Raw genomic sequence first — 110104 nt, forward strand, 5'->3', positions numbered from 1 at the left:
AAACTAGCGCGATCGTCACTATAACAGTTTTGTGGCTCCATAGAGGAGCCGATCCATAACATTTGGTGACTTTGTAATCACCAACAGGAAGAAGTCTCTCACTATAACCGGCTCAGATATCCTCTTGATAGTCAGCTTTGGAACCTCACCCATTAGCATAAAAACATTTCTGTTGGCTGGTGCAGTTTTTTGCAATGTGATCGAAGCCAATACCATATCTTCGATCCTAAGAAGTATTGTCACAACAAAATTAATGTAAACATATAACAAACAACGAGAAACAAGTAATGCAAGAATGCACTAACTTGCAGATCTCTCTTTAACTTATGGTTTTGATAGAGACGAATGGTGAAGTTCTGATAATTTTAAATATGGTTTCCTCATGTTGCTTTCGCATAGTTCCTGTGATTGAAGAATTACTCATCAATCAACTCGAACAATCAATTTTCCTCTCGCTCTGCTTTCTCGTTAATCGTAATCACTAACAAATCCTTGTTGTATGTTTATCCACAGATATCGTGCGTATGGTACAGACATATTTTAAACATCATACCATGAATCAAATGTTCACATATGTCCCGAGAAAACTGTTCGAAGCTCACGCAATGATACTCCGTTATATTTTGAGACAGATTAAAAGCATCAGTAGGGGCACGTTCATTCAGAGCCATATACGATATATACTACATGCTTCTGTCCAAGTTAATACATCTACGTGACCTCTCTACCACGTGCTAGGAATTGCACGAGAACGGCATTTGCTATTTTTCAATTTAATTTATCCAATATGATTGAAATTCGATATTAAACTATTAAATGTGAGTGGCAAAATATGTAAGATATCTTGAATTTGAACGATAACTTGGTACAGGGCGGAAGTTTTTCATACTGCTGACAATTTTCTTATAATTTCCCGCACTTCATCATAACATTGCTCTTGACAAGCACCAGAAACGTGACCTAAGGATTTGGTGTTTTTGACGTTATTGCCTGTTAAGATCGGTCAAACCTTCTCGGAAAAAGGGCATTTATGAAGGAAAAAAATACACACAAATATTGTGATTCTCAATCACCCTACCTACAATACAAAATCTGTCCCAGCCAGGGCCAATTCCGGGTAGGCAACATAACTCAATTCCTATCATGCTCTAACAAAAAGCATTTACCATTCATCTCGTTCTGTAGGCAAACACCGTTCACGTCAAAATTTATGCACAATACACAACAGACCTAGGATAGCCACAGATGGTCAATGAAAAATCCATTTCCAACCGATTTCCCCCTTAGCGTAACTAACCGGCTGTTCTCACCCCTCATCAAGGCCCATCCCGGGGAACTGAAAAGAAACGACAAACATTTATCTTCGATACCGCACAGGTCAAGTCCCAAGTTACTGAAAGTTGCCAACAGGCCATCCGGGCAAGCTTTGCAACACATTTTCCTCGGACATGCCAAGAACCAGCTTTTTGAAAGCCGCCCTTTCTTTACTACAGTTTATTGGAACACCTTTTTTTTGCTTTGACAAGTGGTATTGATTCATCAGCAATTCAAGTTGAATGTGAATAATCCACAGTAAAAGGTATAACGAGGTCGCTTTTCTTATGCTACAAATGAAAATACCACTCACTAAAGAACGATATGCGGATTTTTTCACGATGAAATTTAATAGAAATAAACATTCTTAGCTGGTCAGTTTCATTCGAGTTGTAACTCATCAGTACGTAAAAATACAGAGGAAGTGGAGGGGGGTCGAAGATCCATAAGATTTTCTATATTGATTGAAATTGAACTTCCTTTTCTGATTGGTGATATGTGGGAAATATTTTTGTCGATTCGGCGTTTTTTCAACAGCCAGTATAAGAAGAAAAAACAAACATCAGAATATGAAACGCTGACAAATTACTTGAAGCGATGACAAATATTTCGAAATAATCAAACACTGTCATTGAACATAATAAGGAATTTCCAATTAGTTTCTAAATATGTTTTTTTTGTCAAGTCGAAATTGAAAAGCTAATAGGAGTTTTTTCCGTTTTCTGACACAGAGGAGGGCCAAGTGTCATATAACATTTGATTCAGCGGAACTCACTTCGATTTCTCAGCAACGGTTAATCCGATTTTCACAAATCATGATTTAAATTAAAGCTCTAATTGTCTTTAAATATACTGTGCAATTTTATCCTGATCCGACTTCCGGTTCTGAAATTAAAGGGCGATGAGTGTCAAAACATTCGAATCGTCATTCAAAATAACGACGCAAAATTGGTACGCGACGGTACGTGTGGTACGGAAGAAGAAAACACCATCCGTTCGCAGCGTGCTATTTGTAAATCTTTTATTCAATTTGTACCTACTTGTTAGTGTTATTACAAAATCATGATAACGATGCTTTTCTATAAAAGTACACTTATTGCCTTTCTAATATAGAAAGTTTATGCAATCACTTGAAAAATTGGCCCGGAAGGCTGAGTGATCTATACCATTCGATACAGTTCATCGAGCTGTGAAAAATCTGTGTGTGTGTATGTGTGTATGTGTCAAATAATGTCACTCATAAAATGAAAAATCTCATAGTCTCATAGGTTGAATTTCATCATACTTTCATAGGGTGAAATGTGTTTAATATTGCACACCGTCATTTAGAGCAACGATGCAAATGGGGGTAAAATTCTTCTAGATTTTGTTCAAAGCTGATTTAATTTGTAGGCTATATGAGTTACTTTCTAAAAGAACCGACTCCGGCTATACCGGTTCCCAGTATCTGGTTCCAGAAGTACCGGAAATATGGGTCAAAAACTCTAAAACGAGACTCTTTCAATTTTCTTAGAGATTATTTGATCGATTTCCACAAACTTATGTCGTTTTCGCTTGAGAAAACTGAAACTGACCCAGGGTAGTTTCATCAAACAAACACTTTTCACGAAACTGTGTTGATTTCGCACTTGGCAACGGGGGTTTGAGTAAAACTGATTTAAAAACCAGGTTGGAAACTGACTCGATTTTCAGTTCAACAACGTTGAAACTAGGTTCGAAACTGACTTCAAACAAACGGTTTGACAGCAGTTAGGGTGGAAACTGGGTTAGGTTTGGCATCAAGCGAAAACAACATTAGGCTCAAATGAAAGTTCCTATATTCTCATAGGTTGCTGTTTATTTTCATCCGGGTCTGACTTTCGGTTCCAGAACTATAGGGTAAAGTGTGTTTAATCATATAGTGCGACGATGCAGAATAATAAAAAATTCTTATTAACTTGACATAACTACTTACAAATTAAAAAGATTACGTTTGTTTATACCCAAAGAAAGTTTCTTATTTTATTCAAGATTGAAAAAAAAGTCTCTTGACAAAATCTTCTAGTGATATTTTTGAAAATATACGTAAAATGAGTTTGTCAACACAGAACAGCTGCTTACAGGGATGCCCGATTTCATCAGGCTTTGTATAATATTTGAAAATGAATCGTCGCAACAAATTATGGGATTACGTTGATAATATATTTAACTTTTTAGCGATGCTTGAATGCAATAAATTATTTATCACGACGGTGTTCAGAAACATGACTTCGTACGTGAAACCGATTATTGGTTTGTGGTATATACATAGCTGTAATATTTATTTCTTTTAGTTAGTTTTTCACACGGAATGTTTAAAAAGTTCATTATCAGGCCCGGTGTAAAATTGTAGTCATCTAGGCTATTTTTTATTGTGTTGATAATTTGCACCCAAAATTAAGCAACGGCAAGCCTGAAGCAAGTAAATATCGTATGCATTCCGTTGGAGGATGAGAAGTAGATACAATTCTGTATTTAGTTTTGCAATATGTATTAAATCTGTGCCTTGCATGAAATCCGCATGGATGTATACAACTCTGTACATTACAGATAACTCTGTATGAATGGCAACTCTGCTGGTAAGTGAAAAAAATTAATGGATGTTTTTGATAGGGTAACGTGGCGCCATCATGACATATGCGAGTAATGTCCCAAATAATGGAATATTCAAAATGATCGCTAAAATTAGTAATGAATTCAATTTGAGTGTCCTGTCTGTTAGTCTGTGGTAGAGGTATGTTATTAACATCTTCAAGAATGTGATGACTTATCAACGTTTCTTCGTAAGAGACGCTACTAAAGAGTGGGCACAAAAATTCACAAATACCGAACTTGATTGATGCTTCTAGACAGCCAAGTGACTTGTGATTAGGCAGATCCTTTCTGATTGGTCTGAATGCGGCATTGAAAGGTATAATAGAGCGCTCTATGGTGTGATTGTTGTGAAACAGGTAGTGGATTCTAAGATGAGCAGAAGGACGCTTAGTGTATTTCCTTCAAACAGATCGTTAGGCTCGTTTAAACGCTTTAGTGTGTGATTTGATCAGGTAGGAAAATTTGGTTCTTGTCGTAAATAGATGATTCAATTGCACCGGGAATAATGTTCGACCAGAAAGTAAATAGAGTTGAAAGAACAAAAGGTGCGTGAATAAATGTTTCACAAAAGTGTGGAAATTCATTTTTGTCGCATTCGAAGCATGATTTTAAAACGCTTCTAGTATGGCCTTAAAATGCTTCTGGGGTCTATAGACTCTTGTTAAATAGGAACAAGAAGTTGAATACCAATTCAGAAGCAAGGCTCTTTTTTGAGTGTACAAAGTGGCTAGGTCATTTGAAAGCCCTCTAGAAAGTTCATGATTTGAAAGACTGTTTGAAGTGGTGGTTTGAGGAGCAAAACCTTCATAATAACAAGTAGGATTCACGTCAACATGTGTCTGCAGAAACGGTTACAACCATTCATTCAGTGGCCACCAGGAAACAACATCAACATTGTCCTCCGAGCACCCCAGAACTTCACCAAATAAGAAGATATTAAACCATTGTGAAATGAAACTTTGGAAAATTGTAAGGACAGTCAAATAATGAAAACGATCTCACTACAAAAAGGGAAAAATCTTCTACACAGATGTCAATCCAATATTATGTAAATATTATTGCTTCCCACATATAATTGAGCAAAAGAATTCGTACTAACTGTCAATCTTATCTTTACTACAAAAAGAATGAGAATAATTTCATGGAATCAACTCATGGACAGTGTGTATTAATAAATTACTACATTCGACGTACGAACACTCGCACACTTTGATGCATCCCATTTAAATCACTCTCAATTGATTGTGTAAAGCTTAAGCAGCTTTGCACGGGATAATGATTCATCCAAACAGAGTTCTCCGGTTGCGCCAAACAGCTAGTCTGATATGCGTTTTTAATCCAACCCACTCCCGAGAAGTGACATATAATTGAATCATATTATGTACCACCCATAGAAAGGGAGTGCTCGAACGTGAAGTATTAAGGATACTTTTGGAAAACATGCATGAATAACATCGTCACAGTTACAAAGCAACAAGAAAAACATCTGATCCGGTATGTGAACCAAACAACAGAGAGGTTGTTGCAACAGGCTCTCTTATTACCACAGGAATATTGATTTGTTTGCCGCTAGGTAAGAGTCAAAGCTTTTTTTCAGAGTTCACAAATTAATTGATCATGTATCAGAAGCCCAATTAGAAGAGTCACCCAACCAACGCTGTGTTTTGTAATATATTTGATATATCCATTGTACACAAACGAGATCTACACTATGAGGAACGAATTATTTACAGGATTTAGTAAGGCTATTGTAACTTAATATCGCTTACTAACTTAATGCGGAAATGTGAAAAACAGATGCATAACTTGATCCCTGATTTTCAATAGATGAAGTGTTTCTCATAAAATTAAATATCATTGAAGAATTCTTTATGGAACTTGTCTCTGATCATTGCATGAAAACACAAAGAATCCATTTACTCTGAAATCAAACAGACATCATTGCTGTCGTTAAAAGCAGAAATTAGTTCTCAACTATAATATTCGAGATTGAAATAGTCATGAATCAAGTTTAACTATCTACCAACTGTTTGGTTGTTTTGAACAAGCTCATTTGTTCTGCGTGTCCTAGTGATTGGATGAGTCTTCCGATGAATGAGAAACGAAAAAAAAATCTCACATATTACAAGCAACAATCCAGTGTCCAATAGAACCTATGCGATTACAGTGAAAATCGTAGGTAAGGTTTATGATTTTATATTTACGATTCTCCTTTAGCATCGCAATTATGGGATTCGCAAACTGTCACCAATTTTCTTCGTGGTTCTTTTGAAATTTCCATCGTCAGTCTGAATTTATTGGTAAGAAAATATAGCCTGATACATCCGACGCATCAAAATATTAGCTTCTTATACAAATCCAACTTTCTACGTAAGCGAACTCATCGTATATTAAGTAATATTAGTAGTGAGCTTTGTTAACCCGAATGGTGTGGTCATCAGATTGGAGGACATACCAGTTTGTTCCACTTACTTTCCAGTAGCTCTAGCCCAACCAACTAAGAAGGAAATAATCTATGTCTGTTGCAATTCCGACAAGGATTGTCCACATTTTGCACCACCTACCGACCGGTGCTATCGCAGTATGGGAAATTCTGGTGTAGATCGCCTTTCTTACAAGTTCAGCATATCCTTTCATCTCCCATTGGATTTCCGGCATGTCTAACTCGTCGTGCTGGAGAGGATACCGCCCGCAAGAAAGCGCAAACGACTGCTTGGGTTGAATCAATTTTATAGAGCATATACAATTGATTGCCAGCTCAGTGCTGCTTTCCTACTACTGCTACTACTACTACTAGGTAGGTACTACTTCCTACTTCCTTTGGTATCATTCCTTTGGAGAGTGCATGTGCAAAAGTAAGCAGTTTTATACACTCCATTATATCATTCTAACAGGTAATTATGTGTGTAAGATGAAGTACCTTCCGGACTTGTGTTCGATAGGATTTATTGCTGGATGCATTCGAAGTTATAATCTGCTATTCAAGGAATTGGATAACGACAACGCATTTGGCCTGAATTTCCGTCATTTCGATAACATACATGATTTCGATTAGTACAAACTATAAAAAAAACAAATTACAAATTTCTCTAGTTGGCCAAAATTTAACTCTCTGTTTTAAATGGTAATTCCATCCATTTGCATTGACAGTAATGCCAAAGCTAAAACGAAACAAAAACTTCAGTATATAGATTCATTTTTGATTTGAAACGCTTTGATATCATCAAAACTAGTGGATCTAAGCTACTTTTGTACAGCACAATTGTAAATTTCCTATTTATGTGAGGCAAAATGCTTAGATGACGCTATCAGTTTTAATCAAGTTATCAAGTTAATGAATAATAGTGAACAATCTTCCAACTGGAAAGAATTCCTTTCACGAAAATACTAATACTTTAAATAATACTAATATAGTTTTTCCACAATCGGGCGGGTTCTGCACATAACATTTTGAGGAGTTTCAGTTCTTCCTCTCAACAGAATTGTTCTCTTCACTAACCATGTCCTCGTTCATTGATTCAGCGTCTGTTGTTGTTGTTGTCTTTAGCGAATTGAACATCTTTGTCCTTCTTATAGTATTGAATGTATACAACATTATTAGTTATGCAAAGTTGAAACGAATGCACTTGCCTTAGATAGAGATGCATTTTCTCCTAAAGTAAATTTTCAAGTTCTTGTGTCGAAGGTCGGATTTTACACTTTTTGAAATCAACAGCAATTGTATTATTTGCTCCATCGTTTATCGAGCGTTCATAAGACAATATTGAATTGTGTCGACCGTTTCGGAAGAGCTGAGAAAAAGCGAACTGATGGCAGGGTTCTTAGTGTCAATAATATTGTAGCACTAACACTATTCTCTTTCTGGAGATACTTCATATCAAAGATGACAAGCACCGAAGGAAATAACAGCGACTTGAACAATCTCTTGTTGGTGATCAGTAGTCACCGAAAAGCTTTCATCGGATATTTGGCACGGGAAAAACATTCGACGGATGCTTAAGTTTACCACTGACCATTTTGTTCAGGTAATTCTACGTCGTTTGACCGATTGCTTCAAGATCACGAAGAGAAGTTTAATATACTGCAGTTACCAATAATTTTATCAGGTGTACAACTTTGCTTCCGCCGTTTTTTTCCAAAATTAAAAGCTTTACTGCGAAAAAGTGCTTACAGATTTATTATTTAAAGTATTGTCCGTCGCTAGTGACAACTTTCTCCCATCTTTCCGGCAATTTTCGGATCCCGGCTCGAAAAAAGGAGTCCTCTTTTGACGCTATCCATGAAGCAATCTATTTTTCCAACTCTTCGAAGGATTGAAAATGTTGATCTGCCAGGCCGTGTGCCATCGAACGGAACAGGTGGAAGTCAGAAGAGGCGTCATCTGGGGAATACGGCGTGTGGGGCAAGACTTCCCATTTCAGCGTTTCCAGGTACCTTTTGACCACTTTGCTACGTAAGGCCGAGCATTGTCGTGTTGGAGGATGACTTTGTCATATCGTTCTTGATATTGTGGCCACTTTTCTTTTAGCGGGCGACTAAGGCGCATCAGTTGCGTTCGGTAGCGATCTCCTGTGATGGTTTCACCGGGTTTTAAGAGCTCGTAGTAAATCACACCGAGCTGATCCCACCAAATACAAATCAACACCTTAGCGCCGTGAATATTCGGGTTTGCCTTCGACGAAGTAGCATGCCCGGGCTTTCCCCATGATTTTCTGCGTTTAGAATTATCGTATCGAACCACCGGTTACGATTCAATGTAAAAACCCCTTACGATTTTGTCTTTGAAGCAGTTGCTCACATACAAATAGACGGCGCTCGATGTCCCTCGGTTTCAACTCGTACGGCACCCAGTTTCCTTCTTTCTGAATCATACCCAGGGCCTTGAGACGTTTTGAAATGGCTTACTGACTTACTCTCAACGATTTGGCAATGCTTCTAGTTGTTCATCTTTGAAGGTTTTTTCTCTTCTACCACCATGTTTGTCTTCGACATCGAAACCACCCTTTTTAAAACGTTGAAACCACTCCCGACACGTTCTTTTACTCAGAGCAGCATCACCGTAAGTTTCTGAGAGCATTCCATGCGCTTCAGCTGCATTTTTTTCGAATTGTAACAGAAAAGTATAACTTCCCGCAAATGGCGAGAATTAGGCACATAAACCGACATTTTCGAGCGTGAATAAAACGAAAACAAAAACAACTGTCACTGAAACGGCGATGACAATTCGTTAGGCACTGTACACACTCACTTTAAAAGCATTATCATCTATGTATTTTGACCAGCCTCAGCCGGTACTGCCACCTATCGGAAAACGGCGGAAGCAAAGTTGTACACCTGATAGTTGCCCTCGGCATCTTAGAGCTAAAACAGTGTGCCTTATTGAATATATTATTACATAAAAATTCGGATAATCTTCAATAATATTAATAATCATTCATAATTTCGCACAGTTATTTAATAACGTTTTGTCGAATAACCTAAGGGTATAAATGTTTCAAAAATTACTCCATTATTGTCTGAAAACATAATTTCCTCACGGTAAAAAATTCTCTAAGATACTTAAGAATACTAGAATATCTCGTTCTTTGCAATGTGATTAGCACTTATTTACTTTCTGTTGGAGGTCTCGACTAGGGTTACCACCCTAGAGGATACATCTCTCGCCCGGCCATAATTTTAGGGAAAAGAGTGTGCTTTATTCAACTGTTCTTGTTATGCCGAAAATATCATAAAATCGTTGTAGTGTAATACCTGATGCTGGAGACGTACTTGAGTATTTATTACACCATATTAAACGGACTATGTGAGGGATGTACGTTTCCTACTAGGAAATCAAGTTACCTGAAGATCTACGATGCTTAGGAGATGCGCATGATGTTGTCTGAGTGGTCTCGGAAATAGTTTGTGGAGACATTTAGCTCTCGAATTATGAGTTTTGATTTATCATCAGATTGATAGTTTTATATCGGTCACTCATTGTAACATTAACCGAATATTCCAATCCATTCAAGAAGGAAGGAATAACCCAAATAAGAACCGAATATGTTGTACTTCATTTCAATAAAATAACTTTAAACCAATCATCTTTATTTCAACAGGCCTTAGAAAATCATAATATTTTGATCAGAATTAGACAAAGACTTTTTTGGATTTTTTGTTTGATTCTTTTATGTATCATCATAAAATATTAACTAAATATAAAAAAAATCCTGTATGTGCACCGGAAATCAACATCTCACTTTTAGAGGCGACTAGTAAACTATAAATTATGAAGTAACTTACAAAATGCAGACATCATTTATTCACATTTTCCACCTTGTAAAATTTTCGATATTAGAATCCCACTGTGGTTAACATATTTGACACTCGTAACTTAACTGCAAGAGCAATAACAAATGAAATCAGTTTTTACGTTTTATCATATATCTTTATCGGGCGATCGATATTAACGAAAATATAGCAAATATTGCTTGTAGTTTTTGCATGCTTGCTTGTAATATAAAGCTATACAGATAAAATTAAAAATACAAACAAAAAAGGTTGTTTTAGTCGGATTGTTTTCTAAGATGTGTTTAATCGCTTCCCAGAGAAGTTGAAATAATAGAACTATTCTAATTCTTCGAGAAGATTTGCATGCTCGAATCCTGCCTCTGAAAAGAATTTTTTTCAATCCCATCTTATCATCTGGTGATTCCAAATCTATCCTTTGTTGGATATTGAAAATAATAATAATTTAAGCTAAGTTACTTTACGCTATAACGAATTAAATCATATGAATTTCACGAATCCATCGGTCGCACCGCGTCCCGGCAGATTTATTCTAAGTCCGACAACCCGGCATCATCTTCTAGACACAATACTGCCGGGGGAGGCCGGTGCAGGTGACAAGTCTACTAGAATCAGCGGTAACAGCTATTTAAACTAAACAATGAACTACATAAATATAACATATTAGTTCATTCGAAACCACAAGTACTATAAACGATGTTTGCTTTATCGGCCGAGTATAGATTCAAATTGCGTAAAAAGGAAGCATTAATTCTACCATTGAACAATACTCAACAATTCCAACTCAGTCACAACACTCCAAACTATCAATTTGCATAACAGATTATGCAGATTTGGAATCTGGTATTCACTCGCCAATGCGCTGGAACGCTGCCTAGAGCGCATTTTCATCATTGCAGTGGTGCGTTTAATCTGGCGTTCATTCGACAAACTTCTTAACGATGAAAATAGTAATCTCCAACGGACATCCCAATCCTGTCATGCAAGTTGTTTTTCTTTGAAACCGCAAAAAGTTCCCCCGCTGACAGTCAAACCCATTTCAGTCGTTTCGCACTTCCCAAACGAGCCGAACGAACGATGGAAATCGACTTGTTTGCCATCCTGGCGGTGGCTTTAGCTGTTGCCGGTCTGCAGTGTGACAGCCTAGCGGAAAGCACTTTATTCCCGTTTCTCATTCTCGCCCAAAGAAACCCGACTGTAGGTCAGAATAATGATATGCGAACAACTTTGACTCGCCGGGTACAATCGTCACGTGTAATAAATTACACGCAGCCTTTCTCGTTTACACGGATGCCCGAGCGAACGAAGCTGAACAAGTCACACACCCGCCAGGGAAACGATACCGATTTGAATTGCTAATTTATTAGAGGTTAGATTCCCGTTCCCTTCAGTATGGGTACAGATGGTTACACAAACTGACAAAAACGAGACACCTTCATGGCATGGCATCACTTTTTTCCCCTGACTCTGTCCAACCAAGACACTAGGAAATTAGTTCTTATTTCAAAAGAAATACCATAAATCACTTCAGCAATTTCAACAATTCGAATTACATTCCCATTGATCTGCGGAGAATAAAATGTCGATTCAACTGAACATCGGAAAAACGCTCATCGTACATAGCTTTTCTCTACTAAGTCTGATTTGAATCGCAATTGCATCCGTGATAAAAACTTCCCTTCCCTTGCAGGGAAAAAGCAAAGTGCAATTACACATATACAATAACAAGAATACGATCTTGGTAATGGCAAACACCGAAAAAAAGCATGAATGGTGCTCATTTTCTGGATTAGTGCCAGAAACGAGAAATATAGGGCCATCCGGTCGGCGAGGTTAGCAGAAAAAAGGCGTGTGATTTATGTTAATTTGACTGCTCTATCCAACTCTCGTGGCCCCTGTCTGCTGTGGGGTGGGCTTATGCCAACGAACAGCGGCCCCATAATGAATGAAACGTTTTGTGTACTTAAATTATGACAACCGGTATGATATACGCATGTAGCGGAATGTGGAATCTAACATTAATAGCTCTGCGTTACTTACTGAAAAAGTCAACATTTTTTTCTGTTCAAGAAAAACAGATTGTTTTAAGAAAGAAAAATTAAAAATATACAAGGTGAGATGAAAAAACTGCAACAAAGTAAAACGCCATAATTTTTTCATTTTTTTTTTAAATTTTATTGAATGAAAGCAAAAAATGTCGGAAATAACATCAAATTTGAGAATCGGTTTAGATTTGTTCGAATTGGCCACCTTTGGCACGAACTATGGCCTTCAAACGGCCAATGAAACCATCACACGCTGCCCGAAAGTGGCTCTGCGGTATTTTGTCCCATTCTCGGCGAAGCGCTTGCTTGAGATGATCGACACTTTGGTATTTTTTAGTGCCAACCTTGCTTTCCAAAATACCCCAGGCACAATAGTCCAACGGATTGGCATCCGGAGATTTTGGTGGCCATTGTGCGGTGGAAATGAAGCGAGGAACCTCATTTCTTAACCATTCTTGGGTGGCGCGTGCTGAGTGCGATGGTGCTGAGTCCTGTTGGAATGTCCAAGGTCTGCGGCCGAAATGTTTGCGTGCCCAGGGCTTCAGAACTCCCTCCAAAATATTTTCGCGATAGATTTGCGCATTTATTTTGACCCCACGGTCGATGAATACGAGCGGCGAGCGACCATCGGCTGTTATGGCGGCCCACACCATCACCATGGCCGGCTTTTGAGTTCTGGTGGCCAACCGAAGTTGCAAATTTTCAGCTGACCTCTCTGGCAAGTAAACACGATCATTTTGTTTGTTTACAAACTGCTGGATAACGAATGGTTTCTCATCGGAGAAAACCAAATTCGGCAGTTCACCACTTTCGGCCAAGCGAAGCAACTCTTTAGCTTTTTCGAGTCTAACTTTTTTTTGCGCATCAGTAAGATCTTGCACTTTTTGGAACTTCAATGGCTTTAGTCCAAGCTCATTTTTCAATATTTGCCGAATGGCATATTGCGATATGTTCAGCTCACGAGCCATTTTTCGGCCACTGCGACGCGGATTTCGTTCAATTCGCTTCTTCACTTTTCGAACCATTTCTGCCGATGTTGCTGTTTTTTTTCGTCCACTTCCTTGACGTCGGGCTACGCTACCAGTATCACGGTAACGAGCGATGGTACGAGACACAAAAGATTTATTCACTTTTAAATGCTGGAGGGTTCTAACGATAGCCACTTGTGGTTTTCCAGCCAAATGCAAAGCAATCACACTATCACACTTGAATTCCATCACAAATAACTTTTTTTCTGAAAAATTCCCACCAAAATGCTTTTGTGCGCTTGTAAATAATATAATGAGCTGTCACTAGAATAAATCTGACAGCTGTGGGACGAGCGGTTTAGAAATGACAGCAGTCTGAAGTTGGTTGCAGTTTTTTCATCTCACCTTGTATGCAAATTAATTGCCTTTAATATTATACTCAAATTGTAAAAAGTAAGGCACAGATATTCCGCTTAGACCTTTGCGCCGCCTCATGCAGTTTGATTATTCCGAATTCAATAAAAAAATCCTTCTTAATCCACCTAGTGGTGTGATAATGCCTTTCTCTTCTTTCATATCAGTCTCAAGAAAATATGTTTCATACTTTTATTAAATAAATTTGGATACTAATTTTGACACCAATTGATTCAGATTGATTCGAGTAGTTCACAAAAGCATGCTTATGTCACACAGTCAGCATCATTTTTCCAAACTAGTGCTTGACATTTGCGTTGCCTATTTGTATGAGAACAGTGATGCTAATCTAAAAAACACATACACACACACATTCATACACACACACACATACACACACAGACATTTTCCGATCTCGTCGAACTGAGTCGAATGGTATATAACACTATGGGTCTCCGAGGCTCCGTTCGAAAGTCGGTTTTTCCAGCAATTCTAATACCTTTCTATAGAGAAAGGCAAAAAGCCTTCTTAGTCCACTTAGTGGAATTTTCATATATCTTGAAAAATCACCATAGGGGGGAGTACATGAAATTTTCGAAATCGAAAAAAAATTTTTGATGCCAAAAGGCTTAGAATTGCATGAAACGTCGAGATTTAGTGTCATCTCGAAAAAAAAATTTTTTGAAAAAATCGACTTTTTGGGACTTGGAAAAAATATTAAAAGTCCCAGAAAGTTGATTTTTTCAAAAAAATTTTTTTTTGAGATGGCACTAAATTTCGATGTTTTATGCAGTTTTAAGAGTTTTGGCATCAAAAAAAATTTTCGATTTTGGAAATTTCATGTACTCCCCCCTATGGTGCTTTTTCAAGATCGAAAATTGCCAAACCTTTACCACCGGGCAGCACCCCTTAAGCATGTCCGATTTAGGTCAAATTTTGCATGAAGGCTTTTTTCGAGGTGCTTAAACTTTTGAGCACTAGAACTTTACGAAAATAGAGTTGATCCCAAAATTTTGGCACCCTTATATATATATAAGAGCGGTGAAAATCAACGTGTTTTGTCGGTTACGTCACTTATACCATCATATATCTGGAACCAAAAGTCACAACCATTTGATCTTCGAACTTGATCAACGGCCCGACAGTAGCTTTCAAACGAGCCCAAGTTTGTTAAAATCGGATCAGCCATCTCTGAGAAAATTGAGCGCGTTCAAATACAACGCTTTTTGTCGGTTACGTCACTTATACAATCATATCTTCGGAACCAAAACTCACAGCCATTTGATCTTCGAACTTGATCAATGGTCCGACAGTAGCTTTCAAACGAGCCTAAGTTTGTTAAAATCGGTTGAGCCATCTCTGAGAAAATTGAGCGCGTTCAAATAGCACGATTTTTGTCGGTTACGTCACTTATACAATCATATCTCCGGAACCAAAAGTCACAGCCATTTGATCTTCGAACTTGATCAATGGCCCGACAGTAGCTTTCAAACGAGTCCAAGTTTGTTAAAATCGGTTGAGCCATCTCTGAGAAAATTGAGCGCGTTCAAATATCTTCGAAAAGTGCACATACATACACACACACATACACATACACATACATACACACACACACACAGACATTTTCCGATCTCGTCGAGCTGAGTCGAATGGTATATAACACTATGAGTCTCCGAGGCTCCGTTCGAAAGTCGGTTTTTCCAGCAATTCTAATACCTTTCTATAGAGAAAGGCAAAACCCTTCTTAGTCCACTTAGTGGAATTTTCATATATCTTTAAAAATCACCATAAGGGGGAGTACATGAAATTTTCGAAATCGAAAAAAAATTTTTGATGCCAAAAGGCTTAGAATTGCATGAAACGTCGAGATTTAGTGTCATCTCGAAAAAAAATTTTTTTGAAAAAATCGACTTTTTGGGACTTAGAAAATATATGAAAATTTTTCTAAGTCCCAGAAAGTTGATTTTTTCAAAAAAATTTTTTTTTGAGATGACACTAAATTTCGATGTTTTATGCAGTTTTAAGAGTTTTGGCATCAAAAAAAATTTTCGATTTTGGAAATTTCATGTACTCCCCCCTATGGTGCTTTTTCAAGATCGATAATTGTCAAACCTTTACCACCGGGCAGCACCCCTTAAGCATGTCCAATTTAGGTCAAATTTTGCATGAAGGCTTTTTTCGAGGTGCTTAAACTTTTGAGCACTAGAACTTTACGAAAATAGAGTTGATCCCAAAATTTTGGCACCCTTATATATATATAAGAGCGGTGAAAATCAACGTGTTTTGTCGGTTACGTCACTTATACCATCATATATCTGGAACCAAAAGTCACAACCATTTGATCTTCGAACTTGATCAACGGCCCGACAGTAGCTTTCAAACGAGCCCAAGTTTGTTAAAATCGGATCAGCCATCTCTGAGAAAATTGAGCGCGTTCAAATACAACGCTTTTTGTCGGTTACGTCACTTATACAATCATATCTCCGGAACCAAAAGTCACAGCCATTTGATCTTCGAACTTGATCAATGGCCCGCCAGTAGCTTTCAAACGAGTCCAAGTTTGTTCAAATCGGTTCAGCCATCTCTGAGAAAATTGAGCGCGTTCAAATACAACGCTTTATGTCGGTTACGTCACTTATACAATCATATCTCCGGAACCAAAAGTCACAGCCATTTTATCTTCGAACTTGATCAATGGCCCGATAGTAGCTTTCAAACGAGCCCAAGTTTGTTAAAATCGGTTGAGCCATCTCTGAGAAAATTGAGCGCGTTCAAATATCTTCGAAAAGTGCACACACATACACACACACATACACACACACACATACACACACACACACACACACAGACATTTTCCGATCTCGTCGAGCTGAGTCGAATGGTATATAACACTATGGGTCTCCGAGGCTCCGTTCGAAAGTCGGTTTTTCCAGCAATTCTAATACCTTTCTATAGAGAAAGGCAAAAAGTCTTATTTTAATCATGCCACCGGATTTATTTGATCGCGTCCTTATTAAAAATCATTTACATTGGTGTTGATTGTAATTGGTTATAATACCTCGGTTACCCTATATATAACAAAATTAAAATGAAATGAACTGTGTATTACAAGTTATTTTGATTGCAATATTTATTTCATTGCGTTCATGACATTGAATTTAAATTAGCAGCACATTATCTTTTCTCTCAGGGAAAGTTAGAATGTAAAAGAAAATTGTCTATGAATTAAAAGTGCATATACTAAGCGACCTGCCCCTTGCTGTGAACTGTTTTGCGAATAGTTTAAACTTTTAGTTAAAATTTGAAATTTTGATATTTATTAAGTAATTGAATTTAATTCAACAGACGAATCATTCCAAAATTCGACAAATAGAAAGTTTGTTTACCACTTAAAAATGGTAATAAATAGTATGATAAGTGCAATAAAGTAAGTAAAAACACAAGTTATACTTATTACTTTAACTTCAATTGATAGCTCGCGTTGAGACGAATTACGGTGTATTCATATACTAAATTGTTTTGTTTTGAAGCATTTATTTGATTAGTAAACAAATTGATATTGTATATTTATTTCACCGTAACCGTAATATTAATTAACATTAAGGTTAATTTGTTTAGTTCTGCGTTCACATTTCACACATATTTATATAAATAGGGATTTTTATAAAAACAAAATGTTCTCATCCGAGTTAGTATCAGATTGCGATTCTAAGCCGTATTTACAGCTTATTTTTTCGTGCAGTGTATATCGAGAAATATTCCATATATTTTAAGATGTTTAGTTCAGTGTACTGATTGGGAAAACTGTCATATGTGCATTAAAAAATTTGTAGTGTATTAGTAACCTTTTTTGCCACCGCACTTTACTGTGATGTCCTTCGTGAATCGCAAGAGTGATCCATATTGATATATAGTATATTTGGTTTTTATCAGTAGACGGTCAAACAAACTGATTTCGGTTATTCTTTCAAGAATCGAAGAAAATTATTTTCAAGAATGCCACAATATTATATATGATAGTATGATTGATATGAGAAAGACATCATTACACCACTAGGCGGAAGTACTGATTAAAATACAAATTTTGCAACGATGCTAATTCAATTTATAAACAGAATAATGTTAGTTTGGAAAGTTTTCTAAGTTTTATACAGAATAAGATCCATTTTTCAATAAACTGAAGAAAATCCGCATCGTTGCAAAATAATTTGTATATCATTTAACACTTCCAAATCTTCAAAAAGTGATCAATTTCAAAGCCTAAATATCTTTCGATTTTTATCAGAATTCAACAAAACTTTAAAAAATTATAACAACGAAGAAAAAATCGAAAATGCCAAAACACGTGTCTAATAATTTATTCCATAGAAGCTATGCTAATCATTTTAGTTCAGAACTCAGGGAGGTGTAAACTGAATCGAGTCCTGATGACCTAGTTCATATAAAGTGCAAATCATGTACCGAGGTCACCGTTCCATCGAACAGCCCCGGCTTACTGCAACGATTGCATCAAATGGATTAAGACACCACAGAAAAATTTTCGATTCCGAAACATAGTATGGGACACAGTATGATATTGCACACATCTGAATATCTTTCCTATAGACGCTTCCACATCAAACATAAACATTCATATACTTTATTCACGACGATTGAAATTTACAAAAACTTGATTTAGGCTACTTCTTCATTTATCCATTGCGATCAATGTCCATCATCAATATTGCGATTCATGTCCGTATGAGATATGCAAGTGATCCGAAACTAAACAAGTTTCCAATATTGCTGCACTCATCCTGATGGCGTTAGAAATCCCAAACGTTCAGCAGTACTTTTCTCAGTGCTAAACACTCACAATTCGCGTTCAGAATTGCGCATGATCCGCACTCACCATATTAACATCTTTGAATCCACTGGGAATCACCTGTTGACACTGTAAACAGAACCCGAGTCGGCACGTGTTGCTTCCAAATAATGCATTTCTCCTTCGTATTAGCACGTGATGATTGGGCCCGAAACATTCCGAGTTTGTGAGTTACTTGTGAGTGACAGTTTTACAGTTTCACTGTAAGTCAACCTGTTTGTGTACCAGACCGAGCCCGCTTCAGTCGTTGGACACAGGTCACCCGGATAGCATTCTTCCGACTCCGAAAGGGCGTAGATGTCCTGAACCACTTAATTTGCACCTCAAGTGAGTGGAATGAACTTCGCTTTTTGAATAGTTAACGTGCAGTGAGTCAAAGTGACTTTTTGTTTCTAATATCCTTGGAGAATCATGGAATGATTTTTTTCTGACATATCGCAAATGGAGTTGTGCTAAACAGTAAATTAATTTTGAGCCAAAAGCTCGTTAGTCGCCGAAATAAAATTAAATAGTGCATTATAGAGTCTGATATTCTTTAATTAAAAATAAATCTACGGAGAATGTGGAGATGATGATGTGCTAACAATACTATGATGAGACATATTTACAACACTCGTGTGCCACAGATCCCCGCCAGCCCGGCGTAAAATGTCATAAAATTCACTATTTGAAACATTCCCAAATCGACTCCGAAACACAATGAGTGAAGCAAAGATATAAAAGCAGACAACCAAACTTTATTGTGTTAAATATAGATCATCGGAAACATCGTATCGAAACGACCAGGATAAGACCGGCCATAAAAATTATTGCGATTGGAGAGTCTGTACTTGTTCGGTAATAAAAGTGAGTTGTTCAATGTTATCCTTTGTGACATCGATAGAAATAGAAATGAAGTGAATTGATGTATTGGAAAGCTAAGTTGCAATCCCTAAAGGCGATTGTTTTTGAAATGGAAGTAAATAAACCGCCTGTTTGAGAGAAGTTTTTCCACTTCGTTGAAACCGTCATCCGGTGCAGTGTTTGTAGACCGTGTGAAGAATATCCAAAACCAGCAGACGAGTGAAGGGTCTGCCATGAGGCAGTCTGTTTGTGGTGCTGTGCCGTAGGCGGTTTTCATTTACATCTGGATCGGCCAACAAAGGAATAGAAAGAAAGAAACCACAAGAGAAGCGGAAAATCTTACGATTCCCGTTCATTCTCCCATTGGGAACGATTTTCCGGAAAGGCGAAGCAATAACAGAAAAGTGGTAAATAGAATGATCCTGTCAAGCATGGTGGATTTACGGCCGGCTCTGCTGCTGACACTTCTCGTAACGATAGGTAGGTGGATGAGGGTGTTTACGGACTATGATCAAACGGTTACTGTTCAACAAGCTTGACAGACCTTTCATTAGAACCATTAGACGGAATGTGATAAATCGAAAGTCTTTGTGAGTAAATTAATTCATTTCAGGAAGAGTAATTGACTTGCATCCGCATTCAGAACATATTATTTCTAAGTCTAGAATGTCTTGTATACTGCCAAAAGCTGTTTTCGAAAAGTTACGAAAAAACATTTCTTTGCGATGCGTTGCGAAATTCGAAAAACGAAAGAAGTGTGATCAGTTATTTTATGTAATACTAGCAATTCCGGTGAACCATATTCAGATTGTAAAATTATCAAAGGACCAAAGCTATTCGCATTTCACTTTAAATTTATTACATTTAATAATTGAACTAAGTACTAAGTACTTTCTTTGGACGAATCTAATAAAGCTCAAGCACTTTTATGTAGTCATAAAAATTGTTACAATAACCGATGGGCAAGGAAGGGAATAATCGTATCTATTTTCACTCGGCTAGCACTCATAGACACGTTTCTACCTGATGCGAGTCACTCGATTTTATTCGTGCATAAGTGTGCTTCTGCCGAACACCCGATTGCCTCAAGTAACACCCGATCGGCAAAGCGCAATAGTTAATTCTCTCGCATTTATTCTCTCTTTCATTCGTTATGGAGCGCTGCCATTTGAATTCTGCTTAGTACATGTTCGGTTTTAATCCGAACCAATGATGAGTTAACACGCTCGGCAATCCGAATATTTGCAAGTATTTTGAATCGTGATTCAAGACGATCCATTCTTTTAACGCTCTGGAGTATAATGAAGGCAGGCGCAAAATAATCGTATCCGTGGGGTGATTTCACGAGCCGACGGGAAGTTTAAGTGCATTTTTGATTCATGCTGCAAATATGTGAAAAAAGTTGTTATTTTCTAAATTAAAGCGACATTATTTGCAGTTTTCACGATGTTGTTTCTAGTGGCCCGCTCACCTAGAAAATTTATGATACCGTATTTTCAGGTGATTGTAGTATCTCGATTTGCTATATTTCAGTAGAGGCTTGACAGTTGCCGAAAGGAACTAACATTTTCAACTGAAAACCTATTTTCTATGCACATTATATTTTCACATATATCTTTACTTTTCGATCCAGAATCGATAACATATGACAAACGGCTCTCCTCATCAAAATCGAATGTTTTGGAATACAGCTCTCAACGAGCCCATAAGAGTTTTTGATTTTTAGTAGTACTATCTACCCTTATATTATAGCTTCGTGTAGGTTTTTTTGGGGCTGGAAAAGTGCTGTATTCACTTACAAGTTCGACACAAATGTCATACAAGTAGCCAAAATTCATTATATTGTTCAAGGTATTGTAGTTTCCATTACGAATACGATAACATGTGGGCGGGTGCCAATTTTGTTACAACTTTTGTAACAGCATATTACAAGAGAGCAAAAGAAATGAATGAACAATGTTTGCTTCAATCGATAAATAATTATAAGAAATCATGAATGCAAAATTGGAAAATCAGTCTTACAATTCTTTCGGATTCATGGCTGCTCGGCCATCCATGGAAGTTGACCATCAATGTCAATTTCCCTCTCTGAGCAGCCTAGATAGCCGTGTAGTGTCGGTAGCGGTTTCCCAACTGGCTAAGAATAACGCTACGGTCCACCTGTACCGGTGGTATAAGTCCACCAAACAGGTAAGCCGTGTGGCATCCGGCGGAATTATTTTTTACCAAGAATTGATCCACTGGTTTCCTGTTCCATGTCGTAAAAGGCCACAAAAATAGGAACTCCTAAGTCAAGGTGTATTTCCGTGCCGATGGCTGAATGGCTGCAGGAGGTTAAACAATGCAGTCGTGAACGGAATATCTTGGGATTTTCCCTTACTGTGTTAAGCGAAGCTCTGGCACAGTGGACGACTTCTTTCTTCGCAACTCGTGGGATTTTAATGATTAAAACATTTAAAAAAATCCTTACATGGTTCGCTATAGGCGATTATAAGCCAATATATTTGGTTTCTTGTAGTTGTTGTACGGTAAGTGCTGGAGGTGGAGTGTTTGTTACTTTAATTGATAATGGTTAGAGTAGCACAAATCAATCTCCAGCATAAACGTACAGCAACTATGAATCTATCCAGACTTCTGCAAGAAGGTAAAGCTTCTTTAGCTTTGGTTCAAGAACCATATTTCCAAAAGGGAAACTTCTACGTTGGAAAATTGTTAAACCCAGTCTTTGTTGCCTTTAACAAGACCGGAATGACAAATCCACGTGAAATGCCTCGAGCATGCATACTTGCAAATAGTGCTCTCGATGTCTCTCTCATATCGGAGCTCACAACTCGGGATATTTGTGCTGTCACAGTTGGTATGACTACTGATGGCATAGACAGGAAATATGTCTATTGTTCGGCATATTTGCCGCATAACCAACCTTCGCCAAGCGATGACTTCAAAAAGGTTGTATCATACTGCTGCAAAAGTGATTTACCGCTTGTAATCGGCAGTGACATAAATGCTCACCATATCATTTGGGGCAGCACAGATATAAATTCGAGAGGCTCTGATATGATGGAATTTGTGAGCAGTACAAACCTGCACATAGTCAATGCAGGAAACCGTCCAACTTTTGCGAGATCTGGCAGAGAGGAGGTTTTGGACGTAACTCTCTGCTCTGATAGAATTGCGCATGAGTTGGTGAATTGGCTCGTCTCCGATGAGCTCGAACCTTCGTTGTCTGATCATAAGTACATATTCTTTGATCATTCAAACGTTAAATTTGATATTATCACATATCGTAATCCCAAATCTACAAACTGGGACCTCTATGAAGAGGGCTTGGCGACTAGATTTTACGGGTACCAACCAACAATTGAAACCCCAATTGATTTGGAAAATGTTGTCGACGAGACAAACTCACTCATAGTTGCAGCATATGAAGAGGCTTGTCCACTTCGTATTGTGCGAGCTACTAGAGGAACTCCTTGGTGGAATGCTGAACTTGCTAGACTAAGGAAACTATGCAGAAGAGCTTGGAACCACCGTCGCAGAAATGGGTCGGAGGCATTCGTGTTGGCTCGAAGGGCTTACAAAAATGCTCTTCGATCGTCTGAGCGAAGTGGTTGGAAAAGCCTCTGCACAAATGTCTCTAGTCTCAACGAGGCTAGCAGATTAAATAAGTTACTTTCGAAGTCTAAGGACTTTAATGTCAGTTTCTTAAGAACTTCAGATGGTGAACACTTGTCTGATGAAGGTGATGTACTTCACTATCTTTTTAACACTCACTTTCCAGGATGTATGGATCCATCACCGACAGCTCTTCCCGAGACTTTTTCAGGTAGTTACGATTCTTGGGCCCTTGCTCGAAGCGTTGTGACGATTGAATCGGTCAAATGGGCAGTTGAGAGTTTTGCTCCGTACAAGTCTCCTGGAAAGGATGGAGTTTTCCCAGTGTTACTGCAGAAAGGGTATGAACATTTCAAACATGTTTTGAAGAAAATACTTACTTTTAGTCTTGCGACAGGATATATTCCAAGAGCCTGGCAGGAAATAATTGTCAAATTTATTCCCAAAGGCGGCCGCGGCACTTATGAGGAAGCGAAGAGTTTCAGGCCTATCAGTCTAAGCTCATTTCTTCTTAAAACAGTGGAACGCATAGTCGATCACTATATCAGAGATGTTAGTTTGGGCCTGCATCCGCTACATGGAATGCAACATGCTTACCAGCGTGGAAAGTCCACTACAACCCTGTTACATGATGTTGTGTACAACATTGAAAAAGCTTTCTCACAAAAGCAATCTTGCTTGGGAGTTTTCCTAGATATTGAAGGTGCCTTTGATAACGTGTCTTTCAATTCAATTCTGGAAGCAGCCCGTGGTCATGGCATACCTTCAAGTATCACAAATTGGATACACGCAATGCTTAGCAATCGACTTCTTTGTTCATCGCTTCGGCAAGCAGAGATTAGAAAGCTAAGTGTCTGTGGGTGTCCTCAAGGTGGTGTACTATCCCCACTTTTATGGAACCTTGTCGCTGATGGTTTGTTAAGGAAACTTAATAACCTTGGATTTCCGACTTATGGTTTTGCCGACGATTATCATATATTGATGACCGGTATAAGCATTAACACTCTCTTTGATTTAATGCAGCAAGCCCTGCGATCTGTTGAACAATGGTGTTGTCAGGTTGGATTATCTGTAAATCCGGGCAAAACATCAATGGTGCTTTTCACTCATCGTAGGATAATCACAGGAGCTCGTCCGTTGCAGTTCTTTGGTTCAGAGGTCACTGTGGTCGAACAAGTTAAATACGTCGGGGTTATTCTTGACTCAAAACTGAATTGGTCTGCTCACATTGACTTCAGAATTAAAAGAGCTTGCATGGCTTTCGGCCAATGTAGACGAGCTTTTGGAAAATCATGGGGACTCAAACCCAGATATATTAATTGGATCTACACAACTATTGTTAGACCAATTTTAGCATATGGATGTCTTGTATGGTGGCAGAAAGGAGAAGTCGCGACAGTTCAGTCAAAGCTAAATCATCTCCAAAGGATGGTCCTAATGGCGATGACAGGAGCATTCACGACAACTCCTACTGCTGCTCTAGAGGCGCTACTGTGCATTAAACCACTACATGTGTTCCTAAAACAAGAAGCATTATCTTGTGCATACCGTCTTAAGGTTACAGGGCTTTGGAACAGTAACCCATTAGATTATGCTACCAGCCACACTCGCTTGTGGTCTCAAATGGTTACGTGGGATGAGTATTTACTCGCTCCTAGTGACCTAACTCTCACATGCAGTTTTCCTTTCAAAACATTCAATGTGAGCTATCCTTTTCGTGAGGAATGGTTGTCTGGTTGTCTGGAACGACAACTTGATGAACACATAGTTTGTTATACGGACGGTTCTCTGTTGAATGGTCGTGCTGGTGCTGGTGTCTACTGTCGTGAAATGAGGCTGGAGCAGTCTCATTCACTTGGTAGATACTGTACTGTGTTTCAAGCAGAAATCTACGCGATTCTGTGTGGAGTACAATCGGCACTTCAGCAGAGGATCTGTGGTAAGCGAATTTATTTTTGTTCCGACAGTCAGGCAGCCTTAAAAGCACTCAGTTCGAATGACTCACGGTCGAATCTAGTGATCGCATGTCGAACTCAAATTGAAGACCTCAGCATTTCAAATGCTGTTTACTTCTTATGGGTACCCGGCCATTCTGGTATTACTGGAAATGAATGGGCTGATGAGTTGGCTAGAGCTGGTGCAACGAATGATTTCGTTGGTCCTGAACCAGCTTTACCACTTTCAACTAGTTGGATAAAGCACAAGATTCGTTCTTGGGCTGTATCCAAACATGCCAGCTACTGGCGCAGCTTGCAAACTTGCGCTCAGGCAAAAGCATTTCTACCAGATTTAAATCTGAAAATGTCAAAGTGTCTACTGCATTTCTCCAAGCATCATTGCAGTATTCTGGTCAGAGCTCTGACTGGACATTGCAAACTCAATTATCACATGGCTACTATTCAACGTGCTGAGTATTATTCGTGTGATTTGTGTGAATGCGATTATGGTACTTCATATCATCTGATATGTAACTGTCCCGCATTGACGCAGCTACGTATCCGGGTTTTTGGTTCTCCATACATGGTTGAGTCTGTGTATGCGGAGCTAAAATTGAAGGATATTCTCTCGTTTCTTACCCAATGTGGTAAGGAGCTATAGTCAGAAGGGTTCATCGTTCTTCCTGGAGTGAATGAATCCCTTCTGTATTTACCTTAAATTGGGTTTAGCAGATTGTTTGGCATCTTTTAGGGGGTGCCGAATTTACTTCTGCTCGTACATACTGCGAATCGTTCTGCATTCTTCCGGGAGTGCAGAATGGTGTCGCTTTTGTAAGATCTTCAAATCCTCTCGGGAGTTGGAGGTTTTATTAACAGCGGACTGTTCGGGACCTCGTAGAGGTTCAGAATTTACTTCTGCTTCCACTAAATGTGATCCTCAGCAGATTGTTCGGCATCCCTTAGGGGTGCAGAATTTACTTCTGCTTTTATGTGTTTTTGTGTCGTCAATTTTTCCCATCCTCCTAGTCCAACCCTTACCATTTCCTTTAAATCCTTCCCTCTTATATATCGGGAAAATGATGCTAAAAACAAATTGATGGCAAGGCACAAATCTCCAAATATCAAGGGGAACGTGCCATTTGAGCCAATTTGTTCTGATTCCTGATTCCTCAACGAGCCCATAAGAGTTTTTGATTTTTAGTAGTACTATCTACCCTTATATTATAGCTTCGTGTAGGTTTTTTTGGGGCTGGAAAAGTGCTGTATTCACTTACAAGTTCGACACAAATGTCATACAAGTAGCCAAAATTCATTATATTGTTCAAGGTATTGTAGTTTCCATTACGAATACGATAACATGTGGGCGGGTGCCAATTTTGTTACAACTTTTGTAACAGCATATTACAAGAGAGCAAAAGAAATGAATGAACAATGTTTGCTTCAATCGATAAATAATTATAAGAAATCATGAATGCAAAATTGGAAAATCAGTCTTACAATTCTTTCGGAGATATTCCCTTTGCGCGTTTTCTCGAAACCGTTAGGGAACACACGATAACAATAAAACTACTGGACCAAACTGGATATTTTGGTTTTCCCTATAGAGAGGTAAAAGAATTGCTGCAAAATCCGACTTTCAAACGGATCCTCGGAGTTTTTCAGAAATGGTTGAACCGATTTCCGCAAGCATCTAACTAACTACACACTAACATGTTACATCATTCTAGATGCACATAAAAGGAGCGTCGCGATTTACTTACATTCACAATACAAAGCATTTAAAGATAAGTCATATCATTAACTTCATAGTTGTTTTAGCTGAAACTCACATCGATACAGACGCAAAATTTATGTTTACATGTTAGTAGATGTAATATTGTGTCATCACCGAAGAAATTACGGCATACTTGAATTTACGTCAAGCGTAGATTTCATTTTTTCTAAGAGTGTAGCTACTAACAGATATTGAGTGGGGGGTAATTTAAATATAACACATATCGAAAAAAAAATAAAAATAATTCTTTATAATAACGCATGCGCTATCCAAAATAATAAACATTTCAACTGTTGTTGTTTACAAATCAGCGGAAACATTCTGTTAACAATATTATTCCTTGCATCTAAAACCCTGAATCGTAATTTTTTAATAGTCTAAAATTATTAATATAATCGCTTGGTGTATGTTAGTCCCATCAGCACCCAATAAATTAAAATTCGATGAACGTAGAGTAGTTCCCAATTATGTCAATTATGGTGTTGTTTAAGTGAAACTAAATTTGTCCTCTGGGGTATCAGAGGAGGAATCACGTACGGTGATCAAGCGGTGATTACCAGAAATTTAGAAATCACAGAAGGTGATCGTGTATCACCAGTCTGGTGATTGGGTAATGGGGCAATAATTTATTTCAGTGTCTTTTTATCGAAAACTTCGAAAACTAAACTGAATAGAATGTCGTAATCATTCAAGAATTCAATGAAACTCAAAAAAGTGTCAGTACTTGACAAGAAGTGATGATCCATAAACTCGAACGTGATAATAAAATCATAATCATTCAAAAACATTCTCACTATTATCAGTCATGCAGAGATTCTCACTGAAAATGCTGATATTCAATATGGTGGGTGATGTATTGGAAATCAATTTAAATCTGATCTTAATATGCCACTCTGTGATTAAAAACAATTATAATGACAATAATATAACTTCAATCACGAAGCATGTTTCATGCAGAGTAAATTGCAGGTACATTTTTAAGGCAGGTTTAAAAAAATATGTCACTATTGCTTGCATTTCATACACCGAAGTAACAGGAGCGGAGAACTTGGATAGAGCGAACACAAACAAGCGCTCAAACCAGCCCGGTGCAAGAGTGCTGTAGCAAGTGTTATCGTAGCCAACAGGCTTCCCAGTAGAGGGCTGGTTCAAGTGCTGCGCACAAATATTTGCACTCTTGTTACTTCTATACACAAAATTCATGCTAAATAGCGTTAAATAACGGTAATAAAGTTACTTAGCCCATGAGATTTAATCAACCCTAGAATTAAAACAAAGTCCTTTGTCTCTATAATCAATATTCAGAATGTATTGTTTTTTCGCTGTATCCTATTGCGCATATTGCTATTGCGTACTGGACTTCCGACATCTGAATATCATCATCTGCTAGTGCAAATCGCTGCATGGCTGATAATAGTGAGAATGATCATTCATAATCATGTGTGTATTTAAATAATATTACTGTAGTGATATTGAAAGGAAATAAATTTTCCCCATACTTAGCGGAGGTGGACTAGGTGATAATTGTGCAGCACTGATCAGCACCCAATATCAATCTCAGAAAATCAAAAAAATTTCGTTAACATTATAATGCAAACACTGGTGGTATGAAGATTTTTCGAAGGAAGGTTTTCCCAGTGTCACTTGTTTGATCTTCCTGAAATGAGTCAGAATATGCATTGATTGATATGATTAACGGAAATGCATAAACTGTTGCTTGAGAAGATTGAGCAAGCAACAAAGGGAACAACTGCTTTGGAATATTATGCCTATTGAGAGGTTTTACATGAAGATACAGTTATGATTATGTCCAGATTTCCAAAACAAACTTGTATGAAATGCACCATCACACCACTAGGTGGACCGAATCAGCATGCCTTGCAATAACGCGGATTATGTGAAACCTTATGCATAAGCGCACTGGCCGTTTCAACAGATTGCTGGAATCATTCGAACTGTTCAATTACAATGATGAAGCTCTACTTTACTTGAAAATCATTCCGAAGTGAAGTCGATGATCGGCGGACAAATTTGTTAGAGTTGGAACTAATTGATTTTCTCATTCGTCAACTAACAATCTCATCTTATTTGTCTTAAAAGACCTAATTAACTCTGACTAGAATAGCATATCAAACTTGTAACATGTTAACATAACTGGCAATGTAACGATCATCATAATGCACATTGCCCTTCAAGCAAAAACTTATATTTAGCCGACCGAACTCATCACGCAATCTTGCCATAGCCAGTTTTTTTTCCACCCTACCCTACAACAGATCGTTTCGATCTAACTCCTGCTGAATATATCCAGTCACACTTGTCAATCGTTCGGATTTTCGATTGCACACGAACAGTTGGCTCATTTTTACGAACGAACATAATCGCTTCCGATGATGTTCGCTGGCACTCTTTAACTCATGCATTGGCAATTGGGTTCGTGTTTCAAAATTTTGCGATTTTCAATTCTCTCATTCTCCGCCATCGCACGCAGTATGATACCGAACGAGTTTGAGTGACTCTGTTATATATTATTGAGTACGCAATGGGACGATGATGCATAGTGAAAGATGATCGTGTGTATTCAGGGTGATGATTGATTTTTTCCGTCCTTGCCGATGGGTCAGCAGCAAAAGACTAACGTCCAAATCATCAAAGGGTATGCGAAAAGTTCAGTGAAATATTCTTCTAACATTCTTCTAAAACATTCATATCAAATAGCGTTGTTTTGAAGTCAATTTTGGTAGAGCATAATCAATTTCTAGCGTTGCTCTTCAGAGAAAAAAATAACTGATTTTGTAAGTTGAGTCTTCGGTGAAAATTTTACATCTTCATGGTCCGAATGACATTGAAGCGCATTGCAGTAATTAAAACTTACTAAAACGTAACAATGTTATTCACAGTTCAGCAACTATATGTTCTTCCATATAACTCAATGTACTGAACAAATCAGTAAAACATTTACCCAAAGCTTTTCATTAGCTTTAGCGCGTTTATCACAACTTTCATTGCTTGATTTTCTGATCGGTGCACTTTTGTCATTCACGTAAAAAACCTTGAAGACCGAATGTCATACATCATTCGATTCAGCTAGACGAACTGAACAAATGTCTGTGTGTGTATGTGAATGTGTGACAAATATTGTCGCTCACTTTTCTCGAAGATGGCTGAACCGATTTTCACCACCATAGATTTTACTGAAAGTTCTTAAGATGCCAATTTTCATTCGGACCTAGTTCCGGAGGAAGGGTGCTTAGTGTGAAAATGTTAATTTCAAGAATATTTTTTTCCATACGCTCTTTATATTGACTAGTGAATTTCACTAGTTTGTAGACCATGAGAGTCTGTAGCCAAATACACTATCCCAGAAATGATTTGCTGAATTTTATCCAAAATTACATTTTTTTCCAAAATTCAAATTGTCGGATCAGGGTCATTTTTCCGAAAGCCATTTCGCCGAAAGGGTCATTTCGCCGAATTCTTCAATAGTCTTTATATCGTCATTGGTATTGATTTGAAATAAAACAAATGAAAATGGTAATGTTTATGAAAGATTTGAATGATTTTCTTATTTTATTTTTATTTCATAATCTTCAGAACGGAATTCCCAAGAAAACTTGTTGACTTTATTAGAGTATCTACCAGGTTTGCGGTATTTCCCGATAACTGAGTACAAATGAAAAAAATATCGAATGCGGCTTTGCCACATCGGAATGCGGCTTTGCCACATCGGAATTTACAGCTTTACAATTCATTATGTGATGTAAACGAAATTACCGTTTCGGTGAAATGACCTCTTCAACCCGGCGATAAGACCACAATTAGGTTAAAACCGGGTCTAAATAAATCTTTAATAATAAAAAAAATGACGACTTTCGGCGGAATGGCATCCGGCGGGCAGTTCAGTGGGTTGATGTCCTTTTCCACGAATTGTACATTATTTTTTGACATCCACTGTAGAACGGAGTTGGCGTAGTGAGTTGAAGCCAAATCCAGCCAGATGAGAGGAGAAGCCCTATGCTTTCTGTACAGTGGCAGCATTCTCTTCTTCAAACATTCTTCCTCGTACACCTTGGCGTTAATTGTGCCCTTCGTGAAGAAAATCGACGACCGCAAACCACAGGCACAAATTGCTTGCCAGACCAACACCTTCTGCCCAAACTTTTCCATCGCCACCGTAGTGTCAGCGTCGTCCAGGTCCTGGTACACCGATTTCGTATAATATTGCGGTCCAGGCAGCGCTCGAGAGTCTTCCTTGGCGTAGGTTTCGTCGTCGATCAGGATGCATCCGTCTTTATTCAGTAGAATCCGGTTATACAGTTTTCGCACTCTTGTTTTGGCCTGAACTTGCTTTGTACATTTTCAGGGAGTTCCGAACTTTGATCCGATGAATCATTCCGATGCTGGTGTTGAACTGCTTGTCCAAATCCCGCGTCGACACCGATGGGTTTTTCCTGATGTAGTCAACCACTTTTAAGTCCCGGCCAGGCTGGCTGGGACCCGTTTTCCTACTGGATCGGGTCAAATCCTTCATGGAAAGGGTCTTACCTAACTTCTCGATAATATTTTTGACACTGGTGTGGTGCACTTTCTCCCATTTTGCAATTTCGTTGTACGTGACACCACTTTCTGAGCACCAAGTGTGCATAATTTTTCTTCGCGTTTCCGGATCAATTCGACTCATCACTGAAACGATAAACCGTACCGAAACCAATCGATTGCGTAGCTGTTATTGACATGTAAACAAACATGTCACCGCAAAACACGCTGCAAAAAATTAAAACATTTCAGAATAATAACTGTTTCAATGTTGCCAACTACTTATCGATACACTCCTTACCATGTGCATTCAAAAATACTGGAGCCTAAGCCTTCCTTACTGACTGTTATGCCTTTGGACGCTTTGGACGTTTACCGGCAGCAGTCCACTCAGATGATTATCGTTTTGATTCCGGAATGAAGTGCTAGATCCATGTTTCATCCATTGTTATATATCGATGCAAAAAATGTAATTCATTGTAAACATGAAGAAACAATTTCAGCGAATGATCGTAAGGTTAAAACCGAGGGTAAAAAACAACATAATAATATTAATGAAGAAACACTGCTCTGATTCATTAACACGTTGTAGTTATTGATCGACTGTGAGTAAGCGCGGCCCCCCGGCCCCCCATCGAGTTTTCTCATGGACAAATGTTCATGTATAATTGTGACAATCTCACACAATTTCAATATAAAATTAGATATAATCAATTCGTCAATTTTTTTAATGATCTTTGGAGTAACCACCTCACCATAACGACCAGCACGATCACGTTTAACTTCATGAAAAACGGAATTTTTGATGGAACAGAGTCCGGATAACACTTATGAAGCCATTGCTATGCTTGTACAGTATTTGCAATGATAAATTATCACACGAGATTGTGTTGAATCTATTTCTTTGAAAATAAACGGCAATCAAAAATTTCACACATAGTCTATTCAAAGTTGGTACTTCATAAACGTCGTGTGGATTTGACAATGAATCATCTGAGTGTCAGTCACATGAGTGTCAGTCCCTCTCAGGGAGCAAATTTTTTGTGGATGGAGAGTCTATACAATGAACAAATCAAGCTTAAGGTTTAATATACGCACTGTAGAGTTTTTTGTTGCTTTTAGAAAATCTGGTTTTTGCTCTTTAAGTGATTCGCAGGTCTTCTCGAAAATTATCGGTATCTTCTAACGAATCCAAGACCTCATATCTATCAGCAAAAAAACATGATATCATGTTGAACTTTGAATTACGGGTTTTAGTGGCGTGTACCACTGACAATCCACTTTTTCAGTGCGTGTATCGCATTGACTTTAAACTAAACTGAAATTAATTGTCATTCGTGCGAATTGGTTATATTTGGTTATATAAAATGTGTTTTTTCAAAGTGATCTGCCCCTTGTTCTGTATTCTAAATGGCTGTAGAGTTGCACTTCCATGTTAATAAGTTTTTAAGCTATAATGCTAATAATGCTAATCTTCAATCTAATTTAAAGTTTTTCCAGAAAAAAAATCGTAAAAAATTTGTTTTTTTAGGCTAACTGCACATCAAATTTTTATCAATTCTATTCTATTCTATGTTTTGGCACCCTCTGAATGTTGGCGCCCGAGGTCGTCGCCTCACTCGCCTCACCCTCACTACGGCTCTGATCATACATTTTATTAAATGAAAATTCCTCAAGCTCAAACTTTGGAATCAACAAGCATCAAGAAGAAAAACTCTCGGGTGGCACGACTGTCAACTGCAATAATTTTGATTGATCCTAATTTATTTTGTTCGTTTGTTCGATTTCGCTGTCAATGCTTGTCAGGTGCTATGTTTAGAACAACATACTTAATTTCTTTTGTAAGAATATGATGACTGGTTGCTACTGCTCTAAACGAAACAATCTCGATAAATCGGATATTCAGACTAAATCCAATAAGCATTGGAAACATTGTAATGTGTAACAAAACAAGAAAAATTACTAAAGCTGAAGTTCAATTTGAAAAAGAAAATTTAAAAAAGGTTGCTTTCCGTGGGGCAAAATCAGAAGTGTAAATGAATTTTTTTACGAAATTGAACACGGATTCTGCGATGCAAAAATCGTAGAAAAACATATTTTTTCAAAGTTTGGACAAAAAAACTTCGAATACAAAAACCGGATAAAAGTTTTGCCGGTTCATCCAAAACATATGTGTTTTTTCCGGTTTTTTCATCCAAAGTATGATTGCGGACTACCAAAAAAGTGTTGTTAAAAAATGTATGCTTTAAAAATCCGTGTGCAGTATTTGCTCTAAATGTTTTTTTCCGGTTTTTTTCATTTCTAAATTCTCAAATGGTTTTGCCAAACTAATTTGCACTTATCCGATTTGCACTTATCCGATTTGCACTTATCCGATTTTATAGATAGAAAACCTTGGTCAAAATTCATTCATTTCTTCTTGAACGTTCGACGGAAAATAATCAACGGTTTCATACAATTAGTCGCTAACAGGAGAAGAAGTATTGTAATCCAGCCCAGACAGTCGCACTGTCTGGGATACTGGCGCAACTAAAACCGCTTTTCTAGCTCTTTCAACCTTAAGGTATTTTATTCTATTGAAATACTAGTGTCAGTATTAATGCAAATTAAGGCGTATGCATTTCAGCGACATGAATATTTTTACTATCTTTTGCCTCGCAAGAAGTACAACGCATAAAAATTTCGATTGTTCATAACAATCAGAGCCGTCGAGAGAGGGGAGGAATCTCTCCGGGCTCAGACTTTTCAGGTGGCCCGGAAATACGACGATTTAAAAGTATTTCTTATTCTTCATAACCAAGACCCAATCATGTTTTTTATGTGTGCTTCAGGGGTTGATTTTGTAGTTTTTATGTCTTCAGATTATGTTGATTATGTAGTTTTTAATCCACCTACAAGTGAGTTTAAAAAAAATATTTTGCATACGATACGAGATAGAGTATTGTAGACCATATTTAAACAAGAAAACATGGTGAAGACATGAACACTTTAAAATGCATTGGTGTTGAGATATGATACATTTTTTATTAGAGACCTTAAAAACAAAGTTTTTCCATCATAACTTTTTCAATGTATTTTTAGAATTTTCAAATGTTCTCCAGTTATATTTTATTAATAAAAATACATATTTTAGTCAAAGGTTGCATATTTTTAAGTTCACAAACTAAAAAGTTTTTGAACAATTTAACTACAAAATACTACATATTCAAGTATCAATATCTCGAAAATGTGGAAATATGTAATATGTTGAAATATGTAATATTTTGAAAAAAAAATAGTTGTCATAACCTAGCTGTCGGGTTTCTGAGTATTCAGCTTACCAGGAACTTCGATAGCAATAACGTGGACAACCTCAGCTTCCCAACATCGTGGTTTCCAGCCGGCGAAAACTCAAATCCAAGAACATGCACTTAGGGTTTAGTATAAAGTTTATTTACACACTATACGTTGCTCCAAGAAACACATAATTTATTTTAATTAACACACTACATAACATTTATTTTATCTTCTTAAATCTACGTATAAAATTACCCGCATGGGGTTACTTGTTGCTCTAGCGCAATTCGGGACGGTTCTAATACAACATGTAAGCCCGATCGAGGGCCATCGAACTCCAACCGTAAAATCGAAGACTGAGCATGTGGTAGTGTAACGACCAGCATTCTCCATCCTTATCTGATCACTGATTGAATCCGATCGCGAATTGATGACGTCCCTGCTTCATAGTTGACCTACTGAGGCTATGTATATCGGGAACAATAAGTAGTGGAATTCGACTACCTGACAAGGGATGTAGCTTCAGGGTGGTCGTAGACATCCTCACCCACCCTGAAATTCTGGCAATTTCTGAAACAAAGAAAATCCTTTCGACTAGGATGGGATAGGAGTCTAGGATGGGCTCGTGGCGCTATTAATTACTACAGGAGCTAAGCGTTTCGTTTTCAGCTGGTGATGGTAGCAAACACAGTTTTTCCACTGGGCGCTTCAATAAACCAGAGGCAGTTTTGAGAGTTACCACTCTAACCACACCGTCTGATCCAGGATGCAATTCTTGAACTCTTCCCATTTTCCATCGAGTAGGAGGTTGATTTCGTCGAGAATGATGACTAGTCTACCAATTTTTACTTCTACCGCCGGTCGCCAACGTTTCGTCCGGCTTTGCAATTGACACAAATATTCTCTCTGCCATCTCTTCCAAAAATCCTGAAGCATTCGTTGTATGAGCTGCCAATGATTCAATCTATTGATGGGAACTCCTTGAAGACTCTGTTCCGGAAGCGCTTGCAAGGATGATCCAACCAGAAAGTGTGCGGGCGTTAAAGGCTCAAGATCATTCGGATCTTCGGATAGGGGAGTAATTGGTCGCGAATTTAGACATCCTTCGACTTGTACCAGCAGCGTATTCATATCTTCTGGCGAGACAATAGCATCTCCAATGACGCGTATAAGGTGATGCTTTGCTGATCTTACCGCCGCCTCCCATAGACCTCCGAAATGAGGAGCACTCGGAGGACTAAAATGCCAGCGGATTCCCTCATCTGCGCACGATTTAACCACCTTATCCTGATGTTGTTTATCCTTCAGTAAACGTAAAACTTCTACCAGTGTATTCCGTGCTCCAACAAAGTTTGTCCCATTGTCGGAAAAAACTTCAACTGGCTTTCCTCTACGCCCTACAAAGCGACGAAATGCTCGAAGGAATCGATTAGTGGATAAATCTCCGACCAACTCTAAATGAACTGCCTTCGTGCACATGCATACGAATATAGCAGCATAGGTTTTGACTGTGGCTCGTCGGGGTGCTGGTCGTACATAGATAGGTCCGAAATAGTCTATTCCCGATTTTGAAAAGGGTCGAGAAATAGTCACTCGCGCAGCTGGTAAGTCTCCCATGAATTGTTGCACCGCGGTAGGCTTAGCTCGAAAACACTTTAAACACCGATGGACAACTTGCTTGGCAACGTTACGCCCTCCTAACGGCCAGTACCGAAGTCTGACCACACTCAATAACAATTGCGGCCCCGCGTGAAGTAACCTGTCGTGGTAATGCTGTAGAATCATACATGTTAGCCGATGTCGAGCTGGAAGCAGGATTGGATGTTTAGCATTTTCTGTTTCTTTCGAGTTAATTAATCTGCCGCCAACTCTGATGATATCATCTGGTCCGCAAATAAATGAATTGAACCATCGTATAGGTGATCTCCTTGATACCGGTTCTCCCCTCAGTAATGCCTTACGCTCTTCGTGAAAGGTTTCTCTTTGCACCCGTCTAATGAGTACGCACTCAGCTACTTTCAGCTCATTAGTCGTGAGCCATCCTGTCCGTTGCCCTTCACTCGAACCGCGGAGTAGCGACATAAATCGCATCCATATTGCTGTAGAGCGGATTAACTTCGTATATGATGAAAACCTTGATATGAACCAGTCAATGAATTCTGTAGCAGAAGCCGTGGTGGCTACAGCCGTACGACGCCTTTCCTCCTCAGCCTCGTTGCTATTGTTATTCTCAACACCAGTCGGCCATTCCTCTGGCCCATTTTGGAGCCAGTTGGGACCTCTCCACCAGAAGTCATTGTTAACTATTTCTGCTGGGAATATTCCCCTCGAAATTAGATCGGCAGGATTATGGATACCGGGAACATGCCTCCACTCATATCCCTCCGTTACAGTTTGAATAGTCGCCACTCTGTTGGCGATAAAGGGAGTCCATGTTGCTGGACACGCTTGTAGCCATCGGAGCACACATGTCGAATCTGTCCAAAAGTATGCCCGAGCGCTGAAACGAGTGGCCTGTTGAACCTTCTGGAATAATTGTGCAGCGAGTACCGCACCGCAGAGTTCTAATCTTGGAATCGTAATGCATTTTAATGGTGCCACCTTGCTTTTTGAGGTAAGCAATTGAACTTTCCCCTTCCTCTTTCATCAACGCTTCGCATATATACACATGCACCATATGCCTTCTGAGATGCGTCTGAAAAGCAATGACATTCAACAACAATTGCCTTCGGTATAATGACGCAACGCTCGACCAGTATTTGATTGAGCAGATGCAATTGCTGATGATACTTTCGCCATTTCTCACCCACCGTCGAGGGTAATGGATGATCCCAATCGAACCGCTGATCGTTTTCATCCCGCAACGCCCAAGATTGTTGCATAAACAATTTCGCCATAGTTATGGTAGCTCCCACCAGACCCAGAGGATCGAAGAGCGTGGCAATGATCGATAGAAGCTGCCGACGAGAGATGGAACACCTGTCATCAATCGGAGGGATGACAAATTGAAACTTGAACACATCCGTTTTCGGCCGCCAGACTAATCCCAAAGTCTTAATCGACGGATCATGTTCTAACTCTATATCTATATCACGAATTGCCAAGTTTGCTGCTGGAATTCCTTGCAATACTTCCAAGCAATTGGATGCCCACTTTCTAAGCTGGAAACCTCCTGCAGACATCATTTTATCCAGTTGATATCTCATGGTCGACGCCTCTGCAACACTATCCGAACCTGTGAGCACATCATCCATGTAAGTATCTTCTTCCACCGCCTTGGCAGCGAGTGGATAATGCCCTCCTTCATCTTCTTTGGTAACGAAACTGTATAGCGACCATCTGCTTCGCGTTGAACAGAGGTTTTAAATAATTGCTCACACCGCGCTTCTTCTGGTGAGTAATTTCTACTGGATTCCAGTTCTTCGCAGCTCCAAAACCGTGTCAGCAAATCCTCTAACCTTTGCGTGGAAGAAACATTGCAAACAATATTTGAAGTCTGTTCAGGCAACGACGAACCACCGCAGACAACCCATCCAAACACAGATTCATTGAGTGATGGTAGACGCTCTCCCAGAGTAATTTTTTGACCGGTCTCGAAATACTCAAAAAACGATTCGATTCCTAACACGATGTCAATTACTTGAGATACCATAAAGGTCGGATCTGCCAACTCAATCCCTTTAGGAATTGGCCACCCAATACTGTTCATAGTTACAGTTGGTAAGTTTACTGTCACCTTGGGAAGTACCAAGAAACTCATTGTTCGGGAGAAATCCGAAACTCGTGACAGCACAGTAGCCTTTATTCGCTGCTTCACTTTACTAGTTCGCTGACCAATTCCTAATATCGAGATATCCACCTTATCTCGTTCCACCCTGAGACGTTGACTTAAACGCTCTGCTATAAAATTACTCTCTGACCCCGAGTCAAGTAGAGCGCGCGCAGGGAATTGATTACCACAATCATCTTCAACTATTACAACTGCTGTTGCCAGCAAAACCTGTGATGATTGACGATGCGCGGTTCCAACCAATGAGATTTTTGAGGCTGCCATGTTAGCTACTTGTGAAGATGATAACGAGGTCGGAGTAGTGAACGTCGGATTATGCTCTGAGACGGAAATGTTACCACATTGATTACCCGATGAATTCTTGGAGTTATCGCTCCTTCTGAAGCAAACCAGCGTATGGTGGCGCCCCTTACAGTTGCGACAGGAATATTTTGATTGGCAATCCTTTGCGTGGTGTCCTTGTCTAAAGCAATTTCGGCAGAGGGAGTTGTTACGCAGCAATTTATCTCTCTCAGAAACTGACATTCCCTGGAATTTTACGCACTGATAGAGTGGATGACTGGCATTGCACGCCACGCAATTATTGTTTGTTAACTGAACCGTGTTGAAACTATTTTTGACTGTAAATGGTTTCTGCTTCCCTGGCTGTTGTAGCTGACCACCCCTAGTGTCAGCGGATCTAGGTGGTAGCGACTCCAATATTTGTATCCTCCGATGAAGAAACTCCGTTAAATCTGTTAATGAATCCTGGTCTCTAATTGAAGAATGTTCCTCCCATCCTCTACGTGTAACTGGATCTAGCCGAACCGAAAGTAAGTTTATCAGCAACAGATCCTTATAATCGTTAGGCTGTACGATTTGATCAAGCGTCTGAACTATTCTCTGGAAACCTTCCAATAACGAATGAAGATCGGTAACCGATTCCCTTGTTAAACTGGGCAATTTGAACAGCGATTGGATTTGACGCTTCTTCAACTGCTTGCTGTTATTATAACGCTTTAACAGCATTTCCCACGCCACCTGGTAATTAGCGCGAGTTATTTGTAGTGACTCAATTAGAGTCTTAGGCTCACCCTGCAAACACCCCTTCAGGTAGTGAAACTTTTCCACCTCTGGCAAGTCGGTCTTCCAATGAATAAGTGAGGTGAAGAGATCTCGAAAGCCTAACCACTCGTCGATATCTCCGTTGAAGGTTTGTAGTTTTATTTGCGGTAGCCGCACGTGGTCCACACCTTGCATCGTCGTATCACCAACTCGCATCGATTGTTCCATGACAGGAGTGTCTTGCCTCTCCTTGGTTCGATCCATTAAAAATGATTTAGCCTTGTAATATCGATCGCTGAAATCCAACCTCTGGTCTTCATAGTCGTCACCTTTCGCCACATAATCGTCGTGTGATTTTAGCTCAATGAGAGTGTCGCTAAATTTCTCCCACAGTCCATCGAGCTTCTCCAGTCGTACCTCTATCTGGGTATTAGTTGCGTCTTCCTTGAAGTCTTCTACGAAATTCCAAATATCGTCGAACGAAGATTGAACATCCTTCAACTTGGTAGTCAGCAGTTTCAGCGACGGTGGCTTCTTTGTGGTTGATGTTGTTGCTGCTGGCATGGCTCTCCGTTCATACAGTAGCCCGGGTCAGACAAGATACGGCAAGGTGATGAGAAAACGAATATGTAGTACCAAGAGAAAGGCCAGCTTCGGCTGGGCATATACTGCGGTCACTCACCACACAAAACTAATAACGGATCCAACTGAAGCTGTTTCAATGACCAAAAGTACGCTCAATAAACGCAATTCAACAACGTTTGTCAGGGCTCGGTAAGATACAGTCGAAAGTACAAAAAATAAAATCACTAATTGTGTATTTCTCTGAAACCTAGACATCGGTGGTCATATACTGTTCATGCACTAACCTGGAGAAAATATTTTGACGCTTCCAGGTTACATCATGCAAAACGCTGCTGTTAACATGCAGACGGTGGTGCTGCTTCCAATCAACCCTTAGCTATGGCTGATGCTTGCAAATGTGGCTCGCTCCAGCAGTGTGTAGTAGATTGTTCCAGGCATCGAAAAAAATCGTTAGTATTACAGCATGCAAACTTCGACCGGACATATACCTGAACACGTAATATTTACCCGACACAACAGGATGTTGCTCCTGTTCAGGTTCCAATCAGTTGAACGATCCAATAAATACTTCCGAACTGATAAAAGTAACCGTCGTAATAATCCTTTTCATCCGAACGCAGCAAGGAATTATAGTTGTAGTCTTTCATGCACATTTATCCGAGTGACGCCAAACCATAATGACGCCAAGCCAAACGCGGTGTTAAGATGAATTCCAATATACAATGATACAATGCCCTTATTCAAGATGATTGATACTCCATTGTTCGCCGAATTGTTTGAATCCGATTTGCCGATACAATGGCAGTATGAGCTGAATAGGATAAGGTAGCCAAGCGTCGAATACCCTTAGCACCGACTGCGAGTTTCCAAAATCCGTCCGGATCCTTATCCGGTTCGAAGGACCAAAATGTCGGGTTTCTGAGTATTCAGCTTACCAGGAACTTCGATAGCAATAACGTGGACAACCTCAGCTTCCCAACATCGTGGTTTCCAGCCGGCGAAAACTCAAATCCAAGAACATGCACTTAGGGTTTAGTATAAAGTTTATTTACACACTATACGTTGCTCCAAAAACACATAATTTATTTTAATTAACACACTACATAACATTTATTTTATCTTCTTAAATCTACGTATAAAATTACCCGCATGGGGTTACTTGTTGCTCTAGCGCAATTCGGGACGGTTCTAATACAACATGTAAGCCCGATCGAGGGCCATCGAACTCCAACCGTAAAATCGAAGACTGAGCATGTGGTAGTGTAACGACCAGCATTCTCCATCCTTATCTGATCACTGATTGAATCCGATCGCGAATTGATGACGTCACTGCTTCATAGTTGACCTACTGAGGCTATGTATATCGGGAACAATAAGTAGTGGAATTCGACTACCTGACAAGGGATGTAGCTTCAGGGTGGTCGTAGACACTAGCAATAATTTTTTTTCAGAATAATTTTTCTTCGTATACTTGGAAACTGCTGATGAGTGTATGACTTTCCTAACTGTAAAATTTTCTCTAATCAATCATTTTCAATTCGATGTGCGTGTTTGACTCAAAGCCAAATTATTTAATTAAAATTAATTTCAAATTTATGCAAAATAAAAATAAAGCTAATAAAAAGTTGTGACCTTCCGTTCACTTTTCGCCTGTACATACTGCTTTATCTTAGTCCCAGGAAATAATTTACATAAATATGGGGTGAAATCACGTTATAGAAAAACAGCTAGAAAGAATATGTGGAATTTATATTAAATTTTGATTAAATCGTTAAAACCCTTAGAATGAAATAAAAACGTTCTCAATTAGATTAAAATAAAATATATTTATTTACAAGTATAATAAGCTAGCTAGACGGTGCAACGAACATTTTAAAACAAAATAATCTCTACACACGTTAGGCACTATATTCAGTGTACACAACCCTCACGCCACAACCACCTACAGACCCCAGTCATTCGACGTCCACTGAACTGAAATTGGTAACGGTAACGACAATCGTACGAAGGCTAACTCGGTATCAAGGTTCCGGGGAACTCGGGTACAGAGATAGACTTCACTTGGTCTTACAACAGCGAATAGAGCGAATGTGTTTTTACAACGGCTAAACGATAACGTTCAAGCAACCATTGAACTAATGAATTGGAAACTCTATCGGAGTGGAACTATCAAAACCATTCGGTTTGGCCGTGCTGGAAGCAATTCTCAAGAAAAGGGAAAGTTGTCATCGTGTGAGCAACGAATCGGTGGCTAACCCAAAACTCACATCAACCAACACGTGTCCAGCGTTTCTTCGGAGACCCGTAAGCCATTTCGATCCAGCGGGACGAACTGTCGGAAGCACCTGAGTTCCCGGTTCATTCACTGCAACTATACGGCGACGATAAGTGGGGAGCATCCGAGTTCCAGAACACCGCAACCGTACGATCCAGGACCGAATCTGTTCGCAGCCGGAGGTGCGCAACGGGCCCTACACTCGACACATTTTCATTTAAAACGTAAGTGTATCAAGCAAATTGTAAAAAAGTAGGGTATTAGGGACGTTAGGGACCATAAGGACAAAGCGCCGAATAAACGATTGTTAGGAGTAATAAAAAAGTGATTTTCCCCCTTTCATACTGAGAAACCTCGGCGAGGATTGTGCCGACCCTGGAACTGGGCAGAGTATTGTGTGACTGAGCGGGCGGTAAAGAGAGGGAGTTACAAAGTATCAATTCCACACGTTTCGTTTAGTGAGCAAACAAGAGTGGATGTCTTTAAAAATCTTCGGATGTTTGCAAAACACCTTCGAGACAAAAATCTGTCAAAATCTGTGGCCAAATTTGTGTCTTCAGCTTTTATCATAAATCGACAGTTTTATAAGCAAATTTGCAAACCTCTATGCGTAAAACAACGTGTACACCACCATTTGTATATTTTGGGAATAGCCGAACACAAACACACACGGGACGATATACAGACAGGAAAAAATATTGTACAGACTCAGATTATGGTAATAAATTCGGAGTAATTCTAACGGAGTGGCAATGAGGATTCGGGGTTGATTCAACCATTTTTTGAAACAACCAACATTTGTTAGGAACAACCAAATTCTAGCATTTTTTGTTTGAATGGGCGAAATCTTGGTTTGAAGCAGCTATTGTTACGGTTTGATAATAATCGTAAATAATCGTTATGTTGTTCAATTTAAACAACCTTTTATTAACCTACTGTTGAGTATTTTCAGTGATATATTTAATACTCAAAAGTAGGAGAATAAAACTTCTTTCAGGTTTTGACAGAAAACAAAGTGCAAAATCATCCAACGTGAATCCAGTTCAATACGTGAAATTTAAATTAGGTGAACCTTATTAAACCTAAAATTGTATCAATAAAATTCAATAATTGAGTAAATTTAACTTACCATTGAATACTTTTTTAAATTAATTTCAAGTTCCTAAACGCAATCCCTTTTTCGGGTGAAATGTATTTAGAATTAAGTAACTACTGGACTGATTGCCTGCACACCTAAAGCAAATAAACCTAGAGACCCGAGTGCAATAAAAATGTAGTCGAGCGATAAATGACACCAGAAGTGCCTCTATTCTGGTGGACATGGATGTGTAAGTAGTCTTAAAATAATGTACAACGTTTCCTGCGCTTTTAACACAACACTAAAAAATATATGAATTTTTCAGGTGACATAATTCTACAAACGATACAATACATTTCAAATGACGCAATATTCCATTCGTAGAGAATTCTACCGGCTCCGAGTGCAATTTGCACTTGGCTATACCAAGTGCCGCTGTATGGATTCATAGGTATTAATTATTCAAGAGCAAATATGTGCTTCTGTGTCTCAATCAATTAACTTGCGTGCTTTGTGATCAAATGTTTCTCGGTTCAAGTCGCGCTGTTGCTATCGATCATTTGTTTTTTATTTCATTCGATTTCATGTCTTTTAATTTTCAAATCACACAATTTTACATGTTCTTGAATATAAATTTGCATGAAATGCGACGCTTCATTTATAAGATGTATCTTATAAGATGTATAATCACAAGATTTTTTCGAAAAGTAGGTATAGGCGCTGCCATTATCTCCGTATAGTAGGAAATCTAGGTTTACTTGATTTATGGTGCCAGGCAGCAAAACAGTTTAAATAAATTTTGAGAAGCGGTATGTCAAATGGCTTATATTGATTAAAACTTTTTTTTATTTACTAGCACATTTTCAGATTATTAAGTCATTGTTTTATGGTCTATAGGAATAGTTGAGAAAGAGTAAAAAATAAAACAAAATGTTCTCTTTCCAAGCTCCTATCAGTCAGTCAGTCAGTATTTTTTCAGTCTATTTTGGCAATAGTAGTGAACAATATAGCATCAAATTGAATGGAGTTCGCTATTTCTGGAAATAATGAAACATATTTTCCAAATAGTTTTTAAATCTATTGCACGCGATTCTGCTACTGTAACCGGAAATTAAAAAAAAACTCCATTTATTAGTACATACGGTTTTCTCGCACAGCACAGTATACAAGTCGAACAAAAAAATGAGTAACTTCAGCGCATATGTTCATTTGCGCCCATAGTTTCATATGCTAGCACTACGCAGGAAGGAAGGAAGGAAGGAAGGAAAGAAAATTCCAGAGGGACGAAAGTGGCAAATTTTTGGCTAAAAGCTCCTCCGAAACTAAACCACAGAGAAGTCTGACACCCTTCGAAAATTCGACAGCTGAAACCAATGTGGGTCTCTCGGAGGCGTCATATCCTGCCACATAGATGGAAAACTTTTGACAAAACAATTCGTGGTGGTGACGATGAATATCAACACGGTGATAGCAATATACACTGTATCCAAAAGCAAGCGTCGCATCGAACGTTTTTCGTGTCTTTTACAACGTTTGCTTTACAAACAAACATCGGAATATAAATTCATCGACTGATACCATACGTTACCTATTTTATTTTAACTATTGACAAATTATAAAATAATAAATTTTTATTTGATTCAATAAGATTCGAAATAACAAGGCCTGTTTTCACTGTAGACTCAAAAATAAACATACAACTTTATGGCGTGATTTTTTTTGAGTGATGCTCCTCGGTCCTTGCACAAAACTGTACAAAATGGTATTACGGAATCTGTGGCGAAGAAAACAAAAATAAGTACGAAAAGTGGAGGGGATTTAATTGAACGCAATCACCCGAAGGGACTGAAGAGCAGCAGTTCCGTCCCACGTTCTACATAAGGCACAGTTTTTACGGAAATTTTCGAGCTACTGCTGAGCGCCAATCTAAAATACTCACAGCAACGATTTCCTGACATTCTTTCTGTTTGGTTTTGTCAGATACCATTGATTGCTGCTCTTATCGTTTGATAAGGAAGAGAGGGGTTGGGTGGGGTTCTCATTCCCGTTGGATTGTCGTTCAAACAGGATGCGACCCGGTTTCCACGATGATTGTTTTGTAATACACATGGAGGCAGAGTTTGATTAATCAATATTTCACCAACGTTTGATAAGTGTCGCAGGAATACTTGAATCAAGATTATAGAATTTTTTTTACGATGAATATTTTTGCGTCATGAGGGTACTTTCAAAACAAAAACAAAACAATTGAGATATGTTCCAGAAACTCGGCTAATGAACTAAAAAAGGTTAAAACCGCAAATAAACTAGTAATAAAAATTTGTTCCAGAATTAAACTCAAATGTAGAAGAAAGTGTATAATTATTTGTTTTGAAATCTTTTGAACCTGGCGCTCTAATGAATGGGATAATATGTTATGAATTATAAAGAAAATTGTTGACGTTTACGAACGTTTGATATACGGTCTAGAAAATGTAAGCTTAAACTCATGCTCTGATACTTTGAATTGATATTTCTACTGAGGTCGAACAAAACATATACCTTACAAAGTTTCTATTCATGCATTCCGTCAGTCTACATTTTGTCTAAAGCTAGACATGAACGACTTGAGAGCGAGTATAGGAAAAACTTGCCGTTAACATTTTGTTTCGAAAACAGATTTTCTGACAAGTGACTTAACAGTTTCATCGAGCAAACCTGGTTTTCGCTTTTACTATTACTAATGTTTGAAAAAGATGTGAACAGATTCGGAAAACATCAACTAATCACTTTTTCTCTATAGTGACTATATTTACTATTTTAGTGGATCAACTAAACTAGAAACTTATTCAAGTGACCAATTAGAAACTCTTCCCACTTTTTTGTATTTTAAAGTTTTTAAAATATATCCTTTAACCGGAAGTAAATGATGATGATTTCAATTTCAATCGATTTCAGGTACGAACAGCCTCACGTTGCCTTTTTCAAATCGTTGTAACTCGGAAACCGTTAATTGTACAAAAATGGTGTTCAGGAAGAAGTTGTAGGGAATCGATTGGGCACTCTAAAAAAAATATACACTGAAAAAAATTTTTGATTTTTTTCTCAATAATTACAAAATAATCCGAAAAAGTTAATTAAAAAAAAGCATGGTTTTAATTTTTTTTTAAATTTTTATTATAAAGCTGTTATTAAAACCTACAGATTGATGGCTATCCCATCCGTGCCTTTTGAAAAATGAAGAAGTTACAGCTAAAACAGTTTACGGGTCTCGTTGTAATTCGGAAACCGTTCATCGTAGAAGGTCGATTCTGATTTTGTCATTTTTTGGTCTACTCATTCCTAGAATTGCTCTACTGCTAATAAAATTCGAGGTGTAAGCAACGATCGAAACCGTCGACCATGCGAGAGAAACCAAACGGTTGACATCACGATGTCATGCTGTGTTTGGATCGTGAAAACATTGGATGACTGAAGATCAATTGTACAGTGTAGTTTAGTCAGAAATCAATCACATACCTAGATTATTTTTCTCGTGAACACGTCTTACTTCACTATGGGATGCTTTTTCAAAATAACAGTACCATTACCAGTACAGTATAAGTTCAATAATTTATGATAAAATTCTGAGAACTATGAGATAACCGCAAATAACTCAAAATTGATGTCTTTTTTTAATGTTTTGTATCATCGAGAATTAAGGTGAAATTCAGTGCCGAAATAAGGCGCGCAAAATTCCAAACACATGAACTGAACGCATCATCGCACAAAGCGTATCGTGCAAAACCGACACATAAGAAAACATAATATTTTTAGTGGGCTTACGACACGTTTTGTTCACTAGTAAAACAGACACTAACTATGGATAGTTATAAACCATGAGTATTTTCAATTGACTATTATGAGGGAGACATAATATCGCATATTGTTTAAAACGATGAATTTAATCATTCATTTTATAACCAAAACGCTTTCATAGTTCATTTCCTCGTCTATAGCGAAATTGTTCATTTTGTGTTACAGATCAATTTTTTTGGCATGCGGCATTTGTCATTCGGTTCAAAGGCGAGAGATGTGAATGCTACATGTGATATATGTGGTCACCTGGTCACCTATGCATTTATGAGATTCCCTAAAAACTCTTTAATACTCAGATACATGGTAGTTCCCATGCACAATACGAGTAGTAAAAGTTTCAATAATATTCATAACAATACAATACAACTTTATGAGTTAACGAATCCGATCAGTTATTATTAATCTCATAAAATGTTTTTTTAATATTTTTTTTGAATTTCGAGTTTCAAAATTCGAACAGCCGAGTATATTCTAAGAAATTTTGTTGAATTGTATTCTCTTATTTTTAATTCGTGACTTAAACATTGTCATCCATTTACAAAATATGTTTTGACACTCCCCAAAAGGTACCTCAGAAAATACAAAAAAATGAATATATTGCATTATAAATTGTAAATATTAGTTTGGTTACCTTTTTGCCTTTCTCATATAGAAAGGTTATGCAATCACTGTGAAAACCGACTTTTGAACCGAGGCCCGGAGGGCCGAGTGTCATATACCATTCGACTCAGTTCGTCGAGCACGCAAAATGTCTGTGTGTGTGTATGTGTGTGTGTATGTGTGTGTGTATGTGCGTATGTGTGTATGTAACGATTTTTTGCACTAACTTTTCTCGGAGATGGCTGAACCGATTTTCACAAACTTAGATTCAAATGAAAGGTCTTGTGGTCCCATACAAAATTCCTGAATATTATTTGGATCCGACTTCCGGTTCCGGAATTATGGGGTAAAATGTGCAAAAAATTGTGAAAATAAGTGCACTAACTTTTCTCAGAGATGGCTGAATCGATTTTCACAAACTTAGATTCAAATGAAAGGTCTTGAGGTCCCATACAAAATTCCTGAATATTATTTGGATCCGACTTCCGGTTCGAGAGTTATGGGGTAAAATGTGCAAAAAAAAGAAAATATGTGTTTTAACTTTTCTCATAGATGGCGCGACCGATTTTCACAAACTTAGGTTCAAATGAAAGGTCCTGTGGTCCGATGCGTTATTCCTGAATTTCATGCGGATTCGACTTCCGGATCCGAAAATATAGGGTAAAGTGTGTTAAAAATTGTACACCATCACTGAAAATGTGGAAAAACCTTAAAAAAATTTCTAAATCGACCTCAAATCTTTTCCAATTTGATGGTTTTTATCAGTAGACGGTCAAACAAACCGATTTCGGTTATTCTTTTAAGAATCGAAGAAATTTTTTTTTTCGCCTTTTTGCCTTTCTCATATAGAAAGGTTATGCAATCACTGTGAAAACCGACGTTTGAACCGAGGCCCGGAGGGCCGAGTGTCATATACCATTCGACTCAGTTCGTCGAGTACGCAAAATGTCTGTGTGTGTATGTGTGTATGTAACATTTTTTGCACTAACTTTATGGGGTAAAATGTGCAAAAAAAGGAAAATATGTGTTCTAACTTTTTTCATAGATGGCGCGACCGATTTTCACAATTTAGGTTCAAATGACAGGTCCTGTGGTTCCATACATAATTCCTGATTTTCATCCGGATCCGACTTCCGGATCCGGAAATATAGGGTAAAGTGTGTTAAAAATTTTATACCATCACTGAAAAGAGCGAAAAACCGTAAAAAGTTTTCTAAATCGACCTCAAATCTTTTCCAATTGATAGTTTTTATCAGTAGACGGTCAAACAAATCTATTTCGATTATTCTTTTAAGAATCGAAGAAAAATAATTTTGAAGAATACCACAGTATTATATAGGTATGATAGTATGATTGATATGAGAAAGGCATCATTACACCGCTAGGTGGATTAAAACAGGTTTTATAAATAAGTATAGTATTCGGTTCAACTAAAGAAAAGCTCTATTTAATACATGATTTGGTTTGGTTCAAAATCATTTTCTGACTTTGAATCCTAGAAACAGCTAGAATGGGACTAGAAGGCTTGAAATTTGGGTCTAACTTGTGAAATGCGGAACAACCATCACTGAGAAAATTTACTGTACTTTTTTATCCAAAACACACATATGCTTTTGTTTTTCCTGATCTAAATAAACTGAGTCAAATGGCACATGACACTATGGCAAAAAGGGCTTCTTTAGAAAAATCCTTTTACTCAGTGATTGCATAGCCTTTCGATTTCGAGAGAAAGGCCAACATAATTATTATTAAGATAGATTTGTTAAAATCCACGTAAATTATGTTCATCTGCTGCAAACAGAATATGCGTTTATCACCCATCGAAGCAGTACTTCGAAACCGACAACATAGCGAAACAAAGAATTTCAATGTTTCAATATAAATTAATTTTGAAAATATCACTACATTCAATGTCGGGTTTTCCAGTAATTCTATACCCTTTCTATAGAGAATGAAAACCCGTTCATTATGCAAACATCTGAAACTTCATGTCAATCGCAATATTTCTGTTATCTCTATCTGCAGGCCGTCAAACCATGACTCACTCGCTCTCTTCAATTTAAAGGAAATGAACGGAAGGTGTTGACCTTTCATTCGCATGCCGTATTCAATGTTCTGCATACAAAACAAAACCGTTCATTAGAACGAGCTTCGGGAGCCACAATCCCACCATTATATAATAAAAAGAGTATCCTTACAATGTAAATTCATTTAGGAGATCGTATCGTGGCTTAATTTTCTCGCGGCTAAGGCTACGCTTGGCGCACAATTTATTGCTTTTGTAAATGGAAAATGTACTACTTTTGCACTGACTCGTTGATACTGTAAAGCGTTGCATACTGCTGTAGGGTATGGCAAGGCAACACAACGCATCCACACCTAGATAGAAAAAATGGCTTTCACAACTGCACAAAGTGTTTGAAAATCATGTTGTACTGATTGGAAGCAATTGTAGCTTCCAGCCTTGTCTGTTCCCACGATTTCTATTCCAACTGTTTCTCCTTGAGTGCTCATCATCAGTGTTTCTTAGTGAATCATATTGAACTACTGAATGGTGTGGCAGTTCAACACGAACTGCTATGCGCTGATGAGTCAAAGACGCAACGCCAAAATAAACAATAAGTTGAACTATAAAAAAGACAAATCGAAATGAAAAAGTCAATTTCACGCGTCTAAAACGGGAACAACACAAAAATGTCGAATCTAGTTTCAATGAAATACTTCTGTACTTGTTTGCCTTTGGCAGTGCTACGGATAACATCATTGTAATATGTCAACTTTGTTTTTAATTCCCCTAGCTTCATTTTCAGAAAGCTCTAGCTGAATTTGTTACTACATATACCAAGTCTGCTTCACAAATTTCACGATGACCTGTTTGTATGTTTAATGATCTACGGAAAATACGCTACAATTTCGCGTGCGTCAAATTTCCTCGCAGTACCGTATACGGATAAAAGGACCTCAACGGAGGACCACGCAATCAAAAGAACCTCCGTTCTAGCCAGTCAAGTGGATCCAGGGATGCACGGTGCACGGCAGGGGAGTTTCAAAAAAAATAAATGAATGTAAGAAAATATAAAAGCACAAATGGATGCTGCATCGAGTCAAATTAAATTTAATTAGAGCTGCAAAGATACCTGAAATACACTTTGCGGGTGCCAGAACCAAATGAGCGCTGCGTCACTTGCTAGGATTGTAGCATCTGAATGGAGCATGTGGTAGCACACCTATCACTAAGCTGGAACTGGGTCATGACGCATTTTCAATTATCTAAATTCGCCACAAATTGCATATACAGTTCCAGACAGCCTGGAAATATGATAAATATAAAACTGATTACTTGAATCAGAAATTTATAGCATAACTGTGTTGTACTCATTTTGCTGTCTTCTGTTTTCTGTGCTCTGTCTTCTGTCTTCTGTCTTCCGTCTTCTGTCTTCTGTCTTCTGTCTTCTGTCTTCTGTCTTCTGTCTTCTGTCTTCTGTCTTCTGTCTTCTGTCTTCTGTCTTCTGTCTTCTGTCTTCTGTCTTCTGTCTTCTGTCTTCTGTCTTCTGTCTTCTGTCTTCTGTCTTCTGTCTTCTGTCTTCTGTCTTCTGTCTTCTGTCTTCTGTCTTCTGTCTTCTGTCTTCTGTCTTCTGTCTTCTGTCTTCTGTCTTCTGTCTTCTGTCTTCTGTCTTCTGTCTTCTGTCTTCTGTCTTCTGTCTTCTGTCTTCTGTCTTCTGTCTTCTGTCTTCTGTCTTCTGTCTTCTGTCTTCTGTCTTCTGTCTTCTGTCTTCTGTCTTCTGTCTTCTGTCTTCTGTCTTCTGTCTTCTGTCTTCTGTCTTCTGTCTTCTGTCTTCTGTCTTCTGTCTTCTGTCTTCTGTCTTCTGTCTTCTGTCTTCTGTCTTCTGTCTTCTGTCTTCTGTCTTCTGTCTTCTGTCTTCTGTCTTCTGTCTTCTGTCTTCTGTCTTCTGTCTTCTGTCTTCTGTCTTCTGTCTTCTGTCTTCTGTCTTCTGTCTTCTGTCTTCTGTCTTCTGTCTTCTGTCTTCTGTCTTCTGTCTTCTGTCTTCTGTCTTCTGTCTTCTGTCTTCTGTCTTCTGTCTTCTGTCTTCTGTCTTCTGTCTTCTGTCTTCTGTCTTCTGTCTTCTGTCTTCTGTCTTCTGTCTTCTGTCTTCTGTCTTCTGTCTTCTGTCTTCTGTCTTCTGTCTTCTGTCTTCTGTCTTCTGTCTTCTGTCTTCTGTCTTCTGTCTTCTGTCTTCTGTCTTCTGTCTTCTGTCTTCTGTCTTCTGTCTTCTGTCTTCTGTCTTCTGTCTTCTGTCTTCTGTCTTCTGTCTTCTGTCTTCTGTCTTCTGTCTTCTGTCTTCTGTCTTCTGTCTTCTGTCTTCTGTCTTCTGTCTTCTGTCTTCTGTCTTCTGTCTTCTGTCTTCTGTCTTCTGTCTTCTGTCTTCTGTCTTCTGTCTTCTGTCTTCTGTCTTCTGTCTTCTGTCTTCTGTCTTCTGTCTTCTGTCTTCTGTCTTCTGTCTTCTGTCTTCTGTCTTCTGTCTTCTGTCTTCTGTCTTCTGTCTTCTGTCTTCTGTCTTCTGTCTTCTGTCTTCTGTCTTCTGTCTTCTGTCTTCTGTCTTCTGTCTTCTGTCTTCTGTCTTCTGTCTTCTGTCTTCTGTCTTCTGTCTTCTGTCTTCTGTCTTCTGTCTTCTGTCTTCTGTCTTCTGTCTTCTGTCTTCTGTCTTCTGTCTTCTGTCTTCTGTCTTCTGTCTTCTGTCTTCTGTCTTCTGTCTTCTGTCTTCTGTCTTCTGTCTTCTGTCTTCTGTCTTCTGTCTTCTGTCTTCTGTCTTCTGTCTTCTGTCTTCTGTCTTCTGTCTTCTGTCTTCTGTCTTCTGTCTTCTGTCTTCTGTCTTCTGTCTTCTGTCTTCTGTCTTCTGTCTTCTGTCTTCTGTCTTCTGTCTTCTGTCTTCTGTCTTCTGTCTTCTGTCTTCTGTCTTCTGTCTTCTGTCTTCTGTCTTCTGTCTTCTGTCTTCTGTCTTCTGTCTTCTGTCTTCTGTCTTCTGTCTTCTGTCTTCTGTCTTCTGTCTTCTGTCTTCTGTCTTCTGTCTTCTGTCTTCTGTCTTCTGTCTTCTGTCTTCTGTCTTCTGTCTTCTGTCTTCTGTCTTCTGTCTTCTGTCTTCTGTCTTCTGTCTTCTGTCTTCTGTCTTCTGTCTTCTGTCTTCTGTCTTCTGTCTTCTGTCTTCTGTCTTCTGTCTTCTGTCTTCTGTCTTCTGTCTTCTGTCTTCTGTCTTCTGTCTTCTGTCTTCTGTCTTCTGTCTTCTGTCTTCTGTCTTCTGTCTTCTGTCTTCTGTCTTCTGTCTTCTGTCTTCTGTCTTCTGTCTTCTGTCTTCTGTCTTCTGTCTTCTGTCTTCTGTCTTCTGTCTTCTGTCTTCTGTCTTCTGTTTTATGCCTCCAATGGCCCGCCCCAATACGAAAAAATGCTGTTATTGAACAACAATATGCTTTTTGCGGAGCATGAAAACATCAAGTACAACATACCTGTGTACACAGAGTTTGATGCTAGAGATCTACAAGTGCATAAACTGCTCTCAGCCCCTAATGATATGTATATTCGAGACACCATGAAGAAGTACGAAGAAATTCTTTCAATCGAATAGATAGTGTTGAAGAAATTTCGCCTTGGTATTCTCAATGGCGTTCGTTTGTTACGCATGTTATTAAAGAAGCCTTTAACTTCTTATGTGACTACTGGTCCGGACAAAAGGATTCCTTGTAAATCGCTTATCATTTATAACAGCGATACTACTTTTACACTCGCCCCCAACATTTTTAGTACTTCTGCGTCAGAGTAGTAGAACACCCTTATCAAAATAAGTATCACTTGCAACCAATGTATAGGGTGATTTTTTAAGAGCTTGAGAACTTTTTTAAACAATAAAACGCATAAAATTTGCAAAATCTCATCGGTTCTTTATTTTAAACGTTAGATTGGTACATGACATTTACTTTTTGAAGATAATTTCATTTAAATGTTGACCGCGGCTGCGTCTTAGGTGGTCCATTCGGAAAGTCCAATTTTGGGCAACTTTTTCGAGCATTTCGGCCGGAATAGCCCGAATTTCTTCGGAAATGTTGTCTTCCAAAGCTGGAATAGTTACTGGCTTATTTCTGTAGACTTTAGACTTGACGTAGCCCCACAAAAAATAGTCTAAAGGCGTCAAATCGCATGATCTTGGTGGCCAACTTACCGGTCCATTTCTTGAGATGAATTGTTCTCCGAAGTTTTCCCTCAAAATGGCCATAGAATCGCGAGCTGTGTGGCATGTAGCGCCATCTTGTTGAAACCACATGTCAACCAAGTTCAGTTCTTCCATTTTTGGCAACAAAAAGTTTGTTAGCATCGAACGATAGCGATCGCCATTCACTGTAACGTTGCGTCCAACAGCATCTTTGAAAAAATACGGTCCAATGATTCCACCAGCGTACAAACCACACCAAACAGTGCATTTTTCGGGATGCATGGGCAGTTCTTGAACGGCTTCTGGTTGCTCTTCACTCCAAATGCGGCAATTTTGCTTATTTACGTAGCCATTCAACCAGAAATGAGCCTCATCGCTGAACAAAATTTGTCGATAAAAAAGCGGATTTTCCGAATGGACCACCTAAGACGCAGCCGCGGTCAACATTTAAATGAAATTATCTTCAAAAAGTAAATGTCATGTACCAATCTAACGTTTAAAATAAAGAACCGATGAGATTTTGCAAATTTTATGCGTTTTATTGTTTAAAAAAGTTCTCAAGCTCTTAAAAAATCACCCTGTATAAAGCTGGTACATCTACTTTAGTTTAAAAAAAAACCCAATGAGTCTTTCCCATTGCTTCTCTGTTTAGTTCAAAACAGAAAGAGAAATTCTCCAGGAAGAAAAAGCGAAATAACAAATCCTATTGCTCACACACAAAGGTTATTCTGTCACTGTGAAAACCGACTTTTGAACCAAAGCCCGGAGAGCAAAGTATCGTAAACCATTCGAAACAACTCGTTCAGATTCGCAAATGTCTGTGTGTGAGTTACAAATAATGGCAATCAATTCCCATGTTCACAAACTTAAATACAAATGAAAGGTTTCGTGATTCCCTATGAAGTACCTGAATTTCTTCTGGATCCGACTTCAAGTTCCGGAGATACAAGATGATTACTAGATCAATTTCGAGAGTATTTCTGCCTATAGAAAGAATATGCGATCACTGTGAAAACCGATTATTGAAACGAGTACCGGAGGCCCAAGTGTCACATACCATTCAAATCAGTTCGTCCAGATCAAATGTTTATGTGTGTGTGTGTGTTTCCTTATTCTCTCGGCCATGGCTGAAGAGATTTTTACAATGTAAAATTCAAAGCAAAAATATTTTCGTAAGTGATCATGTGTTCTGCCTCTGCCTCTGAATTTCTCTGCTGGTATCATTATCAGCGGTCACCAGTTAGCTCAACCGTCAACTCGTCAACCACTTCGATATCGTCATTGTCTATCAATATTCCTGGTGGGAGGCGTAGTGTTGGAGTACCGGAAATAGTGATTAAAAACTCTAAAATGGAACTTACTTGGATTTTTCGGAGACCGATATTCACAAACTTACATTGCAAAAAAATATTAATTTACAGTAGACGCATATTCACATATGAAACAATTCATAAGAACGTAATTCGTAAAATGATTGAAAGTTGAGTTGAACATGTGTCAAAGTTACTCCGGTCGCCATTTCTGATATTTATCTTTATTATACACAAAAAATATTATAGAACCGGCTCTAACTTTGGAAGAAATTTCCGAGGTCAATCAGTTCAGCTCGACGAATTGAGTAAATTTCTGCGTGTATGTGTGGGTTTGTATACATGTGTGTGTTCTGCATGTGTGTACAGAGCAGAGGCGTAGATTATGGAAAAATGCTTACCCGGCCATCTTTACTGCCCACGTTAAATATCGGACACTTTTTTTTCACTGTAAATTTCGAATTATTCCACGGATCGCTGAAAGGTTTTTCATTTTTCACAGCTCTTGAACTCTCCTCTTTATTTCGTGGTACAACATATTTACATTCTTGTTACTTTCAATAAAATGACCTCGAATCAAGTGGAAGTGCGCAAACGTATTTTGTACGAACAGCAGCAAAATCCGAATTTGAAAATTTGAAACTACCGACAAGTACCGTTACAAATCATTTGACCAGTGCTTGATTGTGAATCAGAAGATTGAAAGTGGATCAAATCGAAAAGTATGATCCTGACAAATGGACAAGTAGGTGGTAGTCAGGTGGTTCCAATTTTGCTGAGCAAAATGTGGTTCGCAAAATTGGGAAATCAAAATCATACATACGAAAAGTAAAGCAGAAGCAAAGATTGAAGGCGTATAAAGTGAAATGCAGTGCCCAGCCAAAACAATTTCACTGCCAAAAATCTTGCTAAGAAGCTTTACAACAACTCTGTTTTAGCCTGACATGGCTTCTTGCCACTATGCGAAATCCATCCGGAAAGGTTATAAGGTAGAAGAGGTCAAGTACGTGCCAAAAACAGCTGATCCTTCAAACTATCCAGAATTTCATCCAGTAGAGAAGTACTGGGTTCTAGTTAAGTGGAAACCCTTCAAAACGAAGAAGAATGCAAATGGTACCAATGTTATATCCGCTAGCGTATTTGAGGATACCGTAGGGAAACTAATGGCGGGTATAGTACATAAAGTTTAAGTATTTTATAGAAAAAATGATTAACATATTAATCATGGCCGCTTCACAAATTCACGCATGTTCAATTTTAAGCAGAATCCCACCAAAAGCTGTTTTTACGTTGGTAGAATTTTTCATGAATGAGAGACTTCAACGAACCATTTCCGAGCAACGCCGGGTTGCTGGTATTTTCGAAATCACAAATTCACGAACAATTTTTCTCACGTATCCTGGTGGCACCAGAAATGGTAACATTAAAGCCTACTATTATTCGTATCTCTAACGAACCAGTCCAATTTGGTGAATTGTAGCATGAAATAGAAACCAGAATCTCAAACACGATCGAAAAATGGAACAATCTACTCGCTGGTACTCATATGCATAAGCACCCTTGGCAATTCCGTAATTCAACATCTCACAATTGAAATAATTTTGCCATCTCTCTGCACGACCTGCGCGTGTATCTAGTGGAAAATTGTTTTTCAATACAAGCACAACACAACCAGAGAATAAACCTTCTACCCGTGCGATCATTGGCTGGAAACTTACTCGCTTCGCTCAACTCCAGCGGAAACACAACAGTCAGGCTGGCATCGAGAAAAAAAATTCAATCACGTACCTGGCAAGGGGAAGAGGATAAAGTTAATCGAAGAGTACAGAACGCTCCTACCCCAGCAAGTGAACAAACTGACAGCGCGTGAAAATGCATACCACTTTTTCATGAACGATGCAAATAAGTACAGCAGCTGCCAGGAGAGCGGAAAATATAAACTACGAAAAAAAAACTTTGCCACATCACTGAGTATTCGTTTATGCTACATCAAACGGGCATCGACTTATTGCTGATGCTGATGTTCGCTTGAATGCATCACAAAATTGCTGCTTATTGATCGAACAAAGTATCAAAACAATTCGCCCTGGGTTGTACGCTCTATGATGCGAATATGCTACACTTTACCGCTTCAATCAATCTGATAAGCTCTTCGACAGCAGAAAACTGGAGGAAAAAAAATCCACTGTTGGAACATTGCGCCGAGTGTAGCATGAAATGAACTTTGAAAACGGTTGCGATGATTCCCGCTGGATTACAATTTTCCACACTTTTGTCGATAAACTGTCAAATGAAGATCTGTTGAGATGGAGGTTAGATCCCAGCAGAAGTATAAATGTCAATCCAAATACAATCTGATATGCGAATAAGTTACATAGGGGAATCGATTGACGGTGTTTGCTAGTCCTATCAACTGCGAATTGCGGAGATTTGGAGTACAGTATGCTATACGTAAACAAATGTTTCGTTGAAAAATATCTGCGCATATTGTATTGGAGAAAAACTCGTTTCGAATAAAAATAAATAGAAAAACTGTCAAGTTTGCTTGACTTGGCGGAGGAAAGATATTAATTCATGATACATCTAACCCCAAACCAAATTTTCGAAATTTTGATACCATCTAAGCAAGTTTATCATTATTTTTCTCTTTCATCCGATTTGTGATGACTATTTTTCAGAAATCGTGAACACCCTGAAGGATGTACGTGTAAGCGTTCCAGCAGCCATTCGACACGGTGACAATGCTAATTTGATCTGCCATTACGATATGGAAGGAGCCGTCCTGTACTCGGTAAAGTGGTACAAAGGAAAACGAGAGTTTTTCCGATATACACCGAAGGAGAATCCAGCACTCAAAGCATTTCCGGTGCTCGGTATCATGGTGGAGGTAAGTTCCGGTCGACTAATTCTCAGCACGTTTGTGACGAACGAAAGTTTCGCTAATCTAGGAAATTTTACAAATTGTAAAACTTTAAAACACACATATCCCATTTACATTCAGGCCAGTTTGTTTTGGACAGCAGCGCTCATATAGCTAGAATGTGCATATGAAGCCCCTTTCAGTAGGATGAAACCGCTTCAGAATCTAAATCACTTAAAATATAGGATACAACAGGTCTCCTATTTGCGCCCAGTTCTGGATTTTCCATTCAACCTTTTCACTGCAAAATGCTACTACATGAGACAAACACTCCCGGCATGAACTCGGCAAATATATTGCCTCTCTTTTCAAACTGTCGTCTATGCTTCTGCCTGTTGAAGGGTCATTTACCGCCACACAACTTTTATAACTCATACACAAACATGAATGTGCTCTTCGGCAAAAGTTCGCAATATTGACATCCAAGCCCCAGTACTTGACCACACTACACTCTGGGTCTTGTATATGAGAAATGAAAAAAAAGCACTGCAAGCAAATAGCCAAGCCCAGTGCCCCTGATACCCGTTCTGACTGCTGTAAACACTTCCTTAGCACAATGTTCGCTTACATCGGAAAAACTTTCCAGCATAGCTAACGTTCGGTTCACCTTGCCTATAAACTGAAACTCTGGTGAAACCAGAAACGACAGCTACTGTGTAAACCATTTTCAAAGTTTCAAGCTTCGCAAATTTTTGGATTCAATGTTTCAGCTCGACCAATGCTGGATGCTGAGAGATTGTTCAGATTTCAGTTCTTTTGATATGCTTTCATTTGATGAGCTTGGAGTAACACCTAAAATCACTTATTGAATATTGTTCGCCCTACAGCTAGCTACAGTACGGTGAAATGGATGTCTATCATAGCGAAACGGTGACATGGACGTTCCGAAAAACGATGTGCTATCACTCCTCCACTCATCCAACCTAACTCATTAGCCCGATAAATGTACTCGACTTCATAGCAATTATAGTGCGATTTCATATTCCGTCATATTCCGCCTATCGGCGAAAGTTTCATCACCGAGTACATTTCTTGGTCATCGCTGAGTTTATGGGTCGCTAGATGTTCTCTCCCGAACGAGTTAACCGTCCGTACTGTGTATTTGTACCGGGACAAGATAAACAAGCGAAAGTCATATGGCAGATGAGATTCTCCCATCTGTTTTTCCCAGTTGTTGAGCTTTATATTGCCAAACGGCCCCGCTTCCATCAACGGCATCGTTATCATCGTCGTTTAGTTTGTCGTTAGCTCAGGACCCAGAGGAGGGATGCGCAAGTTTGCGAATATATTGTTATTACGAAACGCTCTACAGGGACTCTCCACACAGTTGTGTGTTTATTTTTATTGCATTGGTTGCACCTCTTAAACTCGGCCTCATGGAGCAGAAAGTCAATATGAAAACGTGTCTTCCACTCATCAGCCTAGTTGTGTTTCATTTCTCCCTTTTACCTTATTTCCACAGCGCTCACAGTCCAACGGAAGCCACTTGACGCTGACCGCAGTGGAGCCAACCATGTCCGGTAAATACAGTTGCGAAGTGTCCGCCGATTCACCCTCATTCCACACAATGATCGTATCTAGCGAAATGGAAGTCGTTGGTGAGTATCAGTCCCTTACTTACTTACGAATATAACTGCGTCTGCAGAACAACTGGTTCGATGGAGACACTTGGTTTTTCAATATTTATGTTGTGCGATATTCTGAATGAAAGTATGGAAAATATTAAACTTAGAAAGTTTACGCTGGACTCAGATGACTGCGTTCAGTCAACAAGCAACTTGCATTACAAAGTTGCCAGGATTAGTGCAATCACTTCTAAAGGGTAAAGAGTGAACATTTTCCATTGTTAATATTACACTCAAGACTTTGTAGAATAGTCTTTCTTATCATTTGAATAGAAAACAGTAACAGACTATTCATATGCCATCTACACAAACCAGAGTTTTCAAAGGTTTTCGTAGAAGGGTGAATCCCTCTTTGCCGCTTGGAATGACTCTTCTTCAGGATATTAGATATTTCAACATAACATTCAAGCTGAAGTGAATAAAGATTCATAGTTCCTGAACGCGGTCTCGTGTTCTTCCAAAATTGCAAGGGAGAAATAAGTTTTTACTCACTTCACTGCACAGATAAAAAAAAAAGCACGTGGGTAATGTCGGAGACACAACTGGATAACGTGAATACGAATAAAACTGCTATGTTTCTTCCACACTACCGAATATCGATAATTGTACGTACTTGTTGATTGATTGTTTTCGATGCTTCACTAGCAGAATTTTAACCAAGATGAATAGAATAGAAGCACAAAATTACGGAGTTGTGTTCGAGACATGACCGATTTCGATGACATTAAAAATGCAATCTTCAATCTAATTCATAAATTGTTACTAATTTGAAAAATACACAACAATTCTTTTTTTTTTCATCGTTTAGGATTACTAATTTAAGGTTAGGAATTAATTTGGCATCCATTCCACACACTTACCCACATTATCAGATCCGAATGGATTCCGAATCAATTCCGAATCGGCGAGAAATTTTCATTCGGAATTTCATGTGGAAATCATAATGGATTCTGAATCAATTCCAACTCCAGTGCAACAACCGATTCCGAATGAACCGGTTCGCCTACAACCGGTTGATTCGGAAATCATTCGGAATTGAGTGAGAAGATGCGGACTGAATTGTCAATTCGTCTTCTTCTTCTTCTTTCCTGATTTTGCACGTTTTCGTGCTGATTTTCAGTTTATTTTTAAACGAAAACATTATATAACTGAATATACAAATTTAAATCTTCATGTTTTTCGGATATACAGAACTAGTAAATAACCAGTTCTTCTTAGAATCCCAACATAAACTATTGAAATTCGCTGGAAATTAACAAAACGGCCTACCTTAGTCAGCACCATCCATTCCTCTAGCTGGAGTGTAGTGAAATGGCTTAAGTCGCTTAAATTTCACACTAACACATTCATCAAATGAGCGAATATTCAATGACATTTATAATGTCACTGTCAATCAGGTTGATCGAGCAGCCAACTCAGGCGAAAATTCTAGCACTGAACCGATCGAGCACTAAAAAATCATGCAGTCGAGTAAGAATTCATTGCTCATTCCGTCATTTCGATAATGTGGGTACTTTTCAAATCCGTACCGAAAATACAAATTATATAGCGATTTGAAAGGATAAAGACTGTCCCAGAAAGTATGGACGCAACCAAAAACCGCTTCCATTTCGCAATGGTTCAGAATCTGTCAATTTTAATGGCTGCGTATTGTTGTTTACACTCTTCTCTAACCACTTGAGCAGTTGTTTATTCGTTTTCATTAGTTTGTTTCGAAATGCGTGGACTTTCAGCAGAACAACGTCGAAAAATAGTGTACAAATGGAGCACAGAACGCGGACTGTCACTGAGAAAGATAGCAAAAATGGAAAGTGTAAGTGAAAAAACCGTGCGAAATGCAATCAGAAAGTTCGGTGAGGATAACACCTTTGAGGATAAACCGAAAACGTCGAAAAAAAGGTCCTTCTAACCCTTAGCTGGATATACGTATACTGAAGGCGTTCGAGCAAAAGAAGGAGGTTTCAGTTCGGGATGTGGCCAAAAAGTGGGCACTTCGAAGTCAAATGTTCTTCGTGCTAAAGAACGTTTGAATCTTCGAACCTATAAGAAGCAGAAACAACCAAAACGTAGTCCGAAACAAGAAGCATCGATCAGTCCGAGGGTTCGAAAGCTGTACAATACGATTCTTGTTGGAAATTTGAACTGCATAATCATGGACGACGAAACCTACGTGAAACTCGATTACAAATCCTTGCCGGGACCAGAATATTATACGGTGCGAGAAGGACAAGTGTTAAACCAGTCCGAGACATCGATTGAAGCCGAAAAAATGGGTAAGAAAGCTATTTTTTTTTTTTTTTATTCAATAATATAACTATTTTTTTTAGGCACACTGCTTTAGCTCTAAGGTGCCAAGGACTTTTTCTAATTTTATTAACGACTAACTTAAAACTAGGATAGTATGATTGGATAATGTTGTATTGGGGTCGCAGTGGTCGACTTTGGCAGATCCAACCTTCAGCTAGCGATCGGCACCGGCCGGTGGGTGGAATATATCATGAGTCTTCCAGATGACGTTGGCCGCATCCCTCGGTCTGTGTGGGTCCGCGGGAAACACCCCCAGGCTACGAATACCCGGCGGGTGGCCCGCATGACTAGAGCGACCTTCCGTGGGCGATGATGGTGATGTAAATATAACGAAAAAATATAGAGAAGTAAATATTGCGGAAAACGAAGTAAAATGGGGATATGGGAACGAAATGACTAAGAACGACAGAGATCTAATTAGTTGACATCGAGATGGAGAAGAGACGGGGAGGGGGGAAGCGAAAAGGTTAGTGACAGCAAAAAGATCTTGTTAGTTCCGATGAAGATGGTGGACAGATGAGGAATCGGGATAATCGGCGGAAGTTAGTGTCGAGCCTGCAGGTGAAAATAATTCTTAGCCACAGTTGAAATAACGTCGATAAATAGGAGGAACTTTCTAAGCAAGATGTAACAGATTACACTTGTATATTAATGTGTTTGAGGAACTGGTATATCAGAAGCATATATGAACTATCCCGACTCGCCAACACATCCCGAACCGGAACCTCAGTCGGTCTACCTCGGGCCCTGAGGGATTCCAATAGCTCCGATCTGGCGTCGCGATACTCTACGCACGACCACACGACATGCTCGATGTCCTGATAACCGTCGCCACAGGTGCAGAGCCCGTTCTCCACGATCCCGATACGCCGGAGATGTGCGTTGAATGTATAGTGATTTGACATGAGTCGTGACATAACGCGAATGAAATCACGACTCACGTTCATCCCCTTGAACCAAGGTTTCGTCGATACCTTAGGGATAATGGAGTGTAGCCATCGTCCCAGTTCGTCATTCGTCCATGAAGTTTGCCAACTTTCGAGAGTTTTCTGACGAGAAATACTGAAAAATTCATTGAAGCAGATTGGTCTTTCATAAATGTCACCTTGTAATGCGCCCACCTTAGCCAATGAGTCTGCCTTTTCATTGCCCGGAATGGAACAATGCGAAGGGACCCAGACTAACGATATTGAATAAGACCGTTCAGATAAAGTTCGCAAGTGTTCCCGTATTTTCCCCAGGAAATATGGGGGATACTTTCCTGGCTTCATTGCCCGGAGAGCTTCTATTGAACTGAGACTGTCCGTGACAATGACGTAATGGTCTTTGGGCAATGTTTCAATGATCTCGAGGGTGTACTGAATAGCAGCTAATTCTGCGACGTAAACTGAAGCCGGATCACTGAGTTTGTAAGAAGCGGTGATGTTTTGATTGAAGATGCCGAAGCCTGTGGACCTGTCGATGTTTGATCCATCAGTGTAAAACACCTTTTCACAGTTGACTGTTCTAAATTTATTATAAAATATATTAGGGGCCACTCGAGGGCGTACGTGTTCCGGAATTCCACGAATCTCTTCTCTCATGGATGTGTCGAAAAACACAGTAGAATCAGAAGTATCCAAGAAATGAGCACGGTTGGGAGCAAACGAAGAAGGATTAATATTCTGAGCCATGTAATCAAAATACAAGGACATAAAACGGGTTTGAGAATTAAGCTCAACTAACCTTTCGAAGTTTTCAATCACCAGAGGATTCAAAATGTCGCATCGAATGAGCAAACGATATGAGAGATCCCAGAACCGGTTTTTCAACGGTAAGACGCCCGTCAACACTTCAAGACTCATCGTATGAGTTGATTGCATGCAACCCAAGGCAATACGCAAACAACGATACTGAATTCTTTCCAGCTTAATGAAATGGGTGTTCGCGGCGGATCGGAAGCAGAAGCATCCATATTCCATAACGGACAATATCGTTGTTTGGTACAATCTGATCAGGTCTCCTGGGTGGGCACCCCACAAAGTTCCGGTTATTGTACGAAGAAAATTGATTCTCTGCTGGCATTTTTGTTTCAGATACCTAATGTGACATCCCCAGGTGCCTTTGGAGTCGAACCAGACCCCGAGATATTTGAATGTGAAGACCTGAGCTATGTTTTCACCCCCTAGTTGAAGCTGTAGTTGTGCTGGTTCTCGCTTCCTTGAAAATACAACCACCTCAGTTTTCTCCGTAGAGAACTCGATACCCATTTGAAGAGCCCATGTGGATAAGTTGGCAAGAGTATCTTGTAACGGCCCTTGCAGATCGCCAGCTTTGGGTCCTATAATGGACACAACGCTGTCGTCGGCAAGTTGTCTCAGCGTGCAAGATGTGTTGATACATTTATCGATGTCGTTTACGTAAAAATTGTATAAAAGGGGGCTTAAGCATGAGCCCTGAGGAAGACCCATGTAACTGAATCGTATTGTCGACAAATCACCATGCGCGAAATACATGTATTTTTCGGACAATAGATTGTACAAAAAGTTATTCAAAATTGGTGAAAGACCATGCTGATGCAACTTCTCAGATAGGATATTTATAGAAACTGAGTCAAAAGCCCCCTTGATGTCTAGGAAAACTGACGCCATTTGTTCCTTACGAGCAAATGCCATTTGAATTTCGGTTGAGAGCAACGCAAGACAATCGTTCGTTCCTTTGCCCCTGCGGAAACCAAATTGTGTATCTGAAAGTAAGCCATTAGTCTCGACCCAATTGTCTAGACGAAACAGAATCATTTTTTCGAACAATTTCCGGATACAGGAAAGCATAGCAATCGGCCGATACGAATTGTGATCGGAGGCTGGTTTTCCTGGTTTTTGAATGGATATCACTTTCACTTGTCTCCAGTCATGTGGAACAATGTTGTCCTCAAGGAACTTATTGAATAAACTCAGCAAGCGCCTTTTGGCGGGGTCAGGCAGATTTTTCAACAAATTGAATTTTATTCTGTCTAATCCCGGGGCTTTATTGTTACATGACAAGAGCGCAAGTGAGAGCTCTACCATCGAAAACGGTGTTTCGTTTGTATTTGGTGTCGCGGCGCGGGTGATCTTCTGTTCCGGAACAGAGTCTGGACATACTTTTTTAGCGAAATCGAATATCCAGCGGTTAGAATATTCCTCGCTTTCATTCGTTGTGTTATGATTGCGCATTCGTCGGGCTGTGTTCCAAAGAGTGCTCATAGATGTTTCTTTTGTTAGGCCGTCTACGAACCGACGCCAGTAACCGCGTTTCTTAGCTCTAATCAAGTTCTTAATTTTAACGTCTAACGCCGCGTAATTCCGGTAATTATCAGGTGTTCCATTTTTTCTGAATATTTTATACGCGGAGGCTCTCTCCGCGTTTAAATTTGTGCACTCTTTGTCCCACCACGGGTTGGGAGGACGGATGTTAGTTTTTGCGCCGGGTACACGTTTCGTCTGAGCTTGAGTCGCGGTGTCGAGAATCAAGCCAGCCAAAAACGTGTACTCTTCCTCCGGAGGAAGTTGTTGTGTTCTTTCAAGTTTCTCAGATATCGCGGTCGCATAGCTATTCCAATCAATATTTCGTGTGAGGTCATAGGAAACATTGATTGTCTTCGATGGTTTTGAGCCGCTGGTGATTGATATTACGATCGGTAGATGATCGCTACCGTGGGGATCAGGAATTACCTCCCACGTGCAATCCAACCGTAGCGATGTCGAGCAAAGTGATAAATCCAGCGCACTTGGTCTTGCTGGTGGTGCAGGAATCCGTGTCATTTCTCCCGTATTCAAGATTGTCATATTGAAGTTGTCGCAGATATCATGGATCATAGTTGATCTGTTATCGTCGTGAAGACAGCCCCATCCCGTACCGTGTGAGTTAAAGTCTCCTAAAACCAACGTCGGTGCGGGAAGGAGCTCAATGATATCACTGAGCCACCGATGCCCAACCGAGGCTCTTGGGGGAATATAGATTGAAGCAATGCAAAGATCCTTGCCTTTGATTGTAACATGACATGCGACAGTTTCAATACCTGATATCGAGGGGAGGTTAATTCGATAAAAAGAATAGCACTTTTTGATCCCCAAAAGTACTCCTCCGTAGGGATCATCTCGATCCAGGCGAATAATGTTAAAATCGTGGAAGTTTAAGGATATTTCAGAAGTTAGCCAAGTTTCGCACAATGCAAATGCGTCACATTTCAGATTATTTACTAGAAATTTAAGGGAATCTATTTTTGGGATAATACTTCTGCAATTCCACTGTAAAACAGTGATTAGATCCGTGACCTCGATGGATGATTTAGCCATCGAAGGATACAATCGCTGAGAGAAGGGGCCAATTTGCAGTCAACTGCTTTAAATATGTTTTTACTGTTGGCATGAAAGCAATTAAAATGCTTTTAAGAGGGTCAGAAATATTAAAAGTTGTAAAAATCCAGTCCACAACATCAGAGAACTTGATAAGTCCAGCACCTAGTTGGTTCTCTGATAGATTTTCAGGGACGTTTGGGGATTTTGTTGTCCCGGGAAGTGGTGGGAATTCCATCTCGGAACTGAGTTTTCCGAGACCAGGAGCCTTTTGCTTCGGTGGTTTGTCCCGATTCCCGTTAGCTGTAACTTTTCGAAGCCCTTCGGAAGACACCTTCGAGCCCTTACTAGGTAGCTTATGAGAGGATTTATTCATTCTTTTCCTACAGCTATGAGGGACCGCCGATGATGGACCTTCCAAAGGGTCGTCAGAATCGCTCTCGTCAGTTGACAAGCAGGCATATGGGTTCGTTGTCAGTTTAGGAGGGGTGGCACTCTTAAGCATCTCGGCAAAGGAACGCTTGGAGTGTTCCTTCAGGGAACGCTTCATCCGATCTCCTCGCAGCTTATACGCAGGACATGCCATTAGGTCATGCGGACCCTCCTTGCAGTAGAGACACTTTTCAGCATCCTTACCGCAAGAGCCATCCGCATGAGCCTCCCCACAGTTAGCACACCGGGGCTTATTGCAGCAATGAGAAGCTGTATGCCCCAATTGTTTGCAATTGGTACAATTCATTACTCGAGGTACAAAAAGACGAACAGGCAGACGAACCCGGTCCAAGAGGATGTTGTTGGGCAAAGCAGAGCCGGCGAAGGTCACACGATAAGAGTCAGATTGGGGATAAGACTTTGTTCCATCCCCGGCGATCGATACTGAATGCAATCGCTTGCAGTCCAGTATCTTGACGTTCTTAAGTGAGGGGTCCTTAAAACAGCCCTCTCCGTACTTAAGAACGTCCTCGCAAGTCAAACTCGAATCGGTGACCACACCGTCGATTTCTACTTCGCGAGCTGGCACGTAGACGCGGTACTCCCGCGTAAAATGGTCATTTTGAACGAGCTCATTTGCCTGCTTTGAGCTGGTGAACAGAACCCTGAGCTTATCTGGTCGTATTTTATCAATACTTTTTATAGTATTGTATCGCGAGGACAGATCCCGCGATATTTTCAAAACATTCAATTTTTTTTCTTTAGCCTTGGTCCGGAAATAAACCGAGTAAGGCCCGGCCGAGAGTGCAAGCCCATCGGGATAACTCTTTATGCGAGACTTATTGCTGCCAACAGAAGTCTCCATCTGATCATCGAGAACGGAGGGGTCGGGAGTCAAATTTGACATGTCGCGGAGCTACCTCCGCGCAGAAATAAATGATTCGAAGGGGGGGGGGGGGGGGGGGGGTAATGAACGGTCGAATGAAGAAGAAAAAAAAATATACAAAATAATAGTACTTAACTTTTAATCCAACGGGGGCCACCAAGGCCAAGCCCTCGTCGATCGGCGTATCGCCGCTTCGAGGGTGTGCAAAAAACCTCCGAGAGGAAAAAGCACACTCACTTATAATCCGCACAGTATAATCACAATGGCCACTGAAATCTGGCCTTGATCGATCAAACAATCACCGGCTAACGGTACTGTTTCGATCGTCCGCTCACAACAATGCACTGCTTAAGTGTATAATGTACAAAAAACCTCTCACAGAAAAAAGCACTATTGTCTATTACACAATAGCGATATAATCTAGTTTTGATCGTCCGGTCACGTTATCACACACGGCACTGGTTTTTTTCGCAGTAAACACAAAGCACGTCCGTTCGCTCGGAAGGTTGAAACGCTAGTGGTAAGAAAGCTATGGTCTGGCAAGCAATTTGTAGCTGCGGTAAGATTTCGGAACCCTTCATCACCACTGCTTCAATGAACAGCGAAATATACATCAAGGAATGTTTACAAAAACGACCCATGATTCGAAGCCACAAGGGTCCTGTTGTCTTCTGGCCAGGTCTTGCCACTACTCGAAATCAACGGTAGAATGGTATACTACCAAAAATGTCACTTTCGTCCCAAAAGACATGAATCCACCAAATTGCCCACAACTTCGACCAATTGAGGAATTTCGGGACACACACAGAGTATATAAAAGTTTTTTTTCCTTGACTTTGAAGATTTGTTTCGAGTCTCCATGGGTAACAGAACCAAAAAACAAAAGTTTTTACTTATATGACGGACGTATTGAAGCTAATTGATTTGTCCACGTGTTGCATATCACTAAAGATGCCAGTTAACACAATAAATTTAGCTAGCAAAAACAAAAAGATCGCACCAATTTTCAAAAATCTGTAAATTCTGCAAACAATATAAATTTCAAAAGTCTGTATAAAAAGTCTTCAGACGAAAAAAAGATTGCAAGTTTGTAGATCGGTTTCACTTCATAAATATTCAATCCATCGATTGATGCGTCTTTGACTCATCAGTGCGTAGCAGTTTATGTTGAACTGCTCGCGCGGCCTGACGGCTGACCCTAGGCAGACGAAAGTCAATGCTATTTGCAAAACACTTTTGCTACTACACCAAAGTGTAATGTATAAACTGATGTCTCGGGACGAAACAAGTTTCGGCTTGCTAACCGTACAGATTGTGGTTACTTCGAAGGGGAGAAAAAAAAAATTGAACACAGACCCGTTTTGACTTGATTTTATGTTTTGTCTTTAACTCATCAGTGCGTATCAGTTTATGTTGACCAGACGTAAGTGGAGCGGTTTATGTTGAGCCGTCAGGTCGCGCGAACAGTTCAACATAAACGTAAACAGCTACGCATTGATGATCAAAGACGAAACTTAAAATCAAGGCTGTTGTTATATTTTTCCTGATCTTACAAAAATGTACCTGTTCGTTGTTACAGGTACCCATGTTTGTATATAAAACAATCTGGTACTGCGAGTATACAAGCTAGTGAAAAACAGGCAAGTGATAATCGAGTGAAAACAAGAGATAGCTCAGAATTGTAAAATGAAGTACAAAATTTTTTTCTAAAAGGAATTCCAATGTTGCAAATATTCTTCGTGTAACTAATTCATTTACGCTTCCTCACTGTGATCATACTGCCTTCGAATATGCCAGTCTCGAACAACGTTGAACTATTCACTGCACGAAAGAGAGAAGGGTGCAAAAGAATAAGCAATAATCGTAGAGAACCCGAATATACTAATACATTCTTCGCTGCTGGTATACATCGTGCATGTTCGTTTTATACATTCGTTTGTCATTCGTTCATTTATTTTATTCTTCGAATTGGTTCGAATACCGTCACTGCGATGATTGTTGGTTTCCATTCTTCGCGAAGAATTCTTCATCTAATAAATTCATCATATCTTGTTGGGTAGCAGCAATGGGAGAGTGCTGGAATATGGTTCATCACATACACATAAGACTATGGCAATAGTGCGGGGGGAAACATCTTAATTTGCTTGTTTCAAAGACAGCACGAACGACCATCGCGAATTAGGTTTGGCGATGATCGTTGTATGAATATTCGTTCCATATTCGCGTTAAGTCATTCGGGGATATGTCCAATGCGAATAACAACTGCAAGGAATAGATATTCGTGCGAGTAACGAAGCAGCGTCGGCTTTGTTCGCGCCCGAATATACGGATAAGTCCGAATACCAGAACGATTATCGAACAAAGGCGAAGGGAAGCGAGCGATGATCATTGACATTCGTTGTATTTTTGATATTCGAGCAACATTGAGGAATTCCAAAAATCGTCGAAATCTTCTAAACAAAAATTCAAAATTTGCGATTCTATCGTAGTTGTATGAACTAATCGAGCAGCTCAATGAAATACGACAGGGGCTGAACAATTTTAACTATTAACTGTACTGCCTAAGTCATGGATAGCCGAGAAAATAAAGAAAACATTTAACACGACGGTATATACGGCAACTGAATGAGAGCGGTGTGTATTCTACTATTAAATCGAGGGATGCCAGTGGACTAGATGAAAATATTAAGGGCACCGTTATGCAATTTGGTCTGTTCATATTGTTGGAATCATATCTCTATGGTCGATTCACTTTCGTCAGATTTGGTACCGCACATTTAACTCTCCATCTGACTGATGGGTCCAGCCAGACCTTTTTCGTTTTTACCATCAATTTTACATATTTATAGTTTATCTATCGACTTGAGGATTAATCTATGCAATTTGCACAATAGACAGTGTCCTCGAAAAGGACGGAAAACGGCTGGTTTGAAATATTATCCTCGGTCTGACTAATGGTATCTGGCTGGACCCCATACATTTTGTGTAGAAACATATGATATAATATATGTTTATGATTTTATCAAATGTTTTTGTTGTATTTCTCCATTCTAACCTCCATTTAAGTTCACATCGTATATATACAAGTGTTCATTCATAAACATATAAGCGTACGTTTGTCTTTATTCTTGCTTTTGCGTTCTTTCTATTCTATTATTAGTATTCTTTGCCCATTCACTGCTGAACATACTCCGGTAACTAATAAGCACATACTAATGCCGCATATGACAGCAAATAATCGCTAATTAGCATTTCAACACTTGAGACTGAATTATGTGATGTGCATTCTGAAAGCTGAATTCTGATTGATTTACAACATATGAGCTTCCAGATTGTAGCTATAAGCATTTTTGGTGCTTATAAAAGGCTATTTTAAGGCCATTATTAGTGCTTACAGGTTACCTGGGTAGTATGTAAACGAACACTTTTATTGAGGAAATGGTACGGAAACACACATGTGCGTTCATGTTTTCATATTATTTAATGAGTGAGGAAGCACAGTTTTTAAACAATATAGGGTCAAGAGCCATTATTCAACGTTACTTAATAACAGACATCAAAAATAGCAAACAAACCATCGGCGGCGATTGTCGTGAGAAGCAATCTCTATTTATTAACGGAAGCGGAAGTTTGTAAAAAAAATTTTTGAAATAAATATTATTATAAATACTTCTTAAACGCACTTGATATATTGGTAACTGAAGGTTCTTACTTCCAAAAATTACCAGAATAAAATTTTTAACACCATTTAATTCCAAAAAAAATAGAAATTTTACTCTAGTGAAATTATTCTCAAATGCTCAAATGCTGATAAATTAATTCCTAAAATTAGCTTTAGCATTCGAAATAGTGTTTCGCAATTTTTTGGCTATTTTTCAAGTTTATATCTGTTGATAGGAGAGTTATAAAATTGCAATTTTTGATGTTATCATGATCGGTCGAGTCTCAGACACTAGACTGCAATTTTTTATCAACATCTTGGATGTGATGGCACTGGCAGCTCATTGTATTTGCAGAGAACTCGACGATGCAACAAAAATAATGCACGACGCACTTTTCTCCATTCTTTGTCTGGAACTCTAGTTTTGCCGAACATTGAAAACCGAATGAATAATGTTTATATAATCAAACATTTTGTCGTTTGTTCGTCTATTGAAACTTTTTTCAGTAAACCAATCGACATTCCATTGATTGTTGTGGCTAATCGTACAAGCATCGGTGCCGAAACACTTATATGCAAAAGAGACTGAAGATATGTTTACATGAAGCAGAAAAAATTCACCGAAAAACTCGTTTTTATTGCTTCAAATTATTCTTCTCCAATTTGCTAACAGCATTCAAAGGTTCAATACATATGTTTTGTTTGCATAAATACTACAACGACAAAGTCACAAAAATGTTCAGATCATATTTCATGAAAAATCTGTATTCCCATTTTTCCGTGTAATATCTTCACTTTTACAAGATTTCAGAAAATCATATGCCATGACAAGTAAGAAATGTAAGAAACGAAATATACCTGGTTTGTATAGAAATGAACCTGAATAAACTTCTAATTTACACCGAAATGCGTAAAAATACACGTAAATGAATAGGAGGGTCAGACCGAAGGTATAAAAATATCTGTCAGACAGAGGGTTAAATACGCTCGAAATGCCTAACGGTGTTCCTCAAGGAAGTCACATAGGACCGCTAATATTTGTTTTATTCATCAACAAACTTTGTACTTGCATAAAATGTGGAAAATTGCCTTATGCAGATCTTTCGCTCTATTACTTCAAACCTTGACTCTGTAGTACTTCAAGAAGATATAGCAAGTATAAAACAATGGTGTTTGTTGTATGGTATGCTACTTAATACAAGTAAATGTAAAAGTACGGAAATCTTCTGATGATCGCTAGTTTGCGCTATTTTGAGGGCATATTATTAAAATAGTAGACTCTATTCTTGACTTAGATGTGATATTCGCCACCAAACTTCACGACCCATATTTCATCTACGACGGCTAAATCATTTACATTTCTGAAAAGAAATACCGCTGAATTAATGACTTCTACACACTAAAAATTCTCTGCTGCGCCTAAAATTTGAAGTATTTTAGAATATGCTCGTCCAAAGCTACCGATTGGAATGCATTCAAATGAAAGCTTTTATGATTCCATACAAAACTCCTGAATTTTCCGGTTCCGGAGCTATGGGGTAAAATGTGTAAAAGAGAAAAATAGGTTTACTTACTTTTCTCAGTGATGGCTACACCGATTTTTACAAACTTAGATTCAAATGAATGGGTCTTATTGTCCTTTACAAAACTTCTGAATTTCATCTGGATCCAACTTACGGTTCCGGTTATAGGGTAGTGTGAAAATTTGTGCCATCACCTAAAGGGGCGGAACAAAACATGTAAAAAAAAACTTCTAAGCTGGCCTCAAAACAACTCCATTCGTTTTTTCATTATCAATACACAGCCAAACAAACTGATCTCTTTGCCCAACTGGATCTCACTCACCTTTCACATGGACGGTTTGACGGATTTCCACAAGTTCATGTTCAAATGAAAAGTCCTGTGGTCCCATACGGAATTCCTGAATTTCATCCGGATCTGACTACCGGTTCCGGAATTATAGGGCAGAGTTTGTTAACAATTGTATACAATTACTTAAAAGAACGAAACAAAATACGTAGAAATTTTTAATTAGGCCTCAAAACAACTCCAATCGGTAGTCATTGTCAGTACACGGCTAAACTAACCGATTTCGATTATTCTTTCAGGAATCTAAGAAAATTGTTTTGAAGAATACCTCTGTATTTTAGATGATACTATGATTGATATGAGAAAGGCAACATTACACCACTAGGTTGATAGAAGCAGGTTTTTCATTACTTTTCACTACTTTTTCTAATGATGCATCAGCCCCTTTAGATACTTGCTTTGTATTCCGACCGGAATCTAACTGTGTAACATTTGTCTTATTATTTACTCATGTTCTAGATGTCCCAACCACCAAACCTCACATTACAGGCATCAGACCGCACTACCGAGTAGGGGACCTACTGGCAGGTAATTGCACATCCCACAACTCGAAACCGGCGGCCAATCTAACCTGGTTCGTGAATAGCAACGAGGTAAGTTCAATCACATGTACCAGCGATACAGACACGAACAGTCAGTCGCTTCCAGAGGAAATGAGATTCAATCGGTGAACTAGGAAAATCCAATCCAATGTCATTTGAATAGTGACTAACGTGGTTTCTAGTGTAAGGCTGCTCTAAGATCCAAAAAAATGTAATATCGTTGAGATATTCCGAAATTTGTGCATGCTACCAAAGAAATTTCTAGAAAAAGTGTTAACGCAGAATCCACCAACACGAAAACGTATGAAAAAAACACTGAACTTTCCTTTTTAGTACGCACTTTAATTTTCCTGGTATAATCTAATAATATTACTTTGTCGAAAATGTGTTCATGAATTTCCAACCCAATACTTTTTCCACATGATTAGTATGCAACACAAGGCTAAAATTTACATGAAATCAGCAAAATATGATTGATTTACATCAAGCTAATATAGCATTAAAATATTATAGGTCAACCAAAAGCAAACAGTACCATATCATGTTTGGAAAAATACGGAAACAGGATTGGAAACATCAACACTCGGACTGCATTTCCATATAAACCATCACCACACGGGACGTGGTAAACTGAAAGTAAGTATGTTATACATTATTTTCTGAGCTTTCTCAATACTTTTCCTAGTATTCCTCAATTTCTAGTGTCTATTTTTGGATTATAGTAACATAGTAACGTGATAAAGGGTAGTACTGCAATCAAAATGTGGTCATCTTCAAATTTACACATTTTTTTTGCCTTGCTCATATATGACGTAAAGGCTTGCACAGCTCGAAAAAGTCTTGTGATTTTACATCTTCTAAGATGCACATAAATGGAGCATCGCATTTCACACATATTTATATTCAAGAACATGTAAAATTGTGTGATTCGAAAATTGCAGGAGTTTGAAATCGAATGAAATAAAAAAACAAAAGATCAATAGCAACAGCGCGACTTGAACCGAGAAACGTTAGATCACAAAGCAAGTCAGTAAATCGACTAAACCACAGAAGCCCATATCCGCTTGATGAATAATTGAACCATATAAATTACATTCGGAGCCTCATTCCTTTGGCTTCTCCAATATATGTTTCCACTCAGTCATTGCAAAAGCTGAACTTTTTTTTTTTTTTTTTTTTAAATAACTATTTATTGGAATATGAGTTAAAATTAAATTATTAAGATTTAAATTGGGTGTTCAGCCACAAGTGGTGACTTTTCAGCCCTGTTATATATATATGATTTGGTTATTACCATGAAGACATCATTTGCTTCCGCAATTCTGAGATTTTTGTGTAGGGAAAATTCTAAACCTACTTGTATTGTGTAATGGGGAAAAGGAACTTATATACTAACTTACTAACTAATACAGAGAGCGAATCGATTCAATTGAAGATTGCATCGATTTTTGTCGGAATTTGCTTATAATATTATGTGACATTACATCTAATGGTTCTATATTTGTGAGTCTGTGTAACTCATTTGTACTAAACCAGGGAGGACGCTTCAAAATCATTTTCAGAATTTTATTCAAAAGCTGGACTTAGTTATGGCAACTTTACGTCAAACCAGCTAAAATTGATAAAATGTTATAGTAGTTTTTTTTGTGGATTTACTTACTCAGTGAAGGAAAACGCATAATGCTGTAGGAATATTTTAATGGTTCTTGAAAGAACCAATTTGCGGATTTTATCTGATGTTTACCACTATTGAGTACGTTTTGCCATCATTTATTTGTCTATACCAGAACCAAAATTCTGGACCAGGATTCAGAAACTGAAACTGAATTGATGAACTAAACTAGAAATATGGAACGGTCTCAAAATTTAGTAGCAAAATTCTGGTTCGGAATCCAGATCAATAATTAAGTTTATGATTTTAGTTCTAGAATTATGAAACTGATTTTATTTTAAAAATCCAGAAATTCAATAACTGACTTTCGAATCTGAATAAAGAAACCGAATTCAGTTTTAAAATCTAGTTTCAGAATTCTAATTCTGAAACTGAATTCAGGAATTATTATGGTTCAGAAGTCAGCTTTCAGGTTCGGATTAACTTTTAGTTCCACAATAAAGATCTAAAATTCATATCCCGAATTTTATTCCAGAATGCTGAAATTGAAATCCTAAATACGAATTCTGTATTCAAATTCCGAACGAAAATCTAGAATCCAGGATTAGGATTCAATTCCAGAGTCACAGTTGACATTAAACTATGTTAAATTCTGAAATAAAATCCTAAACCTGACATTAAGTTCAGAATTCAGGTTCTGAATTCAGTTCCGAAACTCAGAGAGCGTCTAGTTCCGCGTAAAGCACAAGAAGAAACGATCGGTTTTCGGGTTCGCAATTTACTTCTGCTCATGAATACCGTGAATCGCTCTGCATTCTCATAAAAAAACGTGCTTAATCCATCTAGCAGTGAGATGATACCTTTTTCTTTATCAATCCGCATGTGTTTCCCGCATTCTTCGGTGTTTCAGTTTTCATGACATTATTCTAATGTCCGTCGTTTTAAGTGGCAATTTGAGATTTTAATCACTCATTACTCTGTAATGTCGAAATCGGATCGAATTTGAATCTAAAAGAGTAACAATCGATTAAACATTCCATGATATGTCGAAGTAATCTCCACTTTAGAGTTTAGGGTAATTTAAGGTACTTCCAGAGCCGGTATTCAGGAACCAGCATAACCCAAACCGATTCGTATGGCCATATGACGAATAAATTGCAATATTTTTGAGTCCAACTTTAAAGCTTTTCGGTATATTCTATATCGATTTGAATTTTAAAAATTCATCATCCTACAATTCGAGAATCGGAAGTCAGAATTGGATAAAATTGGATTTATTTTAATTTGAACTTTTGTTTCTGAAATTCTATTTGGCTTTTTTGAGAAAACGATAGAGCTTTGAGAAACGATTCGATACTGGAACCGGAATTCGAAATTCGGTGTAGCCGAAGTCAGACAAATTCACCTGAGTAGCTGTATAGTTTACATTTGTTTCAAAATGTTTGAAAATCAATGTAGACATCTTTGAGGAATCGTAGTGCGAATTAAATTTTTGGGTGCCTTCTGAAACGAAAACTGAATACAACTAAAAATGAAATAAGTTTATTTGGTTATCGACTATCCAAATCTGCTAACCCGATAAACCTGATTAATTTATGTGAAATAGACATTTTTATACTAATCACCCTGTATCTCCGAAACCGGAAGTTGGATCTGAAAACAAGATGTTTTATATAATCTTAAACTTTTCATTTGAATCTTAGATCGGTTCAGCCATCTACGAGAAAAATGAGTTACACAGTTTTAATTTCATTTCACATATCATCCTGTAGTTCCGGAACCAGAGGTCAGGTTCAGGAACCTTGTTTGGGAGTATACAGCTTTTCATATGAATCTGAGTTTGTAGAAAACGGTTGAGTCATCTCCGAAAAAATTTGAGTGAAATTATTTGTCACACGCGCATTTGCTGATCTCGACGAACTGATTCGAATGGTATATGGCTGTTATGTTCTTCCAGCATTTATTGCTGTAAGTAGTTCAAATCAATATAATTATAATTATTGTTTTCAACTCGAAAATTTTGCCATCATCTGGTTTACTTATGTTATATTCGAACGATTATGTTGCCAAAAACGAACCGTGCTAAAATCGGTCCGAGGCAAAATATCATGCTGTACACAGTATTTTGGGTACAAATGTATGTAACATTATAAAAAATCGTGTTTTATGTTGCTCCCAAGCACTTCTTTGCCAGACAGCGCTCAAAACTTATACTGCTGGAATAGTGGAAAAAGTCGCATACACGAAAATTTCGATATCTCCGTGAAAAATGAACGGATTTTAACAATCTATGGCTTGTTGGATAGGTATTACCGTGCGGAATCTAAGCCTGAAAATATATTCTGTTTTCAAGGTCAATTGTGACAAATACTGTCAAAAAACTGAAAATGTTGACATAAAACTTTATATAACTCGGTTCAGTCATCTCTGAGATCTCGACCTTTTAGTTGACAACACACACACACACGCGCGCGCGGACCTTTGCTCAGTTCGTTGAGCTGAATTGATTGGTATATGACATTCGGTCCTCTGGGCCTAGGAAAATTTTTCTAAAGTTTGAGCGAATTCTATACCTATTTTTTATATTTATAAAAAAAGGTAAAAATGTTACGCAATCACTGTGAAAACCGACTTCCGAAGTCCGAAGGGTCGAGTATCATATACCATTCGAAAAAAAATGTCTGTTTGTGTATTTTCATAAACTTTACAAGCTCTAATGAAAGGCACTATTGAAACATAGAGTTTTTTTAAATTTCGTATAGATTTGACGAAAATTGAGAAATATTGCACAAAATATGCACTTGCTTTTCTCCGAGATGGCTCAACTTATTTTCTCAACTGTACGGTCAACTGGAAGGTCTTATAACACTGCTACAGAATTCTTGAATTTTGTCCGGATTTGACTTCCGGTTCCAAAATTACAGGGGGTGAATATTTGAAAGTTTATGCCGTCGTTTAGAGTGACAGATAACAATTCTAATTTTCTTAAGTTTTAAGAACATTAGTCTTAAGAAAATTATATCAAAGAAAAGGCGGATAAAATGCTTATTTAGTCGAAGCAAAACCTCGAAAAGCGGCCTAATGATATTTTCAATTTTTTTTTCATACTTTCCAGTAAACGACAACTGCTAAACTTGTATAGCAGAAAGTTCTTACGAAAAGATAGTGTTAGTGATAAAACTTTTGTTTGGAAAAGTCTTGAATGCTTGAGAAAGGAAGGAGGCGTTTTAGTCAGGAGGAGCACTTTATATTACTTTCCCTTACATAACCAGAGTACCGTTTTAATTAAACCAATTTGTTCTGATCAAAAATTCCTTAAATAAACCAGAAACAATGAAACATTTCAGCACATTTAAACGATGTTACGAAAAAATAAATCCATTTCTGTGTAGGTCTAGTGTAGGAAAATGTACCGCAAATAATAATAGCAAAAACACCGTGGTGACTCGACTAGTCAGATAAATATTAATACAATCACCCTACTTTCGTGGTTTCAAGGAGAGATAGATGTTTCCTAAAATGTATTGCGCTCCACCCATCTTCATGTGCTTACGTTCACATGTTAGTAAATGGAGATGCATGGTATATTATGTTTAATAGTAATAGAATCTCTCAAGCACCTTTCCAACAGCACATTTAATTAGCAATAGATAAGACTAACAAAATGTATTTCGTTTCATCAACATAGTTTACGTGCGTTGCCAAGATTTACAACATCTACGAACAGCGAACCGAGAGGTACGTGGAGGATGAACAACCAAACACATTCGCCTCAGTCTCGCCGGTGGGATTGAGCGTGAATTACATCCACTCGCTGTATGATCAATTTCCAGCGTCTTCCTATCATCACCATGACCACAGCGGCGGTGGGGGTGATTTTGACAATCAAAACAGCGATGCCTACATGACGCAATTGCAAGGTAATTTAGAAATGGATTTTCTTATGAATATGAAAATAAAAGGCGTGGGGGAAATTCCAAGAAAAAAGGAGGAAATAGCTTTCTGTTAGATTGATATGGGTTGACCTTTTGCAACAACTGACTGTTAATCGCCCTTGTCATTTCAAGGAAAACAGCTGAAGAAGTTAATAAAAAAATCAGAAATGCAGAGCACAAGCGACCCAATTGAAAAAAAAACAAGAAACATTTTCCGTTAATTACAGTATTTAGTGAGTTCATCGGCATCCACTGACTTTTGTTATAAGCTTCACCTTTTGTTTTTTAATCATCCGTGGCTTGAAATGATACAGAAGCAACCGATCATTTCAGCTCATTTTAGGAAATGAAATACGTTCCTTTGTCGACGTAATAAGATATTGATACTAGTCAAATAAATATTCATGCAGTTACCCTAAGTTACGCGGATTTCCGAAATTATGAGGTTTTTTTATTCGAATGTACGAAGTTACGCGTTTTTTTTTTGTGCGGGTTTTTACGCGGTCACAAAGCATCACAATGACCTCTTCTAATATACATATCAGATAAAAACAGGAGACGTTTAACAAAGTATCCACAACTTCAAGTAGTTATTTAAGGGTTCGTTAGGAATTATCCCTTAGTACCAAGTGCACATATGAAATACAAATGCACAAATGAAAATTTTGCGATTGGTTATATATTTTTTCAAAAATCAGTTAAAAACATAAACGACATTCCATAGTGATATCGTTTTCCCAGAATCAACTCCTCAGGCTCTAGAATGCACACTGTTTACCTCTGCGAAAATAACAGGTCCCACTTTGAGTAATAATATCCCAGGAACAACTCGATATTTTAACATAGAATTTACACTGTAGCAATCTCTAATAAAAGGTAATAACTACATAAAAATTGAAAAATTCGCAACCCATAGTTTCATTTTAATCCACGAACGATATCAAAGAACTAGTACCCCCGTTTACATGAGAAGTTCTTATTTAGGAGCAAGACTCTTTGCAAGCGTATGAGTAATGTCAACAATGTGTGCGTAAAAACAAATTCCGGTGCCTCTTTTCCTTATTTTAATAAATAAACTTTCCATATGGTTGAAAAAAACAATCAGTTCATTTTGCTTAAAATTGCAATTCAAGAAAAGCGAAAATCTTAGTCTAAAACTCTTCCGTTTTCCTTAAAACTGTTTGAAAAAAAATATTTCAGTTTCAGCTTACTTCCACTAACACATTCCTATATGGATTTCCTCTTGCAGAAATTATTGCGATATAAAAATTTACGTACCCTCTACCAGTAAACCCGCAAAATAGAAACCTTTAATTTAACACGCGAGAGTGTGAATGTTGTCGTAAAACTATTTAGTTTTCCGGCAAACTGCTTTTGTAACAGAAAATATTTAGTTTTTTTTTATTTTGTGTAGCGCAATCTAATACAAATGCATTGAAGCAGTGTTGCTAACTTTTTTATTAAAGAACTAAAATCTAAAAATAAATCATAAAATGTAATCAGGAACTGTTTTGCTGTTTGATTCACATCTTTTTCCAGATATTTTGCTATTCATGTGGTTAGAATCAGAATTGTAAACAAACTTGACCGGGACTCGCACACATTCTTATTCCGTATACTTATATATCTGTACACACTGCATCCGTGTGTGTTTGTAACAGAGCTGTCAAAATAATATTCTTCAGCAGAGGTGCTAATTCAACAAATGTGTCTGTGAATTTTCAGATTTCTTGAAGAAACAACAGACATTCACTTCATGAAGAAATGGAAGCCCGGAGATATTATTCTCAAATTTACATATTTTTTTCAACTTTGTCTTAATATATGTTTTGAAATTTTCATCTGACATCTTTTTCCTTGAGATTCTTTTTCCAAATTGACACAGGTTTTTAATTTTTTTTTGTTCGAGCCTGTATATCTATTATCTGTTCCAATAATTTGATTCAAGTCTTTCTAGTCGCGCGTTTGATCAAGTCTTTTCAGCCGTCCGCAGGAAAATGCATATTCGACATTTGCACATGTCTAAGGAGTGTATCGATAATTAGTTAGCAACATTCAAACAGTTATTACTCTGAAATGGCTTAATTTTATGCAGCGTGTTTTGCGTTGACATGTTTGTTTAAATGTCAATAACAGCTGCGCAATCGATTGGTTTCGGTACGGTTTATCGTTTCAATGATGAGTCGAATTGATCCGGAAACGCGAAAGAAAATTCTGCACACTTGGTGCTCAGAAAGTTGTGTCACGTACAACGAAATTGCAAAACGGGTGAAAGTGCGCCACACCAGTGTCAAAAATATTATCGAGAAGTTCGGTAAGACCCTTTCTATGAAGGATTTGCCCCGATCCGGTAGGAAAACGGGTCCCAGCCAGCCCGGCCGGTAATTAAAAGTGGTTGAGTACATCAGGAAAAACCCATCGGCGTCGACGCGGGATTTGGCCAAGCAGTTCAACACCAGCATCGGGATGATTCAACGAATCAAAGTTCGGAACTCCCTGAAAACGTACAAGAAATAGAAGGTGCCCCTGCTACAGCAAGTTCAGGCCAAAACAGGAGCGCGAAAACTGTACAACCGGATTCTACAGAATAAAGACGGATGCATCCTGATCGACGACGAAACCTACGCCAAGGAAGACTCGAGCGCTGCCCGGACCGCAATATTATACGAAATCGGTGTACCAGGACCTGGACGACGCTGACACTACGGTGGCGATGGAAAAGTTTGGGCAGAAAGTGTTGGTCTGGCAAGCAATTTGTACCTGTGGTTTGCGGTCGTCGATTTTCATCACGAAGGGCACAATTAACGCCAAGGTGTACGAGGAAGAATGTTTGAAGAAGAGAATGCTGCCACTGTACAGAAAGCATAAGGCTCCTCCTCTCTTCTGGTCGGATTTGGCTTCAGCCCACTACGCCAACTTCGTTCTACAGTGGTTGTCAAAAAATAATGTACAATTCGTGGAAAAGGACATCAACCCACCGAACTGCCCGGATCTTCGGCCAATTAAAAGGTATTGGGCAATTGTCAAGCGGCACTTTCGAAAGGAAGGTACAGTGTCCCAAAACATGCAGGAGTTTGGACAGCTGCCACCAGGAAAGTCACAAAAGTAACTGTGTAGAATTTATTGAAGAATGTCAAGTACAAAGTGCGAACGTTTCACAGAAACTATAGGATTTTCTTCAATATAATCAGTGAAATGCATAAAAATGTATTTTTTCTACAATATATCGAAAACTGATTTCAAAATATGTTTTTGTTTTCCCTTTTTTATTCAATAACCAATGTTGCTAACTACTTTTCGATACACTCCTTAAACCTAAAAGAGTTTTTATTCAAAATAAGTATTACTTATCGAATTCTTGCATTTAGCCGTTCACTTGTAATTTCACTATGTTTAGTAAAAGAACATGGATGCAGCTAGCTTAAAACACACAACAATAAGAATGCTACGTCAGATATTCAACTATTGAGTTCTCGCCGAAACTCAGATCCCCAGACTTTCTCACATGATTTCACGATATGGCGAATCTCTTTTTCATTCTTTTCAAGTACGAATGGAATGTGCTTTTTGTCATTGATTTCGCTTCAGTCGGAGGACGTGCCTACCAGATCAGACTCGCTCATGAGCGCAAGCATGCAAATTCTAGGAGAATTGACACCCATTTGCGAAGTTAGCATAGTTGCTCAGCATCTTTGTTCCAGCGCCAGCAGCAGTTACAGGCCCTAAGTTGTGACCAGCTGTAGAGACATCCGATGTGCTGAATTGTCCGATATACGACATTAATCATTCTGTTTTTTTTTTTTTGCTTCCATCTTGCTACCAGACATGTCATCGTCAGATGCCAGTTCCAACAGGATACGATGGCCAATGACCAGCAGTAGGCAACAACCGCTGTTGCTACCTATCCTATTGCTTCTACCCGTTCGCAGTGTTATTATGCAAATGGCATTTTCAATTCTGCCAGTGCTACTGGCCGTGTTCGGCTGTGTCCGACGGAATGAGAACGAACAGGATAGTCAATGCCATCATCGTCATCATCAACAGCGGTGGACTACAAGAAAGCACAATCAGCGTTTTGGCGATGTTCTACTCCCGAGGGTAGCCTGCCCCTGTCGTTAACATCAACACCTACAATCCATCGTCACCATCAGGACACCATCTCCATCTCCATCTCCATCTCCACCTCCACCCGAACCGAATCATCGACAAAGGCAATAACAAAACCACCATCGCCATACGGTCAGAGCCGGTTGCTGATGCTCACTTCGTGTTCGACTTTCAATAAAATGGTCACCAGTTGGTAGGGATGCTCACCATGTCGAAAACTCTTTTCAGTTTATGTTTGTATTTATTATTCTTCTATTTAGCATGCGATCTTAAAATTAATCTTGTAATTTTTTTTTGCGAATCCCTTATATGATCAAAATTCCCGAGTTTGTTTCGATGCCTAATTTTTACATTCAATTGGTATGTCACAATACGAAATCAATCCATTTTAAAGTTTCAACTTTAAAATTGTAGGTTTGTACGAGAAATAACTAGAAACATTCAGTTGGTGTTAACACGAATAACTTATTCCTACAAGTAATTTTTCAGGATAATTTTTCAGGATCGTTCAACTGTTAGACTCGAAGCAACTCTATTGCTTCGAGTCAAACAGTCTTTTTCAAGGCTACCAAAACACTGACAGTCTCTTTAAAGACTAATAATAAATCAGCCTTTTGTAAAGCTTTCCATGGATAGAATTATATTACCAGTTCATCGATATTATTACAGACTAAAGCAAAATCGGCCTTTTTCAGAACTAATTATCTAAAGAATTTATCAGCACTACCATCAGACTACCACTAAGGCTAACTGAAAATCAGTCTTTCTCATGACGTTTTCAAACTAGGAGTCCAAGACTAATATACCAGGTAATTTAAACACTTCCTTTCGTTCAATCAAAATGAAATAAACAATACGAGAACATGTTCCACGTTTCATGTTCCATGAACAATTATATTATTATAAACCATATTGTGGCATTGAAAATCTAATACAATGTCATCGTTACCAGGGTGATGAAGCGAAAAGTTGTCATATGGATGATCGATGCTTGAATTGTGGTAGTTTGCATTCACGACGTGTTTGTCTAATGAATGAAACCACTGATAAATTTCCGTGCTCTAATTACAGTTCCTGGTCATATTATTAGACTCATGCGGAAAAATTTTGAATTCTCCAATTTCGAAGAAATAATGGTTTAAAATCGGTTATCAACGTATTTAGGCACGAAAAATAGGCACCGTTATTGACTGGTTGGAAAGATTCTCCAGTTTGAGAATTTCATCATACCAAATTCTGAATCACTGGGCATATCATAACGAAATTTTGATCGTTTTCGAATGTCTCTCGAGTCTTTTTTTATAAAAGATATTTTTTATTCAGGCCTATTTGCGTGCAAGCTTTACGTGGCCGATTGAGCTGAGTTTTTGGCCAGAAATTTTTTTTTTGTATTTTTAATTTACATGGGGGAAACACATTTGTGCCTGTTGTTTAAGACGGTCGATTTAATCATCCAATTTCTAAACAAAATGCTTCTATAGTTGATTTGGTATGATGGTAATACTTCACCTAACTAATTCATAAAAGAGTTAATAATATTATATTATTCTGTCTATAAATAGTAAAGTTCAATTTTACAACAAGAACCATAGAAAGAAGTTGTTGCTTGCGAAGCAGTTTATGTACACGCAAAATAATCTCGATTGCTTAAAATAACAAAACGATCAGTTGTCTATCAAACCAAATCAATAGTTTTTCTAGCATTAGCATTAGCATTAGCATTAGAGACCGCCCGTGTGTTGCTACTCCGTTATTGATCTGGACCAATTGAGATTGCAAAATGATTTTTTGAAGTAACATGTTTGGGAATAACACATTGTTTCACACTGTGCAAACTGTATTGAACCATGCATGCTGATCAATACCGACGCCGGCCACGTCCGAATGCAGATCTACTTGGGAGGGAAAGGATTGTTAGTTCGATGCATGTTGCTACTAAGAACCGAGGAATCCTCTGCATTCCCACATGCATCACAGGAGAGGATACTTTGTTAGTAAATGTTTTAATAATGTTATCATGTGTTTATTTCTCTGGGTAGCCGGCTACCAAGAATGTTTTTAAGTATTATCGTTTTATGTGTTACTTTGTGCTGGCAATATAATGCACGAAACAGTCAATCTCCGAAATTGACAAAACTCCGGACAGCCGGCTGTCGAGTATGCAGTCACTCGTTTATGCATCTACCTTTCGCGTTTTTTTTAGTCATGCAAAAAAACACATGCGGATTGATAAAAAAAGGTATCATCTCACTGCTAGGTGGATTAAGCACGTTTTTATAAATGAAACTACGTGATACAAAATAAACGAGCGAATAGGATTTAGACAAAAAAGTTGATTCATTGCATTGAAATATTCTAAACAGTTATTATAAAATCATTTTAAATCACCAAACAAAGGTCAACAGTTTTCACGCGCGTCTTGATTCTTTATTATTTCCGCTTTATTATTTTAATTATTTATTGAAATTATTAATTGGTTATATTAGTTGATCTGGGCAGCCGGCTACCGAGAAAAATATTAATTTACTGTTTGAAATATTAATATCAAGTGTTTTTTACTATGTATTCAATATACCGATATATGTTATCTCTGTTATTAACTTTGTAATATAAACGGATTTGCGCAATGGTTTATTTTTATCATTCATTTTATAATCCTGAAAGACAATCGATAACATGGAAGAAAATATCATTCCTAATGAAACTTTTCTCCGAAGCTAGACGGAAATTGATAGATTGAATAAAGAGATGATTTAGTAAAATAGAGTAATCAGAAGTAAAACATTGAAAATATCTGATAACTGAAAGGAAAAAGGAACTCCTGCAATTGTCGCCTTTTACGACATGGAAGCAGGAACCCAGTGGATCTATTCTTGGTTCATTTTTTTTCCGCCGGATTCCACACGGCATCTAGGCTGTTACAGTCCGGAGAGAGCTAATAGGTACTATCAATCTCCTAGTGCACCCCAGCCCCTCAAACCAAATCAATAGTTTTTCTAGCCGACAAATCATAGATTCAATTCCGAATCTGCTTGATTGCTTAGAACAAATGTTGGTTGTTTCAATAAAACATTGGCTTAATCAAACCATATTTACTTCAACTGGTATTCGCAGGTTCCAAAAACGATTAATTTGAGTAGATTAGGTTTATAGTTGATGAAAACTGGGGATGGAATATATTATGGATTTGTCTCCTTTCATTATAATTATGTGTGAAGCCCCTAGGTTTTCAGTGAATAATATTTTACTATTCCTCATGCATTTTGAAGGAATTATAGATACTTTTGGTCCGCGCTTGGCGAGTGCATATCAATACCATATGGTAATAGAATTCTCAAAATACAACATGGCGGCTTTCGGTTTGTAGATATTCTTTCAAATATATATATAATTGGTATTTTCGAGTCGGGTTTGACACGAAAGTTTTTTTATTCATGTCATATTGATTCCAATTCAAATTAAGAATCCTATACGACCACAATAGGTTTGCTGTGGATTTTACTAATTAAAATGCATCAACTAGTTCGTACAATTACCGATATTCGGAAACGTGGAAAAAGCATGTCAATTTTATTTGTACTCACGTCATCCAGTTATGTCTCGTATATTACCCACTTGCTACTTTTTTATCTCGTCTTCTGTCTAGCTCAATTATTTCAATACTGTTTGTATCAAGTCAAAACTTCCACCACATAAAACATGTATTCTTTTGGAACAAATCGCTGTCAAAACATTCCAATCCCAATGTTTAATTATGTTACTTTTGATTCTAGGAGATACGACTTATCTAGCTTGTTATTTTTCTTAATTATCACTAACCGTGTCAAATATTTCAAATATATTTTGCTGAATTTTTTACCTATATATACTTTATAATAAACAAATTAAATGACAGTAAATTTGTTTTCCTTTTCAGTTAAGATGAACTTTGTTTGGAGTGATTGGAGACCGAGAGTCGACTGGATAATCAAAAACAAAAATCGTTGACATTTGCTAATTGACCATTCCAGACCATTAGGTTACTCACAGAACAATAGACATATTCTAAATATCTTGAAAAACTTGATTAGTTTCGGAGACTTGAGGCTTGAGCTATTGAAAATACCTGTACAAATACGGATAGAACATTCAGTTTAAAATTCTCGGACCGATGAAGGAAACACCAAATCCGTGAAAAATAAATAATATCAATTATATGATTTTTGATTCTAATTCTATGCAGGTGCAACGGGAGACATCCCTAAGACGGCTTCTGCTGCATTTTGTACAGTGAGATACAAGTGAAGAAAGAATGTTTAAAATCGAAATTTTGTAACGATGACCATAGGCGAGCATAGGATGAAATATGTATGTTAGTGTAGATATGCAAAAAACAAGCGAAAAAGTGACAAACCGTCAACATGTTAGCTCATGTCCGAACAGTTCGAATCGGTAATCTATCGGTCATCCTCAATGCGGAACATAAATCTATTCAAATAGCTGTTACAACCCAAAAGATGTCACAAACATGTTCGAATGGTTTTGGTGCTGAAATGAAAACCAGCAATAGAGAAATGTAAGTAACGAAAGAACCGCACCGTCTCGTATAATTGATATGCAGAAAGATAGTGCTTTGATAGTTGAATTAAAATCATTTTTGGACCATTGATGGCTGCGTTTAGGCTCTATGAGGTGTATGAACAGGATTCTTGGTTCCCCGTTGAGGATCCTCTCAGTTTAGATAGAGGCTTATCATAACTCAACCGTTACGGAGGTTTTAGATTTTTTCGGGTTGCGATTACATTTGTTTCAAATTTGACCTGCTTCAACTGCTGCATAACTGCTGCTATGGTATTTTTTTTCAAAGTCAGTTTTTACCCAAGCCTCAAAGTAATTTAACGGATCATCTGGTTAGTTTCGAACCTATTCGCATGTCGGGTAAGCACATAACCTTAATTTATAAGACTGTACCGAATCCATGCATGGTACTGGTATGGCAAGCAATATGTTCCTGTGGTTTGAAGTCAACCATTTTTACACTACCGGAACTATAAATGCAGAAATCTATCGATCTGAGTGTCTCCAGAAGAGATTGCTACCTTTATATAAGAAGCATAGTACACCTGCACAGTTTTGGCCGGATTTAGCGTTGGCTCACTATGTCAAAACCACTCTCAATCGGCTTGCGGAAAAGTGTATAAATTTCGTTGAGAAAAATTTCAATCCACCAAATTGCCCTCAGCTTCGACCTATCGAACGTTACTGGGCAATCGTCAAGAGGGTCTTTAAGAAGACTGATGAGGCACCTGGGAACATGCAGGAGTTCAAACAAATTTGGGCTCAAGCGTCCAAAACATGCGATGCAATGCGGACATTATCAAAATCGCCGCACGAAAATTTTTCAACTTTTTGTATAAACGCCAAACAAAAACTAATCGTACGATATGCGTCAAAATTTGACAGAATGTGTATAAAAGTGTTGCCAACGTTGAGAGAATAAAAGATTACCGATTGGACAAGCGCGGGAATTTTAAAATGAAAATTCCGGTTCTTTTTTTATCATAAGTTAATTTGAAAGAAAAATTTTTGGATAGCTTATTTTCGATACACTCCTTAGTAGGATTACCACCTTAGGTTCGTTTGGTCCTTGTATAAGAAGCAGGTGGTTTATCTGGATCACCCTGAGTATTGATATAAAATTATTCTCTATAATCTTTTGTTTATAGGAGCGTAACCGAGTGACCATATTTGCGTATTGTTTTGATATTGTTTCAGCATTTTAGTGTCTGAACTTTCGAGGTCTGTTCCGTGTTCAAAAATTGCAATTATGAGAAACAATGACGTTTCTTTGAAAAAAAAAATCAAGACAAAACGAAAATTGGTAGATTGGTACTTTGCAATTTAAGTTTAATAGAAGCTGATTCAATCGAACATAGAAAATTGTTTCATAATCCCGTAACGGTTGAGCTTTGATCGTATATGTAAAAATGCTTTTTGACTAAAAATAACGTAGAGGCATTTTACTCTACAAAGAACTAACACCCATAAAGTCTGCTTCCATACACCAGGCAGTGCAGCAAATTTGCAAAAGAGAAAATGGATACGATCCCTAGAAACATCGTAAGGTCTAACCAGCATTTTGAATCCAACAGTTACTTACCTTACGAAAGAATGAATGGGATACCACGATGTAATATTATTATTATTAATATAAGTTAAGAATAAATAGGAACATGATGGAAAATTATTGACATAGTTCATACAAACAGCTACCAGAGTTTACATATAAGGTATATTTCATAGCCTGTAAAATGATGACATCCAAAATCTTTGAAATGACTTGATATCCTATTGAAAAAATTATTTCTTCGACTTATTTTATTAGATTGAGTCGCATCTCAACATAACGCGCATTTAATATTTTCAGTTGAATAACTTGCACTTATTTTCATACTTTATATTAAATCATTATGAGACATCATATGCAATACTTCCTATATATCAATACATGCTTAATGTAGAATTTTAATTAATAACAACTTCATCATTTAACATTTTCAGTTTTATGTGTTAAAACAGCTGTTAATTTTCGACGTTTTATTTGTTTTTTAACTCTCTCATATCGAAAGGCTATGCAATTATTGTGAAAAGCGACCTTCGAATATAAAGCTCCTGAATTTCAATTGGATCCGGTTTCGGAATTATAGAGTGATATACACCAAAAAATGAAAATAATGTCATTGAATTTTCTCGGAGATGGTTGAACCGATTTTTACCAGCTTAAATCCAAATAAACATTATTTTAGTCCCATACAAGGTTTCTGAATTTCATCCGGATCCGATTTGCAGTTCCGTAATTACAAGGTAATGTGTGTAAAAACAAAAAATAATGTCACTGACTTTACTCGAAGATTTTTACCGTCTTCAGATTTAACCGAAAGGTCAACTTCAAAAGTATTTTGTTCATAATAACCCTGGTGATGAGCCTACCTTTAAATAGGCTAATAAATTTCCGTAGTTTGCAAATCATGATCGTCTAGGAGTCGCACAAAAATATTGAAGTCCAGTCTCATAAAAATATTGAAGCCCAAGTCGGGCTCTAGAATTACAAGATAATAAATTTTGAAAATTCCGAACCATCATAGAAAATCATAAAAAAGTCTTCAAAGTTGAGCTCAAATCTGTTCCAATTTGTAGGTTATGTTAGTTCATAGCCATACGAACTGTTTTTGGTACACGGATCCAGTCATTTACTTCAAACTGCCATGTAAATCGAAAGTACAGAAAATTTAGAAATTATTTCAAATTAGGCTTCATATTAGCTGGAAGTTGTATGATCCAAATTTCACAACACCAGCTGTTTTCAATTCCAGCACTATTGAAAATAGTGGTCAAAGTCTTTAAAATGAAGCTCACTTGAATCGACTTTCATGAACTTAATTTCAAAATTAGTAGTATTAAATGAAACCTTAACGCTCAACGGAAGTATTTTTCCCTTGTATAAAAATCGTTATCGATTCTTCGATTAATATTAAATTTATGTTTTTTACTTAATGTAAAAAAACTTATTTCCAAGGCGAAAAATGTGTTTCTGAACCAATAAAAAAATAACTTTATTGCACTAAAAAAGTTTGTGCAAAAAAAAACGTATATAAAATAGAACACATAATAAATGTGTTATGTGCAACTCAAAGTTCACTTGTGCTAAACAAGTACACGAAATTGTTTCGTAGAATCACATAACTAACTATTGATTTTAATATTCTCATAATTAAAGTAATAAAAGCAACAAATTGAATTACGATGTAATAAACCCTCTCTCTTCGCCTATTTATTTCTAAGGATCATAGGGAAAAATATTTCCCTTAAAATTATACTTATTCACCCTGCTATGTTTTTCTGGTGATAATCTCTTACTTTACATCCACAATAGCTGAAATTTTGTGTTGTACTGACATATTTCGTCCTGGACATGGTCGTGAAAGGGTTGATTTGTAGTATTTTGAATAAAAATTTCTGCAATCGATAGGAGATAATGAATAATTTGAGAAAGGCATCATTGCATTACTAGGTAGAATAATACAGATTTTAACATTTAAACCACCAGAACTTTTTTATAAGTTATTCTAAGACCGAAAGTGCTGGTTAATAAGTGTATGAATAAGTTCTTTCCGTTTTCTAAGAAATGGCGTTCCAGCAAAATACCTTTCCAAATATGCGTTTTAAAGCTAATGCCATACAGCTTAGGATTCAATGTGTGTCATTTAGCTGAAACGCAAACAACATTTTTGTTACGGCAATGCTCGCCCACATGTTGCACAGCCGGTAAAACATACTTTACCACTCGCTGTATAGCACAGGTATTGCTCCTTCCGGTTTCTATTTGTTCCGGTCGATGCAGCATGGCCTGACTGACCAGCACTTCTGCAATTATAATAAAGTAAAAAAAAATGGATCGACTCACCGATTGCGGCCGAACCGGTCGAATTTTTAAAAAGGTTATTTGTGAATTTACAGAAAGATGGGAACAAGTTCTGGCTAGCTGTGAACAACTCTTTGAAAATTGAATTTGCAACCATTTTTTTGTCAATAAAGTTTCAAATACCCAGAATAAAATAAGTATGTGTTTTGTACCGTGTCGTGATTGACTCATAGTGGAGTGCATAACGATTGTTCAATAAATAATGAGAATAATATCAATACCTTACTGTAATGAAAGTAGAGCACGTAAATTTTTTTCCAAGAGAACTGCCCTTTGGACTTCCTAGAAATGGTATATTTCTTTTCGCTCGGGAGCTGTCAGTTCAATCGAAGATGGCGTCGAAGCAGCAAGCGTGTTGTACGGTTTTACAAAACGCATGGCCATCGTAGAAAAATGTCTATGGCAGACCACTTTCGAGACGAAACCCTGTCCTTGATTGCAGTTTACCGGATCCTGGCATCCCTGAGCGTCAAACGAAAGACCGGTCTTGAAAAAATGGTCAGAAATTTCACCCCAGAATGACCTGTGTTGAAGATAGTCGTTGCGGCCATTTGCCCGAAATATCTACCAAATAAAAAAAATAATTTGACTATGTCATAATTTGGTATGCGTTTTATTTAAATTTCAAATCAGCAAGCAAACAATCATTGATTAAATTAAATAAATTCTCTCTTCCTCGCTTAAGATAATAATACTCGGTGGAATTCCAATTAAAAACTAAATACATTTCCCAAAAGATTATCATCCATTTGCTGTCGTTTCTATCGTCACTATTGTTCATTTCAAATATTTATATTTAGTGCTTATCACCCAACAATCCTTTCGTTTATATCACCACATCATTGCTCGTTTGATCCGAGTGCTGAATGCTGACTATTATCTAGAACAGAGCTAAATAAGTGGCAGCTGCTGAGAACTACGTCGACCGTATCCGAAAGGGAATGGTACTCTTCTCCAGTAGATGAAGTTTACTCTTAATTATGCAAATATACGACAGAATTTAATTCGATATAGCAAATATAACATACACAAAGGCACATGAGTTTACCAATTTTAGCCGAAGGTAATCTCGCATTTTTCAGATTTAGAAACGAATAGAAATAGCGTCATCTTCCATTTATTTATTTCTAAATCCAAAATAAGTTATCGTTACAAGAGGTCAATTGACAACTCATTTACATAAAAATATTGTTATTCGGGCTTTAAATATTCGTATTAGGTTTTATATCGTGACGACACAAATGAACAAGTATTCATCCTTGACAGTTCAGCGGTACTGTTTACAAACAAGCTTAAACAAAAATCGAAGAGCACAACTAAAACAATCATCTTTACACTTTGCAACTAGTCACTTTTATTTAATAAATATCAAAAACGAACCGTATTTAGTCGTGAACAAATGTTTTAAAACTTTATTTAGGCGATACGGACCGTAAATGGTCTGATCCAATTTGTCAATAAACAAACAAAAGAAATTTCTGTTTACAAACAGTACTGCTGAACTGTCAAAATGTGTTCATCCGATTGAGGTTAGCAGTGACGGTAAAAAACCTAATGCTCAAACTTCACGTTCGATTACACCAGACACTGTCAGCTAATAGAAAAAATCAGTCTTCAGCTCAGCTACGCCATCGCACGGCATCACAATGATCATATCATATCAATTGTATGGGTGCACCGTTCTGCTGTGTAACATTTGACATTTCTCTGACACATGTACAAGTTGCGATGCGGACTCACTTGAGAGTGTCATGCTTGCAAAAAAGTATGCTGCTTATGATTTGTTCGTCAAATGTAAGAGGTTGATATCATGCTAATAAGAATTCCACTATTTATCGAAATCTTTCTCATTGTTTGCATCTCGTCTCGATTTCTCAAGGCATCACTTGACAATGGCCCAATATCTCTCTAGGGCGTTCGATTTCTGGAGCGTTCAGAGGAATACAGTCCTTTAGTACAATGTCATACCCCTCCTGAGCCGTTTTACTATAATGGAAAGATACCAAGTATCGCCAAAATAACAAAGAAATCTTGTTTAGTTTGGATGAATAGTAGTAGCCATTGTTTCAGTTACTCGCTGATGTAAACTTGTTGGTTAATCTTACCTTTAGTTATGAAGATAACTATCTAGGCCTAGTTATGTTTGAAAGCCGTTTTTTTTTCACTGGAATGCCAAGGAACACAATGGACTAATACAAGAATAACATGAAACAGATTGAAAGTATGCACGAAAGTTGGGGACATTCTTATTTTTATAGTTACAGTACGTACCGAAAGATCTGGTCTCTTCTGCAATATATGCTTCATCTTGTATTTGTTCTGCTTCCAGCTTTTCTGGCTATTACCAAACTCGTATCGGAACATTTAAGAACGTTATGGATAGTGCTTGCATGAAAACCAAGCTTTTTTGGAAGTTTCCTTACTGACAGATCCGAATTTTCATTGCGACCAACAGGCTAAGAAAAACACTACGATCCACCTGTCCCGGTGGTTTAAGTCCATTAAACCGGGGAACGTGCCCCTTGAGCCAATTAGTTCTGAAGCCGTGTAGCATCCATCGGAATTATTTCTACCAAGAGCTGATCCACTGGTTTCCTGTTCCATGTCGTAAAAGGCCACTAAAACAGGAGGTCGCAAGTCAAGATGTATTTCCGTACCGATGACTGAATGACTGCAGAAGCCTAAAAAATTCAGTCGTAAACGGAACATTTTGAGCTTTTTCCTTGCGGAGCTCAAAACTTCGTGTCACAGTTAGACTGACTGAGTGAATGCATAGAGAGAAAGTATATTTATTTTTCGGGATGTTTCATATTCATATTCATATTCTTCATATAATATGAATTCCAGTGGAGTTAAAGCCATTAATAGTATGTTGCTTTCTATTTATTTGCTCTCACACAATACTTTGTGGTTTATAGTGTTGATTCATCACGCTGCTATGCGTAGTGTGATATCCTGCAAAAACTTTCTTATCTCTCTTAAACACTGATGATTACGGGTCGTTTGTTGGTTCTACAAAGCAAATAGCTTTTGGTAAGGCTTGTCGAGATGGCTTTGTATTTCACTCAAGTATCCATATTTCAAATGCAAAATGATGTAACTATTGCATCTCATCACTATTACGTATTCGGGTTTTTGGTTCTACATACATGGCTGAGTCTGTGTATATGGAGCTAAAATTGAAGGCGATTCTATTATTTTTCACCCAATGTGATAAGGAGCTATAGTTAGAGGAGTTAATCATTCTTCCTGGAGTGAAAAAATCTTTTCTATTTCTACCAAAAAAGGTTTTTACAAATTTAATAGCATCCCTCATGTGATGCCTAATTTACTTCTTCTCTTATCTATTACGAATTGGTGTCGCTTTTGTAAAACCTTTAAGTTTTCTCAAGGGTTGGAGATTTTATTAAATGTGCATTTTGGCAGTTGCAGATCGTTCGGTATCCTACCGGGGATACAAAACGGTTTGTTTCTTTTTGTTTTATGCTGGTTTCCTGGTTTCACAATTCCATTTCTATCAGGAAAATGATGAGAAACCACAGCGAGGCATAAATCTCCAAATAACTAGCGGAACGTGCCCCTTGAGCCAATTAGCTCTGATTCCTGATTTATCTTACTGACAGATCCGGAGTTTTATTGCGATCGCACGTAATTGCTTTGCGCACTTGCTTGTATTGTAATATCACAAAAAATTGATTTTACCCAATAAACAGACATTCGCTCATCAGTCTGCGAAATATTTCACACGTTGATGAAGTATTTCTAGAGATCTTCGTGTTTAGGAGTGTCCAGATTTTGTCGCGAACAAATTTTAATTTATCAGAGGTTCATACTCAATTGATAGTAATGATATTACAAGCAAGTGTTTCAATTTTGAATGTTTGTGTTAGTACGAAAATAACGAAATATTGATTAAAAGTCTATGTATAAGAAAATAGTATTATCATTACTGTTTTGTTCGAATATCTAATCTTTACTTCTTCTTGAATTGAATTGTCTACGTCGTTTTCACTTGAAGTTAATAACTAGCTCAGTTCCAACTCTAACTGCTGTCAAATCCATACATTTGACAGCATTGAGGTCCAAACCAAGTTGAAACTGGACTGATTTTTGCTTCAATCCAAAACGCCATTAATAAATATAACTGCCTCTCATGTAGGGACTCATATTTGAAGTCGTTGTAATGAAATCTACAAGTCTTCGCCGAACCGCTCATTCAAATTGTGACACACAGCTCATGTATTTGAGCCTGTATATTAATATCGTAGTTGTAGATCTTTTTTCTGTGAAATAAGTTTCATTCTTATGTTCCACTATTCAACGTTGGAGGCGCCGCAACCAGTTTACGAAGTAAAGCTGATAGGGGATCAAAATAGGATTATGTCATTGTTTGGCAGCTGATGCAAAGCCACGAAAAAATTGCTGTCCTTTAATCAGAGGTGCCAGTTAATCGTATTATCACAACATAGATGCACATTGGTCGCGAATACAGTTTTTGAATATACACAAGCACAAGGACATCTTTGAGAGATTGTTTTTGTTTTATTTCTCTTCTGGTAATTTTTCGGTAGCTCTGTGAGTTTAATATTAACTTGTTGCGATGTATGCTAGTAGAAACTATAATCTTTTGCAATGGTTATTACGATTTAAAAAAGGTGGTGCGATAATAGAAAGATCGGATGCGAATAAAGAATCTACCGATCAACATATACGAAAAACTTAATTTTTAATAGATGTCACAATGTTTAAACGAGTTATTAGTTTAGCGTCTACAAAATGAAGGATATTCCTTAAAAAACATCCGTCATAAAAACAGGGCGAGATGGACCATAAGTGGTTTCAGGCGTCGCAAAGACATAACACGAAAATAATGGAATAAAAGAAAAAGTAAACAAAGAGAATCTCTCATTGTTACATTCGTCGTTTTGAACATTTTATACAGAAATGTTGTAAATAGCGCATATATTTTGCGACTCGAAAAATAAAATGATTAAATGATGTAAAATATATCTGAACATTCGATAAAAATAGCTGGCATCTCTGTGTCTAACCAACGTCAGTCCTCGATTTCAGACTTTGTTGAAAATTCGGTAGAAAATCTTGTATTCTTTCATAAATATGTCGAGTTTAGTGTGAACTGTGATAACATAATTCTTTCACCAATAACATCCATAGTAACAGCTCTGACAGGAATCATTACGGTACAAAACACTTGATTTTCTACTGCTTTCTAAAAGTAAAGGGGAAAAGTCCATGGAATCCTTTCGACCAAAAAACAACATCGCCATGAATAAAGGTCGCAACAAAAACATTCGGTGGACTATTACACTCGTAACCGTGATTGTCCTCGAGAGATCCGCACTGGCATCAACAGTTCCAGCAAACTCCGCCGATGAACATTCGTTACCGCCGCAACAGCAATCACAATCTCAAACACAGGATATGAAATGTCCTCGAATGTTGAGACAAATCTTCGAAGGATATGCTCCAATTGGTGAGTATTACTGATTATTGTTTCATGTGGCACCGAAAGGCGTGTAACTTATGCCACCCACTGGACTACCGTCGATCAAAATAACACTCAAAGCTTGTTTTGGAAAATGCTGTCAGCGGGTGGCTTATTACATTATTTATCGATTTTATTCTTGGATACTGAAGTTTGATAGTTTTGCCTTTTTGTTCAATAGAACAATTGGAATGGGCTGAATTTTCGGTTCATTTTGTAATGATTCATTAATCTAGTAAACAAAAAGTAAGTACAGCTAGTTGGTTTAAAGTTACATGTGTCTTGAACATCAGTATAGCTGAATTAGGTTTTATATTTTTTGACATAGAATTTTCGAACTATTAAAATAATGTTACTTTTCTAAAATATAGGTGGACGGGAGGCTGGAAATTACACCGAGTACACGGAAGCCAGCTCATTGAAACCCTGCGTACAGCACTGCTGTACCAAAGGAGACGCCTGCAATACTGCTTTTATGTTCAACAAAACATGTTACCATGTCAAATGTCTCACTAACGACTTGTGTCTACCAGCAAAGAAGAAAAATCTGTTCACTAATCTGCAAATGGTGCTAGTGAATCCAGTAGGAGAAAACAGTCAACCATGGAAGGAAATTTTAAAAAATGCTAATGCACAAGAAAGCCGTTTGATTGAACCAAACGGTTTAGCAGCAGAAGGTAGCAGTATTTTGAAAAAACTTAAGAATATTTACAATTTGGAACGAAACCGCGAAGATCTAGTGGATGGCGTGTATAACACGCCTTTGAAACAGTTATCGGACTACGATTTTGGAAAGTATCCTGGAAACTATCTGAATGAACAGTACGAAGATATGTTGATGGACGAAACGAAAATGTATCCCGAAGATAAGGCACTTTCTACGATCACATGTGACGTTGGAAATGATTCGTCCTGTCCCAAGAATGAGATTTGCGTTAGAGTTACGTATTCTGTAACCGGTTTTTGTGTCTGCCCAGAACATTTTGAAAGAAACAGCAAAAATGCTTGCGTCGACGTTCAGCAAGTTTACGTTCCGCAAACTTTAACAGCCCAGAAACTAACAATGAACAACATTCATAGTGAGGCTGGTGAGATAGAAGAAGGCAACCAAGAACCAGCTCCTACGAAGAAATTAACTGTTTCCGTTGTTTCTAAAGACGTCCGTTTACCGAACAATGAAGCTATTCTATCGGCTTACGTCATTCCCGATGAAGCTACCAGTGGAGACAAGTATACTTATTCGTGGTCACTGGTTTCACAACCTTCCCAGGGAGACACCAATGCGACCATCACAGATCAGACTACGCCCCAGGCAAAACTTTCGAAACTAACCGCAGGATTGTATCGATTTAAAGTAACTATCACGGGTCAACAGGGTTGGTATGGTGAAGCCTATCCCAACATTACCGTTCTGCCAGAGCAAAAGATCAACAAGCCCCCGGAGGTAAGTATTACTCCAACGGAGCAGACAGTGAAACTGCCAAACCAAAAAGCTATCCTCGATGGAAGTGCATCTAAAGACGATGACAAAATCGTTGCCTGGCAGTGGGAGCTAGTGCAAGGACCGTTGGCTTATCAACCCGAACTACCAGCCGTCAGCACCCTGCAGTTAAACAATCTCACCATTCCCGGCAAGTACACTTTCAAGTTGACGGTAATCGATTCGGAAAAGTTATCCAACAGTACCACGGCCACAATTGAAGTACTGAAGGAAATCGACTATCCCCCGGAAGCGAACGCAGGCCAAAATGTGATCGTTTACTTACCGAATAACAACGTGACACTGAATGGATCGCTCAGTAAAGATGATCACGAAATTGTTGCCTGGGAATGGACAAAAGCCAGCACCGATCAATCTAAAGCGGTCGATATGCAAAACACCCGAACGCCTTATCTTCAGCTGTCTAATCTGGAAGAAGGGGTTTATGCGTTCGAATTAAAAGTAACCGATGCGAAAAACCAAAGCAGTACTTCGATCGTGCATGTCTTCGTCAAGATGCCTACCAACATCCCGCCCGTGGCTAGTGCTGGAACTAATTATACTATCAATTTACCTCAAAATTGGGCACAGCTAAATGGAACCGAATCGAAAGACGATATCAAAATCGTTAACTGGAACTGGCGTCAAATAAAAGGTCCAAACACGGCCATAATTCTGCTCGGAAATAGTTCGGTGAGTTAGCCGGGTCCTAATTGATTAATACTTGTTCAATATACGATACAACCGTTTCAGCTGGCCAATGCCACTTCGCTAACAATCGGAGAATATATTTTCGAGTTAACCGTTACCGATGAAGCCAACAATAAGGCTAGCGACCGGGTGAAAATATCAGTTATACAGGAACGAAACACGGCCCCAGTTGCAAATGCCGGTGGTGACCAGAGTGTCACCCTGCCGACGAACGCTATAGTTTTGAACGGTACTCGTTCGTACGATGATTTAGGCATAGCAAACTACAGTTGGACACGTGAATCAACAAGCTTAGCTATTGGAACGATCGTTGATGACAGCGACCACAAACCGGTGTTGATTGTGAGTTGAGAGCTACTTTTTACAATTGATGTGGCACTAAAATAAAAATTTCATTTCCAGCTCACAAATATCGTTCCTGGAAGATATGTATTCAAGCTGACGGTCACGGACGGTCAGGGACTTTCGGGTACCGATACTGTTAGTGTAATCGTTCACCCGGACCCACTAGTGATGAGTCTGGTTGAGCTGACTCTTACCATGGAAGCCATAGTTTTAACTCAGTCGGAACTAGATTCGCTGCAGCAAAAGTTGGTTCTTCTGATAGGGGATAACACTGCACAGCTGCACGTACGGGAATTGAAAATTGAACATAAAACTGGGCAGGTCGTAATAGTGTTTTACATCGAGAAAAGTGCGGTAGGTTCAGTTCGCAATCTTCCACTTCATTGAGCTCATAAATGCTACATTTTTTAGGGTAAGGAGAAACCGGAAATAATGCCAGCTCTGGAAGTGGAGAAAATTTTAAAGGACAAGTTTTGGCGCGATTATACCATACTAGGAACATCAGTTGCGGAAATTCGAACTACCATCTGCCAGAACCCATGTTCGGGACATGGAGTATGTAATGCAGAAACCCGCGACTGCATGTGCCAAAGTTTTTGGATGCCGGATATATTCTTCTTCTGGGGAGTAGCCGAAGCTAATTGCGGTACTGATAGTCAGATGGTTTGAACTGAATGTGCTCAGTAATCTATTCATTTATTTTAGATTGGTCAATCCTCTATGTCATCATTGGTGTGTTTATTGTGTTCCTGATACTGTCCGGTATCTGCTGGGGTATTACCTGTCTTTGCCGGAGACCAGGAAAACCACGCACAAGAAGCAAACCGCAAAAGTATGCACTACTAGGGACGCACGAAGACGAGATGCCTTCATGTGAGTAATTTGAACTGTTTCTATGGTTTGTGTCTTTGCTGTAGTTTACGTACTTGTCCTCACCTAAATATGAGCAATAACAGTTTACTCTGTACCACCCTAGGAGAACATTATAAATGTTCTCAGTTGACAGATCGCGAATTTGTTATCGTTTCAGTTTCGTATAAATATAAAAAATATGTTGAACATTGTCATAATTTAATAAATCTTTTTTAATGTTAAACACCTTATAAAAACGCCAAATCATGAATTTATTTGTTTACCTATAATGAATATTTTAAGTCGATTCTCAGAATGAGTAATAATCTTTCATCCTATTTAACGTTTTCAAACGATTCAGTAACAAGTGGCATCCAGAGTTGCCATATTAAAATCCGTGTTTTAACTTTAAAAATCTGTGTTTTAACTTAAAAAATCTGTGTTGCACATTCTGGATCATAATCTGTAAAGATCTGTGAAAAACATTTTGGTAATCTGCCATTTTGATGAAATATATTTTGTGATCTGTAGCAAAAAAAGGGAAAAATCGGGTTTTACAGAAAAATCTATGAATATGGTAACTCTGGATTGGAATCGATTTTCTGGCACGTAGTATTTTTCTGAATCAGGAAGATCGATTCATCCATCGCTATTGCGACATATTGTGGTATGATGTGCTTCGATTCGGAACAGTTTACTGGCGTACTCTGATCTCTCTTCAATTGTCGAATAAATCTTTCGCCTTTTACTAAAGATTTCCGTGGAGAGGGATACTCTAATGAGTCTAAAAAAAATTTTTGTTGAGCTCGATTCTTAGCTGAATCGAGTACTTATCTATCATCATAAATTAAATAAACCCTAAGCAAAACCTGGCAATTGGGGAGGGGCTGCATTTGCTCTAAAGTGGACCAGTTTCTGATTGGCTGATTTTGATGTTGCTACTAGCCACTGACTTTGAGTAGAACGGAAGAACGTGTGGATTACTAGAATAGAATGTTTGCAAGAGATCGTCGCTTCCGACGGCGTCTTAGGCTCTTGTTTACGGTCGTGTGGCCGCGCCACATTGATATGTGTCCCTCTTAGAAAAAAAAGTTCAACGGTGGTCCTTCGTTGGTCCAATACGTTGGAACATTGGTCCAATCAATCGTTCAACAGGAGGCCAACACGCGACCTTCGTTTGCCGATTTTGAAACAGACCGAACCGAATGCCATTTTTTTCGTTCAACAAATCCGGCAGACAGAGGTCCATTGTTGAGCTATTTTTAATATGAGGAGTTGAGGCCCCGTTGGACTAGTTTTACGGGAGAATTTTCTATGTTTTTTTCCGCTTATTTTTTAAACTAACACTACATACCTGTACAATACTTCTACTTCACCTAAAATAACAACAAATCGTCTTTCTATATGAAGGTAACACCTAATTTTCACACTATTTTTGCAAGAGAAAAAACAACAACAAACCGTTTCGGCAAACTGAACGAATATTTCGTGCAGTATGTTGTTCAACAAGCGCTCAACGCCCCACAACTTAGAACCGCCTGCTGAGAGAGGTGTAACGAAACATTTAAAAACTTGTAACCGCCTATCCAAAGCTAAGTGCATTTACTTTAGTTAGGTAAATTCACCCTAGTAAGGTACATTTCATTTAGTAAGAAACCAGTGAAAGCAAGGGCAGCACACGCATCAAAGTCAGTCTATAAATAACACATTTACACATGAACAAGTATAAATACTTATATTTTAAGTTGATGAAATAGACAATCTTTAAATTTTTTTAAAGAAAATTCTAAGATAAATAACGATTAAACTAAAACGTTTTAACAACTACAATATTTGGAGATCATGTTGGTTTAATATGAAATGTTCAGAGCAGGTTCATGATGATACCTCAACGCAGTTTAGTTACTAGGCAACTTAATTTTTCGTTTCAATCAAATTGAAAATGACTAGTATAATGATATAAAAATGTGCTGTGTCAGTGTTTGATGTTTTCTCTGTACGCCCATGCTTGAAATTATAAATTATTCATCGTTAATTTGTATCGTACATAAGAATGTTATTTGCAGTAAGCCGATAGACTTTTCGGAAACAAATAATTTCTTTCGAGGTACATTGTTTTAATCATACTGCTTCCAACCAATACAACCTGTATCTTTAGCTGTCAGACTAAGACTAACTACTTTCCTCTTTGTCACATTCTTCTTTCAGTCAACCGCAGTGCCGGTAGTACGGCCCTATCAGATTCTGAAACCGACTCGGACGTGCTGTTCGAGAGCCGCTCGAAGCAGAACGGCCTACCGGGGCGGAGCGGTGGAGGGCTAGCGAACGGAGACGTTCGAAACGGGCACGCCAAGTACAGTACCACTCGCCTCGGCCGACGGATCAAAGCGTAAATCTCGACGACAGGCCCATCCCCGTTGACCAATTCTTAGCACGAAGACTTAAAAGTTTAGATAAGAAGATGTTGGAGGGTCACGTACTGACTAATTGAATGTTTACCTTTGTTGCTTGTGATTTTATTTCTAGAATATTATTCTAGCAGAGTATGATTAATCTAGGGTAGGGGAGAGTATCGTTCCTACTACTAGGACCGAAAGTGTGATCTACAGAAGCCATCGAGTAAAAGTAAAAATACAAGTTTTTATATATAATTTTATTGGTACCACAGGAACGATCATATAACTACTTAGCAGCCCTTATTACCGTTCTAAAATCCACTTTCACTTCGCTCACATATCACTGCACTTGATTTTACCTATTACCAGTGTCACGCACAGTGTAGTGATGTTGTTTCCAACGAAATATTTGTGACATTATGTTCATTATAACATCAAGCTCATTCATATAATTACTTTTTCCTTAATAAGGACCTACATTCACTTGGATTAATTTTCACCGTATAGTGATATCGGTAATAAGGGCCAGCGTTATGTACGTATGGAAGTATGAAACAAGAACGTAAAACTCTGCAGTGCATTGTGTTGAATTTTATTTTCATGCTGTTTTACCAGATAGTATAACTTTTTAAAGACTGCAGGTGATTAAAGAGTTGAATACGAAGTTCAATCATTATCGCAACTTGTAAATTACGAAGAAAATCCTATTAACTATGTGCTATTTAAGGTTTGTTCAAAGAAATATATTCTAGTCCGCAAAACGAGTAAGACCCACTACGTAAAAGCTTTATTTGTAAAGAGCAAAATTACATGTGAAAAGGAGTTTCCGACAAGATGAAATTACAGAAACGGCCATAATTTTTTTACGTTTTTCAAATATTGATTACCCGTATTAAGTTTTTCAACTACACGTCCATATACAGTTCTACAGTTCATATTATATGTGAATTCAAATCATTGAGCTTATTTCTATCGTTCAAAATCTTTGAAATATGGCTCTCGTTCGTAAACCGAAAGCATACGACCAGAACAGCTACATAGCATAGCACTAATTCCAACATTTGGGTGTCACAGTGATCTAGATATAAAATATGTTCAATTGTATTTCACTTAGTTGAACCCAGTGATTTAAGATAAGTTCTTACATACAACAAGCCCTCTTTACCACTATGTACTTAATCATAGAAAAAGTACAAGGATAATTTTTTTAAATATTACCATTTAATTCTGTTATAAGTATATCACGTCACTATACAAATTCACTATGTATCTCACGACACTATAAATCTTGTATAATAAACGTCACATCACATATGCACATTTCGAATACAATTTATATTCATCTTCAGTGTGATAGTTTTGTTTTTGTATAGTGACGTGATATACTTATAACAGAATTAAATGGTAATATTTAAAAAAATTATCCTTGTAAAATCATTCTGTTCAAACACTCAAACGAAAAGTAATTTTTGAACGGATCAGATGACAAAAATAAAAAAGGCAGAAAACATAGTATTATTGTACAATTATTACCAAAAATAAAATTCTAATAAATCGAACGGATAATAACATATTTAAAAACGATACACTCCAAGTAAAGGATAAAACAACCGATTCAATGTGTGTGTTTAACCTATCCCAAGCCCCACTGTCTGGCAGCGGTTTACATAAAAATATCCGTTTTGCAATGACTGAGTGGAAACATATATTTTTTCAAAAAATCGTCCTTTCTGTGAATTTCTCATTCATTTGGCTTTTCCAGAATATGGTTCCACTTAGTCATTGCAAAACTGAACTATGTTTCTATGTTTTGTTTATTCATGCTACAAATTTTAGTCCAGAACTCAAGGAGGTGTTAACTCAATCGAGCTCCGATGACCTATTTCATATACTGAGCAAATCGTGTTCCGAGGTCACTGTTCCATCGACCAGCCCTGGCTCAATGCAATGTCTGCATCAAATGCATTCGAACATCACAAAAAGCCTTTCGGCCCCTTGCAAATGGCAATCAATCAACGCCATAGATGGTCCGCAGCACCTTTCTTTCAAGAAAACACTAAGGGCGCGTTGGTCCTCTGCCAACATAGTCCAGGTCTCGAGGCTATAGAGAACAACCGTTCTAATGAGCGTTTTGTAGGTGGTCAATTTCGTGCGGTGGCGTACTTTACTCGACCGAAGAGTTTTTCTGAGTCCAAAGTACGCACGATTTCCTGCCAAAATATTCCTCTGAATTTCTTTGCTGGTATCTTTATCGGTGATCACCAGTTAGCCCAAATACATCGTCACCGTCTATCAATATTCGTGGTGGGAGGCGTAGTGTGTCCTCTCTAGATCCTGTTTATATGTTTATATTCTCTAGAGCCTCTTCCCCTCATGAATTTTGTTTTTGACGCATTTATGGCCAGTCCGATACGCCTAGATTCAGCTACAGTCCGATGTATGTTTCCATCATCTTCTCAAGATAACGTGTCACAATATCAACATCGTCAGCGAAGCCAAAAAGCTGTACGGACTTCCGGAAGATTGTACCACTCGTTTCGATCCTCCCTCTTCGAATCACACCTTCCAAGGTAATATTGAACTAGATACAAGAGAGTCCGTAACCTTGCCGTAGCCCTCTCCGAGATACGAAGGGCTTTGCTTTGACCAATCGCGTCAGTTTATCCGGGAAACCGTATTCGTGCATGATCTGACATAGCTGTTCTCGGTCGATTGTGTCGTATGCCGCTTTGAAGTCAATTAATAGGTAATGCTTCCAATGCTTCAGTTTGCTTCCAATATCCTATTTCTCAAACCTTCAGCCTTCGAAACCAACCAATTACACCGTTGGGACATGGTATAATATTGCACACATCCGAATATTTTTCCTATAGACGCTCCTACATAAAACACTAATAATAAGAATAGGAAGATAATTTATACTCAAAGAGTTACTTTTGCTAAATTTTCCTAGGCTTTGGATGATAAGCTATAGGGCGCATACCCCCTTGGCGGATGGAGGTAGAAGTTAATTTATACTTCTTACAAGGTAAACAAGTTGGACACAGTCAGACTATACCGAGTGGGTATGACTAGTAGTGCTTGAAATAGACAACAGGTCATTAGGTGGTTTCAAGCTCTGTAATGTCTGGAATTAGTCATATATTTGAATTAACTTGATGCAGTTGGGATGAATGTTCATATCTCACATTCGTCCTGAGCTGGTGAATTTAATTCGAAAACTACAAGGATCAGCCCCATGGGGTTGTTCGAGCCATTGATGTGGAACAAGGCAACCAAAATTTCTAATGATCTACAATCAAACAGTTCAATTAATCGTCGCACTTTTGAATCCGCAATTGCACGAGAGTCTGCTTAGATTGATCTTGATTAGGAGCCAATAAGGAACATTGTCTTGATTTGTATTTGTTTTATAGCCGACAAAATTACACCAATATCCCAAATTTATGCAATTATATGTTTGTACACGATACGGATTTCGATATTTAAGCTTCTCTTCTTCTTCTTCTTCTTCTTCTTCTGTGTTCAAGTTTTGTATGCAATCAGTTATTTTTGTAGTGTTAAGTTTCTCTACCATTCTGCACTCAAAATTTACCCTGGGTAGTAGTCAATTTCTCAGGCGAAACGACATAACATGGAATTTCATCCGAGCCTGCATGACACAAGATCAGAGCATACCAATTAAAGCTTCAAATCGTTTTATGGCTTTTTTTGTCTTGCTGTCTAGCAACAACCTACCTCTAGTATGCTACGCGTAGGACTGAAACGTTCGCTATAATTTCGCTTCTATTTATAGATTCGCGTGCTTCCAAGAGCTTCGCTTTTGCATCGATTGACCAGTCAAAGTGATGCTTTCCCTTTGATATATCCGATATATCGCTTATTCCTTCAAAACCGTCGTCTATGGCAGGGAAATCCGGTATGCCGGAGATTTTTAGCAGACAAAATAGGACACTGCTCGCTTCTAATCAAAATTTCAATCATATATAATGTGTGGCTTGATACATTCAAATCGAAACTTAGAAATATTTCCAATCAAATGATGAAATAATATTAATAATTGATACAAAATATACTTAGCTGTAAATGTTTAAAACCTGACCACATTTCTAGGTGTATTTTTCCTTGAGTTTCTTATTTGCACCCCTATATATAGAAAATAAAGATGTGTTACGCATCAAAAGAGGACTATTATTATCAGGAATAAGAGTAAATTGACTTCTTATGGAGTCCACTAGAAGATTTGTAGTACCTATTATTTTTCTCCGGACAGTACCAGTACTAAGCTGTCGTGTGGAATCGGGCGGAAGAAAATTTCACCAAGAATAGATCCACTGGTTTCCTGCTTCTATGTCGTAAAAGGCGACAATTGCAGGAGTTTTTTATTCTTTCAGTTTCATGATTTTTTCAACGTTTCACATCTGATTAATCTATTTTACTACATTATCTTTTCATTCAACTTATCAATTTCGGGATAGCTTCAGAGAAAAGTTTTCTTCTTCCATGTTATTGCTTGTCTTTCAAAATTATAAATTGAATGATAAAGTTCAACTATTGCGCAGATCCGTTAATATTACAATTTTAATAACATAGATGACATATATCGCTATATTGAATAAATGGTAGAAAAATACTTGTTTGTTTAATAAATTAATATTTATTCTCGGTAGCCAGCTGTTCAGATCAACCAATATAACCACTAATCATTCAAATGAACAATTAAATTTAAATTTATTTAGCTTGGCCGGTTTACAAACATGACCAATTCCCAAGCCAATTTCCTATCATGCGCTTTTAAATGCGTCTACTATTACTATTTCGATTTGTTTTGAGTCGCGAGTGAAGTTGCTGCTTTGAAATTCTCGACTATGCTTAACTATAATCATATTATCATTTCTATATTATTTAAAATGATTGAAAAATGATTTTCAAAGCTTGCATTCCCAAGCAACTAAAAATTCTACAATTACTTAAAACATCCACTTTCTTGCTGCTTAAAAGTACACGTGGAACTTTTCAGTGTTTGAACGTACAGACCAAGTACCGCGTGAAATGTTTCGCTGCTAAAGAAAACATGAAAAAAAGTTCCGACGAGGAAACCTTGAGATAATTTGAATCTCGGAATTCACTCATAGGAATTGTCGAAATATGTACTTTCGTGTTTTTCTGTTCGGAAGAATTCTTTTTTTTTCGTTAATACGTTTATTTCATAGGCAATATACATAAGTTTTTCTTCGCCGTGGCATCCACAATACACATTTCGAATAGCATATTAGTATGTTGGTATTCATTAGTTAATCGAAACACTGTTTTTATCAAACGAGTTGCTATTATAAATTACATTAAATGAAATACATTTATTTTGTACATGATCTTATAACTATTTCAGGTTTGTTTGTATCAGTTCATCACTTTTATTTAATATTGGTTGAACTCATGGAAGAGAAAACAGTCTAACATAAATTAAAATTAAATTGGAACTCCAATGAACTTTATTTATTTATTTATTTATTTATTTATTTTTGTACCAACAGATTACATTTATCCAAATGATACATATTGCACGTTATCGTAAACTAATCTATCATGCTATTTTCTGTAAATATCTATAATTTAACCCTCAATTCATAAGGAAAGCTGGTTGGCGAAAAATCTTGAAAATAAGTTTTTAACAGTGCTGCGGGACAAATGAAAGTCGAATACATTTGAACAAACGTTGAATGATCGACACATACTAGCAAATGGTTCATTAAATCCATAGTTTGTTCTAGCACGAGGGATTCTGAAGAAAGAGTTTAACCGCAAGTTACGACGATGGATATTGAAGCTTAGCTGTGGAAGAAGATCCACACAAACAATTCGGGATTGAATCAAATGCGCAATAAAAATGGCTTTGGAAGTATCCCGACGAACTGATAACAAATCAAGGTTGATGAGTCTACAACGATTTTCGTAGCTTGGAAGGTTGACTGCATCTCTCCATGGCAGACGACGCAAAGCAAAACGGACGAATTTCCGCTGAACAGCTTCTATTCGCAGCTTATCGGTTTGATAATATGGTGCCCAAACAACGACAGCGTACTCAAGGGTAGAGCGGACTAAAGCGCAATAAAGCGATTTCAGGCAATATACGTTGTTGAAGTTTTTTGAAATGCGGAACATAAGTCCTAGCATCTTAGAAGCTTTAGATATAGTATACTCAATATGATCTTTGAAATTGAGCTTAGAATCTAATAACACTACTAAATCCTTGATTGATGAAACTCGTTCCAAGACCGCTGTCGAAATAGAGTAGTCATACGTGATCGTGTTTCGTTCGCGAGAGAATGAGATGACGGAACATTTTGAGGCGTTTAGTACCATCCTGTTAACATTGCACCAGTTATAGAACACATCTAACTGAGTTTGACTTAATGAAATAATAAAGAAGTTTCATGTAAGGAACGTCACGACAAGCAAGTATGTCGTGAACTGGGACATTGGATAGTCTACCTTGGGTACGCAAGGAATTTATTAGTTGAGATCTGACATCACGATACTCCACGCATGTCCAAACGACATGGTCAATATCGCGGTAACCTTCGCCACAAGCACAATGATTAGTCTCGGAAAGTCCAATTCGAAGGAGATGCGCATCTAACGTGTAGTGATTGGACATGAGTCTGAACATCACACGAATGAAATCACTACTCACATCCAGTCCCCTGAACCATGCCTTTGTCGATATTTTAGGAATAATTGAGCGCATTCACCGACCCAGATCATCTTTATCCCAAGGAACTTGCCAGCTGGCAAGTGTTCTTTGGCGAGACGCGCTATAGAATTCGAATGGCTTCAATTGCACTCAGACTATCTGTGAAGAGAAAATAATGGTTTGGAGATAATGTGACGATTACACTCAAACTATAATGAACTGCTGCTAGCTCTGCTATATA

The 110104-nt window shown here is 38.1% G+C and overlaps 2 protein-coding genes and 1 non-coding gene across 3 annotated transcripts; all 3 read left to right on the forward strand.

The window, feature by feature from the left end:
• Nucleotides 1-18745: 18745 nt before the first annotated feature.
• Nucleotides 18746-79284, forward strand: LOC131429537 (cell adhesion molecule 2-like). The gene is given in 7 exon segments (XM_058593723.1): nucleotides 18746-19829; nucleotides 57885-58093; nucleotides 59589-59724; nucleotides 73682-73815; nucleotides 74278-74400; nucleotides 79065-79265; nucleotides 79267-79284. Coding segments are annotated over 7 exon segments (885 nt in total). The 5' UTR covers nucleotides 18746-19765.
• Nucleotides 79285-96909: 17625 nt separating this feature from the next.
• LOC131429538 (dyslexia-associated protein KIAA0319-like protein) lies at nucleotides 96910-104783 on the forward strand. The gene is made up of 7 exons (XM_058593724.1): nucleotides 96910-97373; nucleotides 97757-99558; nucleotides 99619-99918; nucleotides 99979-100275; nucleotides 100333-100567; nucleotides 100627-100794; nucleotides 102982-104783. The coding sequence occupies exons 1-7, from the start codon at nucleotides 97133-97135 to the stop codon at nucleotides 103164-103166; spliced, it is 3228 nt and encodes a 1075-aa protein (XP_058449707.1). The 5' UTR covers nucleotides 96910-97132; the 3' UTR covers nucleotides 103167-104783.
• LOC131433380 (U5 spliceosomal RNA) lies at nucleotides 101476-101593 on the forward strand. Its single transcript, XR_009230182.1, has one exon. It is a non-coding gene; the product is annotated as a U5 spliceosomal RNA (small nuclear RNA).
• Nucleotides 104784-110104: the final 5321 nt, after the last annotated feature.

The sequence above is a fragment of the Malaya genurostris genome, chromosome 2 (assembly GCF_030247185.1).
Source record: "Malaya genurostris strain Urasoe2022 chromosome 2, Malgen_1.1, whole genome shotgun sequence".
In the NCBI taxonomy this organism is placed as follows: Eukaryota; Metazoa; Arthropoda; class Insecta; order Diptera; family Culicidae; genus Malaya; species Malaya genurostris.

Coding starts and splice junctions, on each gene's coding strand:
- LOC131429538 (XM_058593724.1), top strand. CDS start 97,133: ATGGAATCCTTTCGACCAAAAAACAACATCGCCATGAATAAAGGTCGC. Junction 97,374..97,756: donor CGAAGGATATGCTCCAATTG/GTGAGTATTACT, acceptor TCTAAAATATAG/GTGGACGGGAGGCTGGAAAT. Junction 100,276..100,332: donor TTTACATCGAGAAAAGTGCG/GTAGGTTCAGTT, acceptor TACATTTTTTAG/GGTAAGGAGAAACCGGAAAT.